Source organism: Odontesthes bonariensis, chromosome 3 (genome assembly GCF_027942865.1).
Source record: "Odontesthes bonariensis isolate fOdoBon6 chromosome 3, fOdoBon6.hap1, whole genome shotgun sequence".
In the NCBI taxonomy this organism is placed as follows: domain Eukaryota; kingdom Metazoa; phylum Chordata; class Actinopteri; order Atheriniformes; family Atherinopsidae; genus Odontesthes; species Odontesthes bonariensis.
This window is the reverse complement of record NC_134508.1, coordinates 34,245,888-34,390,066: the sequence shown is the minus strand read 5'-3', so window position 1 is coordinate 34,390,066 and position 144,179 is coordinate 34,245,888. Positions and strand designations below refer to the sequence as shown.

The 144,179-nt window shown below is 41.5% G+C and overlaps 2 pseudogenes; one reads left to right on the top strand and one right to left on the bottom strand.

Moving 5' to 3' along the window:
- LOC142376967 (dynein axonemal heavy chain 8-like) overlaps positions 1-40,954 on the bottom strand; it is a 56,623-nt pseudogene extending 15,669 nt beyond the window's left edge.
- A 22,578-nt stretch (positions 40,955-63,532) lies between these two features.
- LOC142376966 (dynein axonemal heavy chain 8-like) lies at positions 63,533-138,176 on the top strand (annotated as a pseudogene).
- The last annotated feature ends 6,003 nt before the right edge of the window (positions 138,177-144,179 follow it).

Here is a 144,179-nt window from a genome sequence, read left to right as displayed (position 1 = left end):
CTTAGATATCACAAAAGTACCTGGAGGATGGGTAGCCAGCTGAGAGCTGAGGAGCTTATAAAAACCATTCCCACACGGGACACAGTAGCAGGGGAGGCATTATCCATGTTGTGCACCTCAAACACCAACTTGCAGGATGGTGACATGACGATGCGGTCACCATTAGCCAGGGTCAGTGTTTTGTTATCATCCAGGACTGAGTTGAGGTTCTCGATCCATATTGCATCAACGGGACCATCCAGCACAATCCAGATGACTTCCCCTGAAGAGTAAACCCGTCGAAGCAATTAAATGTTTGAGTTCTCCGGCAGCCTCTGGCACTTTGTCAGTCACTAATGAGCCGCTGTCCCACTACTGGATCAAAAGTGGGCGAGCCAGTGTGTGCCAAGGACAACAGCATCTCCACTGTCATTCCCAGAACTTAAAAGGGGCCTGTTTTGGGGTCCCGTAGGAACAGGAGCCTGGGATTTGCCCCAGCTGCTACCCTCGGACCAGACAAGGCTAAGTGTAGTTCCGTATGCGGTGGTGTCAATCTGAAAGGTGGGTTTACATGTCAGGGACGAGGTGCTTACGACCAAGGCAGCTCGGCGGGTCACCATTTTGTTTTGTTGTGTTTTGGTTACAACGCACTGTGCAGTAAACCATACTGGCTGTCTCATGTGACGTCTCATATTTTAGCTCTAAATATGCATGAACTGGCATCTATAGCTTAAGAAAAGTGCTCAGCTTCTGAGCTGACATTTTCATTGTCTTGTTGAAGCCGGGCAGTAATATCGTGCAGATGCAGTATTTAGCATCACATTAAAATTGCAACAACCTTTATATTGTGTTATACTGAATGTAATATGATAAAAATGTCTAAAGTACAATACTATGTATTGCTTAGATATTATTTAATACAATACCGTTTTCATTTGGACAGTTTTATATTTTTTCTTAGGATCTCATCTGTGTTAATCACAAACACTTTCTTAGCTTAGATGTTGACAAAATGTTGGAATTACCCTTCTTAGCTTTGAGTGACCTCCGCCACAGTGTGGAAAAGATTCCATCAGTCCAATCATTAGTTGCTGCATCCAGACGACCAAACATCTGCGGAGCAGTGATTGCTTTGGGGTTCATGCGCATCTCTCTGTGTGGGGTTCCACATTCACTCAGTGATCTCATAAGAACGTTGATAACCGAGGTCTTCCCGGCCCCACTTGGGCCTAAAGTCATCAGCCCATGGCGCACTCGAGAAGACTCATAAAGCTGACCCAGACAGCAACAGTGATATACCAGTAAGAAAAGTACTTTCCAAAAGCTAACTTTATAATAATTATGCTAAACAACAATTTTAAGGCACCTGAACAAGCTTGAGGTTCCACGGTGGGTGGTTAACGAGACCGGCAAGCTCAACTTGATTAGCAACAGCAGCTTGAAGTTCAGTATATGTGCTGTTGTCCTGCTGGATACCAGGGAACAGGTCATTGATAAGACTAAGGAAGAGGGGCTCATCCTCATCCACCTGAAACACACAGATGGATTTTTTTATTCACAGCACTGTATCCAGTGTACAGAGTATACTTTCACACCCACAATTCAATACAATTCAATATATCACAGCTGTTGGTAAGAACTAAGTTTGTGTGATACCAGTTTGGACAGATTCATGTCACGAAGCACTCTCATGACAGTGCTGGACTCAGTGTCATCAGGTCGAGCTCTTTTACACGCCCCAAGTGTTCTCAACACAGACAGGATGTTCCTTAGTCCAAAGTCATAGTGGACCTGTCAAATAGCAGAGGTTATATGTCAGTAGTTCAATAACCAAACAAAATAGGAATTATGAAATGCTAACAAGATTCTCACCTGTTTTGTGAGTTGCTCCTCACAAAGTTTGTAAAGAACAAAGAATTTCTGTGCTAAGTTAACATTCTCATTGAATCCACAACTGGCTAGTTTGACTCTCATTATAATCTGTCGGAGACAAAAGTGTAGAGGGATGTGTTAGGACCACAGCAAAAAGAAAAACGTTTCTCTCCACAGAAAGAAGCCTTGACCCACCTGCCTGTCTGGCACCATCATGGACACTGTCCTGAACTGCACTTTTAGATTTTCAGGAAGTTCCTGACGGCCTGCATATCCTGGATTCTAGATACAGAGGCATGACATATCTTTGTATATACTGTATATCTAATGTTTTCCATCTAGTTTCAAGGAGTTTCTTTTAATAGGACTGTGTGTTTCCATGTCTTACCATGGTGATAAACAGGCCGAACTCTGGATTCAAGTTCACGCAGTCTCCGTCCGTAAAAATGAAAGTGCTTCTGTGTTTCTTTCGTGATGTCAGAACAATTGAGATCTGCTGAGCAGCAACGGAAAGCACTGGCAGGTCGATTCTGTTGAACTCATCGAAGCAGCCCCAGGACCCTGACTGTGCAAGGCCTGGAAAATAAAAACACAATAGGACATCACATAAATGAAACTGTACACCACTGCTCGATGACTTGTTTCATTGCCTAATGTACCTTTATATATCCTGCCGAGTCCTCTGAAGTCCATTTGGTCCGAGCAGTTGAAGACCACAACGTACTTGCCAAGGCAACGACCCATGTCTTTGGTGGTTTCAGTCTTACCGGTGCCGGCTGGCCCAGCAGGAGCTCCTCCCATACTCATGCCCAGAGCCTGGGCCAGTGTGATATAACACCTTTGTAGAAAAAAAAACTGTTCTTGAATGCAACATAGGAATTAAAACCTACAAGCAAAGTTGACTTATTACAGCAAGTTGCTTATAAAAATCAATTTTCTCTTTTCTTGCCTGTCAGTCAGAGGGGTGATGACCAGCCGATCAGTACAGCCTAAGAACTCGTTCTGATAGATGAAGTCGACATTAGTTATGGATACAATGACTTTGTCCAGATCCTCCTTGAAGTAAAATCTGCTCTGCTTCAGCCATTCAAAGTCGCTGATACATTTCACACGCTTCTTTACCTGCAAACAAAGCGGAGCTTAACTCAAGTGTTTTACAGAAAGAAAAGAACAGACATTTACTGAAGAAAAAAACCTTACCAGGTCATTAAAAATGTCACTCTGGTGCACATGAATTGTGACAAGTGTTTCATATTTGACTCTGTCAAATTTGCTCAGGTCATAGGTGGTTTGTTTAATGAGCATGCTGAGTAGGTTGTGAAACCTCTTTTTCGTAAGAGGCATGATCTCCTTCTTATCGGCAGCGATTCTTAGGGCCTCTTCAGAATCTCTTGTCCAAAGCATCTGGATTCCTAACAAGCCCACCTTAAAACACACAAGGCAGAATAAAATGAATCTTGGGAACTCTATGAATATAGAAATCAATTATGATACCATCGTATCTCTCAAAACTACGGAAGCCCAGAGCGGACGTGGTACGTATAAACTTTTTTTTTGATGGTTTTCTCCAGATAACGAGATAATTATCTCGTTATCTGGAGAAAACGATTATTGTTTTCTGGAAATGATCGAAAACCATCAAACAAAAGTTTATACGTACCACGTCCGCTCTGGGCTTCCGTACAAAACTCCAAAGATATTCACACTTGTTATTTAAAAAACTTTTTTCCACAAAGGAGGAAAGTTGTGTCATAGATTTAGTACAAGACTGAAGCTGTGGAGAAAATCTATAACAAAAGCAAATATCACACAGTACAACCTGCTGGAGGTGCAAGCCATGGCGACCTGATAGATACTGGCTTGCATTAGAAATCAACCTGCTAAATGTATTTCCAAGCGGCCACAATGTTGTCTACTCACCTGTGCTTGATATTTGTCAAGGAAAGTGAGAAGGTCAAAGTCTTCATCGTTTATCTCTAGATCTGAAGCTCTGATGATGGAGTGTAAGGAGGCTTGCTGTTGCAGCAACAGCTCTCCAAGCCAGAGCTCCACAGCTCCCTGCGCCATGACACATTTGTCCAGCTGAAAGCAGAAATACACGTTTATCAAACTGCAATTATCAAAGACTTCTAAAAACCGAAGAATTGATACACCCAAGCAATGTTACAGATTAAACTACCAAAGATTAGAAATCTTTTTTTTTTTTTTTTCCATTTACACAAACTGTAAAAGGGATTTACAGCCCCAATTTCAATATAGTCGGGACACTCTGTTGAAATTAGGTCAAAGAAAACATAAAATGTTGAAAGTGAGACATTTTACTGTTTAATGAAATATTTTGAACTTGATGGTAGCAAAATGTCTCAAATAAGTTGGGAAGGGATCTGCAATAGGCTGGAAAAGCAAGTGCTACTAAAAGGAAACAGCTGGAGGAACGTGTAGCAGCTGGATATGACTGGGTATTGGAAAAGCCCCTTAAAGTAGCAGGGAGCAGGGGGTCAGCAACCTGCAAAAAAACTATGTCAACAAATGTTGGAGCAATTTCAGAACACTGTTCCTCAAAGTAGCACAATATTTCATTGTCTACTGCAGTGTTTTTCAAACCTGGTCCTCGGGGACCACTGCCCCGCATGTTTTAGAGGTTTCCTGCTCCAACACACCTGATTGAAATGATCAGCTCGTTATCAGGCAACTGCAGAGCTTGTACTGGTCTACAGTACAAAATATCATTCAAAGATTGATAGAATCTATCTATGTAGAATCTCTGTCGTCGTTGGGCCCTCAGGCAGCTCTGTATTACAAACTTTTTACAATAATTTTGTCATGGAAATCACTACATGTGCTCAGGAACACTTCCAGAAACCACTGTCTGTGAGAACAGCTTGCCTTGCCATGCACAAATGCAAGTAAGAAGCTCTATCATGCAAAGAAGAAACCTATGTGAATGCCATCCAGAAACGCTGCCATCTTCTCTGGACCATGGTTCATTTAGAGTGAACTGAGGAAAAGTGTAGAATTGTTTTGTCATTAGACAAATCAAAATTTAAAATTCTTTTTAGAAATCACAGACGCTGCGTCCTCCGGACAAAGAAGGAGTGGGACCATCCATGAGATTTGTAAATCACTGCATTCCGTTTTTAATTATACATTAAACAGTGGTCAAACCTTTTAGGAATTGGGGCTGTACAATGGAATATTTTTACATGTTGAGAAAACCAAAATGAATCAGTTAAACTCTTTAAAAGCACACGACATACCGGTAATTTCTCCCCTTCCTGTGAGAGAACGGCCAAAATCTTGTTATATTCCGTTGGATGAAACTCTGCTTCGTTGACATTGTCAAACACTCCAAGGAGATGAGACTGAAACACAATTGTATCAAAATTGACTTTTGTCAAGTGATAAAATGTCAACTTGAAAGTTATCCAAGTAAAACTTAAAGAGGTCATAGTGATTATTTGAATTTTCATTTTAAGACATCATGCAAACATTCAGATGTATGGCTGTAATTTATATTAATTAAAACAATAACTGAATACATAAATAAATGAATTTAAAAATGATATATATCTATATATAGGTATATGTATATCCATATATTCATAGTGACAACAATGTTCAAACTCATTCTAACCTGAATTGTATGAGAGTCGCTGGCTTGTCCAAGGATTTCCAAAAGAGATGGATCGGATACAAAGAAGAATCTTGGAAAAAGGAGCCTCTTCTTCTCAAGGTAACTGTTAAATTAGAAATACGTAACATCAACACCCACTGCACTGGTATAACAACAATCTATTTAATTCTGCACATCTTATTTTTTGAGTCAATCTAAAGTATTTGGACTAATGTTGTTCGTAAAGAATTACCCTGCAAGAGATTTCTGACAGAGCTCTAGCTGTTTCTGAAGCTCGGGTAGGTGATGCCCTAACATTGGGTCACCCACACAGCAGTCCACCACTTTTGGCACCTTCTGAGCACGCTGCATGACCTTAATCCAGGACTTGTCGATATCTTGAAAGCGTTTTGCCTCCTGTAATAGAAAAAAAAAGGGCAGTTTGAATTTTACTTAAGGAAGCATTCTAAGGTGTAGTTTTCCCCAGGATAGAAAGCATGAACTGCACCTGTGGGAGGTCTTTGGCGATGTCACCCCCAACAAACACAGCTTCCAAGTAGATCCACAAGTTTTGCACAATAACCCACTGTTCAATGACTTCCGATGATGTTGAAAGATTGGAGAGCCAATCCTGGATCTCTGTTTTGTAGTATGCACTGTACCTGTACAAAGCAGATAAGGACACAAGCTACTTAAAACTTTAAAGGTGTTGTAAAATGCTGTTGGTAAATGTCAAATCTGTTAAGAACAAGATAAGTTTATTTCTACTTCTTCCTCTTTAACTAAGTGCGTACATTCACTTTAGTTTAACAGACTTTCATTATATTGTTCCGGAGTTCAAGGCTCCTTAGGAACTGATTTAATCAGTGGAATGTAAATCTGAAGCTGTTGTTAACTTGTATTACCTGTTGCTTAGCAGTGAGCCCAGTACCATCAAGCTATCCTCCAGGATGGTAAGAATCTCTGCTGTCTCTGCCCCCTTCAGCATTAGTTCTCCTCTATCCTTGAATGTCATCAAACTAAGGGTCTGACCAGACCACAAGTCTTTTACCTGTGACAATTTGGCCTCAATATCCTTCTCTTTTACAGCAGATATGGAGATGTCCTATGAATGAAGAAAGCCAGGCTAAGGAGGTTAGACACATACAAAAAGAAGAAATATTGTTGCTAGAACTGTGGAATTAAATGTATTCAAACTTCCAGCGAACCTCAATATCATCCTTGTACTTCAGCAAAGGGGCTTCCATGATGTTCTTCAGCATAAAGGTTTTGGACTCCACCTCAAATTGGTGTCCAGTTAAGTCTCCAATCCGGTCCCAGTGTCTCCGCATCATGGATTTGTTTGCCATCAATTCCAGCAGCGGGCACGACTCATTGAAATCATCAATGGTCCTCTTTAGGTCAAGGAAGGCTTGCCAGTCCTTTAGTGCTTTGGGCAGCTTCCGGCACCTACAAATAGAGATGATAAACAATATATCTATCACAGGAATACAAAAGAAATCAAAAATACAATGCTGGCACAAAGCAGGTTGTAATGGCTCAGAAATACTCCACCTATTCTGAAATTCCACAAGTTCTGCATTGATCTTTTCAATGTCCACGTCTGTCCACAGGATTTTATAGTACCCACTGATCTTACTCATCACTGTATCATACAGGCCGTAGAGTTTCCGAAGCAGCTCAAGCTCTTTTCTAAAAAAAAAAAAGGAAAAATCCTTAAAAGATATTACAATCTTTGTTAGTTAATATTAATGGAATTTTCATTGATGGCTCTGATAGAAAGCTTTGTCAGGATAGTAACAAACTTCTTCTGGTGTAGAAAGTTATTCTCCGTAACAGGTAAGCCGAGAAGTTGCTCCCCAGAAGTATATGTGGTGAAATTTCTCCACAGTTCATCAAATCTAGCCTGAGTAAAAAGAACATTTTTTGGCAATAAAATTAGATTCAGCAAACGAGAAGAAAACTGCCATGTTTATAAAACCAAAACCAAAATTCAAATTAAATGTAATTTCACATTTTTGTACTGCTGTTTCATGTAGTTTGTAGTCTTTTGATTTGAATTTCTTTTCAATTTGTCTTTATAAGTCTCTATCAAAATAGATTATCTTCCACTCAAAATAAAGCTAAAGGCTTTTCTTCTTCTTCCTCACATGTTTTAAGCGTAAAACATTAACTGGAATATAGAACGGTGAGAGTGAGCAGTAATGGTACCTGAAAGGCTTGCAGCTGCCTGCTGGCTACTTGTGGAGGAATTCCTTCAACCATTGGGCCTTCCTGAAATGCAGGATCATATGAGCTGATAAGAACGTCTACATTTTTCCAAACACCCATAGAAACAAGGTCATTCACAGATTACTTACAGAGTCGTATTCTTCCTTAAAAGAGTAAACATCCTTCTCGAAAACAGCAACACATTCCACAAGGTTTCGTTTGAACTTGGGCTGCATGCAAACCAGCTCATCTTGCACTGATCTCTGAGAAAATCCGAGTTCAAAATTCATTATCGAAGCTTTGTTACAGAGGAACACATCATGAAAAAAATCATTTAAAGAAAAAAGCCTGAATGTCTTGATAGTACTAACAGCTTTAGACTGAAGTTGTGTGAAGAGATGCCTCAGATTGTACACTCCTTCTGCTTCTCTTTTGGTCACTTCTGCTTCATTTTTGGTCAATATTTCAAAGGCTTCCTGTAAACAACATTATTTCATGTTTCTTATCAGTCTGCAATGTTTGCAACTGTAAAGGTCAAAGAGGGAGCTCTGCTTAAGGTACTGTATATGTCTAAAAAAACGAATGACCGTCCTAGTCATACCTCAATAGAAATTAATGTCATATCAGTCTGAATTTCAGCATCTCGAAGCTTTGACAGGGTGCCCATGGCATGACGCACATCTTCCAGATTAGAAACAGAATGCGATACTTGTACAAGGTATTTGTTGATGTGTAAACTGATGTTAATCATTTTCTTCTTGTAATCCTCCTTCAAGTATCTGCAGATCAGTTTCTTCCAGGCTTTGGTCTCAGCCATCAATGCCTTCTTTAATAAACCTAAAAAAAGGAAAGAGAAAGAATTTCCCATGTAAAGCTTGAATCACTCCTTTAAAAGACCAAATTAAAAAAAAAAACTAGCAAAGGCTAACATGTGACGGTACAACCAATATCATGGGTTTTCCAATCAGCATTTACCCTGAAAAAGATTGTACACCCTCCTTCAGTTTTAAGGTTTAACAGATCATAATGGATAAATCCTCTGATCCTTACCAGGCCGTAGATACAGTGCCTTGTGAAAGTATTCGGCCCCCTTGAACATTTCAACCTTTTGCCACATTTCAGGCTTCAAACATAAAGATATAACATTTTATTTTTTTGTGAAGAATCAACAACAAGTGGGACACAATCGTGAAGTGGAATGAAATTTATTGGATGTGTCAAACTTTTTTAACAAATAAATAACTGAAAAGTGGGGCGTGCAATATTATTCGGCCCCTTTACTTTCAGTGCAGCAAACTCAGGCCACAGTTACACATAGCCGGGTATTTAGAGAAACGAATATTTCCCCCCCTCCGTTTTCAATAATAACATCGTGCACACAACATCGTTTTCAAAAAACTTGTCATTTACATCAACCCGCATAAAAGCGCGAATAAAGCCATGCAAGCCAATCAAAATCCTCAGAATCGAGGACTTTCCTCATGTGAAGGAGGAGGTAACGCGAGCAAATATCACAACAAAACTGAAGGCAATAAGAGGGAAATATAGACAGTCAGTGGATACTGGACGCAGGAGAGCCACGGAAAAGTGATGCTCCTCTATTTTGAACTGTGCGAGCAGGTTTGGGGTGGCAAATGCAATAAGGCCAGAATCGTTTGCACAAACGTAAAAATTAGTAGAACTTTAACATCATCCATGATAATCCTGATCAGTAGCCAAACAAACTGTAAACATAAGGCGCTCGCATGACGTTAAGCATTTTCTGGCGCATAATGTGACGTTTAAGAACCTAGAACGCCGTTTCTCCCAGTTGACACGGCAACACATAACCGGCGTTATCAGACATCTCCACTTTGGCCGGAGGTTTTAGAAATAATCGTTTTCTGTGATAAAAACGGGGTTTTGGTGTAAATGAGAGGCCAAACTGCAGGAAAATATCTGCGTCTTCCTATTGTGTAAACGGGGCCTCTCTCCAGAAGTTCAGTGAGGATCTCTGAATGATCCAATGTTGTCCCAAATGACTGATGATGATAAACAGAATCCACCTGTGTGTAATCAAGTCTCCGTAGAAATGCAGCTGCTCTGTGATAGTCTCAGGGTTCTGTTCAAAGCGCAGAGAGCATCATGAACACCAAGGAACACACCAGGCAGGTCCGAGATACTGTTGTGGAGAAGTTTAAAGCCGGATTTGGATACAAAAAGTAGGGATGGCCGGTGAAGCCTCATGAAGCTTCCACAGAGTTCATCTGATTGTGCCAGGAAATGAACCAAAGTTTCGGGGCTTTGAAACCACACAGAACAGTGGAATCTGGTGGTGCACCGCAAGTATCATCTGCTTCAACCAGCCTCATTGTCCTTGTTATACTTTAATATGTACAAAATAAAAAGCGTAAAAGAAAGAAAATTGTGATTTTATATGACAAGTGCTTGTGTTACATTGAAAGTGGCTAGTAGTTCTACTAGAACTACTAGCCACCGTACCTTGAAACCTTTATCTTCCACAATAGAAAATGGTTGCACATCCATAACAATCATATCCACCCACACAGAATCAAGCTTTTGCTTCCTTGACACTACAAAAATAAAATTCTGCATATCAAGAAAATAAACGCAGGGCAAACTTGTAAAATGCTGGATTCAAACTCATAACCTTTGGATGCAAAAGCCACTAAGCTAATCACTGAGCTATCAGTTAAGTGACTGCGTCAACCCACCATCTACATGATGTCTAGTTAAAGACATCATCCATAGCTAAGAATAATAGTACACTTTAGTTGTTTTAAATAATTCAGAAACACTTTGCGTAATTAACACACCTTTCTGTCAGAACACAGACAGAGAGGCGTTTGGTACACGGGACACAGCTGTGTAATAATGGCCGCAAGCGCTTTGTTTGTGATATGTGCTAAATAAACAAGTCCAAAATGAATGTATTGTCCTACATAACTTAGATTCTTAAATGTGCTGCCCCCTTATTTTAAGAAGAGAACTATATTAGCATGCATACCCATAATAATAATAAAGCTTATATTTACACTTGAAAAACAAAAACTAGCAAACATCTTACATCACACAATAGTATATTGTACAATAGTAGGGGTGGGCGGTATGGCCTAAAATGTATACCCCGGTAAAATTTGAGCCACTGACGGTATACGGTATATATCGCGGTATGGTACTTTTGTATATAAATTACAACAGAACAGTTTCTCAGTGGTTACCATAGCACCAAATAAACACTTTCAATCAGGATGTTTGCAGCAATATTAAATTAAATGTATTGTGCAAAACAGAAAACACAGGAAATATAAAAAATATATACGTTATATTTATATTTAAAAAACAAGAAAAGGTACATTTCCTCGAATAAACTCTGTGAGAGAAAAGCCGCTGCCTCTTGGATAACGGAACTTTCATAGGCGCCTTCCACTTATTCAACATGCTCAAATATGCGTCATGTTTCAGACACCCCATTTGTGCATGTTAAACTGCTTGTTAATACGATGAGTGTTTTATTACTTTCCATGTCTTCCAAAAGAGAAAATAATCAGGATTTTGAGGATGTTACCGTTACACACCAGCTGAGACGCAGGGTAGCAAAACATTATGGGCGTGAAAACGAAACTTAGAAAATCGGCTCGGCGCATGCGCAAAACCACAAAGTAGCAAATCTCGACAAGTAGGAGAAATCGACAGAACACCGGCTTTGACTCGTTTCATATTCCGGAGCATGGTTACCCCGCAGGTGGTAAAACAAATTACTCGTGTTACCTTGTCTTGCGATTACTGTCGCACGGCATATCCAAGCGGATGTTCAAAACTTTGCATTACTGCCATCTACAGGACTCATGAGCTATTGCGGTATAAGGTATGGCAAAAAAATCTCTACCGTTGGTGAAAAATACCGCATAAGGTATGATACCGTGCATACCGCCTACCCCTATACAATAGTATCACCTTATTAGGAGAAACCAAGGTGAAGTGATCCCAAGCCACAAAACGTTTCTTGCCAGAAGCCATGGAAAAGAGCAATGAATTGAATTCAATTCTGACAGGGCAACAGAACTGGTTGGGAAACCAGTTTGGGATTCATTCTCCTTTTATAGAGAATAGCGCGCCCAAGTGTTCAAACGATGAGAGACCTCTGAACCGTGGTTCCACCAAACAATGCATTCGGCGCTTCGGACGTCATCAATCACGTGATTAGCGCCATTTCATACACGCCCCGGAACATTGTGCCGAACCACTTTGCTTCACGATGATGAAACAAGCGCCGAAGCGTCCGTGTCAAACGAGCCATCCCTAACAAAAAGATTTCCCAAGCTTCCCAAGGAGCACTGTGCAAGCAATCATACTGAAATGAAAGGAGTATCAGACCACTGCAAATCTACCAAGACCCGGCCGTCCCTCTAAACTTTCATCTGGAACAAGGAGAAGACTGATCAGAGATGCAGCCAAGAGGCCCATGATCACTCTGGATGAACTGCAGAGATCTACAGCTGAGGTGGGAGAGTCTGTCCATAGGACAACAATCACACGTACACTGCACAAATCTGGCCTTTATGGAAGAGTGGTAAGAAGAAAGCCATTTCACAAAGATATCCATAAAAAGTGTTGTTTAAAGTTTGCCACAAGCCACCTGGGAGACACACCAAACATGTGGAAGAAGGTGCTCTGGTCAGATGAAACCAAAATCCAACTGTTTGGCCACAATGCAAAACGATATGTTTGGCGTAAAAGCAACACAGCTCATCACCCTGAACACACCATCCCCACTGTCAAACATGGTGGTGGCAGCATCATGGTTTGGGCCGGCTTTTTGTCAGCAGGGACAGGGAGGATGGTCAAAATTGATGGGAAGATGGATGGGGCCAAATACAGGACCATTCTGGAAGAAAACCTGTTGGAGTTTGCAAGAGACCTGAGACTGGGACGGAGATTTATCTTCCAACAAGACAATGATCCAAAACATAAAGCCAAATCTACAATGGAATGGTTCACAAATAAACGTATCTAGGTGTTGGAATGGCCAAGTCAAAGTCCAGACCTGAATCCAATCGAGAATCTGTGGAAAGAGCTGAAGACTGCTGTTCACAAACGCTCTCCATCCAACCTCACTGAGTTCGAGCTGTTTTGCAAGGAAGAATGGGCAAGAATTTCAGTCTCTCAATGTGCAAAACTGATAGAGACATACCCCAAGCAACTTGCAGCTGTAATTGCAGCTAAAGGCGGTGCAGTTTTTTATTTGCTAAAAACGTTTGACACATTGAAATTAGTTTCATTCCACTTCACGATTGTGTCCCACTTGTTGTTTTCTTCACAAAAAAAATACATTTTCTATCTTTGTGTGAAGCCTGAAATGTGGCAAAAGGTTGAAAAGTTCAAGGGACCGAATACTTTCGCAAGGCAGCATAGAAGTAAAAAAGAAAAAAAAAAACAACAGCTTACCTGTTGAAAGTTCAGTAGACCCAAAAACAATCTCAGGCTTGATAGCATCAATGTCTTGCTCAACTGAGTCGTAGTACTGGATTTCAGATTTAATCTGAATCAGGGATGGATTGCTACCCATAAATTCCTGTAAAAAAAAAAAATGAAGACAATTAAACCGTTATCATTATAGGGGAAAAAACAGCCAACATGTCTTCTAGGGAAAACAAACCTGGACTTTGAGGTTCCTGTCCACATTCCAAATCACCCTGAAAGGATCGAAATGCTTCAAAACGTCACTTGCTTGTTCCTTCTGGGAGCTGATTGCAGTTTTCAGATCGACCACAACTTTTTTAATGTCCCTGTGTTCAAAAACACTCTGGAAGAAATTGTTGCCTTTTGTGATGAAAATAGGACAAAAAAAAAGGGAAAATAAATTAATTTAAACACAGTTTTAACCAAACGTTGATCTTAACAATTTCATGAATAAAACCAATCCTGTTCAAATGATTGTTTTACTTATCAGACACCTGATTGTCAGATGAAAACAGTAAGCTATTTTGACAATGTCTGTTGTGGGATTTCATTTTTAAAGCAGTATTTGTGCAGCCATTGTATTGTTAAAAGTTACATTTTACGCAGGATAACAGCTTTTTGGGGGATTTAGGTTGCTTGTTGACTGCTGATAAGCTGCATCTTTATACGGTCATTTTCTGGTGGAAACTATAGCAATTGACCTTGTTATCCCATGGAAAGTAGTTTTGTTATCCTCAGATAAAAGTAGAATAAACTCATGATCTCGTGATAATGTCGTCACAATAACTAATTGCAGCCAAGGCCCCTCGCTCCTGTTTACACACACAAGTCAGTGCACTTGAAACATCTTCACAGACTTCTGCATGCTCGTATCTAACAACTTAAAAAATGTATGATATTAAAACTAATATAATACATGAAAGTTTAAATGAAATAATCCTAATTATAACTGATCAAATGACAATTTATGGGAGATCCCCATTTGCGGACTTGTTTTATCAGGTGTCTGCTGTCATGTATGTGCATGCTGACAGTTAGTAACCTTTGTTCTGTGTGTCATCTTGACTGTACTCCTTCTGCCAAGCAACACCCTTGCTAACCTCCAACACACAGTCAATAAGTTGATTTATGGCCTGTTGGATCTCATCTACATTGGGAATCATTACCTGAGGACAAATATCAGACATAGTAGCAACATTGTAGTGCTTGACAAGACAGGCAAAGAATTAAAGATAATGTATTTCCCCTGACCATAAACCATTGTAGCGAATGAAAATCATCCAACCATGAGTAGAAAGAAAACAATAACTCACCATATTGGGTTTGTCCAGTTGGGCTTCAGACTGAATCAGTGGGACCACCTTCGGCTTAATCTTTGCCCTCTGGTAAGTGCTAAAATACACATTTATTGATTTTACTCTTTCAGAGGTTATTTCCTTTCTTTGTGATACTGTTCTTCTTATTTAAACCCAGAAATACTCACTTGGTGCCACAAATTCTCCTTTTAAGGATCTCCAGGGATAACTTGGTGCTTTTGACAAGTGCATCGAATACCTTTGTACTGAAGAGTTCATAAAGCTTCTTAAACTCCTGAAATGAGGATTTTTTATTTGAGGCATTAATGCCTGTGTTGGCACACAACAGTTTATAGAAAAGACATGTTTTGCAGTTGGTATCCAATCATACCTTTTCGAACTTGATCTGTTTATCTTTCAATGGACCCTCTAAAAGCCTCTTGCTCTCTCTTGAGAAGGTCACACTCCTCCCTGAAATTTATATATATATGTATAAAAAAAGCTGAGATGCTAATTATACGAAAAGAAAAGTCATTTACATTTGTGCTACACACCTTGAACAGGTTCCTCCACAATCTTGGTGCCTTTTGGTTCATAAATAGCACTTAACACATTACCCAACTCCATAACAGCTCCTTTAACATAACTGCATTTGTAATCCAGTGTCTTTGCCCACTCCTTACAACGGTTCTGAAAAACAAAAGAGGAATAGTTGCACTACGAGCGTTTCAATGAAACAGAATTCAGAGTTCATTGGAAAACTCAAAAGTTTACTCAAACCACGACATCGAGCCTTTGCTCTTTGACAAAGTAATGATTGTTTCAAACTCACGTAATGGATGAAAAACACTTTAACTTCCCTTAATGGATATGGAGAATAAAAATAAGATGGTCATGCCTTATTGTGGTCAACCAGCTGCTGCAGCAAAGATGCACGGCCTTCTGGGAGCTCTATCAGAACAGTCTCAGACATGTCTTTGAGGACATCATCAATTTGTATCTTACAAATATCCTGCACCTGAAAAAGAAAGTGGCATCTAGAAGCGTGGCTTTTGTCCAAGAGAGCTGTCACACCAACCCAAACATATCTGAACAATGTGACATTTAACCTGATGTTGATACTTTTCAGTATCAGTAGAATTTTTATTCATCAACAAACCTTTTTTACAAGATTTTGGAGCTCAGACAGAGCAGTTTCAACATTTTGAAAGAACTTGTCCAGGAGGAGGGAAGACCAGGTCAGCAGCACCGAACCGTGTCGAAGTGCAGATTCCACCTGGACATTTTAAGGATGTAGAATTACAATCAAAAGCTCTTCAGGACACGTCTGCTCGAGACATTTCTCAAATCGGCAAAACCCCTTCCCACTGCCTACAGCAGGGTTCACATTCATCAAGTAACAATTTCCCACTAAAGAAGACGGACCACCTGCCGTACACACGGTATGAAAAGCTTACGTTTTTTATTTTTGAAGCCATCAAACTGTTGAAGTCTGCGGGTATGCTCTCACAAGTGGATTCAAAATCTTCCAGAATGGTCTATAAAAAGGCATACAGGTCAAATTCTCTTAAGTTAAACAATCCCGTAAAAAAAATGTAAATCCCGGTTTACCTTTAGTCTGAGGTGATGGGCATTTATTTTGCTTTCCATCTTGATAAGAAGCGAAGCCTGCGTTGGAACCTTATGCCCCATTTTCAACAAACACTTAGCCTCCCGAATGACTTCGGTTATTTTAGGGTCAAAGTTGACGACTAATTTTCCAGTATTTGGGTGGCGAACCAGCAGGGTAATGTTCAAGACTGTTATACGGAACAGAGAAAGCTCGTTTTAACAGTGTGCAATAATGGAATCGACAGGGGCTGTTTTCTGCCATTAGTGTCAAATTATGACATCAGAACAAGAGAACCAACCGTGATCTAGTTTGGAAACTTTCTCCATCCACGTTTCGTGTTGAAGAAGCTCAAACTCGACCAACATAGCTGCAGTCCCATTGTACATTCTGACCACATCTTGTCCCACGGGACTACATAGGATGTCCGAGTTTTCCTGCAAAGGAAGGGAGATTTGATCGTCGTTAAAATGTCACTGTGAAGTATAACTGTAAAGTTGTTTTGCTGATAGAAACTGTGTCTCACTTTCATGTACAATATCGGCTCCTCTATCTTTTTATAGAGGTGTCTGACCCAACCAATCCTGCCAGCCACTGGTGGCATATTTCTGGATAATGGAATGTCATCCTTCTGATTGTCAAAGACCTGCAAATGAAGTTTACAAAACATACTAAAATCATTAACAGTTTTCTTCCATTTTCAATTCAAAATGTTTCACTCATCTGAAGATTTCTTTCAGCTTAATACGTTTAATAAGGTTTATTGTTTGGTATCTAAGCCCAAGCAAACTGAATACCTTTTTCACAAACTCCACCTCTGAAGCAAAGTGCTGAAGAATAACACCCAAAATGTTGGAAATGTGAGTTGCAAGACAGGGAAGGTTCAGCTTCTGAAAACTATCAAAACAAATTTCATAGATTGCTTATATTTTTTCCTTTTAATGCCACAGTTAGAATAGAGTCTTCATGTCATACTTCCAAATTCTGCAAATTGTACTGACCGCTGTAGCAGGCAAAGAGCTTGCTGAGATGAGATGATGTTTGAGAAGTACGAACACATAAATGCCTGGAGCTGACTCTGTGGAAAAGGACAAGATTGTGGGGATACTCTGAGAATACAACGTCAATATTATTTTCTTTTTTCAGCTTCAAGCTGTGTCGATACAAGCAGTAGATCCTCATTCCTCAGAGATTCTACAATCTTACTAGTCCTTCTTTCTGTTCCTAAACGTGTAATTCTTTTAAGTGTGGCCATGTGTGAATGCAACGGCTGTTTGGAGTAAATGAGTGTTGCTGTGATGTTGCACGTATGAACCTGTTCCCAACTTTCACTAAAGATCTTCATCTGGTTGAGGCTTCCTGAAAAAATGAGCTTGAACCAACATTTGGGTACAAGCTGTAGATTACACTTACCTCAATGTGGCTCATTTGAGCCATGAAGTTCACAAAATCAGTTTCAAATTCAGTCGTCCTCGGGGACAACATGTCATACTTCTTCCTTTTCAGATTCATGGACACAGTGTGGAATTGTCTGGCTGATTTCTCAATGCCTTCAATGTTTGACTTTTCAAGAGATTCAAATGTCTTGAACACTGTGATTATTTTCTTGATCTACAAAAGACAATATTCGTCGTCACATTGCAAGGCCTTATGATAGAAGTGGGATGGAGATTTAAGAGAATGAACAAAGACAACACCTTTTCAAGTTGCTTGCAGAAGCTCTCAAACTTGCAAAAAATCTGCATCTCTGAAACCTCAAGGAATGTTTTCCCAGTTTCTTCCATTACTTGTACCTTTTTTTTCTGGAAACAGGTCTGATACTCCTGATATAAGCATGTACAGACCTGCCAAAGATAAAAGAAACATGATGACAGCTACAGTCTACTGATGTCAAAATGTGTAATCTTAAGCCTTGGTAATAATAACCCAAATGTTTAGTAATATCAGCTTCAGTCACCTGCATTTTTCTGATGAGTTTTTCAGCATCTTGATCCCATATAAGACAACTGCCATCGTCAGTAATGTAGGATCTGCATGCTGTGACCATCTGATTTGTGATCTGGAAAAGTGGTCAGTTGTGTGGCTACAGTTTTACAAAGGGAGCTGGATCCTTGCACTGCGTCTTCTCATGAAAGTTACGTTTTCCGGTGACAACTTAAATATTTCAGAAACTGAACACACTTCACTTACTTTGACAAGCAGCGCAGACATCTTTTCGCTTGTATTGTAATATAGTGAAACACGGTAAATCATGTGAATGGCACTGATGACCTTCGGCACATTTTCTGTCATGGAAACCTGAAATCACATTTCATGATTTAGGAGGATCAATGAAGATGAATTATCATCTATTTCTACACTTAAGTTTGCCAAACTTGCAAACTTTTTACTAATTCTTTGTTAAAAAAAATGTATATAAGTTGTCTAAATAATGGCTGCCTGGATAGTACAAAACAATGTAATAAGGACATATTAATTCAGTGTTACCAAACACAAACTATTCATTAGAATCAAACTGTTAAATGTACATACGGGGTCACTGTTGTACAGAGGATGTAAGACTTTCTCAAGTGTTGACAAGAATTTGAAATTGTCTTTTGCCTCATTGACACGATATGTTATCCTCGTGTCGAGATCCCGCCACACCTGCACGGGTACAAGACTGCGTTAATAGGAATCCATTGATTGATTTAATAAATCTAGTCATTCACAAATGATCTTAGCATAGGATTTTATCAGAATACATGAAATAATTCAGGACTAGGCTCAGATGTGACACCAACACTTTCCAGTGAAATGAAACAGTGCCTACTCAGCATCATCTTAATGCAGAACGGCTACATACTGTACTGTGTTAACAAATAATCATTTCCAAAAACTATTTTTTTCATACATCTGTGAAGATCACCTACATGCAGTGAACACTGAATCCATGATCATTGCAAGCTATCCAACGTCGATATCTTCTACATTGCAATTTTCAGGCATTTGTCATGATTTATGTATCACAGACTGTTTTTAATTTCACTTTACATGCAGCAAACCTTAACTACATACACTAAAACTGATACAAAGTGAAAATGTTCAATAGCTTTGGTATTACTCTGTGTACATTGAACACTTGTGTCAGTACCTTCATTATTTTGGAATGGTTGAGATGGAGCACCATCACCACCGCCTTACACTCTGGGCTTTTGATGTGATCGATGATAGAGTTGTACTGTAAAGACATTCGTTTCCAGTGTTCTAACTCACTCAGTGGTCCGGCAGAATCATCCTCTTTCCTCAACAAATCACTCTCCATCAGGACCTGATGACAATGGATACATCACCAACATCACCATTAAGCTTTGCTGTCTGAGCAATCCTATCATATTTCCCAATCTTCCATAACTATCTGATCCATCTTGGCCTGATGTCACCATCTCTAACCAATGAGCTTTGTGCCCATCACAGTCATCGCAAATTCATTTTTAGCATTTAACAGCACAAATTAAGGTTGTTGGATCAAATATAATCTCTGAAATCTACCAACCTGCTCGATTTGTTTGCACCATTGCATCAGAATTTCTTCCAGCCGTTGCACCATGTCAAAGTTGGCAGCCGCAGCTTTCATATCACCCAGACAGGCCAGTTTAGACAAGTCAATATCTGTGACTGTTTTCAGATGAACGACGCTCTCATTGCTCCTCTGGATATCTGAAGTATAAATAAGACAAAGTACAAAATCATCAGTACTGGTTACAAACCATCTTTTGGTTACAGTATTGCTTGTTATTGTGTACTTCAACATAAGATGGTTTTAAATCAGTTGAGTAAGATTTGCCCGAGAGATGGAGCTTAAAGTTACAATCTTTCTAAAGAGCCACCCTCCAATAACTTATTCACATTCAGTTGGCAATAAATGTGAAACATTCTTACCATCTAAAGAGTTCAAAAAATGTTTAAAGGAATAGAAGAAGTTCTTTTTAAGTTTTGCTCCATGTCTAGACTTGTCTACAGCTCCCCAGTTCTGTCCTGTAGTAAGGGCTGGAAGCAGTGCATCGTAGGAATCCCTTATTCCTTTCAGGAGGCCATCCCTGGCATCAATCATTGAGAAAAAGATTTCCTGCAAGGCATCAAGAAAAGACAACCCATCACTTAATGAAATCCGAAGCAGAAAACATTTCAACTGTGAGGGAGAAACATGATTTGGTTTGAGATGTTAGGGTTCTCATGAAAATGTGCTCTTGCTTCGAACTACTGACTGACATTACATCAGCTGTGCCAAACTTTGGTACCTGATAATGCATCTGGTTGAGATAGCAGAGTATACAAATATAGAGAGCGTGATTTCTGTAAATCACGTAAAGAACATAAACCACTTCATTTGAAAAAGTAACAAGCAATCAGCTCTGTAAATTCATATGAATTGACCCCACAGAGGTTGAAAAAAGAAACGTTCAGATTATAAACCAACGGCCAAAACGCACAGCAGCTCACACCTCACATCTGGGCAACAGGAAAAACCAGAGCAGACTAAAAATGAATGTAAACGTGTCAGTCCAAGGGAATGAAATCAAACTTCTCAAAGCCAGACTAATATACGCAGATAATGCAGTTGGGAGTCGAATCCATCCTGCATGTATACACTCAACTAGACTTAATATATTCTCAGCGCTTCACAGATCTTATCCAGGAAAAAGGTAGAGAAGAGGAGGGCAACAAAAAAGAAGAATCACAAGGAGATGCATGCATTTGTAAAAACAAGTAGACCATCCACATCAAAGTCCGCCATCTTTTTACATAAGAAGCCCCCTCCCACGCTCAAGACGAGAAACAAGTTTGAAGCCAACACAGCACACCATGTCGGTGAGTCGTTACTCTGTAAACGGTGTTTCCGTAGATCAAAGGCTCCTCAGTAAACAGCCATTTTTTGTACGGTGGGGTGTTTGTCTGTGGAGGTTTTACTGCTCGCGTTAGTTTAACATAGTCATCAAATAACGTTGTGGAGCACATAACATTAGCTAACTGCTAATAATGCATTAAACTCCTAACATAACCTTAGTAAAGTAAAATATGTTTGGTTTTAATCCTTAGGTTAAAAAGACCAACAAATGAATAACTTTAAAGGGGAACTCCGGGGCATTTGAAGCGTGTTTCCATTGCTAGAGGTTGTCAAATAATGCTAGTATGACACAGAGAGGTGCGTATCTGCGCTCCCTGTGTGGAGATTGCTCTGTCCGCACAGCATGTCATGCGAGGCTAATACGTGGTGGCTAAGGGGCAAGCGCTAACCCTTCCACGTAAAACAACAACTTGCACACTGCAGAAACGTCACACCTCTTTATAACCCATCCGACACTGCGTTCAAGTATTTAAAACATTACAACAATATTACTGGGCATGTATTGTTGTAATGTTTTAAATACTTGAACGCAGTTTTTCTAGAGAATATAATTGTTTTGTATATGGGATTATCCTCCATCGACTCTTCTGGGCTTTCACATGCGCGAGCCTACAACCAGCCGGTGAGTTACATGCTGTTTATACAGTTGTTTTGTAACCTCCCCATGCCAGTAATGTGAGAACCATGCATATGGTTTTGATGGTAAGGCTTGTGACTTTATTGTCGGATGGGTTATAAAGTGGTGTGACGTTTCTGCAGTGTGCAAGTTGTTGTTTTACGTGGAAGGGTTAGCGCTTGCCCCTTAGCCACCACGTATTAGCCTCGCATGACATGCTGTGCGGACAGAGCAATCTCCACACAGGGAGCGCAGATACGCACCTCTCTGTGTCATACTATCATTATTTGACAACCTCTAGCAATGGAAACACGCTTCAAATGCCCCGGAGTTCCCCTTTAAGAACATTGTGCATTATCAAAGATCACTTCGCCATCCTAAATGGCTTGTGTATAAACAGTGTTTATTAGTGAATTAACTTTTTTATTAGAGATTCTCTTTGTATGACAATAACTGGACGTGACAGCTGTAACAATGTTATTATTGTGATGTAATACGTTGCTACACACACTGCCATGAGGTGAGCTGCTCAGGGAGGGAACCCGGAGGTTTAAGGAAGATGCTAAGCTAAGACGTAGCTGTGCCATTTTTATCTTTTGTCTTGTTCAATAAAGTTTCCAGAAGCAAGGGTAACACTTTAATCATCAAGTTTGTATAGAGTAGTGATAAAGAATAAGCTGAAACAAAAGCTTTTCTATAAAGTGATTACATCTTTTGATATGACACATAACACAAGAATAAATACTTAACAATTACTGAGACACGCCACCTTTGACCTTACCTCGTGTATGTTTTCTGGGTTCACAGGAATGTCCACTCTGGTCCGTGTGAAGGAGCAGCAGATCCCTGTGAGGCACGTTTTTGCTAAATTGGCTAAAAACAGCCTCATTGCTTTGCCCCCTTTGCTTGGTCCAGGATATACGCGCCCACATTCTGAAATCAAATCCAAATGGTTTTGTAAGAGATGAAAAAACATTCCAGTTCATAATGTTGTGTGGAATATCTGGGTCTTTATCATGCAAGATAATCAATCAAATTTGATTAGAAGACTTTCCCTAAAATTGTATCATCTATCGGTATTTCAGTTTTTCGAAAATAGGACGTTTTTCCTATTTTACTTCAAAAAAAATACTAGTATATAAAACCCGGCATAACAGCTGTCAAACGGAAAAAATTTCAATTAAAATAAGCATGGACAGTCTTTCCAATTGAAGACTTTCCAGATTTCTTCATACCTATTCCTGGGACTTCGGACTCCTGATACACAAACGAAATGGTTTTGCTGCCCCCCGAGGCGAAGAAATGATCAAAAGCGAGCAGCTAGTCAGCAAGAAAAAAGGAAGAACACAAAAACATTATTAATCATTGCATCATATTACGATGCAAGTATAAAACAACCAAAAACAAAACATAACCTTGGAACGAAACGTTTAGAAAGCATCACACCAAACTGAAGAAAAAGCCACAAAAATAACGCGTTATGAATCAATCCCACAAAACCTCAGCTGATCACCTGACTTCTGATTTGTGTTGGTGAGATATTTCTGCTTTTGATAGCATTAGTACCAGTTTGGAGTCACACTGAGGAGGAACTTACTGAAGGAGAATCCAAAACAAATTCCTCCACCTCTGTTGGTGCCAAAGACAGCCGGTCAGCCAGGATGTCAATCATGTACTTGTGTGCAGGGGTGAGCAGCTTTTTCCTCTCTTCTCTTGCCTGCTTATGTTTGGCCTGAAGGAAGACAAGAGTCGGAAATAGTGTAGAAGTGTATTTGCTCTACGTAACTAGAGCTGTATCTCAACGAATAAGCTGAATCAAATGGGCTGCTTTAATTCTAAAAAGAAACAACTGAAACTTACCTGAGACACACACTTGTTTGCTTTTGGATTGGGTGTGTCCATCATAACGATGTCTGGAAGGGAGAATCACCCCTTAAGCCGTAATACTCAACGGTTCCCTTTATTCCCTCTGAGAAAACACTATTAGCCACTAATGTTGTTGATTTATCAACTTTTTCCTGTAATTCAGTAAATAAAATGCATACAGTGACATCAACAGTCTCCTCAGTTCCTAAGCGCTGGATGTGCAACATCTGATCCATGTTTCAAACATTTTTAAAAGTAATTCCTTCAAATTCAAAGGAGCAGGTAATTACAAAAAAATGTTTTTATTGTGTTTCTATATTATTTAAACTTACTTTGGTGAGGTTCCTGATCAATTTGAGCATGAATAAACGCTAATTATTTTTCTTTCTAGCTGATAAGGTATGTTAGCTCAACCGTTACGTCTCAGTTTATGTTGTTTGTTCATTCACTTTTTCAAGTTTGATATTCTGCTCTTACCGAAACTTTATCATCCGACGTATTTGTAGCTTCCAATGTTCAGCTTTTCTTCTTGTGTCGTTTCTGAGTTTCTGAATTATTGGACCATGGAAATATTTTTCTCCAGCCGTTGAGAACTGCTACTGATTCCAAACGTTTATTTAACCGTTTTTTTGGTTTTGTTTTTTTTAACTTCCTTTTAAACGTTGAGATGTCACGACCGTTGGCGCGTGGATGACGTAGGACTGTTGGATGAGCTAACGTTTTAATAATTAGCTCTCACACTCTGTTTTTAATGGGTTGCTTAAGAATTACAAGTATATGTCCAAGATTTTTTTTTTTCCTGAGCCATTACCCAAATTTTGTTCACAGTAAAGTTTTGTTTTGATTGTCAAGAGCTACCACACGCAGTGTGGTGTACAGTAATGGGACAAAAACATTTATTTGAATGTCAGCTGATGAAATTTTTATTGTCACAGTCAAAACAATAAATAGATAAATGTGATGATAAAGAATGAATAAAGGGTTGTTTTAAGTTAAAGTTGTAGACAAGAATGACCTCTAGTATCTGTCATTATGGCTGTGAACCTGAAGAACCCTCTGGCTGAAGTCCTTCCATTGTCAGTGTAAAGCAGGGGTAGGCAATTAGTGGCCCGCCATCAATTATATCTGGCCCGCAAGATGGAATTTTTGAAATATGATTTTTGAAAGATATTTTTCAAACCTCATGTTTTATCGCCTGTTTCATGAGAGATGCCAGGAGATGCAACATTCAGCCTAATAACAGTGTATAGAAGAAAAAAATGTTTTAAATTAAAAAAAATGAAATGCATTTATGTAAATCCACAATAGAAAAACATGGCCATGGCCCGTAATACCATTGTCAGAAAAAAATTGGCCCAGGTCCAAACTTAATTGCCGACCCCTGGTGTAAAGTGTGTGTATTTATTGGACGGGGGGGGGGGGGCAACTAGTGCATAGCCTTTGAGGACAAAGAGATACATATTTCTAGGTACCAAACTCGGCAAAATGTCTTCCGTCACAATTTGACCTTCTCCTTACACAGGCCTGTGACAGGCCAAGTTTTAAGAGGTATTATCAAATCCCACATAGCCTGTCCCTTATTCTTGAATGGATAGACTCTATGGTTTAGCGCAACTGCTCTGCAGAAAAATCAACAACAACTTTGTAGTCTTGTTTCAAAATAGACATAAGAATCAGCACCCTCAAAGCAGCGTTCCCAGAGCCTTCATACTCTTAAGGCTGTTCAAGGGCACACAGCCTCGTGTCTTTTGGTCATATTCCCATCCACACAACCAGCAACCTCAAACTGAAAGTTATTTTGATGTGAAAAATAATTCTAAAATCAATCTTTAATGAGCTTTCGGTCTTGATAAAAATGATGGTGCACTTGCACTCAGTGTACATTGAAAGATAGCCCATATTAAAGCTTTGTGTGTTGTTTCATTCACTTGAGGATTTACTAAGTTGATTCAGTGTCACAAAAGGTTGTGTGTAACTGTTGTTGGAATCTATGGCCAGGAGGGGGGAGCAGAGAGCAGAAAAGCAAGACTGAGATATACAAGGAACTGACTCTGGAAGACAAGAAGAACATGAAAACAAAAACAAATAAGCATAAAACAAAGACAAACTTAACAAAACCTAACACAGAACTTGCTTGTTTGCTTGGGCACATCTATTCAAATAGTTGAGTCATTCTGCTGAGTGTATTTATACAGTGCAGTATACAAAAATGAATTTCTAATTTTCAGTGAGTATGACTCTCAGTGACTATTGTGTTGCCTGCAATATGAGGAGAGAGAGCCTACAAATACTGAATAATTCATCATTCTATTACTAACTCGGTCGGCCCCTGAGTTAATTATCTGCTGTTTGATAGCTCCCTCGATACTTTGCTCACAGCATTAGTAGGAACAAAGAATCGTTCCAGTAACACTGTTAATCCATGAAAGACATGTCACGGGCTGACAGCCAGTCACTCTGGTGACTGGCTGTCAGCTGGTGTAGCACAGGTGTGGTGGTTAGCACCGTTGCCTCACAGCAAGAAGGTTCCAGGTTCAACTCCCAGCTGGGGCCTTTCTGTGTGGAGTTTGCATGTTCTCCCCGTGTAAGCGTGGGTTCTCTCCGGGTACTCCGGCTTCCTCCCACTGTCCAAAAACATGCATGTTAGGTTAATTGGTGTCTCTAAAATTGTCCTTAGGAGTGAGTGTGAGCGTGTATGGTTGTTTGTCTCATTTGTCTCTGTGTGGCACTGTGATGGACTGGCGGCCTGTCCAGGGTGTACCCCGCCTCTCGCCCATTGACCGCTGGGATAGGCTCCAGCCCCCCCGCGACCCGACCGACGGATTCAGCGGTATAGAAAATGGATGGATGGATGTTTCACACTATATTGAATGTTATTAGTTTAATTTGTCTATATTCATGTCACTACTCGCAATTTGGTATCATGACAAGGTGTGAAATCTTCAAATAAATATAATCCATTTATTGTGTCAACAGACAAATTTTGCTGCTTTTTCTTTATGTGCTACAGCACATGAAAATAACTGTCAACGCATTGTCACAGCCTTGGTGTAATTGTGACATATGGACTGTTGCATCACATATGTAAGGACAATGTGCTCATTGAGAAATTGAGAAATTTCAGTCTTTCCTTGCATTTTCCCCCACTGTTTCATCTCCTTTTTACACATTACAAACTTCTTGGTACTGAAAATGATGTGATTAAGGTTGGGTGTTAAAAATGACTTGACCAAGCTGAGGTTATAAAAACAGGATGACAAGAGCCAAGAGCTCTCCTCACACCACTCCAGTTTTAGTCACTCCTAACATTTGTCATGTTTGTTGGCCTTACAAGGCGAGGAGGGGCCTTGTCTTAGGATTCCTACATTAAAAACATTGCGAGTAAAAGAAATAAAAGTTTGCTTGAACACATGCAGACCCTGTGTTACAAACTGAACTGCTATCTGGAGACAAAGACCAAAATGAACAGGCACCAACACAGGTTTGGGTGAAAATGAACAGAGAGAGTTAGAAAGTAAAGTCACATGACCTGGCCTCAATCAAGGTTGTCAATTGAGAGCACACTCAGATAGTTAAGGCCCTCAACAAGCATCAATCAACACCCCCACTTGTTCTCACATTTACAACAAGAAAAACAAAAACATTGCAAAGAGCAAAATCACATTTTGGTTCGGCAATCACCTAAATAGAAACCTAGAAAAGGCAAGAAGCTTCCCTTTTGTAGCTGGTTTTGTCATTTGGTCAGCAACCATTTGATCTGTTGGGCAATACTCCAAAAACACATCACCATTTTTTACAGTAGATCTTACAAAATGATATTTGATGTCAATGTGTTTGCATCTCTGTCGGCTAAAGGGATTCTTTGCCAATGCAATTGCCCCCGGTCATCTTCATAAATTACAGGTACATCATAATGAGAGTCAAGATGTTTAAGCATTTGAGACAGGTACAAACATTCTTGTGTAGTGACAGCTAACGCCATGTACTCAGCCTCACATGTTGACAGTGCTACAGTTGGCTGCTTTTTGGTCTTCCAAGAAATCAGAGGACCATTCTTACATAGGCTAACACAATAACCAGATGTACTACGTCGGTCAGTTGCATCTCCTGCCCAATCCGAGTTACCCAGGCTCCGCCCTCGCAGTGACGCAACACCTTCGGCTCTGCTACACTTACTCAGGCAAACTGCTCATTCAGGTGGATTCGAGTTCCCGAAAAAATGGGAACTCCACCCACTTTGTCGGGAAGCAATCGACTTTGAGCAGCGCCAACGGCCCAGGGTAGAGGCGTGTTCAAGGTAGTGACGTGATTGAACTGCCACTCAACCCATGGATTGTACACGGAAGCGCTTCATTCAATATCAACATGGAGCAGCGTCAAGCTTTTGACACTGCTGTAGATGCTGTAAGAAAAGTGTTCGACGGGAGATTCTCGTTAAAAATCGAGCAAAGAACAGCCCTTGAATCATTTCTTGACAGGAAAGACGTTTTCGCCTTGCTCCCTACTGGCTTTGGTAAGAGTTTAATCTACCAGTTAGCCCCGCTGGTAGTTAAATCATACGTCAGAGGAAAGAGTGGTGTAATTGACTTAAGCTTAGGCACAGCCTTTTCTGGCCACAACCAGTAGCAACCCGAGGGAGGCGGGTTGACCAGGCCATTTCGAATCGTATTCGTTATGGTCTTGGTCAGACCAGAATCTCGAAGAGATTTGAAAGTCTATGTTAATCAGGCTAAATCCGAGTCACTATAAGCCACCAACTGTAACCCATCATCACATTTCCTGTAACACAGCATCTTGTCAATTGTGCCTTTCAGATATTTCAGTACATGTTTTACAGTCGTCCACTGCTCTTCTGTTGGCGCACTGAAATATTGTGAAAGTTTACTTACGACACAACTCAAATCTGGTCTAGTGCATGAACTAAGATAGATTAGGCTACCCACTGCTTCTCTGTATTTCCTGAGGTCACTCATCTTTTCATCGTCATCAACTCATTAAGAATGATCTTAAATTCTAAATGACAAAACAGTAACATACAAACTATCAACACAAAATTAAATGAGCCTTGAAAATTCACTAAACATGAGCCCTTTTAAACAGCCAGTCATGTACTGCCCTAAGGGGTTAAACACATTAACTGGGTGGGTCAAACTATGAGTGCCCCCTATTATTTGGTGAAGAAGGCCTACATTCAATCCCACAGGGTGGATGAAGGATCTGCCAGCCAGACTCATTCATTTTTTTGGTCAGAGTTCAAACTGGTTAAAATGGGTTTTAACCAGTAAAACTTTAATCAAGTGACATACTTTAGTCAGCCTCCTTCAGATATGTTCTACAACAACTTTTGAAACATCGATACGCGTAACCTGCATGAAGATGTAATGTTGAGATAACCTGTTAAACCCTAAAGTGAGCATCATTTCCTTAGAGAACTCTTTAGTGCTGCTGGGATTATCCCCCCTGCAGATTGTCGATGGGCCTTGTCCGAACAGAGTAAGCAGGGCAGGGCCTTTGTTAGAGCCTTTCAGACAGAGATACCCCTCCCCGATTCCCCCTGATCCCGAGGCGAGATTGGTCGGGTATCCGTAATTGAGTCATCTGACTCGGTCGGACCTTGCCTTCCACAGCTGAGTAAACCAGCACAAAGAGACTCTGGCTACTTTCCAGGTTAAGTGTGCCGCGTGTGTGCACAATTCCAGCACATTAGCCCCATGCTGTTAAGATGCAAAACACTTTTACTTGACCTCTGAGATGCCCGTGGCTTCTTTCTGTTAGCCTCATTCAGACAGAGCTAAGCCCATAAGAGACAAAATGCTGCTAAAGATGAGTTGAACCAAAAAGCATGGAGATTGAGAGACTGGAGAGACTGCAGCACCAGCAGAGGAATGATAGATTCTTCTTCTGATCTATAAATACCACAGTTAAATAGTTCTGGAAAGCTTGCGGACTTCCACCATGTTTCAATCAAAGCAGTCTCTCCGGCATCAATCTCAGGTGTACTCACACAGAAAAAAATTGAATTGAATTGAATAACTTTACATTAAAGCTGCAGTCTGCAGGATTTGTTGTTGTCATACGTAAAGTCCTACTTTTTGGCATTTTAAGAGTTTACATGATCTATCAGAACGCTTGAAGTTGAAAACGGTGACCTCCGTAGTCGCAAAATGCAAGAAATGCTTATTTTTTAACCGAAAAATAAAAAGTTATTCAACTTTCTGTCCCGCCCCTTCAAAACACATGAGAACTCGTGCACGTAGACGTGCACGCCAGATGCGCCTACACGACTCCTCATTCATCAACTCACCTGTCATTTGCGATCATGGAAGACACAGTAAGTAGACTAGCCCGTAATGAAGTTCAATAGTCCAGATAAATAAGCGTGGGGACGAGCCTACCTTGTATCGCGCGTGCACAATCGGTGATTGACAGGCAGAAGAGCCCAGCTCGTAAACCTGATTGGTTACCTTTTACCGGTCCGGTCTGCAATTTTGTAAACAAACCTGCTGGCTTTGGAGGGACCTAGCGGGACATATAGGGGACCTAGAGAACTCATTTTTTTTTGTATTGGGGTATTTAATGTACTACTTTCAGAATCCCCGGACAGTTCCAGGCATTATGCTTGAAAAAGAGTTGCAGACTGCAGCTTTAATGCCAGCAGTGATCCCAGCAGTCTTCAGAAGTGCAACACGCTGAAAGAATAACAGGGGAGGCCTGTGGTTGCAAGAAAAGCTTCAAAGTTGCTTGATCTGTACGTTTCCATTTTTTACTAAGACTGAGGTGCCCAATATGATGGATTCTATAAGGGAAAAATTATTTTACGTGCACATCTCCTGCAAAACAACTTAGTAAAAGACATTAAAGCAGACATTGTTCCCCGTGATGCATACGAAAGCCATGGGGTTCAACTGGTCGTTCAACTGATTTTACACCTTCAGCGACGTGTTTTTTCACTTTTAATGCAATAAGCAGCATGACTCCACAGCCAAAGTCTTAATGACAATGATTTTGCTTTACTTTTACCTGTGCGGATGATACTCAAACAACAGCTTCCCATCCATCATATGGAAAATAATGTTAAACATCTGCTCTTACTTTTCCTCCAGCAGGTGGCTCTTTGATCAAATTCAGTATAAAAATGTGCCGTCAGTCCCTGACAAAAAGAGTCTGCTTATAAGTTCAGATGGATGTGGACTGACATGTTTATAATTTCTAATGAGATTAACACTCTAGACTAAAAGTTGGATCAATGATTCTGACACAACATATCAAACGGGATCTTTTTGCACACGTACCGACGTGATGCTTGTTAACAAAATGAAACACAAGTTGATGTTGCTCAGTGGTGGGGCTTCTCACAACAGCTTTAAACATACCGGGATCTTCAGACACTTTGATTGAATAAAAATGGACATAATATGCAAGTTTCAGCAACGGATCATAATTGAAGGCCTTAAAAAACAACCCATACATGCAGTTATTTTTCACTTTTATGACATAAAAATCCAAAAAACAGACACATGTCAAAGTTGTAACACAACAAAATAAAGATGCCAAAGGGGATGGGCAGCTTTACAAAGTAGTTTGTGTTCACATCTGGTGATCATTATGCCAACCAAAGCTTTCACTGCTTTGCTGCACACATAAGAAAATATATGAGAACAAACATTAAGGCTGAAGAAACACACGAGGCAGTTAAGCTGATCGTTATTGTATCCAGTGGATAGTAGGTCAAAAGGAAAGTGAGTATGAAGAGGGTACAGATGAGAGAGCACTGGAGCCACCTCGTATGTAAATGATCACTTCTCAACATAACATGTGGAAAGTGTGCGGCTCTCCTGCTCTTGTGAAATAAACAAATCAGCCTTTTCAGAATGCTGATAAATAGCGCAGAACAATTCATTTGAATAACAGCTTACCACCTGAGATCAGGTGTCAGCTATGAAAAGATGTGAACGTAATTAAAGGGTTTGAAAGGGCTGGCTATTCCATAAGAACAGCTTGTCATGCTTTCAAGTGGACAAGGGCCCCAGCATTTAACCCCAGCAGCTTTGAGGAAAGTCTAAGTGCATCTTCAGCCAGCCTGTTGTTGCTTTTTATTCTTGGAGAAATCACTTGGCCTGATCTGACTCTCCTGAGTGGATATAATGAGGAGGAGGTGTGCATCATCACCAGAAAACAATTACGTAGGTGCTTGGGAACCAAACAGACTGTACGGGCAGAATATTGCATTATCAGCAACAGTAGCTGTGAAGAATAAATGGCGTATAAATAAATTGATCAAATAAAATCACACAAATATGTGGCTTGTGTCTGCAATGGGAAATGGTACAACTGACATTCTGCCCCCGTCAAATGATTCTACATCAGTCCCCCAGCTCAGATGGGGGATGTAAACGTAAAACCCAATGGACATTGTTGCTGAATGTGTCGTGCTCGGGTCTGCTGGACAAACATTTACAAACCAAAACTTCTCAAAAGGAGGCCCTGAAGCTGACATGACCGATCCATTTCACCCGTCTGCACAGCAGCTGGAGGCTCAAAGTCCACCTATTTAGGACCAACTCCTGTGGTCCAGTCAAAAATAATAAACTATATTTTTCATGCTCAACAAAAACTGTGGTCCGTCACATCCTGTAGGATGGTCCAACGGCATTCCTTCCTGTTTCAGAAGTGATGGTGTTTGGTCCCAGTGGCTCTTGCAAATCCCCTCCTGTTGACTTGGGCCCCTTGGTGCAATACAGGAAGCCAACAGTCGCAAACTTGGGTTTTAAGATGGACAGTGATTTTAAATTGGACCGGCAAATTGGTGCAATAGTGAAGTCCAGCTTTTTTTGTATCTTAGTCTCAGTGTATCTGGTCTTAGGTGAAGCCCTTCTTTGCACATACGCACTTTGAAACAGTAATCAACGCCTTTATTACATCTCGGCTAGATTACTGCAATGCACTTTATTCAATTCAATTCAATTCAAAAATACTTTATTTATCCCAGAGGGAAATTAAATGTTGATGTAGCTCAATTAAATCAAAGAGTTATTATAGATGCTGATGGCTGTGGGCAGGAAAGATTTCCTGTAGCGGTCCGTTTTGCATCCAAACTGAAGAAGCCTTTGACTGAAGAGACTCTGTTTTCTGATAACAGTCTCATGGAGAGGATGTTCAGGGTTGTCCATAATTCTCTTGATTTTATGCAAAATCCTTCTTTGCATTATTGTCTCCAGAGGTTCCACAGTCGTCCCCAGAACAGAACCAGCCTTCCTTATCAGGTTGTTGAGTCTTTTTAGGTCCCTGGTTCTGATGCTGCTGCCCCAACAGATGATGCAAGAGGAAATGACGCTCTCAACAACAGACTTGTATTCTGAGTTGTACGTGGTACCGATAACAGATTAGATAAATTCACCCAGCAGGTTGACTGTTTTCGATTCCTTCTTTTACTAACTAATAGAACATACAATAGTGTGTGTGTGGTGCTGGTGCTCCTTTTCTATACAGTGTTGTGTGTGTTGGTGAAATATTGCTTTGCTTATCCCTGGCTTGGGTCTGTGGGACCCATTTTCAGGTTTTGCTGAAGGAAAATGGTATGAATACTTTTTTCACAATGAGATTCACTGGCCAGAGCTCAGTGCTACGCCGTGTGCTACCCCACCTCAGCATGCTGATAGCCCAGCTGCTGATACAACCTCCACACCAACAGGGCCTCCAGTCACCTCACGCTATGGTCGGATTACCAGGCCACCTAAAAGACTGGATCTCTGAAGGGAAAGAAAAATATGTATTCTGGTTGTTGCCAAATGTTTATGTTTGTTTATGAAGTTGCTGCTGCCAGTATAAAACCAGTTGTATTATGTTGCCAAATCTTTATGTTGTTGTCGCTGCCGGTATAATGTACAACAGTGATAGGTTTTGGCATGATAAAACAAGTAACTTTCTTGAGTACTCAGTAGGCCTTTGTTTCAGGTCTCAGTTCATATGCCATTGCTTTAATTAAGAAAAGGGAGATGTTGCAGGACATGTGCTGCCACCTAGCCTGGCGACGCCATCCTACGTACTTCCGCCCAAAGATTTTGGCTCCGCACATAGTCTGGCCAAATCCCCCTACCTCGGTTCGCTCAGTGTTTTGCCAATCAGCAAACAGTTGCGAGTGGTGACGCAGAACTCACGCGGGGAGTCCATTGTAGTCCATATAATTGTAGTTCAACCGCAGCGGAAATAAACATGGCGACGGAAGAACGCTAGAAGCTATCCATGAAGTTGTCTCAACTCTGGAGATCATTACACAATTAAAACGAGAGCAAGAGGAATGCCTCGTCAATTTTGTTAGTGGCAAGGATGTCGTAGCTCTCCTTCCAACTGGCTTTGGGAAAAGTTTGATTTATCAAATGGTACCGGTATAATGAAAGCGGATGTGGGAAGCGTGATTCGCGAGCTAGAGCCTCGCGAGAGTAAGCATGAACCTCGGCGCATAACCAACGTCATTTCTAAACATTATCATTGGTTAAGGGAACTCCGTTACTCCAATAAATTTAAGTTGCTGGGTAAGGTCCCGCCCTCCATGGAAACGGATTCCTCTTGGGTTTTCCCAGACTGTTTGACAGAGTCAACAGTCGGCTTTCGCCCAGGCTAGCTGCCACCTGCCTTTATAAATGTGTTGCTGCTGCCATCTGTCTTTGTTATGTGGTACTGCATCGGTGGTTCTCCTGGTGTATGTTTACCCACTGTAACTTGCGCTCTGCTGTTTTACAACATGAATAGTCAAGTATACCAACACCACTGTGTCCTCGTTCATGAAACAAAGTGTGTGTGTGTGTATATATATGTATATATTAGTGGTGGGCATAGATTATTTTTTTTAATCTAGATTAATCTCACTGAAATCTTGAAATTAATCTAGATTAATCTAGATTAAAATGGCTCATTCAGGGGGGACAATCCGCGGCGTTCACGGAAACAGACGTGTAAACTTTGGTTCCTATCCAAACAATAGTCGTTTAATCCTGAGACTGTTGCAATTGCCGTGTTGAGTGCTTCCATACAATAGTGTAGTAACCCCAAGCATACCTTTCTCACTGCAATTAAGTTTTATTTCGGATTTATTTCGGATTTAATTTCGAATTTAGTTTATTTTCACAGCTGCCTCTGCTATTCCTGCTCTTCTCAGGTGTACCTAATGTAGTTTTACATAATTTGTAAAAGTGATGTATATCTTGTATAACAAATTGTAAATAACAACATGTTTATTCGTGTTCCTGCCCTCTCTTTCCTCATGTTTTTTTCCGCGGGGGTGCTGCACAGCCGCGGGGCCTTTAAGAATTGAACATTCTAAATGTGACGTCACGAGCTACCAAAGCTACCAAAGCAAATTCTCAAGCGAAGCTTCTCCAGCGAGTCAGCAACATTAGGGCAGACCAGTTTATTCACATGCATGGCTCCAGCAGTTTCTCTAGCTACGCCAACTTCTCATATTCAGCACTTGTTGGGAGGGCCAGATGGTGCTGCTGTTGAGATAGCGTTGTGTGCAGTGCGTCTCTGTTGCGCCACACGCGCAGTATCCTCCCTGCGGCCACCATATTAGGAGCGCTGTCTGTTCCAACAGGGCAGATTTTGTCAACTATCCCCCACAGATAAGCGACCTCCATAAACTGCCTAGCACAGGCTTCTGAAAAGTAGCGTTCTTCTGTTTTAATCACACCTAACGGCAGACAAAGTACATCGGCCCACACCCGAGCTAAAATATCAAGGTAAAAGTCATCACAGTTTGCTTAGGCTACCTATTTTGACCCAGTTCCCAACCCAACTTTGAGAATAGATTAACGGCGATATTTTTTATATCGCCCGATAAGACTCTCAAATTATCGCAGCACGTTAACGCCGATAACGGCCCACCACTAGTGTGTGTGTGTGTATGTGTATATATATATTTACATACATATATATATATATATATATATATATATATATATATATATATATATATATGTATAGTGTGCGTACTGTAAAAAAGCATAAAATCTATCTCTCTTTGTTTCTACATTGTCCTGCTTTTTTGTCCTTCGCCAATCACATCGGTGGTTTTTGACTGCTGGGCGTATAAAAAGAAAAAACACATGAAAGATAATGTTGCTAATATTTTGCTAATGTCTCTTCAGGCTCCCACCAGCTGCAACATCCCACCTGGGCCAGCCACACCCACCACCTCCACTGGGACGTCATACCGCTCGGTATACTTTCATACTCATGTAACCTAGCTGGCTGTTTGTTTGTTTGTTTGTTTTCTGTGTGGTATACTGTTTCCGTTTTGTTTCCAATCATGGTGGCATATTTTACACTAACACGTGACAATATAATAACGTCTTTGGTATTTTGTTTATATTTTAAAACTCCTCAGGGTTCCTGCTCCAGCGCTACCATACCTTTACCAGCAACAGACCTTGCTCAGTAAGTACTCATTCATATTCATGTTCATATTTGTTTGATTTACTTCTCATTTACCTCTCAGTAACCTCTCATCTTTGATGGTCCATGTTATTTAGTTAAACATTCCTTAAATAAACAAACAGTACAATCTATAATTCTCTTCAGTCAGAAAGATGATGAGTGATGTGAATGCTCATCTGTTAGGTCTATAATTTCCTCTTGAATAACCCTTGTTTGTTATAGAAACATGCCAAATGTCATATTCTTTGCTGTGTTCTAGAATGACTAACAAGGAAGACATCAGATTTCCAAAGAGGAGCTTGAACATGTTCTTTCACTGAAAACCACCTTTACAGAAGCGGCATCTATTCTTTCAATCTCGAGGCCAAATTTCTACAAGTTACTGCAAGACTATAACATCCCAACGTCAAAATTTAAGAGCATCAGTGATCAACAATTGGATCTTGAAGTGTCACAAATAAAAACTGAACACCCAAATATTAGAGAAGTGATGCTTATGGGGCATGTCCGCTCCAAAAACATTGTGGTTCAAAGACAACGTGTAAGAGATTCACTGCTAAGGATGGACCCAGTTGGTGTCTTAGCCAGGAGAAGAACAGCAATAGTTCGGCGAGTGTACTCTGTCCCACATCCAAATTTTATATGGCATGTCGACGGAAATCACAAGTTGATTAGGTGGAAATTGGTTGTTCAAGGTGCCATAGACGGCTACAGTAGGATGTTGATGTGTCTTCACTGTTCCAACAATAATCGTGCTGAAACTGTGAGAGACCACTTCACTGCAGCTGTTGGACAGTTTGGCAGACCACTGCACATCAGGACTGATCACAGAGGAGAGAACGCTCAGATTTGGGAGGACATGCATGCAAGCAGGGCTGAAGGCTCTGTCTTAACAGGAAGTTCTGTACACAACCAGAGGATCGAGCGTTTTAACCGAGACTTGAACAAAAACTGCAGCCATATTTATGCACCCATTTTTTATGAACTGGAATCCCTGAGTATCCTAGACATAGATAATGCAACAGACCTATTTTGTCTCCATTAGCTCTTTCTACCCAGAATCAACCATACTTTGGAGGAATTCTAAGCTGGATTTAACAATCACTCTATCTCATCTGAAGGAGATAGAACAGCAGTTCAGCTTTTTAGTCTGGACAATGATTTGCCTAATCTTCACAACCCAGAACTCTCAACAGCAGGGATAGTTTTTTGTTCCTCACCAAACTCTAGAAGAGGATTTTCCCCATTGAATGGCAGGGATTTGCAAGAACTGAATGATGCCATTAACCCTCTTCTACATGACAACAACAATGGCAAAACATTGTTTCAGAGAACACAACAGTTTATTTTGGATAAACTTGTAAATGTGTGATCTCAGCATAACATGGACAACTGGGTAACATTAGCCTCATTGTACTTTCAAAAGTCCACTTTTGTAAAGAGCTTGAGGAGGAGTAGGATGAGGAGAAAGAACACATTCTTCAGTTTGTCACAACATATTCAACATCAGTGAATCTGAATAAACATGGCTTTCAATGGTGAGGAGGGGAATTAAAAAATGTAATCTGAAAAGTACTCCAAATTTCTACTTAAGTACCTTACTTGAGTAAATGTACATAGTTTCATTCCTTCACTACTGTTTGTTGAGTATAAAAAAACTAGTAACTCTAGTTGCTAATTTAACTCGAGTTAAATTCATAACAAGATGAAAAGAATGTGGAGCAAGATGGGAAAACACAAGCTATAGTCTTTATTTTTCAGCTTTCTTATGTAATGCAATTGAAACCACTGCTTTCTAATATGAACAAACTCTATATGCCTCAAATCTCCTCTATGGAATACATTTACACATGGACACCATCAGCCACTGGGCTGTAGTGGAAAGTTTTAGGGTTGTTACCATGCGAGGGGCAGAGGGTACACAGAACAACACAGCAGCCTGATGAACTGATTTCAGTGAATTATTAGTAGATTTACAGTAAAAATTAAAACTAGGACAGCACATTTATGCTAAAGTTGTGCTTGCAACAACAAAGCCTTTACTTGTACTTTAATGGTAGCTGTTAAACATCTCAAAACACAACAATACTTTAGTCCAGTTGTAGACAACATAAATACTAATAGCACCTCATATCCGAAACTAAAGAGTGGAATCCTGACATTTTTAAATGGTGCTGAATAAAAATCCATTCATTAATGCCACTAGGAAGCAGTAGTTGAATTCATCATCATCAGTCATTGTTGTTGCATTCACAAAAAGGTGAAGCTCGTTGGCACACGTATGTGCAGTGGGAAGATATCTGTCTTCATCATGAATAAATATTCATTTAGGAGTTGGATGAAAAACCAATGGCTGGGACTTTGCTGCTCCCTGTAGCAAACGCAAAGATGTGACCAGGGCTCAAAGTCTTCAGGAATGCCTCCTCCTCCTCGGTTAGAGTCCTGTCCCCATATGTGTCTCTCAGCTCTTTATCTAAAACAGAGGTCTTCAACAGGGGGTCCGCGGAGGTACTGCAGGGGGGTCGCGAAATCTTTGGTTGATTAGACAATTTTTAACATTTAAAAAAAAAAAATAAAATTTTTTTTTTTTTCAAACAATTTTTTCTCACAAATTTTGTGCACACGTGTGCCATTCACAGATGCTTTGAGGATTCATTGCCCCATCTACATGCATGTTTAAAGTTAAAATCTGTGGATTATTTGAATAGCTCAGTGTTGTATGCAAGATGTTTGTTTATAAATGGCAGTGGCACGGCAACCCTGTGCCTTGCACATGTTTAAAATAAAGACATGAATATATTAACCTGTGTATTATTTGAATAGCTTAGTATTGAATGTACAATAACAGAGTAGCTATATTTATAAACGGCACTAGGCCCCGTTAAATATAAAACACAATTGTATGCCATATTAATAGTAGGGGGGTCCCTGCTCCAACTCTCCATCAGTTTGGGGGTCCCTGGCCTGAAAAACGTTGAAGACCCCTGATCTGAAAGCAAAGGGAAACCAGTGTTGACTTGGAGACTCGGAAATACTCAGGTTTAAGAAAGACTGAATCAATGACTAATTGAATAACTAATGGTTTACTGTAGAGGTATTTTGGTGAAAAAGCAATGTTATTCTTACAAGCTATCATAACAACTGTATTCTTGTTACATGGTACATAAACATTAGATAGGCACAGCTTCATGAGTTGTAAAGAATAAAATAAATCTGTACGTTTCCTGGATTTCCTTATTGTATAATATACTGAATTAAAAATACAAACTTACTTTCAAGACATTGGAGAAACTCCCTAAATGTTCCCATCATCAACTCCTCCCTAACTCTTCCGTTGCTCCCCAGTACAGAGTAGCTTGGTTTGTGAATACCAGCTACAAAATCAGCTGCTCGACCTTTGACCTTTCCTGGTATGTCAAGCAGCACATGCAAGCTGGGGTTCTCTCTCAGGAGTGATAAAACCTAGAAGGAAATTCAACACCATAAATGAAAGGCCATAAAAATGAGTAGTTATGGTTAAAGGCGGGGTAGGGGATCTTTTTCTGGAACATTTTTTTACATATTGCTTGAAATACTCTTCACACCCCCATTGCAACCAATTAATTAAAAGTTTTGACACAAATATGAAAAGTTTTAGTGGCCTCTAGAACGTACAATCTAGGAAAAACAGTATCCAATCATTGTGAACGGACCGTTCCTTCTCCCTGTGCGCGTACCCTGCTCCGTGAACGTCCAGAAGCTTGGCAGGAAGCTAAACTAGAGCCAGCTTGGCTAGCACCTAGCATTATTAAACGTATAGTTAGCATAAACTAAGTACTAATACGGCAACGATCGATGCTTGCTGGCAGAACAGCGCTCGTGCACCTTCGTGCTCGTGCGCGTTCATGTACTCTAGAGGCGTGCCTTCGGGGGAAAAGTGAAGAAAAGGGTTGGGACTTTTTACCGGTGTATTTTCAAAATGCAGCTTCGCTGGACTCAAAATCCAGGATCTCCTACCCTACCTTTAAATGGGGATATGGCAATTCTTAGTAATTTTACCACAGCACGGAGCAAATATGATACAGAACTGTGAGGTGAATCTTACTCCATAGTGGGACAAGCCATCAATGAGTTGATCAAGACAGCTCTGCCGTTGCACAACAGTATGGTATAGAACTGCATTTTTCACAAACAAATCTCTGTTGGCCATGGTGACAACAAGTGGAAGACCCTCACCTTATATCGCCATTAGTCACAGCTGCTGACTGCTTTCTCCAAATCATCCTGCAAGGTTGCCTGTTGAACCTAAATATTACAGATCAGATCTTTAAAATCTTATTTTCTCAGGGTGGTCAGTGGTGTAGTGGGTTAAGCAGCCGCCCCATGTACAGAGGCTACAGTCCTTGCTGCAGTGGGCCCCGGTTCGAGTCCCGCACCGGACAGTCGTTTGCTGCATGTCTTCCCCCTCTCTCTGCTTCCTGTCTCTCTCCAACTGTCCTATCATTAAAGGCATAAAAAGCCCCCCCAAAAATCTTATTTTCTCAAATGACTGCATTTAATCAACATTTACAGAAGTACTATGTAGCATTTCACTTACACTTAGTTACCTACCAATGGCAAGAAAGTCATTTTTAGTTATTTATTGGGTAATATGAAACCAAAATTATTTTGATAATGCATTCTACCAAAATAAAAGTAACTGTACTGCTGTGGAATAGTCAAAAAAAGCAAAGGCTTGCTACAATAGTCTTCAGGTCAGAATATTGCCCATTACCTTTTTAGGTTGAAGGATGTCCCCAGACACAATGTAGTCCACGACACTCGGGGACAGGAATGCAGGTGCTTCAGCCCCTACAGTTATTATTACTGTAGACTTCATCCTGCCAATGGTTCCATACAGTCCATTTTGCAAGTGGAGAATGTTCAGTCTTGGTGTGCATCCATTTGGTGTGCCTGAAAGATTATATAAATTAACACCGCATTCTGTATCGTGTACTCTGGCATTTTCAAACCAATATATTTAGAAAAAAACCTTCAAAAGCTCCACTGTCTTGGAAGATAGGCTTCACCAGTAATCGGAAAAACTCTCGCCTGGGACCTCCAAGGTCGGCAGCATCTTCCTCAGCGTCATGTTCATGGCTTGCAAATGTGACATAAAGCATCATGTCACAGCTTTGTGCAAAACAGGTTCTCTTAAACACACGTTGGGCTGTTGGCCAAGCATTGGCTCGACTGATATAGATCTGTCTTGTTTCCGATGTTATAACTCTCTCACTGTGAGCTTGTAGAAGGCCTGCAACTTCTTCTTTGCTCGGCATTTCAGATGACCTATATTAAAAAAAAGACAATGACAAAGATAAACAGACCTTTGGCTACCTCTGCATTTACTCCACTATCACCTTCAGTGCATGAGGAATTGTTCCATGTTGTTTGCGATGTTTACGCTGGTGTAAACAAGAGTTTTACTGTAGTAAAAAAATACTTGTAACTCTTACTTTAGAATATTAACAGCACAGTCTTCTAGTAGACAACACTGAATTGCCTCTTCAAGATTCTCATCTTCCTCCAGATGAACAGGGCTGAGCAAACGAAGATAAACAGGGACAACAGAAAATTCAGCAGAAAGCCCAGAAAGAGAGAGAGAGAGACTTATATCAGAAGTTCATAATGTAAATAGACCAACATCTACACTGCTGTATTTCTATGAAGCCCAAACAATATCTTACACAACTTGTGCCACATTATAAGGAAACAATCGTCTCGGGTCCCCTGCCTGGCCCTGATTTTCTCTTGAGTGCTGCTCTCTGTCTCCTGACATCTGGCCTCACTGTCCCTTGGTGGTGAAGGCACTGGACTCCGCATTGCATAAAGAAAAGGAAGTCAAAGGGAAATATTTTTGTAATGATGTTAATCTAATCTTATCTAAGTGCAACTTAACCCTAATTCCATCTTTTAAGCGTGTTTCCTTTAAAAGGCAGCCTTTAAGGATTTAGGGTGAAGCAAAACTGAATGAGATGAGCAAGGTTTGAGAGTTGCCTCTCCCATTCGGTACAAATGACTGAATTGTGCTACTAAGCTCTGTCTACATCTCTTATAATGACTTGTAGGTAGATGAATGAAGACATCCAATCCAAATACAGTTTACAGGTCGCTTACAGTGATCCCACTGAGTCTGACAAAACAAAAACAAACTGCTGCTTAAATTCTGTCAGGTTGGCATTTAATGTTAAGCTTTGGTCACACTACATGACTTTCAAAGTCTTAAAGGGATAGTTCGCCTCTTTTGACATGAAGCTGTATGACATCCCATATTAGCAACATCATTTATGAACATTTTCTTACTCCCTGCTGCGTCCTGTGAGCCGAGTTCCAGCCTCGTTTTGGCGTTGACGAAGGTAGTCCGGATAGTTGGCTGGGGTCACAAAAATAAAGCGTCTTGCTTCTCAAAACAATATCTGTTCAAAAGAGTAATACATTTGCATCACAAAATCGGTAGCCATAAAAAAATCAGACCTCACAATCGCATGGCGCTATTTCTCTCTCCCTTCATATCACTACAGGCTGTGTAAACCGAAAAGCAGACCGAGCAGTCCCCTGCTTCCGAGCAGTAAACAGGTGCAGCTGTCGCTATGAAGGGAGGCAAAAATAGCGCCAAGCGATTGTGAGGTCTGACTTTTTCTGGATAACCATTTTGTGATGCAAATGTATTACTCTTTTGAACGCATATTGTTTTGAGAAACAAGACGCTTTATTTTTGTGACCCCAGCCAACTAGCCGGACTACCTTCGTCAACGCCAAAACGAGGCCGGAACTCGGCTCACAGGACGCAGCAGGTTTTTTTTTTTTTTAACCCTTCTGCTTGGGGTACCTAGCACACAGGTTCCAGGTAGCCAAGGTAACCAGTCAGGTTACGAGCGGGGCTCTGCTGCCTGTCAATCACCGATTGTGCACGCGCGATACAAGGTAGGCTCGTCCCCACGCTTATTTATCTAGACTATTGAACTTCATTACGGGCTAGTCTACTTACTGTGTCTTCCATGATCGCAAATGACAGGTGAGCTGATGAATGAGGAGTCGTGTACGCGCATCTGGCGTGCACTTAGGCCTGCACGAGTTCTCATGTGTTTTGATGGGGCGGGACAGGAAGTTGAATAACTTTTTATTTTTCGGTTAAAAAATAAGCATTTCTTGCATCTTGCGACCACGGAGGTCACTGTTTTCAACTTTAAGCGTTCTGATAGATCATGTAAACTCTTAAAATGCCAAAAAGTAGGACTTTACGTATGACAACAAGAAATCCTGCAGACTGCAGCTTTAAGCTGAAGAAGCTTGGAAGTGGTTCCAAATTATGGATGTTATGTGTTATTTGCTGTTATTTGCTATTTACGCTTCGGCACGCACTCCGCCCACCCCTGAGGGTCCCCTTTGTACGGTGGGAACGCAAGCTGACCCCAAAGCGAGCCGAACCGTAGCGTACTGCATAGTGGAAACGAGGCTTAAGATTTATATGCAAAGATAAATGATCTTTGTAAAAATTGACAACAATGTCAAGTTTTCAACTATTTACTTGGAATTGCGTTGTTTTTTCTGCATAACCAGAAAGAAGATAAACGAGCGACTTTATCATTTGACCACAGATGTCAAAAGAGGCAGACCCTGAGGAGGAGATGGGCAGAGTGGAGTGGAGTGGGTCCCTCCGCTTTCCTAAAGTGACCCACTTGAACAGAGGAGTGAACTAACAGGTCTCCTGTAGTGTATCCCAGATATTTCATGAGGACCTCAGGATGCTGAAGGATTGTTCCTTTGAATGTGGTACAGCCTTCTGCATTTTCAGTGGTCAGTCCTCAGAACATGGTGGAGTTTTTATTTTCCCAAAAGCCTCTGCACGCATTCTCCAAACATTCATTAGTGGTTCTTGTAAATCTTTGGAGAACCACAGACTAATGTTGACTGAATGTTCTGTGTCCACGTGGCGCCGACACGCTGCAGCACTCGCTGCTTCACCAAAAAGCCACCTGCCAACTTTCATTTGAACACCGTTTCAGCTTCATCGATGTGGCATTATTAGGAGGCCACTTTTACAATCAGCAGTTAGCGTCCGACCGGCTTGTGGTGGTTGTTTTCCACCTTGTGGGTAAACCATTCATGCTTTCATAAAGACTATAAAATGTGGCAATGCAACCTGGGAAGTTTCAGTAAGAAGTAGAGCAGAATCAGCAGTTTGCAGTGAATGAAAGCTTTATTTTGACTCTGGATGTATACAGCTGACTGAATTTGGTTCAGCAGTTGGCAGAGTCGGAGGGTCCTGCCTGCGGATCAGCACACTGCAGAGCCGGGTCAGTCAGTTGGAAGACGATGGGCATCCCTTCAGTCCTCCTTCTGAGTTTCCTAAGAGACGCCAAACAGCACCCGCAGAGTAAACATCACAGCATATCTGCCGGCTTATGGATTTTAAATTCTAAAAAACATTTCTATGATGAGGAAAACCAGTTGACTGTCAAAGGAACAGTAGTATTCCTATGTTTAGGCTAAGCTCATTGTTACAGGTTATGAGGTTATGACTCAATCATTTTTTGTTTCATTTATCTAGAGGATTCCCAAAGAGCTATGGATATCACAAGGACTCTTGCTGAAATGATTGTTAAGGATATACACCTGTGGTTGAAGATGAGGGTTTTAGGAATTTTGTAAAGACACTCGATCATCGCTACAAGATTCCAAGTAGGAAAAATTTAATGGGAGACAAATTGTAGCTATTGTAGCTTTCTTTCACCACAGCACAAGAGCAGCAGAGAGGCTCAAAGAAATTCAGAAACAACCAAAGTTACCAGAACACAAACTGATCCAGTCAGCTGAAACATGGTGGAACTCTGTCTTTTACATGTTTGAGAGACTACTTGAGCAAAAGGAAGCTGTTACTACAGCACTTTGTCTTTGTGGAAAACGCTCACTGTGCTCGAGTGAGGAAGATTGGTCCATGGCTAGTCTCTCCATTGATGCCCTGAGACCATTCGAAGAGGTCACAAAAGAGATATCGACAGAGAAACATGCCTCAGTTTCAAAAGGGATACCCCTGGTTCCATTACTTCGGAGGTCAACTGCAACTCATGAGAGCCAAGGTATCAAGCTAGCTGCTGAGCTCTGATCACGATGCCAGCACCGTCTCAGAGCCATTGAAACCTTTTATGGTCTTGCTGTCAGCACATTCCTGGACACAAGATTTAAAAACCTCGGGTTCCGTGACATGGCAAATGTTGAAGCTGTGAAAAAACGACTGATCACTGAAATGCAGTCAGTGAACCGGACCTCAGTGTCAGCTCCTGAACCAAGTACAAGCTCTGCCACCGGCTCTGTCTCAGTGGCTGCTCCTGCAACTACCTCAAGCTCACCTGCAGCAATAGGTGGGATATGGGCAGAATTTGACTCCCAAGTCCTTGCATTCCAGGAACATCGCACACCTGGAACTGATGCCTTTATTGAAATGCGCCGGTACTCAGAAGAGAAGCCAATACCACGGGATGGAGACCCCCTTCTTTGGTGGAAAACAAATGAGCAGCCTCACTTTGTGATGTAGCTTTTTCTTTTTAACATAATCTGTTGTGAAACCAAACTTCTTTTTATCTCCTCTACTTTCTGTCTCCTTTGAGTCATGTCAAGGTCCTTGTACTTATCACCGTGTTTCGTTTCATAGTGTCGTCTAATGTTGTACTCCTTAGTTATAGCCACGCTGACTCCACAAACAAGACAGACAGGTCTGTCTTTTATATATGTAAACAGATATTCTTCCTCCCACCGGTTTTCTGCCTTTCTTTTCGACATTTTTGGGAAGGGGTAGCACGGTGAAAGTTTCTGGGTCTTGTCCTGATTGACGCGCCAAAACAACAGCAGAGCATTATGGGATTTGTAGTATTAGCGGCTAATGCGCTGTATACAAAAATCCGACGAGAACTCTATGGGCCCGCCATCTTGCCTGCCGCCATTACTGCGTGCCAGCAGAGTGTGACAGTCTGACAGTTGCCGGTGCCCTCTAATGGTTTTTCAATGAAAGCATCCTGCAGGGCTGCCGCTAATGGGACCAACACGCAAGGCACGCAGTAATCGCGGTGGTGCTTTACTTTCGGGTTTTGTCTATAACACTGGGTGGTCAGCTCTAGTAGTCATTTGGGATTGCCTCGCGGGCCAAATATAATTACACTGCGGGCCAGAGTTTGACACCCATGGTATAACACAACTTTGTGTGTCATGTGACAGTTTTATATTCAACAGAAACAACTCATCAACATCTTTCAGCTCATTTGTACAATTTCAGCTTTAACAATTGCACAAAATGCCACTGCCTCTTTTTTCTGTCAACATGAAGGACACATCCATCAACACGAACCTGATATTTACTGTCAGTTATCTCCACATGCTAAACCTGAACAGGGAGCGTACACTTAATAACAACAATAATGCATAAAATGGTGAAAGTCATCCAGTTCATCTCCTTTAATGGTAATTGTGAAAATGAATAAATAAAAGTAACACTTTCACAGGACAGTGTCGGAGAAGTTAAAGCAATAAATAAAGCGTGAGTGGTTGAGGTGAACCTCTGTTTGATGGCACAAGCCTCCATCTTCTCTACAGGAGGAGCCTGAACATCACAGCATCTCCTCTGTCGTCTCCTCCTGTGTCTGGGTGCTACTCGCACATCTGGCCTCTCTCACAGTCACAGCTTTGGCCTGAAAACATTACATCACATTTATTTATGTGTGTACACGTGCAGCATAATGTTGGCAGACCACCAGCAGAACTGAACCCCCCCCCCCCCCCACAAAATGCTTTATTTTGTAATGCAAACCAAACCTTTAGCAAATATCGATGCAGTTTATTCAGGAAAAAGGTTTTCCACGAGGAGTAAAGGCCTGTTTTCTGCATCGCGCAGGCTTTTATTCACTCATTTCTCTTCTCTACATCCCCCTTCTTGATTTAACTCTCAGCCAACATCTTAAATATTTAGAGCTAATGGTGTCACATGCGCTCTGGGGCCGGACCGAGGTGCTTTCAACCTGTACCAGGCAGCTCTAAAATTATTTTTCACCTTTGTTTTTGGGTCCTAGATATCTAACACCTATTCCAGAACTGATCCAGTCCAGTCTAAAGAGTGTCGTTTTTCATCTGGACCCGGTTCAAGGTGGTCTAAATCCCCCCAAAAACAGTGAAATGGTTGCATGTCCAACTTAGTGATTGTGAGATCAGGACACACCAGAAACAGGAAATGATCCTGACTGAATGATCCAGTCAAAAGAAAGAAGTGAAACGTTCCATTTTCTCTGTCGTCTTTGTGTTTTGCTCTTCAGGACCAGAATCAGAGCAGAATCGGAGCAGAATTGGAGCACAATCTTGTAGTGTAAACATGTGTGTTACCTCTTGTATGTCCTTTTCGTGGGAGAAGATGTTGAGCTCTTCCAAAGCAGCCACAGTGAGTTCCTCAACACTCAGTGAGAAGCCCAAAAATCCCTCCAGGGTCTCCCAGTCTTCCAGATTCACACACAGGTAACACAGGTCTCTGATCACAGGCAGCTGAAGGATAAAACATCATTTAGTAGGGGTGGGGGAAAATATCGATACAGTGACATATCGCGACATTTGGCGTGGCGATATTGTATCGATTCAGAAACACCAAATATCGATATTTTGGTCACATACACCTAAAAAATAAACTTTGTATTATGCACCAAAATAAAATCAATTGCTTCTTTAGTCCACTAAATGGTGCTAACCGTTCACTGTCTGGTGCGCTCAACACAGCGAAGCGCGGCTCTCGTAAAATCTGGCTGGCACGTGAACTAGGTCATAGGTGATCACAGCACAGCAACATGTCGGGAGGAGAACTGATAAATGCGCCATCAAAATTTAAGTCAAATGTCTGGACTTATTTTGGACTTTTGAACAAAGAGGGAAAGAAAGACATTGACATGACACATGCAATCTGCAGGGACTCTAGTGCGAAAGTGAAATACTCCGGGAACACAACTAACATAAGAGTTCACCTCTCTGTTACCACCCAGCAGCACTGGCAGGTGAGGGGGGCCAAACGAAACCAGCGCTTGCAAAAACACAATAATTAAAAAAAAAAATAAATCAACCGACACTGGACACTGAGATTGGCAAAGCTACCTTCACATTGTGAGCGTGCAAGGAAGTTAACTCAGTCCATTGTTTACTTCATGGTGAAAGACATCCGTCCATTCAGCGTGGTGGAAAATGCCGGGTTTTGCAACATGTTAAAGACGCTTGAGCCCAGGTATGTGATTACGTCTCGCCATTTCTTTGCCGAGACGGCTGTGCCTAAACTCTACCGAGGAACTAAGCTTGAAGTCGAAGAATCCTTGAGAACAGCAGGAAGGGTTGCATTAACTAGTGACGCTTTGACGTCGAGGTCAGTGGACTCGTACATGACTGTAACATTGCACCACATCACAGAGGACTGGGAACTGCAGTCTTATGTAGCCTACTCCAAACGCGAGCGGTACATGAAAGCCACACCGGGGCCAACATCGCAGACCTCCTGCGAAATGCAGCAGAAGAACGGGGGATTGCAGACAAACACTTGGTTGTTGTAACAGACAGCGCTTCTAATATCTGTGTCGCTGTGTCGGGATACGTCCATGTCAACTTAATCTCGCATCACAGCAGGAATTAAAGCTGCCAACAGTAGCCAGGCTTATGGCGAGAGTGCTGCGCATCGCTGCCGCTTTGGAATGAAAGCAGAAAATGTTGCAGCTTCCGAGCCACAAACTCAAAACTGACGTAACCACGTGATGGAATAGTGCAGGGGTGGCCAACCCGCGGCTCCCGAGTGACTCATGAGCAGTCCATTTTATTGGAGTAAATATTTGAAGTAAGGTGAATTGACTGAAAACTTTTTTTTAACAGATAAGCATGTTGATCAAGATTAATTATGTTGGTATCCTTTGCAGCTGAAAATTTGTCTATATATCGTGATATTTGGTATCGTGGTGTCTCTGGCGATTCCCACCCCTACTGATTATATCGAATCGCAATACTTGTAGAATGGCAATTATCAAGAATCGTGATAAAATCGAATCGTGACCAAAGCATATTGTCCCACCCCTATCATTTAGGTCATATTTTTGCACAGCAGAACACAGAACTTTGTCCCGCTCACCTTCTGCTTCATGACTTCCACTTTGTCCTTCAGAGCTGGCACCAAACTGTTGGGCGGCAGGCCCGTCTCCAGCTGACAGATGCGGTCGCTGTATTTGCTGACCTGTGAGCTGAGCTGGTCTGGCTCCAGCTGTCTGAGTGTGGTCTGGAGGCGGGGGAACATTAAAGGACACCGTGGAGCTTAGAACCCACACTTCCTTGTATGAGTGATCAGTCTGACATCAGGTGTGCGCCTCACCTGCTGCCATCTGGCCCGTAAAGAGTCCCATTCCTCCAGGGAGTCCCACAGGAGCTGCGTCAACCTGAACTCTGCAGCCAAGTCCTTCAGTGAGCGAAACTCAGTGGCCTCCATCTTTATTCGCCAGAACAGAGGAAGAACAGAGCTGTGATGAACCAGGTTTAGACCATCACCCCACCTGCTCCTCCCTCCCAGCTGCCATCCTGACTGATTGGAGTTTGAATGTTTATCAGAGTAACTGCTCAGAAACTCTGATCCGGGGCGGCAGTGGTTCACCGTGTAAATGCCTTCATGGCCTCTGGTTTTAGAGTTTCCTGTTAGCAGTGGTTACTTTGGGCTCAGTACTCAGTTAGGCTTTGGTCCTTTGTGTTGCTCGTAACTGGAGGCAGTTAGTTTTAAAACTTGTCCTAAATGACACTGAAACACAATTACCTTTCACCCATGTTGGAGGCACAAGGTTTAGGGGTGTGAGTTAAGTGGAGAAAGAGAACTAATACTCTAACATCCCTCACCAATCTGGAGGATCCCGAGGTGTTCCCAGCCCAGATGGGATATATAATCCCTCCAGTGAGTTCTGGGTCTGCCCCGGGGCCTGAAAAAACCTCCAAAGGGAGGCGACTAGGAGGCATCTGAACCAGATGAACTCCGTTGAGCAGCTGAAATCTGGGATTCAGCAGGAATGGACCCAGATTCCTCTGAAAAACTGCAACAATCAGTATCCTCAGTTCCCAAAGCATTAAAAAGTGTCATTAAAGGAAGCTGATGGAGCAAGATAGGAAACATGACTCTGGAACAGCTTTAACTGAGTGTTGCTGCTTCAGATTCTACATTTGGTTCTGTTTCCTAAATACAAAGAAGCTGGTCAGTGAAGACTCTGAGAATCTTTTTTTTTTCTTGTTTCTGTTAAATAAACTTTTCTGGAAAAAGGGTTTGTGATTTCTGAGTTAGCAGCGACTCAGAAAGATGCTGGAGGTTGTAAAATGTGGGAGTGGCCAGGCTGAAGTTTGTGAACCCTAACTGCTGAATATCACTGCCGTTTCTGCTCTGCACCGGAAAACAACTGCGGCACCTTCAGTTTCTGCTGGAAGGAATTGTAGGAAGACGCCTGAGCCTGAAGATCTTCGATGGAAATCTGGACTTCCTGCAGTCGGAGACGCACTTGGGAGGAATCTGCGTTGATGTTGAGGATATCTGAAACCTACACGTAAAAAAAAATAAAGTAGAAGCAGCGTACATGCACACGAACACATCAGGAGCACGAAAAAAGAGGAGTATGTGGAGTATAAGGATAGCTTGTAAGATATCCATCACTGAAACAGAGATAATCTCCAGATACCTGTGACCGGACTCTGATTTCGTTGACCTTGTGCTGTAGTTCCTTCATGTCTGTGCTCAGGGATCTGCAGAACTTGCTCATGCTGGAGTTTCTCTCTACTGCTGCACAGGCGATGTTGCCAAGGAAGTCGTCCATGTAGGGCTCCACTGAGGCAAACTCCACGTGGTCGTCGAGGGGCATGGGAAGTGAGTACATTCTGATCAGATTGTACATTTTACAAACTGACTCCACCTCCTTTCCGATGTCCAAAGTCTGGGAGGGACAGAGGATGACATCAAATACAACATTTGCTGTCACCTTTGACTGTAATTGGTTATTTACTCCTGTTAACAATAAGCGCACGCCTCACCCTGTCTTCTATCTCATCCAGGTATATGAGAGAGCCGGCCATCTCAGCAGTGGTAGAGGGCCGTAACTCCAGCTTCGAATTGGCTTCTCGAATCTCGGCGAGAATGACATCTCGTTTCTTTCTGGCCTCCTCGTTGATGGCCTGAAGTGGAAGAGGATAACGCTGATTTCTGCACAGATTGGCCATTTGGTTTCATCGCAGGTTGTATTACCGAATCGTGAGGTCTGATAGGGAGCAGACTATTTCTATGATCTAAGAATTGAAAAGCTCGTCCTGACCTGCAGAGAACAGATGGAAGAAGTCACAATCTGGTCTTTGAGCTGTGTGTTGTTCAGCAGCAGCAAACCGAAATGTCTCTTCTCTTTGATGTCTAACGCCTGCTTGTGTTGACTGTTATAAGATTCCAGCATTTTCTCAAAGGAGACCAAACCTGTGAGGCCAAGTCAGAATAAACAGAATGATCCCCTTAAACATAACTCCTAATGTACAGCTTGCATACACTGATACGTAAACCGATCAAAAGGTAACTCTGCTTCTGTGAAGTCTTTCTGTAAACCTTCACTCAAGCTTTCTTTAAGCAGGTAGAGCTGCCTTTGACACACGCGCGAAACTACCAGGGTGGCACGGGGTGGCAGCTGCCACCACTGAAAAGGGGTCTGCCACCCCACCTGCCACCCCAGTCAAAAAATACCAACTGATGATTTATTGGATAATTATTATTAATATCGTTTTAAGATCAAATCAAATGCAAAACAATCCGAAATCGGTGTCAAACTGCAGAATGTTAAATTTGAAAAAGAAACACGTTGGTCCACCCCCCTCCCCCCCATCACGAATGGTTGCATCCATATCGCAGAATCTCTTTGCCTTGACGTGGAGTCAGGACTCAAGCTGTCAGATGGAGCCTGTTCACAGGTGGATAACATGCAACAAGTTTAATATGGTTTCCAAACGTTTATAATTCCTCATAGATGGAAGGCGCTGTACAAAATAAAAGTATTATTATTATTATTTTCAAGCCAGTTTGAGTCTCATTCATGAAACGTTCGTAAAGTTACGAACGGATTTGCACCAAAAAAAATCTCTGGATAACCGCTAGCTACGTTTTACCTCATGTCACGGTTAGCCACAAGATAGCTTTTCAAGCCAGTTCGGTAACTAGATAGCTGGCGCTACCTAACTGAAAAACGTTGATAACTAGCTAGCTGCTGGCTAGCCTTTGACATCTTGAACTTGAAGTTTGTTAAGAGATTTGCTGCACAGCACAGCAATCGTCGCATACAGCTTCTGTAAATTTGATACTGTATAGCAATCAGTTGATATACATGTTTTATTATTGTTATTGTTAATGGGGGAAAAATAAAGAAATTGTTCTCACAAACCTGTCTAACCTATTCTGTACACATACACTCACAAAATACTTTGGCAGGCAGGCCTTTGAGGGAGTGCTTTACTTCTAGGATAATGCTGGAATTTTGTAAAGTGCTGGGAAGTCCTCAAATTTCTAAATCATTCCTATGGCTTGATTTTGCTTTCAAAGTGCCTCAGATTGATTCGATTGAATTAACAACGTTCAACATTTTCCATCCATTATCTATACCGCTGAATCCATCGATCGGGTCGCGGGGGGGCTGGAGCCTATCCCAGCAGTCAATGGGCGAGAGGCGGGGTACACCCTGGACAGGCCGCCAGTCCATCGCAGGGCCACATAGAGACAAACGAGACAAACAACCATACACGCTCACACTCACTCCTAAGGACAATTTAGAGATGCCAATCAACCTAACATGCATGATTTTTTGGACAGTGGGAGGAAGCCGGAGTACCCGGAGAGAACCTCAACATTTTCCACCGGGGGGGGATATATCAAATATTGAATTTATCACACTTGGGTGTTGAAAAAACTGTTGTATATGGGTTCATATAAAGTACAAAGTAAGATGGGCTTCCTAAAAAATTTGACACCCTACAATATATGCCTGCCACCCCATGTATAAATCAGTAGAATTGCCACTGCTTTGACACAGTAGATCCTGCCACCTGTACTCTCTGAGATGGGGAAACCAGGCATGGCACCGGTCATACCTCAGGGACAAACACCTGGATCCACCCTCCTTCTTGCATCACTGCTCTGCAGATGATACCAAACTGTTCCTATCCCACTGTGATCCCACTGTTTCTGTGCTCATTTATCTGATTTACCCACATGGAGGAAGGAAATTCACCTTCAACTCAACCTCTCAAAGACTGAGCTGTTTGAGATCCAAGCCAATCGTTCAATCCAACAGAAAAACTGCCTCTTCAACTTCCTTCTAAGCGAAGGCCACAAGAAACCCAGGTGCCATGATGGATGAGCTCTTCTTTTCTCCTTCTCTACCTTTAAGAACATCTCTTCAGAGAACACCTCCTCTCCTCTCACCTCTAACAGCCGAACACGCCTGACCAACACTTCCTTATACTGAAGAATACACACTGAAGCTTGTTATTCCCCATTTGTACGTCACTTTGGATAAAAGCTAAGTGACTAAATGTAGATGTGGTGTCATTTAAACTGTATAAATTTAGTCAAACAAACTGAATTTTTGGTTTTCTTTCTGACTTATTTGTGTTGGTTTGAAACGCCCCAGATTCTTTGTGCTGTTAAATGTCATGTTTATGTGATAGAAAACAGAAGTGGTGCTTATGTGCTGCAGATTACCTCGATCCTGCTGCCCCATCACACCCACATTCAGACTCTTCTTCTCTTTGGAGGACATTAGAAAAGACTCAAACGTGTGACAGTACACCTTTGCCGCCTTAAAGGCCTGCTGGACTAAATCCTGAAGGGGAGGGAACAAAGGTCAGTCCAGACAGAGTACAAGCTAAACAAGTGAACAGGAAGTTAAAACCCACCCTGATGCTTTGCTTGACACTTTGAAAGTGAGTATCTGTCTGGAGGATCATCTGCAAACAGGGACCTTCTTCGTATTTGTTCTTCAGCCCCTATAATTCAACATAAAACTGCATTAAATGTAGGCATACTGTGATATTAATGACATATCAACATGAACATTTAGGACAGTTATCCTGACTACACCCATCAGGCTGTTGGGTTTTTACCTTACACTCGTCGGTCATGGTCAGCAGATCGAAATCAGGATCTGCTCCGAGCGGTTTAACTGACATCACCGTCTTCTCAAACTGCTCGATGACCTCTGCGACAGCCTCCTGCAGAAATCATTCAGGTGTAAGGTTCTGAAGAGGAAAAGGAAACTCCAAACTAACAACTGAAATCTAAACAAACCTGCCAGTCTTCCTCGGAGGGTTTGAAAGTCAGACCGTTTGAGTCCAGCATCGGCTCACACACCAACAGAGGACGGACGTTTGGGTCCTGCGACGCCGCACACTGAAGAGACACACCAGCAAAAACCAAAGTCAACGCGGCTCTGCTTCTGCTCCACAGGCTGATCTGCTGTGAGTGTCCTACCTTGGTGTCGGTTTGAGCTCCAGCAGCCTTAGCGTTGCGGCTCCAGCTCTGACTGACGGCATGGCCGGGCGTCCGAGCCACCTGCTCCTGGATTACAGTCAGAAGCTTTTCGGCTGCGTTCACCACCAGGTAATGCCAAGTGTAGACCAGCAAATAGTCGACCAAATGAATGAAGCTGGGCAGGTAAGAGACAAAGAGTGGGCGGAGTGATAACTGACCGGGGGGGTACAGTACCACACTGAGTAAAAGGTCAATTAAAAACAAGTTCAATCATTTGCAAATTATTTAGCCAGTTAAAAATAGTATAATATAACATTTCAGATGATAAAACTAGAGATTTATTTTCTTTGTATGATAGAATCTGAACTTAATTTATGGATGCAGGTTTAAACCATGTGCACCGAAATGTACACTGAAATGTTTTTAATGGACTTTTGCCACCGACAAGCATAAAACTGAAAATAACTTTGGAATAGTGGGGGGTGCTGCAGGGTACCGGAGTCCTTTCTGCGAGCTATTCGGTCCATTTATAACCAAAGTAAGATCTGTGTCCATGTTCTTGGTACAAAGCGGAGCTGGTTTTCTCCACCAGGCCTGCCCTTCGTCACCGATCCTGTTTGTGGGATCAGTGACATGGTCATGGCTTCTTCAAGCCATGACAATGTCGGGATGAAAGTCGGCTCCTCCAGATCTGAGCTCCTGGTTCTGGGTCGGGGATGAGTCTCTGCCACAGCTGGAGAAGTTTCAGAATCGCCCACCCTCCAGGGGGAGGAGCTCCACCATCCGGAGGGAGCTCGGAGTCGAGTCGCTGCTCCTCCACATAGAAAGGAGTCAGCTGAGGTGGTTCATCTGGTTAGGATGCCTCCTGGGAGGAGGCCCCGGGTCAGAACCAGAACTCACTGGAGGGATTATATATTCCATCGGACCTGGGAACACCTCGGGATCCAAAGGAGGAGCTGGAGAGGGTTGCTGGGGAGAGGGATTTCTGGGTTTCCCTGCTGGACCTGTTGGCTCTGTGACCTCTGATAAGCTTGAGGAAGACGATGGATGGATAATAGAAGACAAAGACTTGCTGGTCATTCTGTGGAGCCTTTGAGGCAGAACAACTTCAAATCCTGGTTCATTGAATTCTTCTATCCTGAAGGCAGATCACTTTGATTATTCTAAGTAATATTTTTAATCTGAATTAATCACATTTTTATTGCTTTTAAAAGCTGGAGAAGACCTGGAGCCACCGGACAGATAAGTTGGGAATGTTTCAGATATCACTTGCATCCCATTTTTTTTTTCAACTGTTTCTCACTTTTATATTTTGTCTTTGTACTGTTCTCCATACACAGGGTTTTAGAAAATGTGTAAATGACAGCATTCTTATTGACCTTTTCCACAGCTTGAGACAGAAAGCACATAAAATCAACAAGAAGTAAGAAATGTCCTCACTGGATGAACCGGCAGGAGAAGCAGTTTAGCCCCTGACGAGGTTCCTCGTCATCTTTTGGAGGTGAGTGAAACAGCAACACTTGGATCTCGCTGCTTCTGGACTGATACTCCAACATGTAGTCACGGCCGGCACCAAGTGTAATCTCCTTAACCTTCTCTTTAAACTTCTCAAGAACAAGCCAAACCTGAAAAAAAAAAAAGGCCCACAGAGATGTAAAAATCCATGGATATACTGCACAACGGAAATGTTTCTGCACAGATGGACGACTGCACCTCTTCCAGGTGTTTGATCTGGGTGTCCTGGAACTCCTGCAGAGTGTATGTGTGCTTTCTCTTAATGTGACAGAAGTCTGGGACACAGACTTGGCTGCACATTTTCCTGATTTCTCTCAGTGCGGGACCAAGAGACTGCGCGACATATTCAAATGTTGACAACAACACAAGATACAAATGGTTTCTTTCAGCATATTTACACTGCGTGGTGTTCAGTTTTGAACAAAATTAACATCTGAACAAACCTCACTGGCAGAAGGCAGAAGGTTATGGAGGAAACCTCTAACAGAACCAGACTTGAATCTTTTCAGCTCCAAAACGTTGGCCTGCCAGATGTAGAAGTACTTCCACTTTTTATAGAGAGCAAAGAAGGGGATCTGAAGTAGCCTGCGGAGGTCCACCTGCGGCTCTATGGCAGTGTACTTAGCCTTGTCCATACTCAGCGACATCTCACGAAAAAGGTTGTCGATGTTGGAATCACGGTACAGAGAGTCACGCTCCTGCTGGGTGCTGCGCCGAACCAAACGTGGCCTTTTCAGGAGACTCTGGGATAACAGAGCAGAGACAAAGTGGTGGAGAAACACAAGGAAGGATGAATTTCCTCCTGCAAACATGAAGCTGGAGCTAAAACAAAAGCTTTGGCTGACGTGGATGAACCTCTTAAGCACATAATGTGAACTCTGCCTAATCTTAATGTTGCCTTTATTCTACAATAAAGAAGTTACTTCCTCATAGAAAACACTTTGAGGAACTCGTCCACTCTGCTCTGTGAGCAGTGTTTAAGGTGCATGTTTGATTAAACTAGTACACCTGTGGAAATAAAAGCTCTTGGGTGTTTGACCTTGGGGTCACCTTGCTGGGACATCCACTCCTGGGAAGATTGACAGCTGTCCTGAATGTTTTCCACCTGTGAATAATCTTTCTCTCTGTAGAACGATGAACTCCAAATAGTTTGGAAATGGCCTTATAACACTTCCCAGATTGATGGGCAGCAACAATTGCTTCTGTAAGATCATTGCTGATGCCTTTCCTCCTTGGCATCGTGTTAACATACACCTGAATGCTCCAAAACTTCTGCTTTTATAGAGGTGCTCACACTGACTGATGATCAATTAATCAGTGCATTGATCAGCAGAACCTGGCTGCTAGTAAACAAAGACACAGTGTAATATGTCATGTGTTCATCTGAGTTTGTTTTTACTGAATTTTGCCACCTGCTGAGGAGCAGATTATCTTTCTTTTTTAATGTCCGAATTGGTTGAACCTTTGAATTCAAAAAGAGCAAACTTTCTGTTTTACCTGCCTGTAGACGGGTTGATTTATATGTGATCACAAAATAAATTCAGAGAAAGGAGCAAAGACCAAAACACAATTCATTCGTCATACAAGCCTGTCACTGACCTTTGTAGTGGACTGTGGCTCTTTCTCAGCTAAAGACAACTGAGCGTTCCTGTCTGGAAGCAACGTCAGCTGACGGGCTTTGATGCGAGGACTGTCTTGTTTTTGTGTTTCACGCCTCTTGAGCTCAACCTATTTTAACAAGAAGCAAATGACATCTGCAAAAGATCCATAACTATGATTTGATCACAGAGCACAATTTCAAATAATATCTTACAAATCATTCACATATTACATTCAATAGAAAATAGTACAAAGACAACATGTCGCAAGCAGAAACTGAGATATTATTAATATTTTGGCGGCATCCTCATTTTCATCCACTTTAGCTCGCCGTGCATGATTTCTAAACTGAATTTCAGATTTTATGAGGTTTGATATGAGGAGGGTGGATCACTCGTAATGGGAAGAAACAGCAGAATGGACTGAGAACCTTTTCCAGAACTCTGAAGTCACATTAAAAAACTGTTCAAAGAATGATGGTGTAGCCATTCCTGAGGCAGGCTCTCTGTTCCAACAGCCCTCCACAAGTCTTCAGTCTTATTTCATTTGTTGCAGATTGATTAATCGGGTCAATTTTTGCCATTAATTTAACTCATTGGCTGCCAGCCATTTTCAGTGAAGAGAGAGCCATACTGCCAAGTGTTTTACAGTATTTTGACTGATTTTCCAAGACCCACAGAAAACTGTGTCTTATGACTATGTACACACCGAAATTACCAAACGAAAGAGTAGACTCTCTTCTTTCATCAGGAAAAAAAAAGCTTGTTTCTACCATTTTCAGTCCTTTAGTAATAGACAGTACAACATAGGTTGGTTTCACCAAAAACAGCTGTTTGACCAAAAAAACGGAGAAAACAAGCTTCTTTTTTTTTGTGCAAAGTGGCACTGCTGCCACCTTGCGGGTAATGTTGCCAGTATATTCTCTGTTTAGTGTTTGCAAGCCTAAGATTTAGTGACAAACTCCGCTAGATTGTCCCCCAGCCCGCTCCGTTAAAAAACGCAATTGACGTCTATAGACGTCTTTGGCAGTCAACGTTTTTTTTTTAAATTGACGTCTATAGACGTCAATGGCACCGAAAGAGTTAATAATAAGGAGGAGATAAACCGCCTGTGACTGACCTTTGCAGTGGACTGTGGTTGTGGGAGGGCATACGGCTGTTCGCTGTGTTCATGTCGCTGAGCGTTCCAACCTAGAAAAATCATCTGGTCACGAGCATTCGTGTGTTGAAGGATGGGATGTTTCCATGTCACACGTCTCTTCAGCACAGCCTTCGTTAAGAAGCAAATGATCCACACTGTAACTATTTATTTCAACTTCAATCCTGTTCAAATATCATCCTGAAATAATAAAACCCCGAATCCTGAAAAAGGGCGGCGTGTTTAACGCGAACAAAAACAGAAAGCAATGATCTACAAACCTCATGAACCAAGGGAAAACATGTGAAAGTGGGATATTTTAGCCCCTCGTTAAAAATGTGAAGCTGATGGCAGCAGCACGTCTGAAAAAAGGTGGAACAGCAGCTACAAAAGGCTGGAAAAGGTCGATTGTAATGGCAATAAACATTCTGCAACTATTAGGTTCATTAGCAACAGGTCACCTGAGAAGAGCACCTTAGAGAGGGAGAGTCTCTCAGAGGTAAAGATGGCCTGAGGTTCAGTAGTATGCAGAAACTGTGGAGTAGTATCAGAAAAATATCTATTCTGTTCATACTGTGAATTAAATATTGATTCATGAGATTTGCAAATTGTTGCATTTTGTTTTTATTTATATTTTACACAGCATCCGAGGAGGTTTTAATATTTGCTTTCACTCTGCTTCTTTGGACTGGCGTTGCTTCACAAAGGCTGACATACCACTGGAAGGATTAACCTCAGTGAATAATTTACAATATTCCCAAATATCTCGGTTTATCTTTCTCACCTGTGGGTCTTTTACAGGTCCTGGAGGTCTTGACGGGACAGTTAAGGGCTGCAAGTCAGGGAGCTTGTGCTGCCACTCTGAAACAGTTTGTCAATGAGAGATAAACATTTTTCTGATTGATTTATTTATGAAGTATTTAAATGTGTGGTATAAGCTTTTCCTACCTCTGGAGTTGCTGTGTTTGCTTTGACCAGAAACACCAGGCAGAGAATCCCTCAGAGATCCAGAAGCCGTGTCACTTATCCTCCCAGACTTTGGAGGGCAGGACATCCTGTTCAAATCCTCTTCAAAAAAAGAATTTGTAGAAGTCCTTAAATCTACTCAGGTGAAAGATAAATATACTTTATTGTTCCTCAAATATATACACAAGTTTAGTAGTATTTTGCTCATGTACCAACAAAAAGGTGTGCTAACTAGAGCTATAAGAAAAGTATGCTAATGTCACACTTTGAACAATTTTTCATAACACAAATAATTGTACTCAATTGGAATATTTTAAAAGAAAACAGGCCTTAAATAAATTTTTTTTTTGTTAAATATATATTGAAGTGCACTTATTAGACTTGTTTTCAAAAGTACAAATACTTACACTTCAAATTCTGCTTTTCTACGATTTAATTTCCACTAAGATATGTTTTGCACAAATTCAGTTGTTTCAAAATATCAAACTTAAAGTTAACAAATCATTACCACACTTTACTAAAGATTAGTCTGACTGCAAGTACACATAAGTATGCTAAAATTATATCTTTTTGTTGACCAAACTTTGCCGGAAGCGAATTTTAGCTAGTTTTAGTTAGCTAGTTTTAGGTCAGAGGCAGTTTTCAACATTGAAATCCGATTAAATTCATATTATCCAACATGGTTCATTTCTGGGAAAAAAAAGGCTTTCTTGATAAAATATTATTTAAATGATATTCAAAAGCACATACCTTATCAAGGTATGTGTCTTTGTGATGCGAAGTTTTTCAATTAGCTTTCACGACCAACCGCAGTTATTTGTGCCGTTAATGACCGTTATGTAGCTGTAATGATCGGTTTCCCAACGACATGGATGCGAGCAGGGTTGCCCATAGATACGTAGACGCCTCATAGACTGACGCTGCCAATTGGAGCTGACGTATCAGCGCGGCCGCCATCTTGGATGACAGAGGACGGTTAATATCCCCAACTAAAATAATCATAACTCCCCAAATAGCAAATAGCCCACGCCCTTTAAGTTTTGAAAACGTTTCTCCATGAATCCCCCCCCCCCCCCCCCCCCCCCCCCCATGTCTTAAGAGTAACCTGGCCAAGTTTCAAGTCTGTAGCATTAAATCTGTAGGACAAGTTCGATCTTAAGCAAGGCGTGAAATCGGTCAAAAATGGCACGAAAACGCACTTTCCATCCAAAATGGCCGCCTTCCTGTGTACGTGGGACCATGGCGGCAGGAGACTTTTTTGTGCGTCTGGGCATGATGAATGAGTGTACCGAATTTCGTTGTCCCACGCGAAACTAATCCTATTAAGGGGACCATTTTTAAGCATTATAGGGGGGCGCTACAGAGTCAATGAGCGACTCCCAAAAATATAAAGTTTAGATTCTTTCATGTCGTCGACTGGCAGGTGGCGCTCGAAAAATTTCCTGAGGTTTCGAGTACCTTTTGCAAAGAATAAGAAAGAAAAACGGAGAAAAAAAAAATAATAATAAACCTTACAGATACAATAGGGTCCTTGCAGTTTCACTGTTCGGTCCCTAATAATAATAATAATAATAAACCTTACAGATACAATAGGGTCCTTGCAGTTTCACTGCTCGGTCCCTAATAAAAAATCCTTGAATCCTAAATGGGAGCTTGTATGTATGTGTCTTACAGAAGGGTCGTGTGTGTCCGTGTGTGTGTGAGAGACCGTGAAATAAATTCAAATGAACACTTAAACTTGTTTCTTTATTAAAATATGAAATTTATATTTAAATTCATTTATACATTTATCAATATGCCATAGCTTACCAATATATCTTTGTTAAAGAGCATAATACAAAGTCTTTCAGCATGAAAGCACGTATTTTTATTGTGTGACAGCGTCCTGTATCATAACTAAATCTTTGCCGTTGTAACAAACCAAAAAATCTGGTAAATATTTGGGGAGTTATGATTATTGTAGTTGGGGATATTAACCGTCCTCAAACAAGTCCTCCTCTGTTGGCTTTTGACCTACACACGCAACTTCTCACCTAACAAACAGATTATTTGGAACAATCATCTCATTACTTTTAAAAAGAAATTTATTTTTTTTTTAAATTAGATTAGTAATGACATCTTGTTTATTTCTCAGTTAATTAACTATCAAGGTTTGTTCCTTACATATTCAGAATTTTTAAATAAATTTGCTGTCCCAATTCAGCCTAGAAAGTACAGTATTGTATTTGATGCTATTCCTAATGGTTTTATGAGAATACTATCTCAAGCTCCCTGCGAGCAGTCTAATCCACACATTTATAGCAATATATTTCTTAATGGTGTAAACATTAGAGATAGAAAATGTAATAATAAATGGTTAAGACAGATGATACAAATACCTGTTACTCCAAGGTGTAAAAGTTATTGGAATGGCTTGTTTGCCTATGTTGATTGGGATAAAATTTGGCCTGGCCTTAATAAATATGTACTAAATAATAAAGTCAAGGAAGTTTCATTTAAAATATTACATTTAATTTACCCCACAAACACACTTTTACAAAGATTCAAAATTGATCTGCCAGATTTATGTGTTTTCTGTGGTATTACGTCTGAATCTATTTGTCATTTATTTTACAAATGTTTTTACTCAAGATTTTTTTGGATTGAGGTTGAGCGTCTGTGTTTTGAGGTATGGTCTTGTCATGTTTCTTTAAGTATGAAAGATATTTTACTTTTCTTTGAAAGAGATGATTTTTGTGTACCGTATATCTTTATTTTAAATCTTTTTATAATCTTGGGAAAATACCATATTCATAAATGTAAATGGGGAGGAAGGAAACCATCTTTTGTTGCTTTCAAAAACGAACTCAAATTTTATTTGAACTCTTTAGAAGGACTAAACAGCCGAAATGCCGAAAGGACTATTGATTTAATGGCAACTTATAATTTTTTTCCCCTCTTTTGATTAGTTATTGCACTGTACCCCGCCTTTACAATGTTTGTTTTTGATGTGTTGTTGCAATTAAAAAAAAAAAAAAAAAAAAAAAAAAAAAAAGATATTAACCGTCCTCAGTCATCCAAGATGGCGGCCGCGCTGATACGTCAGCTCCAATTGGCAGCGTCAGTCTACGAGGCGTCTACGTATCTATGGGCAACCCTGCTCGCATCCATGTCGTTGGGAAACCGATCATTACAGCTACATAACGGTCATTAACGGCACAAATAACTGCGGTTGGTCGTGAAAGCTAATTGAAAAACTTCGCATCACAAAGACACATACCTTGATAAGGTATGTGCTTTTGAATATCATTTAAATAATATTTTATCAAGAAAGCCTTTTTTTTTTCCCCAGAAATGAACCATGTTGGATAAAATGAATTTAATCGGATTTCAATGTTGAAAACTGCCTCTGACCTAAAACTAGCTAACTAAAACTAGCTAAAATTCGCTTCCGGCAAAGTTTGGTCAACAAAAAGATATAATTTTAGCATACTTATGTGTACTTGCAGTCAGACTAATCTTTAGTAAAGTGTGGTAATGATTTGTTAACTTTAAGTTTGATATTTTGAAACAACTGAATTTGTGCAAAACATATCTTAGTGGAAATTAAATCGTAGAAAAGCAGAATTTGAAGTGTAAGTATTTGTACTTTTGAAAACAAGTCTAATAAGTGCACTTCAATATATATTTAACAAAAAAAAAATTTATTTAAGGCCTGTTTTCTTTTAAAATATTCCAATTGAGTACAATTATTTGTGTTATGAAAAATTGTTCAAAGTGTGACATTAGCATACTTTTCTTATAGCTCTAGTTAGCACACCTTTTTGTTGGTACATGAGCAAAATACTACTAAACTTGTGTATATATTTGAGGAACAATAAAGTATATTTATCTTTCACCTGAGTAGATTTAAGGACTTCTACAAATTCTTTTTTTGAAGAGGATTTGAACAGGATGTCCTGCCCTCCAAAGTCTGGGAGGATAAGTGACACGGCTTCTGGATCTCTGAGGGATTCTCTGCCTGGTGTTTCTGGTCAAAGCAAACACAGCAACTCCAGAGGTAGGAAAAGCTTATACCACACATTTAAATACTTCATAAATAAATCAATCAGAAAAATGTTTATCTCTCATTGACAAACTGTTTCAGAATGGCAGCACAAGCTCCCTGACTTGCAGCCCTTAACTGTCCCGTCAAGACCTCCAGGACCTGTAAAAGACCCACAGGTGAGAAAGATAAACCGAGATATTTGGGAATATTGTAAATTATTCACTGAGGTTAATCCTTCCAGTGGTATGTCAGCCTTTGTGAAGCAACGCCAGTCCAAAGAAGCAGAGTGAAAGCAAATATTAAAACCTCCTCGGATGCTGTGTAAAATATAAATAAAAACAAAATGCAACAATTTGCAAATCTCATGAATCAATATTTAATTCACAGTATGAACAGAATAGATATTTTTCTGATACTACTCCACAGTTTCTGCATACTACTGAACCTCAGGCCATCTTTACCTCTGAGAGACTCTCCCTCTCTAAGGTGCTCTTCTCAGGTGACCTGTTGCTAATGAACCTAATAGTTGCAGAATGTTTATTGCCATTACAATTGACCTTTTCCAGCCTTTTGTAGCTGCTGTTCCACCTTTTTTCAGACGTGCTGCTACCATCAGGTTCACATTTTTAATGAGGGGCTAAAATATCCCACTTTCACATGTTTTCCCTTGGTTCATGAGGTTTGTAGATCATTGCTTTCTGTTTTTGTTCACGTTAAACACGCCGCCCTTTTTCAGGATTCGGGGTTTTATTATTTCAGGATGATATTTGAACAGGATTGAAGTTGAAATAAATAGTTACAGTGTGGATCATTTGCTTCTTAACGAAGGCTGTGCTGAAGAGACGTGTGACATGGAAACATCCCATCCTTCAACACACGAATGCTCGTGACCAGATGATTTTTCTAGGTTGGAACGCTCAGCGACATGAACACAGCGAACAGCCGTATGCCCTCCCACAACCACAGTCCACTGCAAAGGTCAGTCACAGGCGGTTTATCGCCTCCTTATTATTAACTCTTTCGGTGCCATTGACGTCTATAGACGTCAATTTAAAAAAAAAACGTTGACTGCCAAAGACGTCTATAGACGTCAATTGCGTTTTTTAACGGAGCGGGCTGGGGGACAATCTAGCGGAGTTTGTCACTAAATCTTAGGCTTGCAAACACTAAACAGAGAATATACTGGCAAAATTACCCGCAAGGTGGCAGCAGTGCCACTTTGCACAAAAAAAAAGAAGCTTGTTTTCTCCGTTTTTTTGGTCAAACAGCTGTTTTTGGTGAAACCAACCTATGTTGTACTGTCTATTACTAAAGGACTGAAAAAGAGAGTCTACTCTTTCGTTTGGTAATTTCGGTGTGTACATAGTCATAAGACACAGTTTTCTGTGGGTCTTGGAAAATCAGTCAAAATACTGTAAAACACTTGGCAGTATGGCTCTCTCTTCACTGAAAATGGCTGGCAGCCAATGAGTTAAATTAATGGCAAAAATTGACCCGATTAATCAATCTGCAACAAATGAAATAAGACTGAAGACTTGTGGAGGGCTGTTGGAACAGAGAGCCTGCCTCAGGAATGGCTACACCATCATTCTTTGAACAGTTTTTTAATGTGACTTCAGAGTTCTGGAAAAGGTTCTCAGTCCATTCTGCTGTTTCTTCCCATTACGAGTGATCCACCCTCCTCATATCAAACCTCATAAAATCTGAAATTCAGTTTAGAAATCATGCACGGCGAGCTAAAGTGGATGAAAATGAGGATGCCGCCAAAATATTAATAATATCTCAGTTTCTGCTTGCGACATGTTGTCTTTGTACTATTTTCTATTGAATGTAATATGTGAATGATTTGTAAGATATTATTTGAAATTGTGCTCTGTGATCAAATCATAGTTATGGATCTTTTGCAGATGTCATTTGCTTCTTGTTAAAATAGGTTGAGCTCAAGAGGCGTGAAACACAAAAACAAGACAGTCCTCGCATCAAAGCCCGTCAGCTGACGTTGCTTCCAGACAGGAACGCTCAGTTGTCTTTAGCTGAGAAAGAGCCACAGTCCACTACAAAGGTCAGTGACAGGCTTGTATGACGAATGAATTGTGTTTTGGTCTTTGCTCCTTTCTCTGAATTTATTTTGTGATCACATATAAATCAACCCGTCTACAGGCAGGTAAAATAGAAAGTTTGCTCTTTTTGAATTCAAAGGTTCAACCAATTCGGACATTAAAAAAGAAAGATAATCTGCTCCTCAGCAGGTGGCAAAATTCAGTAAAAACAAACTCAGATGAACACATGACATATTACACTGTGTCTTTGTTTACTAGCAGCCAGGTTCTGCTGATCAATGCACTGATTAATTGATCATCAGTCAGTGTGAGCACCTCTATAAAAGCAGAAGTTTTGGAGCATTCAGGTGTATGTTAACACGATGCCAAGGAGGAAAGGCATCAGCAATGATCTTACAGAAGCAATTGTTGCTGCCCATCAATCTGGGAAGTGTTATAAGGCCATTTCCAAACTATTTGGAGTTCATCGTTCTGCAGAGAGAAAGATTATTCACAGGTGGAAAACATTCAGGACAGCTGTCAATCTTCCCAGGAGTGGATGTCCCAGCAAGGTGACCCCAAGGTCAAACACCCAAGAGCTTTTATTTCCACAGGTGTACTAGTTTAATCAAACATGCACCTTAAACACTGCTCACAGAGCAGAGTGGACGAGTTCCTCAAAGTGTTTTCTATGAGGAAGTAACTTCTTTATTGTAGAATAAAGGCAACATTAAGATTAGGCAGAGTTCACATTATGTGCTTAAGAGGTTCATACACGTCAGCCAAAGCTTTTGTTTTAGCTCCAGCTTCATGTTTGCAGGAGGAAATTCATCCTTCCTTGTGTTTCTCCACCACTTTGTCTCTGCTCTGTTATCCCAGAGTCTCCTGAAAAGGCCACGTTTGGTTCGGCGCAGCACCCAGCAGGAGCGTGACTCTCTGTACCGTGATTCCAACATCGACAACCTTTTTCGTGAGATGTCGCTGAGTATGGACAAGGCTAAGTACACTGCCATAGAGCCGCAGGTGGACCTCCGCAGGCTACTTCAGATCCCCTTCTTTGCTCTCTATAAAAAGTGGAAGTACTTCTACATCTGGCAGGCCAACGTTTTGGAGCTGAAAAGATTCAAGTCTGGTTCTGTTAGAGGTTTCCTCCATAACCTTCTGCCTTCTGCCAGTGAGGTTTGTTCAGATGTTAATTTTGTTCAAAACTGAACACCACGCAGTGTAAATATGCTGAAAGAAACCATTTGTATCTTGTGTTGTTGTCAACATTTGAATATGTCGCGCAGTCTCTTGGTCCCGCACTGAGAGAAATCAGGAAAATGTGCAGCCAAGTCTGTGTCCCAGACTTCTGTCACATTAAGAGAAAGCACACATACACTCTGCAGGAGTTCCAGGACACCCAGATCAAACACCTGGAAGAGGTGCAGTCGTCCATCTGTGCAGAAACATTTCCGTTGTGCAGTATATCCATGGATTTTTACATCTCTGTGGGCCTTTTTTTTTTTTCAGGTTTGGCTTGTTCTTGAGAAGTTTAAAGAGAAGGTTAAGGAGATTACACTTGGTGCCGGCCGTGACTACATGTTGGAGTATCAGTCCAGAAGCAGCGAGATCCAAGTGTTGCTGTTTCACTCACCTCCAAAAGATGACGAGGAACCTCGTCAGGGGCTAAACTCCTTCTCCTGCCGGTTCATCCAGTGAGGACATTTCTTACTTCTTGTTGATTTTATGTGCTTTCTGTCTCAAGCTGTGGAAAAGGTCAATAAGAATGCTGTCATTTACACATTTTCTAAAACCCTGTGTATGGAGAACAGTACAAAGACAAAATATAAAAGTGAGAAACAGTTGAAAAAAAAAATGGGATGCAAGTGATATCTGAAACATTCCCAACTTATCTGTCCGGTGGCTCCAGGTCTTCTCCAGCTTTTAAAAGCAATAAAAATGTGATTAATTCAGATTAAAAATATTACTTAGAATAATCAAAGTGATCTGCCTTCAGGATAGAAGAATTCAATGAACCAGGATTTGAAGTTGTTCTGCCTCAAAGGCTCCACAGAATGACCAGCAAGTCTTTGTCTTCTATTATCCATCCATCGTCTTCCTCAACCTTATCAGAGGTCACAGAGCCAACAGGTCCAGCAGGGAAACCCAGAAATCCCTCTCCCCAGCAACCCTCTCCAGCTCCTCCTTTGGATCCCGAGGTGTTCCCAGGTCCGATGGAATATATAATCCCTCCAGTGAGTTCTGGTTCTGACCCGGGGCCTCCTCCCAGGAGGCATCCTAACCAGATGAACCACCTCAGCTGACTCCTTTCTATGTGGAGGAGCAGCGACTCGACTCCGAGCTCCCTCCGGATGGTGGAGCTCCTCCCCCTGGAGGGTGGGCGATTCTGAAACTTCTCCAGCTGTGGCAGAGACTCATCCCCGACCCAGAACCAGGAGCTCAGATCTGGAGGAGCCGACTTTCATCCCGACATTGTCATGGCTTGAAGAAGCCATGACCATGTCACTGATCCCACAAACAGGATCGGTGACGAAGGGCAGGCCTGGTGGAGAAAACCAGCTCCGCTTTGTACCAAGAACATGGACACAGATCTTACTTTGGTTATAAATGGACCGAATAGCTCGCAGAAAGGACTCCGGTACCCTGCAGCACCCCCCACTATTCCAAAGTTATTTTCAGTTTTATGCTTGTCGGTGGCAAAAGTCCATTAAAAACATTTCAGTGTACATTTCGGTGCACATGGTTTAAACCTGCATCCATAAATTAAGTTCAGATTCTATCATACAAAGAAAATAGATCTCTAGTTTTATCATCTGAAATGTTATATTATACTATTTTTAACTGGCTAAATAATTTGCAAATGATTGAACTTGTTTTTAATTGACCTTTTACTCAGTGTGGTACTGTACCCCCCCGGTCAGTTATCACTCCGCCCACTCTTTGTCTCTTACCTGCCCAGCTTCATTCATTTGGTCGACTATTTGCTGGTCTACACTTGGCATTACCTGGTGGTGAACGCAGCCGAAAAGCTTCTGACTGTAATCCAGGAGCAGGTGGCTCGGACGCCCGGCCATGCCATCAGTCAGAGCTGGAGCCGCAACGCTAAGGCTGCTGGAGCTCAAACCGACACCAAGGTAGGACACTCACAGCAGATCAGCCTGTGGAGCAGAAGCAGAGCCGCGTTGACTTTGGTTTTTGCTGGTGTGTCTCTTCAGTGTGCGGCGTCGCAGGACCCAAACGTCCGTCCTCTGTTGGTGTGTGAGCCGATGCTGGACTCAAACGGTCTGACTTTCAAACCCTCCGAGGAAGACTGGCAGGTTTGTTTAGATTTCAGTTGTTAGTTTGGAGTTTCCTTTTCCTCTTCAGAACTTTACACCAGAATGATTTCTGCAGGAGGCTGTCGCAGAGGTCATCGAGCAGTTTGAGAAGACGGTGATGTCAGTTAAACCGCTCGGAGCAGATCCTGATTTCGATCTGCTGACCATGACCGACGAGTGTAAGGTAAAAACCCAACAGCCTGATGGGTGTAGTCAGGATAACTGTCCTAAATGTTCATGTTGATATGTCATTAATATCACAGTATGCCTACATTTAATGCAGTTTTATGTTGAATTATAGGGGCTGAAGAACAAATACGAAGAAGGTCCCTGTTTGCAGATGATCCTCCAGACAGATACTCACTTTCAAAGTGTCAAGCAAAGCATCAGGGTGGGTTTTAACTTCCTGTTCACTTGTTTAGCTTGTACTCTGTCTGGACTGACCTTTGTTCCCTCCCCTTCAGGATTTAGTCCAGCAGGCCTTTAAGGCGGCAAAGGTGTACTGTCACACGTTTGAGTCTTTTCTAATGTCCTCCAAAGAGAAGAAGAGTCTGAATGTGGGTGTGATGGGGCAGCAGGATCGAGGTAATCTGCAGCACATAAGCACCACTTCTGTTTTCTATCACATAAACATGACATTTAACAGCACAAAGAATCTGGGGCGTTTCAAACCAACACAAATAAGTCAGAAAGAAAACCAAAAATTCAGTTTGTTTGACTAAATTTATACAGTTTAAATGACACCACATCTACATTTAGTCACTTAGCTTTTATCCAAAGTGACGTACAAATGGGGAATAACAAGCTTCAGTGTGTATTCTTCAGTATAAGGAAGTGTTGGTCAGGCGTGTTCGGCTGTTAGAGGTGAGAGGAGAGGAGGTGTTCTCTGAAGAGATGTTCTTAAAGGTAGAGAAGGAGAAAAGAAGAGCTCATCCATCATGGCACCTGGGTTTCTTGTGGCCTTCGCTTAGAAGGAAGTTGAAGAGGCAGTTTTTCTGTTGGATTGAACGATTGGCTTGGATCTCAAACAGCTCAGTCTTTGAGAGGTTGAGTTGAAGGTGAATTTCCTTCCTCCATGTGGGTAAATCAGATAAATGAGCACAGAAACAGTGGGATCACAGTGGGATAGGAACAGTTTGGTATCATCTGCAGAGCAGTGATGCAAGAAGGAGGGTGGATCCAGGTGTTTGTCCCTGAGGTATGACCGGTGCCATGCCTGGTTTCCCCATCTCAGAGAGTACAGGTGGCAGGATCTACTGTGTCAAAGCAGTGGCAATTCTACTGATTTATACATGGGGTGGCAGGCATATATTGTAGGGTGTCAAATTTTTTAGGAAGCCCATCTTACTTTGTACTTTATATGAACCCATATACAACAGTTTTTTCAACACCCAAGTGTGATAAATTCAATATTTGATATATCCCCCCCCGGTGGAAAATGTTGAGGTTCTCTCCGGGTACTCCGGCTTCCTCCCACTGTCCAAAAAATCATGCATGTTAGGTTGATTGGCATCTCTAAATTGTCCTTAGGAGTGAGTGTGAGCGTGTATGGTTGTTTGTCTCGTTTGTCTCTATGTGGCCCTGCGATGGACTGGCGGCCTGTCCAGGGTGTACCCCGCCTCTCGCCCATTGACTGCTGGGATAGGCTCCAGCCCCCCCGCGACCCGATCGATGGATTCAGCGGTATAGATAATGGATGGAAAATGTTGAACGTTGTTAATTCAATCGAATCAATCTGAGGCACTTTGAAAGCAAAATCAAGCCATAGGAATGATTTAGAAATTTGAGGACTTCCCAGCACTTTACAAAATTCCAGCATTATCCTAGAAGTAAAGCACTCCCTCAAAGGCCTGCCTGCCAAAGTATTTTGTGAGTGTATGTGTACAGAATAGGTTAGACAGGTTTGTGAGAACAATTTCTTTATTTTTCCCCCATTAACAATAACAATAATAAAACATGTATATCAACTGATTGCTATACAGTATCAAATTTACAGAAGCTGTATGCGACGATTGCTGTGCTGTGCAGCAAATCTCTTAACAAACTTCAAGTTCAAGATGTCAAAGGCTAGCCAGCAGCTAGCTAGTTATCAACGTTTTTCAGTTAGGTAGCGCCAGCTATCTAGTTACCGAACTGGCTTGAAAAGCTATCTTGTGGCTAACCGTGACATGAGGTAAAACGTAGCTAGCGGTTATCCAGAGATTTTTTTTGGTGCAAATCCGTTCGTAACTTTACGAACGTTTCATGAATGAGACTCAAACTGGCTTGAAAATAATAATAATAATACTTTTATTTTGTACAGCGCCTTCCATCTATGAGGAATTATAAACGTTTGGAAACCATATTAAACTTGTTGCATGTTATCCACCTGTGAACAGGCTCCATCTGACAGCTTGAGTCCTGACTCCACGTCAAGGCAAAGAGATTCTGCGATATGGATGCAACCATTCGTGATGGGGGGGAGGGGGGTGGACCAACGTGTTTCTTTTTCAAATTTAACATTCTGCAGTTTGACACCGATTTCGGATTGTTTTGCATTTGATTTGATCTTAAAACGATATTAATAATAATTATCCAATAAATCATCAGTTGGTATTTTTTGACTGGGGTGGCAGGTGGGGTGGCAGACCCCTTTTCAGTGGTGGCAGCTGCCACCCCGTGCCACCCTGGTAGTTTCGCGCGTGTGTCAAAGGCAGCTCTACCTGCTTAAAGAAAGCTTGAGTGAAGGTTTACAGAAAGACTTCACAGAAGCAGAGTTACCTTTTGATCGGTTTACGTATCAGTGTATGCAAGCTGTACATTAGGAGTTATGTTTAAGGGGATCATTCTGTTTATTCTGACTTGGCCTCACAGGTTTGGTCTCCTTTGAGAAAATGCTGGAATCTTATAACAGTCAACACAAGCAGGCGTTAGACATCAAAGAGAAGAGACATTTCGGTTTGCTGCTGCTGAACAACACACAGCTCAAAGACCAGATTGTGACTTCTTCCATCTGTTCTCTGCAGGTCAGGACGAGCTTTTCAATTCTTAGATCATAGAAATAGTCTGCTCCCTATCAGACCTCACGATTCGGTAATACAACCTGCGATGAAACCAAATGGCCAATCTGTGCAGAAATCAGCGTTATCCTCTTCCACTTCAGGCCATCAACGAGGAGGCCAGAAAGAAACGAGATGTCATTCTCGCCGAGATTCGAGAAGCCAATTCGAAGCTGGAGTTACGGCCCTCTACCACTGCTGAGATGGCCGGCTCTCTCATATACCTGGATGAGATAGAAGACAGGGTGAGGCGTGCGCTTATTGTTAACAGGAGTAAATAACCAATTACAGTCAAAGGTGACAGCAAATGTTGTATTTGATGTCATCCTCTGTCCCTCCCAGACTTTGGACATCGGAAAGGAGGTGGAGTCAGTTTGTAAAATGTACAATCTGATCAGAATGTACTCACTTCCCATGCCCCTCGACGACCACGTGGAGTTTGCCTCAGTGGAGCCCTACATGGACGACTTCCTTGGCAACATCGCCTGTGCAGCAGTAGAGAGAAACTCCAGCATGAGCAAGTTCTGCAGATCCCTGAGCACAGACATGAAGGAACTACAGCACAAGGTCAACGAAATCAGAGTCCGGTCACAGGTATCTGGAGATTATCTCTGTTTCAGTGATGGATATCTTACAAGCTATCCTTATACTCCACATACTCCTCTTTTTTCGTGCTCCTGATGTGTTCGTGTGCATGTACGCTGCTTCTACTTTATTTTTTTTTACGTGTAGGTTTCAGATATCCTCAACATCAACGCAGATTCCTCCCAAGTGCGTCTCCGACTGCAGGAAGTCCAGATTTCCATCGAAGATCTTCAGGCTCAGGCGTCTTCCTACAATTCCTTCCAGCAGAAACTGAAGGTGCCGCAGTTGTTTTCCGGTGCAGAGCAGAAACGGCAGTGATATTCAGCAGTTAGGGTTCACAAACTTCAGCCTGGCCACTCCCACATTTTACAACCTCCAGCATCTTTCTGAGTCGCTGCTAACTCAGAAATCACAAACCCTTTTTCCAGAAAAGTTTATTTAACAGAAACAAGAAAAAAAAAAGATTCTCAGAGTCTTCACTGACCAGCTTCTTTGTATTTAGGAAACAGAACCAAATGTAGAATCTGAAGCAGCAACACTCAGTTAAAGCTGTTCCAGAGTCATGTTTCCTATCTTGCTCCATCAGCTTCCTTTAATGACACTTTTTAATGCTTTGGGAACTGAGGATACTGATTGTTGCAGTTTTTCAGAGGAATCTGGGTCCATTCCTGCTGAATCCCAGATTTCAGCTGCTCAACGGAGTTCATCTGGTTCAGATGCCTCCTAGTCGCCTCCCTTTGGAGGTTTTTTCAGGCCCCGGGGCAGACCCAGAACTCACTGGAGGGATTATATATCCCATCTGGGCTGGGAACACCTCGGGATCCTCCAGATTGGTGAGGGATGTTAGAGTATTAGTTCTCTTTCTCCACTTAACTCACACCCCTAAACCTTGTGCCTCCAACATGGGTGAAAGGTAATTGTGTTTCAGTGTCATTTAGGACAAGTTTTAAAACTAACTGCCTCCAGTTACGAGCAACACAAAGGACCAAAGCCTAACTGAGTACTGAGCCCAAAGTAACCACTGCTAACAGGAAACTCTAAAACCAGAGGCCATGAAGGCATTTACACGGTGAACCACTGCCGCCCCGGATCAGAGTTTCTGAGCAGTTACTCTGATAAACATTCAAACTCCAATCAGTCAGGATGGCAGCTGGGAGGGAGGAGCAGGTGGGGTGATGGTCTAAACCTGGTTCATCACAGCTCTGTTCTTCCTCTGTTCTGGCGAATAAAGATGGAGGCCACTGAGTTTCGCTCACTGAAGGACTTGGCTGCAGAGTTCAGGTTGACGCAGCTCCTGTGGGACTCCCTGGAGGAATGGGACTCTTTACGGGCCAGATGGCAGCAGGTGAGGCGCACACCTGATGTCAGACTGATCACTCATACAAGGAAGTGTGGGTTCTAAGCTCCACGGTGTCCTTTAATGTTCCCCCGCCTCCAGACCACACTCAGACAGCTGGAGCCAGACCAGCTCAGCTCACAGGTCAGCAAATACAGCGACCGCATCTGTCAGCTGGAGACGGGCCTGCCGCCCAACAGTTTGGTGCCAGCTCTGAAGGACAAAGTGGAAGTCATGAAGCAGAAGGTGAGCGGGACAAAGTTCTGTGTTCTGCTGTGCAAAAATATGACCTAAATGATAGGGGTGGGACAATATGCTTTGGTCACGATTCGATTTTATCACGATTCTTGATAATTGCCATTCTACAAGTATTGCGATTCGATATAATCAGTAGGGGTGGGAATCGCCAGAGACACCACGATACCAAATATCACGATATATAGACAAATTTTCAGCTGCAAAGGATACCAACATAATTAATCTTGATCAACATGCTTATCTGTTAAAAAAAAGTTTTCAGTCAATTCACCTTACTTCAAATATTTACTCCAATAAAATGGACTGCTCATGAGTCACTCGGGAGCCGCGGGTTGGCCACCCCTGCACTATTCCATCACGTGGTTACGTCAGTTTTGAGTTTGTGGCTCGGAAGCTGCAACATTTTCTGCTTTCATTCCAAAGCGGCAGCGATGCGCAGCACTCTCGCCATAAGCCTGGCTACTGTTGGCAGCTTTAATTCCTGCTGTGATGCGAGATTAAGTTGACATGGACGTATCCCGACACAGCGACACAGATATTAGAAGCGCTGTCTGTTACAACAACCAAGTGTTTGTCTGCAATCCCCCGTTCTTCTGCTGCATTTCGCAGGAGGTCTGCGATGTTGGCCCCGGTGTGGCTTTCATGTACCGCTCGCGTTTGGAGTAGGCTACATAAGACTGCAGTTCCCAGTCCTCTGTGATGTGGTGCAATGTTACAGTCATGTACGAGTCCACTGACCTCGACGTCAAAGCGTCACTAGTTAATGCAACCCTTCCTGCTGTTCTCAAGGATTCTTCGACTTCAAGCTTAGTTCCTCGGTAGAGTTTAGGCACAGCCGTCTCGGCAAAGAAATGGCGAGACGTAATCACATACCTGGGCTCAAGCGTCTTTAACATGTTGCAAAACCCGGCATTTTCCACCACGCTGAATGGACGGATGTCTTTCAGCATGAAGTAAACAATGGACTGAGTTAACTTCCTTGCACGCTCACAATGTGAAGGTAGCTTTGCCAATCTCAGTGTCCAGTGTCGGTTGATTTATTTTTTTTTTTAATTATTGTGTTTTTGCAAGCGCTGGTTTCGTTTGGCCCCCCTCACCTGCCAGTGCTGCTGGGTGGTAACAGAGAGGTGAACTCTTATGTTAGTTGTGTTCCCGGAGTATTTCACTTTCGCACTAGAGTCCCTGCAGATTGCATGTGTCATGTCAATGTCTTTCTTTCCCTCTTTGTTCAAAAGTCCAAAATAAGTCCAGACATTTGACTTAAATTTTGATGGCGCATTTATCAGTTCTCCTCCCGACATGTTGCTGTGCTGTGATCACCTATGACCTAGTTCACGTGCCAGCCAGATTTTACGAGAGCCGCGCTTCGCTGTGTTGAGCGCACCAGACAGTGAACGGTTAGCACCATTTAGTGGACTAAAGAAGCAATTGATTTTATTTTGGTGCATAATACAAAGTTTATTTTTTAGGTGTATGTGACCAAAATATCGATATTTGGTGTTTCTGAATCGATACAATATCGCCACGCCAAATGTCGCGATATGTCACTGTATCGATATTTTCCCCCACCCCTACTAAATGATGTTTTATCCTTCAGCTGCCTGTGATCAGAGACCTGTGTTACCTGTGTGTGAATCTGGAAGACTGGGAGACCCTGGAGGGATTTTTGGGCTTCTCACTGAGTGTTGAGGAACTCACTGTGGCTGCTTTGGAAGAGCTCAACATCTTCTCCCACGAAAAGGACATACAAGAGGTAACACACATGTTTACACTACAAGATTGTGCTCCAATTCTGCTCCGATTCTGCTCTGATTCTGGTCCTGAAGAGCAAAACACAAAGACGACAGAGAAAATGGAACGTTTCACTTCTTTCTTTTGACTGGATCATTCAGTCAGGATCATTTCCTGTTTCTGGTGTGTCCTGATCTCACAATCACTAAGTTGGACATGCAACCATTTCACTGTTTTTGGGGGGATTTAGACCACCTTGAACCGGGTCCAGATGAAAAACGACACTCTTTAGACTGGACTGGATCAGTTCTGGAATAGGTGTTAGATATCTAGGACCCAAAAACAAAGGTGAAAAATAATTTTAGAGCTGCCTGGTACAGGTTGAAAGCACCTCGGTCCGGCCCCAGAGCGCATGTGACACCATTAGCTCTAAATATTTAAGATGTTGGCTGAGAGTTAAATCAAGAAGGGGGATGTAGAGAAGAGAAATGAGTGAATAAAAGCCTGCGCGATGCAGAAAACAGGCCTTTACTCCTCGTGGAAAACCTTTTTCCTGAATAAACTGCATCGATATTTGCTAAAGGTTTGGTTTGCATTACAAAATAAAGCATTTTGTGGGGGGGGGGGGGTTCAGTTCTGCTGGTGGTCTGCCAACATTATGCTGCACGTGTACACACATAAATAAATGTGATGTAATGTTTTCAGGCCAAAGCTGTGACTGTGAGAGAGGCCAGATGTGCGAGTAGCACCCAGACACAGGAGGAGACGGCAGAGGAGATGCTGTGATGTTCAGGCTCCTCCTGTAGAGAAGATGGAGGCTTGTGCCATCAAACAGAGGTTCACCTCAACCACTCACGCTTTATTTATTGCTTTAACTTCTCCGACATTGTCCTGTGAAAGTGTTACTTTTATTTATTCATTTTCACAATTACCCTTAAAGGAGATGAACTGGATGACTTTCACCATTTTATGCATTATTGTTGTTATTAAGTGTACGCTCCCTGTTCAGGTTTAGCATGTGGAGATAACTGACAGTAAATATCAGGTTCGTGTTGATGGATGTGTCCTTCATGTTGACAGAAAAAAGAGGCAGTGGCATTTTGTGCAATTGTTAAAGCTGAAATTGTACAAATGAGCTGAAAGATGTTGATGAGTTGTTTCTGTTGAATATAAAACTGTCACATGAGACACAAAGTTGTGTTATACCATGGGTGTCAAACTCTGGCCCGCAGTGTAATTATATTTGGCCCGCGAGGCAATCCCAAATGACTACTAGAGCTGACCACCCAGTGTTATAGACAAAACCCGAAAGTAAAGCAGCACCGCGATTACTGCGTGCCTTGCGTGTTGGTCCCATTAGCGGCAGCCCTGCAGGATGCTTTCATTGAAAAACCATTAGAGGGCACCGGCAACTGTCAGACTGTCACACTCTGCTGGCACGCAGTAATGGCGGCAGGCAAGATGGCGGGCCCATAGAGTTCTCGTCGGATTTTTGTATACAGCGCATTAGCCGCTAATACTACAAATCCCATAATGCTCTGCTGTTGTTTTGGCACGTCAATCAGGACAAGACCCAGAAACTTTCACCGTGCTACCCCTTCCCAAAAATGTCGAAAAGAAAGGCAGAAAACCGGTGGGAGGAAGAATATCTGTTTACATATATAAAAGACAGACCTGTCTGTCTTGTTTGTGGAGTCAGCGTGGCTATAACTAAGGAGTACAACATTAGACGACACTATGAAACGAAACACGGTGATAAGTACAAGGACCTTGACATGACTCAAAGGAGACAGAAAGTAGAGGAGATAAAAAGAAGTTTGGTTTCACAACAGATTATGTTAAAAAGAAAAAGCTACATCACAAAGTGAGGCTGCTCATTTGTTTTCCACCAAAGAAGGGGGTCTCCATCCCGTGGTATTGGCTTCTCTTCTGAGTACCGGCGCATTTCAATAAAGGCATCAGTTCCAGGTGTGCGATGTTCCTGGAATGCAAGGACTTGGGAGTCAAATTCTGCCCATATCCCACCTATTGCTGCAGGTGAGCTTGAGGTAGTTGCAGGAGCAGCCACTGAGACAGAGCCGGTGGCAGAGCTTGTACTTGGTTCAGGAGCTGACACTGAGGTCCGGTTCACTGACTGCATTTCAGTGATCAGTCGTTTTTTCACAGCTTCAACATTTGCCATGTCACGGAACCCGAGGTTTTTAAATCTTGTGTCCAGGAATGTGCTGACAGCAAGACCATAAAAGGTTTCAATGGCTCTGAGACGGTGCTGGCATCGTGATCAGAGCTCAGCAGCTAGCTTGATACCTTGGCTCTCATGAGTTGCAGTTGATCTCCGAAGTAATGGAACCAGGGGTATCACTTTTGAAACTGAGGCATGTTTCTCTGTCGATATCTCTTTTGTGACCTCTTCGAATGGTCTCAGGGCATCAATGGAGAGACTACCCATGGAACAATCTTCCTCACTCGAGCACAGTGAGCGTTTTCCACAAAGACAAAGTGCTGTAGTAACAGCTTCCTTTTGCTCAAGTAGTCTCTCAAACATGTAAAAGACAGAGTTCCACCATGTTTCAGCTGACTGGATCAGTTTGTGTTCTGGTAACTTTGGTTGTTTCTGAATTTCTTTGAGCCTCTCTGCTGCTCTTGTGCTGTGGTGAAAGAAAGCTACAATAGCTACAATTTGTCTCCCATTAAATTTTTCCTACTTGGAATCTTGTAGCGATGATCGAGTGTCTTTACAAAATTCCTAAAACCCTCATCTTCAACCACAGGTGTATATCCTTAACAATCATTTCAGCAAGAGTCCTTGTGATATCCATAGCTCTTTGGGAATCCTCTAGATAAATGAAACAAAAAATGATTGAGTCATAACCTCATAACCTGTAACAATGAGCTTAGCCTAAACATAGGAATACTACTGTTCCTTTGACAGTCAACTGGTTTTCCTCATCATAGAAATGTTTTTTAGAATTTAAAATCCATAAGCCGGCAGATATGCTGTGATGTTTACTCTGCGGGTGCTGTTTGGCGTCTCTTAGGAAACTCAGAAGGAGGACTGAAGGGATGCCCATCGTCTTCCAACTGACTGACCCGGCTCTGCAGTGTGCTGATCCGCAGGCAGGACCCTCCGACTCTGCCAACTGCTGAACCAAATTCAGTCAGCTGTATACATCCAGAGTCAAAATAAAGCTTTCATTCACTGCAAACTGCTGATTCTGCTCTACTTCTTACTGAAACTTCCCAGGTTGCATTGCCACATTTTATAGTCTTTATGAAAGCATGAATGGTTTACCCACAAGGTGGAAAACAACCACCACAAGCCGGTCGGACGCTAACTGCTGATTGTAAAAGTGGCCTCCTAATAATGCCACATCGATGAAGCTGAAACGGTGTTCAAATGAAAGTTGGCAGGTGGCTTTTTGGTGAAGCAGCGAGTGCTGCAGCGTGTCGGCGCCACGTGGACACAGAACATTCAGTCAACATTAGTCTGTGGTTCTCCAAAGATTTACAAGAACCACTAATGAATGTTTGGAGAATGCGTGCAGAGGCTTTTGGGAAAATAAAAACTCCACCATGTTCTGAGGACTGACCACTGAAAATGCAGAAGGCTGTACCACATTCAAAGGAACAATCCTTCAGCATCCTGAGGTCCTCATGAAATATCTGGGATACACTACAGGAGACCTGTTAGTTCACTCCTCTGTTCAAGTGGGTCACTTTAGGAAAGCGGAGGGACCCACTCCACTCCACTCTGCCCATCTCCTCCTCAGGGTCTGCCTCTTTTGACATCTGTGGTCAAATGATAAAGTCGCTCGTTTATCTTCTTTCTGGTTATGCAGAAAAAACAACGCAATTCCAAGTAAATAGTTGAAAACTTGACATTGTTGTCAATTTTTACAAAGATCATTTATCTTTGCATATAAATCTTAAGCCTCGTTTCCACTATGCAGTACGCTACGGTTCGGCTCGCTTTGGGGTCAGCTTGCGTTCCCACCGTACAAAGGGGACCCTCAGGGGTGGGCGGAGTGCGTGCCGAAGCGTAAATAGCAAATAACAGCAAATAACAAATAACATCCATAATTTGGAACCACCTCCAAGCTTCTTCAGCTTAAAGCTGCAGTCTGCAGGATTTCTTGTTGTCATACGTAAAGTCCTACTTTTTGGCATTTTAAGAGTTTACATGATCTATCAGAACGCTTAAAGTTGAAAACAGTGACCTCCGTGGTCGCAAGATGCAAGAAATGCTTATTTTTTAACCGAAAAATAAAAAGTTATTCAACTTCCTGTCCCGCCCCATCAAAACACATGAGAACTCGTGCAGGCCTAAGTGCACGCCAGATGCGCGTACACGACTCCTCATTCATCAGCTCACCTGTCATTTGCGATCATGGAAGACACAGTAAGTAGACTAGCCCGTAATGAAGTTCAATAGTCTAGATAAATAAGCGTGGGGACGAGCCTACCTTGTATCGCGCGTGCACAATCGGTGATTGACAGGCAGCAGAGCCCAGCTCGTAACCTGACTGGTTACCTTGGCTACCTGGAACCTGTGTGCTAGGTACCCCAAGCAGAATGGTTAAAAAAAAAAAAAAACCTGCTGCGTCCTGTGAGCCGAGTTCCGGCCTCGTTTTGGCGTTGACGAAGGTAGTCCGGCTAGTTGGCTGGGGTCACAAAAATAAAGCGTCTTGCTTCTCAAAACAATATGCGTTCAAAAGAGTAATACATTTGCATCACAAAATGGTTATCCAGAAAAAGTCAGACCTCACAATCGCTTGGCACTATTTTTGCCTCCCTTCATAGCGACAGCTGCACCTGTTACGGTGTTTACTGCTCGGAAGCAGGGGACTGCTCGGTCTGCTTTTCGGTTTACACAGCCTGTAGTGATATGAAGGGAGAGAGAAATAGCGCCATGCGATTGTGAGGTCTGATTTTTTTATGGCTACCGATTTTGTGATGCAAATGTATTACTCTTTTGAACAGATATTGTTTTGAGAAGCAAGACGCTTTATTTTTGTGACCCCAGCCAACTATCCGGACTACCTTCGTCAACGCCAAAACGAGGCTGGAACTCGGCTCACAGGACGCAGCAGGGAGTAAGAAAATGTTCATAAATGATGTTGCTAATATGGGATGTCATACAGCTTCATGTCAAAAGAGGCGAACTATCCCTTTAAGACTTTGAAAGTCATGTAGTGTGACCAAAGCTTAACATTAAATGCCAACCTGACAGAATTTAAGCAGCAGTTTGTTTTTGTTTTGTCAGACTCAGTTGGATCACTGTAAGCGACCTGTAAACTGTATTTGGATTGGATGTCTTCATTCATCTACCTACAAGTCATTATAAGAGATGTAGACTGAGCTTAGTAGCACAATTCAGTCATTTGTACCGAATGGGAGAGGCAACTCTCAAACCTTGCTCATCTCATTCAGTTTTGCTTCACCCTAAATCCTTAAAGGCTGCCTTTTAAAGGAAACACGCTTAAAAGATGGAATTAGGGTTAAGTTGCACTTAGATAAGATTAGATTAACATCATTACAAAAATATTTCCCTTTGACTTCCTTTTCTTTATGCAATGCGGAGTCCAGTGCCTTCACCACCAAGGGACAGTGAGGCCAGATGTCAGGAGACAGAGAGCTAGCCTGATAAACCAGCCTAAATGGATTGGATGTCTAATTTAGTCTGGCACCGATCAATGGATACAACGGAACATTGTTGATGAGCACAACCCGTTGTCTTTCAAACCGCGTCTGTGCCTATAGGCCAACGCTCTGACCAATCAGCGCAACTGACTGTGACGTAGTAAGCGCGACAGAAAGCTTTGGTGGGAGGGGACTCTTCCAAAACTGATGCCAAGCACAGATTCTATAATAGGACAGATACGCCACTCACGGTGCATTTCCGGTTTCCAACGAGGCGATTTTGGTTGCAGTTCCACCCTCTTTCCACGTGGGGCGCCCAATTTTGGAGACCAGAATGAATGGAGTCCTATGGAGCTATACGCCCTTTCGTGCCCTTATCTCAAGATATAATTTTTTCTCTAGTAATTCGAATGTTGTTTTCGAAAGAGGGTGTTTAGAAAATACCCATGGCTGAGTTTTAGATTTTTAGAGCCACTCATTTGCTTAAAAAAAGGATTTGAAGTGTATATGACGTCATACATAGCTGGTCGACCAGCTGTCATTAGCACAATGCTAGCGCGTTGTGGACAACAAGAAGCCAACCAGTAAGAAATCAAAGGGATATATGTACTCGTTCAGTTGATTTTTTACTTGAAACCCATGTTGAGCTCTCAGAAACTACATTCAAATCTGAGCGCTCTTGAGGAGACTTAGGTGAAACTGACCATTTGTAGCATCTAGCTCCATTGGGCCCCATTCATTCTGGTCTCCACCGACGCTCCCAGTGGAATTCTGGTGGAACTGCAGCCAAAAAGCCGGTACAATGGGGCTTAATAGAGAGTGGCAAGGCTGTTCGTTATAATGGCTGTGTGCCAAGGCTGAATCAAACGAGCACTGTTCCATTGCCGCCGCCATCTTTCTTGTTGTGCTTTCGCTTGTCTATGTTCGCTTCCACTGCCCAACGTCGCACTGCTCTGTCGTCACTCCCTCAGAACCCTCTGGCCCGCCCGCGTTGATTCAAAACACATCTCTGCGTTGTGATTGGTTTAGTTGCCATCTGCCAGATTCAGGGCAGTATTTTCAAAATGACAAGTGGATCGAGGCCAGACCCAACCGCAGGCAAAACATTTTGCCGTCCAGCAGTTGGCGCTGGTTTTCCAGGCTAACAGAGAGCAGCACTCAAGAGAAAATCAGGGCCAGGCAGGGGACCCGAGACGATTGTTTCCTTATAATGTGGCACAAGTTGTGTAAGATATTGTTTGGGCTTCATAGAAATACAGCAGTGTAGATGTTGGTCTATTTACATTATGAACTTCTGATATAAGTCTCTCTCTCTCTCTTTCTGGGCTTTCTGCTGAATTTTCTGTTGTCCCTGTTTATCTTCGTTTGCTCAGCCCTGTTCATCTGGAGGAAGATGAGAATCTTGAAGAGGCAATTCAGTGTTGTCTACTAGAAGACTGTGCTGTTAATATTCTAAAGTAAGAGTTACAAGTATTTTTTTACTACAGTAAAACTCTTGTTTACACCAGCGTAAACATCGCAAACAACATGGAACAATTCCTCATGCACTGAAGGTGATAGTGGAGTAAATGCAGAGGTAGCCAAAGGTCTGTTTATCTTTGTCATTGTCTTTTTTTTAATATAGGTCATCTGAAATGCCGAGCAAAGAAGAAGTTGCAGGCCTTCTACAAGCTCACAGTGAGAGAGTTATAACATCGGAAACAAGACAGATCTATATCAGTCGAGCCAATGCTTGGCCAACAGCCCAACGTGTGTTTAAGAGAACCTGTTTTGCACAAAGCTGTGACATGCTTTATGTCACATTTGCAAGCCATGAACATGACGCTGAGGAAGATGCTGCCGACCTTGGAGGTCCCAGGCGAGAGTTTTTCCGATTACTGGTGAAGCCTATCTTCCAAGACAGTGGAGCTTTTGAAGGTTTTTTCTAAATATATTGGTTTGAAAATGCCAGAGTACACGATACAGAATGCGGTGTTAATTTATTTAATCTTTCAGGCACACCAAATGGATGCACACCAAGACTGAACATTCTCCACTTGCAAAATGGACTGTATGGAACCATTGGCAGGATGAAGTCTACAGTAATAATAACTGTAGGGGCTGAAGCACCTGCATTCCTGTCCCCGAGTGTCGTGGACTACATTGTGTCTGGGGACATCCTTCAACCTAAAAAGGTAATGGGCAATATTCTGACCTGAAGACTATTGTAGCAAGCCTTTGCTTTTTTTGACTATTCCACAGCAGTACAGTTACTTTTATTTTGGTAGAATGCATTATCAAAATAATTTTGGTTTCATATTACCCAATAAATAACTAAAAATGACTTTCTTGCCATTGGTAGGTAACTAAGTGTAAGTGAAATGCTACGTAGTACTTCTGTAAATGTTGATTAAATGCAGTCATTTGAGAAAATAAGATTTTTGGGGGGGCTTTTTATGCCTTTAATGATAGGACAGTTGGAGAGAGACAGGAAGCAGAGAGAGGGGGAAGACATGCAGCAAACGACTGTCCGGTGCGGGACTCGAACCGGGGCCCACTGCAGCAAGGACTGTAGCCTCTGTACATGGGGCGGCTGCTTAACCCACTACACCACTGACCACCCTGAGAAAATAAGATTTTAAAGATCTGATCTGTAATATTTAGGTTCAACAGGCAACCTTGCAGGATGATTTGGAGAAAGCAGTCAGCAGCTGTGACTAATGGCGATATAAGGTGAGGGTCTTCCACTTGTTGTCACCATGGCCAACAGAGATTTGTTTGTGAAAAATGCAGTTCTATACCATACTGTTGTGCAACGGCAGAGCTGTCTTGATCAACTCATTGATGGCTTGTCCCACTATGGAGTAAGATTCACCTCACAGTTCTGTATCATATTTGCTCCGTGCTGTGGTAAAATTACTAAGAATTGCCATATCCCCATTTAAAGGTAGGGTAGGAGATCCTGGATTTTGAGTCCAGCGAAGCTGCATTTTGAAAATACACCGGTAAAAAGTCCCAACCCTTTTCTTCACTTTTCCCCCGAAGGCACGCCTCTAGAGTACATGAACGCGCACGAGCACGAAGGTGCACGAGCGCTGTTCTGCCAGCAAGCATTGATCGTTGCCGTATTTAGTACTTAGTTTATGCTAACTATACGTTTAATAATGCTAGGTGCTAGCCAAGCTGGCTCTAGTTTAGCTTCCTGCCAAGCTTCTGGACGTTCACGGAGCAGGGTACGCGCACAGGGAGAAGGAACGGTCCGTTCACAATGATTGGATACTGTTTTTCCTAGATTGTACGTTCTAGAGGCCACTAAAACTTTTCATATTTGTGTCAAAACTTTTAATTAATTGGTTGCAATAGGGGTGTGAAGAGTATTTCAAGCAATATGTAAAAAAATGTTCCAGTAAAAGATCCCCTACCCCGCCTTTAAAGCTATGGTAGGTAATCCTAGAGAGCTAGCAAGAGAGCTAGCAAGATTCGAAAGTGTCCCCTCCTCTAAGCTCCACCCCCCCCTCCCCATTCCGTCAGTGCTTCATCCAAAGCCGGTAGAACCGCATGCGCACACGGAGCAGGGAGCCGACAGAGGGGGGCGTAGGCAGAAAGTAGAGGCATCTGATTGGTTTTTGTAGGCGCTCCAATCCGAGATCAGCGTCCCGCTGATCTCGGATTGGTCAGCTTTTTCTCAGTCCTGCAGCTGCCACAGAGGTCTGATTATTTTCGTCCCTTTTTCTAAATACATCTTGTATAGATTTCTCTCAGGACAGACGGACCATTTCACCCAGTATTACAAAATGTGTTTCTGAACAGGATTACCAACCATGCCTTTAACCATAACTACTCATTTTTATGGCCTTTCATTTATGGTGTTGAATTTCCTTCAAGGTTTTATCACTCCTGAGAGAGAACCCCAGCTTGCATGTGCTGCTTGACATACCAGGAAAGGTCAAAGGTCGAGCAGCTGATTTTGTAGCTGGTATTCTCAAACCAAGCTACTCTGTACTGGGGAGCAACGGAAGAGTTAGGGAGGAGTTGATGATGGGAACATTTAGGGAGTTTCTCCAATGTCTTGAAAGTAAGTTTGTATTTTTAATTCAGTATATTATACAATAAGGAAATCCAGGAAACGTACAGATTTATTTTATTCTTTACAACTCATGAAGCTGTGCCTATCTAATGTTTATGTACCATGTAACAAGAATACAGTTGTTATGATAGCTTGTAAGAATAACATTGCTTTTTCACCAAAATACCTCTACAGTAAACCATTAGTTATTCAATTAGTCATTGATTCAGTCTTTCTTAAACCTGAGTATTTCCGAGTCTCCAAGTCAACACTGGTTTCCCTTTGCTTTCAGATCAGGGGTCTTCAACGTTTTTCAGGCCAGGGACCCCCAAACTGATGGAGAGTTGGAGCAGGGACCCCCCTACTATTAATATGGCATACAATTGTGTTTTATATTTAACGGGGCCTAGTGCCGTTTATAAATATAGCTACTCTGTTATTGTACATTCAATACTAAGCTATTCAAATAATACACAGGTTAATATATTCATGTCTTTATTTTAAACATGTGCAAGGCACAGGGTTGCCGTGCCACTGCCATTTATAAACAAACATCTTGCATACAACACTGAGCTATTCAAATAATCCACAGATTTTAACTTTAAACATGCATGTAGATGGGGCAATGAATCCTCAAAGCATCTGTGAATGGCACACGTGTGCACAAAATTTGTGAGAAAAAATTGTTTGAAAAAAAAAAAAATTTTTTTTTTTTTTTTTAAAATGTTAAAAATTGTCTAATCAACCAAAGATTTCGCGACCCCCCTGCAGTACCTCCGCGGACCCCCTGTTGAAGACCTCTGTTTTAGATAAAGAGCTGAGAGACACATATGGGGACAGGACTCTAACCGAGGAGGAGGAGGCATTCCTGAAGACTTTGAGCCCTGGTCACATCTTTGCGTTTGCTACAGGGAGCAGCAAAGTCCCAGCCATTGGTTTTTCATCCAACTCCTAAATGAATATTTATTCATGATGAAGACAGATATCTTCCCACTGCACATACGTGTGCCAACGAGCTTCACCTTTTTGTGAATGCAACAACAATGACTGATGATGATGAATTCAACTACTGCTTCCTAGTGGCATTAATGAATGGATTTTTATTCAGCACCATTTAAACAAATGTCAGGATTCCACTCTTTAGTTTCGGATATGAGGTGCTATTAGTATTTATGTTGTCTACAACTGGACTAAAGTATTGTTGTGTTTTGAGATGTTTAACAGCTACCATTAAAGTACAAGTAAAGGCTTTGTTGTTGCAAGCACAACTTTAGCATAAATGTGCTGTCCTAGTTTTAATTTTTACTGTAAATCTACTAATAATTCACTGAAATCAGTTCATCAGGCTGCTGTGTTGTTCTGTGTACCCTCTGCCCCTCGCATGGTAACAACCCTAAAACTTTCCACTACAGCCCAGTGGCTGATGGTGTCCATGTGTAAATGTATTCCATAGAGGAGATTTGAGGCATATAGAGTTTGTTCATATTAGAAAGCAGTGGTTTCAATTGCATTACATAAGAAAGCTGAAAAATAAAGACTATAGCTTGTGTTTTCCCATCTTGCTCCACATTCTTTTCATCTTGTTATGAATTTAACTCGAGTTAAATTAGCAACTAGAGTTACTAGTTTTTTTATACTCAACAAACAGTAGTGAAGGAATGAAACTATGTACATTTACTCAAGTAAGGTACTTAAGTAGAAATTTGGAGTACTTTTCAGATTACATTTTTTAATTCCCCTCCTCACCATTGAAAGCCATGTTTATTCAGATTCACTGATGTTGAATATGTTGTGACAAACTGAAGAATGTGTTCTTTCTCCTCATCCTACTCCTCCTCAAGCTCTTTACAAAAGTGGACTTTTGAAAGTACAATGGGGCTAATGTTACCCAGTTGTCCATGTTATGCTGAGATCACACATTTACAAGTTTATCCAAAATAAACTGTTGTGTTCTCTGAAACAATGTTTTGCCATTGTTGTTGTCATGTAGAAGAGGGTTAATGGCATCATTCAGTTCTTGCAAATCCCTGCCATTCAATGGGGAAAATCCTCTTCTAGAGTTTGGTGAGGAACAAAAAACTATCCCTGCTGTTGAGAGTTCTGGGTTGTGAAGATGAGGCAAATCATTGTCCAGACTAAAAAGCTGAACTGGTGTTCTATCTCCTTCAGATGAGATAGAGTGATTGTTAAATCCAGCTTAGAATTCCTCCAAAGTACGGTTGATTCTGGGTAGAAAGAGCTAATGGAGACAAAATAGGTCTGTTGCATTATCTATGTCTAGGATACTCAGGGATTCCAGTTCATAAAAAATGGGTGCATAAATATGGCTGCAGTTTTTGTTCAAGTCTCGGTTAAAACGCTCGATCCTCTGGTTGTGTACAGAACTTCCTGTTAAGACAGAGCCTTCAGCCCTGCTTGCATGCATGTCCTCCCAAATCTGAGCGTTCTCTCCTCTGTGATCAGTCCTGATGTGCAGTGGTCTGCCAAACTGTCCAACAGCTGCAGTGAAGTGGTCTCTCACAGTTTCAGCACGATTATTGTTGGAACAGTGAAGACACATCAACATCCTACTGTAGCCGTCTATGGCACCTTGAACAACCAATTTCCACCTAATCAACTTGTGATTTCCGTCGACATGCCATATAAAATTTGGATGTGGGACAGAGTACACTCGCCGAACTATTGCTGTTCTTCTCCTGGCTAAGACACCAACTGGGTCCATCCTTAGCAGTGAATCTCTTACACGTTGTCTTTGAACCACAATGTTTTTGGAGCGGACATGCCCCATAAGCATCACTTCTCTAATATTTGGGTGTTCAGTTTTTATTTGTGACACTTCAAGATCCAATTGTTGATCACTGATGCTCTTAAATTTTGACGTTGGGATGTTATAGTCTTGCAGTAACTTGTAGAAATTTGGCCTCGAGATTGAAAGAATAGATGCCGCTTCTGTAAAGGTGGTTTTCAGTGAAAGAACATGTTCAAGCTCCTCTTTGGAAATCTGATGTCTTCCTTGTTAGTCATTCTAGAACACAGCAAAGAATATGACATTTGGCATGTTTCTATAACAAACAAGGGTTATTCAAGAGGAAATTATAGACCTAACAGATGAGCATTCACATCACTCATCATCTTTCTGACTGAAGAGAATTATAGATTGTACTGTTTGTTTATTTAAGGAATGTTTAACTAAATAACATGGACCATCAAAGATGAGAGGTTACTGAGAGGTAAATGAGAAGTAAATCAAACAAATATGAACATGAATATGAATGAGTACTTACTGAGCAAGGTCTGTTGCTGGTAAAGGTATGGTAGCGCTGGAGCAGGAACCCTGAGGAGTTTTAAAATATAAACAAAATACCAAAGACGTTATTATATTGTCACGTGTTAGTGTAAAATATGCCACCATGATTGGAAACAAAACGGAAACAGTATACCACACAGAAAACAAACAAACAAACAAACAGCCAGCTAGGTTACATGAGTATGAAAGTATACCGAGCGGTATGACGTCCCAGTGGAGGTGGTGGGTGTGGCTGGCCCAGGTGGGATGTTGCAGCTGGTGGGAGCCTGAAGAGACATTAGCAAAATATTAGCAACATTATCTTTCATGTGTTTTTTCTTTTTATACGCCCAGCAGTCAAAAACCACCGATGTGATTGGCGAAGGACAAAAAAACAGGACAATGTAGAAACAAAGAGAGATAGATTTTATGCTTTTTTACAGTACGCACACTATACATATATATATATATATATATATATATATGTATATATATATATATACACATACACACACACACACTAGTGGTGGGCCGTTATCGGCGTTAACGTGCTGCGATAATTTGAGAGTCTTATCGGGCGATATAAAAAATATCGCCGTTAATCTATTCTCAAAGTTGGGTTGGGAACTGGGTCAAAATAGGTAGCCTAAGCAAACTGTGATGACTTTTACCTTGATATTTTAGCTCGGGTGTGGGCCGATGTACTTTGTCTGCCGTTAGGTGTGATTAAAACAGAAGAACGCTACTTTTCAGAAGCCTGTGCTAGGCAGTTTATGGAGGTCGCTTATCTGTGGGGGATAGTTGACAAAATCTGCCCTGTTGGAACAGACAGCGCTCCTAATATGGTGGCCGCAGGGAGGATACTGCGCGTGTGGCGCAACAGAGACGCACTGCACACAACGCTATCTCAACAGCAGCACCATCTGGCCCTCCCAACAAGTGCTGAATATGAGAAGTTGGCGAAGCTAGAGAAACTGCTGGAGCCATGCATGTGAATAAACTGGTCTGCCCTAATGTTGCTGACTCGCTGGAGAAGCTTCGCTTGAGAATTTGCTTTGGTAGCTTTGGTAGCTCGTGACGTCACATTTAGAATGTTCAATTCTTAAAGGCCCCGCGGCTGTGCAGCACCCCCGCGGAAAAAAACATGAGGAAAGAGAGGGCAGGAACACGAATAAACATGTTGTTATACATCACTTTTACAAATTATGTAAAACTACATTAGGTACACCTGAGAAGAGCAGGAATAGCAGAGGCAGCTGTGAAAATAAACTAAATTCGAAATAAAATCCGAAATAAATCCGAAATAAAACTTAATTGCAGTGAGAAAGGTATGCTTGGGGTTACTACACTATTGTATGGAAGCACTCGACACGGCAATTGCAACAGTCTCAGGATTAAACGACTATTGTTTGGATAGGAACCAAAGTTTACACGTCTGTTTCCGTGAACGCCGCGGATTGTCCCCCCTGAATGAGCCATTTTAATCTAGATTAATCTAGATTAATTTCAAGATTTCAGTGAGATTAATCTAGATTAAAAAAAATAATCTATGCCCACCACTAATATATACATATATATACACACACACACACTTTGTTTCATGAACGAGGACACAGTGGTGTTGGTATACTTGACTATTCATGTTGTAAAACAGCAGAGCGCAAGTTACAGTGGGTAAACATACACCAGGAGAACCACAGATGCAGTACCACATAACAAAGACAGATGGCAGCAGCAACACATTTATAAAGGCAGGTGGCAGCTAGCCTGGGCGAAAGCCGACTGTTGACTCTGTCAAACAGTCTGGGAAAACCCAAGAGGAATCCGTTTCCATGGAGGGCGGGACCTTACCCAGCAACTTAAATTTATTGGAGTAACGGAGTTCCCTTAACCAATGATAATGTTTAGAAATGACGTTGGTTATGCGCCGAGATTCATGCTTACTCTCGCGAGGCTCTAGCTCGCGAATCACGCTTCCCACATCCGCTTTCATTATACCGGTACCATTTGATAAATCAAACTTTTCCCAAAGCCAGTTGGAAGGAGAGCTACGACATCCTTGCCACTAACAAAATTGACGAGGCATTCCTCTTGCTCTCGTTTTAATTGTGTAATGATCTCCAGAGTTGAGACAACTTCATGGATAGCTTCTAGCGTTCTTCCGTCGCCATGTTTATTTCCGCTGCGGTTGAACTACAATTATATGGACTACAATGGACTCCGCGCGTGAGTTCTGCGTCACCACTCGCAACTGTTTGCTGATTGGCAAAACACTGAGCGAACCGAGGTAGGGGGATTTGGCCAGACTATGTGCGGAGCCAAAATCTTTGGGCGGAAGTACGTAGGATGGCGTCGCCAGGCTAGGTGGCAGCACATGTCCTGCAACATCTCCCTTTTCTTAATTAAAGCAATGGCATATGAACTGAGACCTGAAACAAAGGCCTACTGAGTACTCAAGAAAGTTACTTGTTTTATCATGCCAAAACCTATCACTGTTGTACATTATACCGGCAGCGACAACAACATAAACATTTGGCAACATAATACAACTGGTTTTATACTGGCAGCAGCAACTTCATAAACAAACATAAACATTTGGCAACAACCAGAATACATATTTTTCTTTCCCTTCAGAGATCCAGTCTTTTAGGTGGCCTGGTAATCCGACCATAGCGTGAGGTGACTGGAGGCCCTGTTGGTGTGGAGGTTGTATCAGCAGCTGGGCTATCAGCATGCTGAGGTGGGGTAGCACACGGCGTAGCACTGAGCTCTGGCCAGTGAATCTCATTGTGAAAAAAGTATTCATACCATTTTCCTTCAGCAAAACCTGAAAATGGGTCCCACAGACCCAAGCCAGGGATAAGCAAAGCAATATTTCACCAACACACACAACACTGTATAGAAAAGGAGCACCAGCACCACACACACACTATTGTATGTTCTATTAGTTAGTAAAAGAAGGAATCGAAAACAGTCAACCTGCTGGGTGAATTTATCTAATCTGTTATCGGTACCACGTACAACTCAGAATACAAGTCTGTTGTTGAGAGCGTCATTTCCTCTTGCATCATCTGTTGGGGCAGCAGCATCAGAACCAGGGACCTAAAAAGACTCAACAACCTGATAAGGAAGGCTGGTTCTGTTCTGGGGACGACTGTGGAACCTCTGGAGACAATAATGCAAAGAAGGATTTTGCATAAAATCAAGAGAATTATGGACAACCCTGAACATCCTCTCCATGAGACTGTTATCAGAAAACAGAGTCTCTTCAGTCAAAGGCTTCTTCAGTTTGGATGCAAAACGGACCGCTACAGGAAATCTTTCCTGCCCACAGCCATCAGCATCTATAATAACTCTTTGATTTAATTGAGCTACATCAACATTTAATTTCCCTCTGGGATAAATAAAGTATTTTTGAATTGAATTGAATTGAATAAAGTGCATTGCAGTAATCTAGCCGAGATGTAATAAAGGCGTTGATTACTGTTTCAAAGTGCGTATGTGCAAAGAAGGGCTTCACCTAAGACCAGATACACTGAGACTAAGATACAAAAAAAGCTGGACTTCACTATTGCACCAATTTGCCGGTCCAATTTAAAATCACTGTCCATCTTAAAACCCAAGTTTGTGACTGTTGGCTTCCTGTATTGCACCAAGGGGCCCAAGTCAACAGGAGGGGATTTGCAAGAGCCACTGGGACCAAACACCATCACTTCTGAAACAGGAAGGAATGCCGTTGGACCATCCTACAGGATGTGACGGACCACAGTTTCTGTTGAGCATGAAAAATATAGTTTATTATTTTTGACTGGACCACAGGAGTTGGTCCTAAATAGGTGGACTTTGAGCCTCCAGCTGCTGTGCAGACGGGTGAAATGGATCGGTCATGTCAGCTTCAGGGCCTCCTTTTGAGAAGTTTTGGTTTGTAAATGTTTGTCCAGCAGACCCGAGCACGACACATTCAGCAACAATGTCCATTGGGTTTTACGTTTACATCCCCCATCTGAGCTGGGGGACTGATGTAGAATCATTTGACGGGGGCAGAATGTCAGTTGTACCATTTCCCATTGCAGACACAAGCCACATATTTGTGTGATTTTATTTGATCAATTTATTTATACGCCATTTATTCTTCACAGCTACTGTTGCTGATAATGCAATATTCTGCCCGTACAGTCTGTTTGGTTCCCAAGCACCTACGTAATTGTTTTCTGGTGATGATGCACGCCTCCTCCTCATTATATCCACTCAGGAGAGTCAGATCAGGCCAAGTGATTTCTCCAAGAATAAAAAGCAACAACAGGCTGGCTGAAGATGCACTTAGACTTTCCTCAAAGCTGCTGGGGTTAAATGCTGGGGCCCTTGTCCACTTGAAAGCATGACAAGCTGTTCTTATGGAATAGCCAGCCCTTTCAAACCCTTTAATTACGTTCACATCTTTTCATAGCTGACACCTGATCTCAGGTGGTAAGCTGTTATTCAAATGAATTGTTCTGCGCTATTTATCAGCATTCTGAAAAGGCTGATTTGTTTATTTCACAAGAGCAGGAGAGCCGCACACTTTCCACATGTTATGTTGAGAAGTGATCATTTACATACGAGGTGGCTCCAGTGCTCTCTCATCTGTACCCTCTTCATACTCACTTTCCTTTTGACCTACTATCCACTGGATACAATAACGATCAGCTTAACTGCCTCGTGTGTTTCTTCAGCCTTAATGTTTGTTCTCATATATTTTCTTATGTGTGCAGCAAAGCAGTGAAAGCTTTGGTTGGCATAATGATCACCAGATGTGAACACAAACTACTTTGTAAAGCTGCCCATCCCCTTTGGCATCTTTATTTTGTTGTGTTACAACTTTGACATGTGTCTGTTTTTTGGATTTTTATGTCATAAAAGTGAAAAATAACTGCATGTATGGGTTGTTTTTTAAGGCCTTCAATTATGATCCGTTGCTGAAACTTGCATATTATGTCCATTATTATTCAATCAAAGTGTCTGAAGATCCCGGTATGTTTAAAGCTGTTGTGAGAAGCCCCACCACTGAGCAACATCAACTTGTGTTTCATTTTGTTAACAAGCATCACGTCGGTACGTGTGCAAAAAGATCCCGTTTGATATGTTGTGTCAGAATCATTGATCCAACTTTTAGTCTAGAGTGTTAATCTCATTAGAAATTATAAACATGTCAGTCCACATCCATCTGAACTTATAAGCAGACTCTTTTTGTCAGGGACTGACGGCACATTTTTATACTGAATTTGATCAAAGAGCCACCTGCTGGAGGAAAAGTAAGAGCAGATGTTTAACATTATTTTCCATATGATGGATGGGAAGCTGTTGTTTGAGTATCATCCGCACAGGTAAAAGTAAAGCAAAATCATTGTCATTAAGACTTTGGCTGTGGAGTCATGCTGCTTATTGCATTAAAAGTGAAAAAACACGTCGCTGAAGGTGTAAAATCAGTTGAACGACCAGTTGAACCCCATGGCTTTCGTATGCATCACGGGGAACAATGTCTGCTTTAATGTCTTTTACTAAGTTGTTTTGCAGGAGATGTGCACGTAAAATAATTTTTCCCTTATAGAATCCATCATATTGGGCACCTCAGTCTTAGTAAAAAATGGAAACGTACAGATCAAGCAACTTTGAAGCTTTTCTTGCAACCACAGGCCTCCCCTGTTATTCTTTCAGCGTGTTGCACTTCTGAAGACTGCTGGGATCACTGCTGGCATTAAAGCTGCAGTCTGCAACTCTTTTTCAAGCATAATGCCTGGAACTGTCCGGGGATTCTGAAAGTAGTACATTAAATACCCCAATACAAAAAAAAATGAGTTCTCTAGGTCCCCTATATGTCCCGCTAGGTCCCTCCAAAGCCAGCAGGTTTGTTTACAAAATTGCAGACCGGACCGGTAAAAGGTAACCAATCAGGTTTACGAGCTGGGCTCTGCTGCCTGTCAATCACCGATTGTGCACGCGCGATACAAGGTAGGCTCGTCCCCACGCTTATTTATCTGGACTATTGAACTTCATTACGGGCTAGTCTACTTACTGTGTCTTCCATGATCGCAAATGACAGGTGAGTTGATGAATGAGGAGTCGTGTAGGCGCATCTGGCGTGCACGTCTACGTGCACGAGTTCTCATGTGTTTTGAAGGGGCGGGACAGAAAGTTGAATAACTTTTTATTTTTCGGTTAAAAAATAAGCATTTCTTGCATTTTGCGACTACGGAGGTCACCGTTTTCAACTTCAAGCGTTCTGATAGATCATGTAAACTCTTAAAATGCCAAAAAGTAGGACTTTACGTATGACAACAACAAATCCTGCAGACTGCAGCTTTAATGTAAAGTTATTCAATTCAATTCAATTTTTTTCTGTGTGAGTACACCTGAGATTGATGCCGGAGAGACTGCTTTGATTGAAACATGGTGGAAGTCCGCAAGCTTTCCAGAACTATTTAACTGTGGTATTTATAGATCAGAAGAAGAATCTATCATTCCTCTGCTGGTGCTGCAGTCTCTCCAGTCTCTCAATCTCCATGCTTTTTGGTTCAACTCATCTTTAGCAGCATTTTGTCTCTTATGGGCTTAGCTCTGTCTGAATGAGGCTAACAGAAAGAAGCCACGGGCATCTCAGAGGTCAAGTAAAAGTGTTTTGCATCTTAACAGCATGGGGCTAATGTGCTGGAATTGTGCACACACGCGGCACACTTAACCTGGAAAGTAGCCAGAGTCTCTTTGTGCTGGTTTACTCAGCTGTGGAAGGCAAGGTCCGACCGAGTCAGATGACTCAATTACGGATACCCGACCAATCTCGCCTCGGGATCAGGGGGAATCGGGGAGGGGTATCTCTGTCTGAAAGGCTCTAACAAAGGCCCTGCCCTGCTTACTCTGTTCGGACAAGGCCCATCGACAATCTGCAGGGGGGATAATCCCAGCAGCACTAAAGAGTTCTCTAAGGAAATGATGCTCACTTTAGGGTTTAACAGGTTATCTCAACATTACATCTTCATGCAGGTTACGCGTATCGATGTTTCAAAAGTTGTTGTAGAACATATCTGAAGGAGGCTGACTAAAGTATGTCACTTGATTAAAGTTTTACTGGTTAAAACCCATTTTAACCAGTTTGAACTCTGACCAAAAAAATGAATGAGTCTGGCTGGCAGATCCTTCATCCACCCTGTGGGATTGAATGTAGGCCTTCTTCACCAAATAATAGGGGGCACTCATAGTTTGACCCACCCAGTTAATGTGTTTAACCCCTTAGGGCAGTACATGACTGGCTGTTTAAAAGGGCTCATGTTTAGTGAATTTTCAAGGCTCATTTAATTTTGTGTTGATAGTTTGTATGTTACTGTTTTGTCATTTAGAATTTAAGATCATTCTTAATGAGTTGATGACGATGAAAAGATGAGTGACCTCAGGAAATACAGAGAAGCAGTGGGTAGCCTAATCTATCTTAGTTCATGCACTAGACCAGATTTGAGTTGTGTCGTAAGTAAACTTTCACAATATTTCAGTGCGCCAACAGAAGAGCAGTGGACGACTGTAAAACATGTACTGAAATATCTGAAAGGCACAATTGACAAGATGCTGTGTTACAGGAAATGTGATGATGGGTTACAGTTGGTGGCTTATAGTGACTCGGATTTAGCCTGATTAACATAGACTTTCAAATCTCTTCGAGATTCTGGTCTGACCAAGACCATAACGAATACGATTCGAAATGGCCTGGTCAACCCGCCTCCCTCGGGTTGCTACTGGTTGTGGCCAGAAAAGGCTGTGCCTAAGCTTAAGTCAATTACACCACTCTTTCCTCTGACGTATGATTTAACTACCAGCGGGGCTAACTGGTAGATTAAACTCTTACCAAAGCCAGTAGGGAGCAAGGCGAAAACGTCTTTCCTGTCAAGAAATGATTCAAGGGCTGTTCTTTGCTCGATTTTTAACGAGAATCTCCCGTCGAACACTTTTCTTACAGCATCTACAGCAGTGTCAAAAGCTTGACGCTGCTCCATGTTGATATTGAATGAAGCGCTTCCGTGTACAATCCATGGGTTGAGTGGCAGTTCAATCACGTCACTACCTTGAACACGCCTCTACCCTGGGCCGTTGGCGCTGCTCAAAGTCGATTGCTTCCCGACAAAGTGGGTGGAGTTCCCATTTTTTCGGGAACTCGAATCCACCTGAATGAGCAGTTTGCCTGAGTAAGTGTAGCAGAGCCGAAGGTGTTGCGTCACTGCGAGGGCGGAGCCTGGGTAACTCGGATTGGGCAGGAGATGCAACTGACCGACGTAGTACATCTGGTTATTGTGTTAGCCTATGTAAGAATGGTCCTCTGATTTCTTGGAAGACCAAAAAGCAGCCAACTGTAGCACTGTCAACATGTGAGGCTGAGTACATGGCGTTAGCTGTCACTACACAAGAATGTTTGTACCTGTCTCAAATGCTTAAACATCTTGACTCTCATTATGATGTACCTGTAATTTATGAAGATGACCAGGGGGCAATTGCATTGGCAAAGAATCCCTTTAGCCGACAGAGATGCAAACACATTGACATCAAATATCATTTTGTAAGATCTACTGTAAAAAATGGTGATGTGTTTTTGGAGTATTGCCCAACAGATCAAATGGTTGCTGACCAAATGACAAAACCAGCTACAAAAGGGAAGCTTCTTGCCTTTTCTAGGTTTCTATTTAGGTGATTGCCGAACCAAAATGTGATTTTGCTCTTTGCAATGTTTTTGTTTTTCTTGTTGTAAATGTGAGAACAAGTGGGGGTGTTGATTGATGCTTGTTGAGGGCCTTAACTATCTGAGTGTGCTCTCAATTGACAACCTTGATTGAGGCCAGGTCATGTGACTTTACTTTCTAACTCTCTCTGTTCATTTTCACCCAAACCTGAGTTGGTGCCTGTTCATTTTGGTCTTTGTCTCCAGGTAGCAGTTCAGTTTGTAACACAGGGTCTGCATGTGTTCAAGCAAACTTTTATTTCTTTTACTCGCAATGTTTTTAATGTAGGAATCCTAAGACAAGGCCCCTCCTCGCCTTGTAAGGCCAACAAACATGACAAATGTTAGGAGTGACTAAAACTGGAGTGGTGTGAGGAGAGCTCTTGGCTCTTGTCATCCTGTTTTTATAACCTCAGCTTGGTCAAGTCATTTTTAACACCCAACCTTAATCACATCATTTTCAGTACCAAGAAGTTTGTAATGTGTAAAAAGGAGATGAAACAGTGGGGGAAAATGCAAGGAAAGACTGAAATTTCTCAATTTCTCAATGAGCACATTGTCCTTACATATGTGATGCAACAGTCCATATGTCACAATTACACCAAGGCTGTGACAATGCGTTGACAGTTATTTTCATGTGCTGTAGCACATAAAGAAAAAGCAGCAAAATTTGTCTGTTGACACAATAAATGGATTATATTTATTTGAAGATTTCACACCTTGTCATGATACCAAATTGCGAGTAGTGACATGAATATAGACAAATTAAACTAATAACATTCAATATAGTGTGAAACATCCATCCATCCATTTTCTATACCGCTGAATCCGTCGGTCGGGTCGCGGGGGGGCTGGAGCCTATCCCAGCGGTCAATGGGCGAGAGGCGGGGTACACCCTGGACAGGCCGCCAGTCCATCACAGTGCCACACAGAGACAAATGAGACAAACAACCATACACGCTCACACTCACTCCTAAGGACAATTTTAGAGACACCAATTAACCTAACATGCATGTTTTTGGACAGTGGGAGGAAGCCGGAGTACCCGGAGAGAACCCACGCTTACACGGGGAGAACATGCAAACTCCACACAGAAAGGCCCCAGCTGGGAGTTGAACCTGGAACCTTCTTGCTGTGAGGCAACGGTGCTAACCACCACACCTGTGAAACATCCTTTATGGCTAAATGAAAACAGCCCCCACCCTTTAGTAACGTTTGCTTTGACGTGGGACTTCCTAAAATGTCCCTTTGTTACTGATCTAATCCACGGTTCAACAGTAAACATAGAACTTCAGCAAAGAGTTTTTCACAAGGGCCCTTCATGCCTGCGCGTTTTTCAGATATTTTAATTCCCAAACAATTCTGAGCACACATGCAGTGCACGCAAGCAATTGATTATTGAATAACCAGAGTAATAAAAAGACAACTAAACTGTTATGGGAAGCTGTGTCTTTCATCACTTTATGACAGCTCTGTTTAAACATTTGCGCAAAGTTAGAAGAGCCATTTTAGACAATGTTGATTACCTGTTAACTCAACCTCTGTAACCTATTGTCTGTTTGCTTCCTCAGACACTGAAATTTCTATAAACTGCATGTCAGGCTTTCTAAGCTATTCATATCTGAGCAATTTAAAACCTGAGGGGTTTTCTGGAAAATATAAACATATCAACAAGAGTATTTTATTCCAAATCATCTCAAGAAATGAGAAAAGCCTAAATTAAGAAAGAGAAAATTACATTTAGGAGGTAATATCTTAAGCTTTCATTGTAAATGGATAAGAACTCATATTTATCAGAGGCAAAAGCATGCATGTAGTATACTGCATCATGTCCGAATGGTTTTTGATGTACTTCTAAACTCTGAAGACAATAATGACAAATTATGGACACCAAACTAATCTCAATGGACTACCCAAACAAAGTTAAACATTTCAGATATAAACTTGAACATCAGTGTTGGCACAGATCTTTTACAACAAAATGTTGTATTTGGTGGCAGGAGTCTCAATGTTTGTCACAGTATGCTTGTGTTCTTGTGTTTTTATTCTATAAAATGATATACATAATGTGTTCTATTTACAACCAGGATCTACATAAGACATGAAAAAAGTGTTAAACATAGTGCTCAACATTTACTAAAGTGAGAAAAAGCAAGTTTTTGATATGATTTCAAACAGTTTTAGACATGAAAAGGTTCTGCATTCTCTGTGTTAGTTAAAGCTACATAGAATTTTTTTGTTTAGTCTGATCTGGTAAAAGACATTCAAAATGTACTTGTCTGTTGTTTTTGTTTAAGATATTTCTCTCCGTAAAATATCTGGTCAAAAGAAAGAAAGAAAGTCATGCAGGAGTGTGAATAGCTTGGTTTGAATTGATTTGTGATAGTGAATCACCTTTAAAGCTTCCACTGATCTGCACACTGTGCATCTTTAGTGAAGAAAAATGATACTTTATGGAAAAGAAAAGCATATTATCACATCTGGCCCATGATTCTGTGCAAGCATCGCTTGGAGGCTGTGTTCCAGATCAGCAGGGCAGTGTTTGAGTTCAATGTTACCTTTGCTTCAACATTAATCTCACACATTAGAGTGACTGGCTGTCAGCCCGTGACATGTCTTTCATGGATTAACAGTGTTACTGGAACGATTCTTTGTTCCTACTAATGCTGGGAGCAAGGTATCGAGGGAGCTATCAAACAGCAGATAATTAACTCAGGGGCCGACCGAGTTAGTAATAGAATGATGAATTATTCAGTATTTGTAGGCTCTCTCTCCTCATATTGCAGGCAACACAATAGTCACTGAGAGTCATACTCACTGAAAATTAGAAATTCATTTTTGTATACTGCACTGTATAAATACACTCAGCAGAATGACTCAACTATTTGAATAGATGTGCCCAAGCAAACAAGCAAGTTCTGTGTTAGGTTTTGTTAAGTTTGTCTTTGTTTTATGCTTATTTGTTTTTGTTTTCATGTTCTTCTTGTCTTCCAGAGTCAGTTCCTTGTATATCTCAGTCTTGCTTTTCTGCTCTCTGCTCCCCCCTCCTGGCCATAGATTCCAACAACAGTTACACACAACCTTTTGTGACACTGAATCAACTTAGTAAATCCTCAAGTGAATGAAACAACACACAAAGCTTTAATATGGGCTATCTTTCAATGTACACTGAGTGCAAGTGCACCATCATTTTTATCAAGACCGAAAGCTCATTAAAGATTGATTTTAGAATTATTTTTCACATCAAAATAACTTTCAGTTTGAGGTTGCTGGTTGTGTGGATGGGAATATGACCAAAAGACACGAGGCTGTGTGCCCTTGAACAGCCTTAAGAGTATGAAGGCTCTGGGAACGCTGCTTTGAGGGTGCTGATTCTTATGTCTATTTTGAAACAAGACTACAAAGTTGTTGTTGATTTTTCTGCAGAGCAGTTGCGCTAAACCATAGAGTCTATCCATTCAAGAATAAGGGACAGGCTATGTGGGATTTGATAATACCTCTTAAAACTTGGCCTGTCACAGGCCTGTGTAAGGAGAAGGTCAAATTGTGACGGAAGACATTTTGCCGAGTTTGGTACCTAGAAATATGTATCTCTTTGTCCTCAAAGGCTATGCACTAGTTGCCGCCCCCCCAATACAACAATACATGCCCAGTAATATTGTTGTAATGTTTTAAATACTTGAACGCAGTTTTTCTAGAGAATATAATTGTTTTGTATATGGGATTATTCTCCATCGACTCTTTTGGGCTTTCACATGCGCGAGCCTACAACCAGCCGGTGAGTTACATGCTGTTTATAAAGTTGTTTTGTAACGTCCCCATGCCAGTAATGTGAGAACCATGCATATGGTTTTGATGGTAAGGCTTGTGACTTTATTGTCGGATGGGTTATAAAGAGGTGTGACGTTTCTGCAGTGTGCAAGTTGTTGTTTTACGTGGAAGGGTTAGCGCTTGCCCCTTAGCCACCACGTATTAGCCTCGCATGACATGCTGTGCGGACAGAGCAATCTCCACACAGGGAGCGCAGATACGCACCTCTCTGTGTCATACTATCATTATTTGACAACCTCTAGCAATGGAAACACGCTTCAAATGCCCCGGAGTTCCCCTTTAAAGTTATTCATTTGTTGGTCTTTTTAACCTAAGGATTAAAACCAAACATATTTTACTTTACTAAGGTTATGTTAGGAGTTTAATGCATTATTAGCAGTTAGCTAATGTTATGTGCTCCACAACGTTATTTGATGACTATGTTAAACTAACGCGAGCAGTAAAACCTCCACAGACAAACACCCCACCGTACAAAAAATGGCTGTTTACTGAGGAGCCTTTGATCTACGGAAACACCGTTTACAGAGTAACGACTCACCGACATGGTGTGCTGTGTTGGCTTCAAACTTGTTTCTCGTCTTGAGCGTGGGAGGGGGCTTCTTATGTAAAAAGATGGCGGACTTTGATGTGGACGGTCTACTTGTTTTTACAAATGCATGCATCTCCTTGTGATTCTTCTTTTTTGTTGCCCTCCTCTTCTCTACCTTTTTCCTGGATAAGATCTGTGAAGCGCTGAGAATATATTAAGTCTAGTTGAGTGTATACATGCAGGATGGATTCGACTCCCAACTGCATTATCTGCGTATATTAGTCTGGCTTTGAGAAGTTTGATTTCATTCCCTTGGACTGACACGTTTACATTCATTTTTAGTCTGCTCTGGTTTTTCCTGTTGCCCAGATGTGAGGTGTGAGCTGCTGTGCGTTTTGGCCGCTGGTTTATAATCTGAACGTTTCTTTTTTCAACCTCTGTGGGGTCAATTCATATGAATTTACAGAGCTGATTGCTTGTTACTTTTTCAAATGAAGTGGTTTATGTTCTTTACGTGATTTACAGAAATCACGCTCTCTATATTTGTGTACTCTGCTATCTCAACCAGATGCATTATCAGGTACCAAAGTTTGGCACAGCTGATGTAATGTCAGTCAGTAGTTCGAAGCAAGAGCACATTTTCATGAGAACCCTAACATCTCAAACCAAATCATGTTTCTCCCTCACAGTTGAAATGTTTTCTGCTTCGGATTTCATTAAGTGATGGGTTGTCTTTTCTTGATGCCTTGCAGGAAATCTTTTTCTCAATGATTGATGCCAGGGATGGCCTCCTGAAAGGAATAAGGGATTCCTACGATGCACTGCTTCCAGCCCTTACTACAGGACAGAACTGGGGAGCTGTAGACAAGTCTAGACATGGAGCAAAACTTAAAAAGAACTTCTTCTATTCCTTTAAACATTTTTTGAACTCTTTAGATGGTAAGAATGTTTCACATTTATTGCCAACTGAATGTGAATAAGTTATTGGAGGGTGGCTCTTTAGAAAGATTGTAACTTTAAGCTCCATCTCTCGGGCAAATCTTACTCAACTGATTTAAAACCATCTTATGTTGAAGTACACAATAACAAGCAATACTGTAACCAAAAGATGGTTTGTAACCAGTACTGATGATTTTGTACTTTGTCTTATTTATACTTCAGATATCCAGAGGAGCAATGAGAGCGTCGTTCATCTGAAAACAGTCACAGATATTGACTTGTCTAAACTGGCCTGTCTGGATGATATGAAAGCTGCGGCTGCCAACTTTGACATGGTGCAACGGCTGGAAGAAATTCTGATGCAATGGTGCAAACAAATCGAGCAGGTTGGTAGATTTCAGAGATTATATTTGATCCAACAACCTTAATTTGTGCTGTTAAATGCTAAAAATGAATTTGCGATGACTGTGATGGGCACAAAGCTCATTGGTTAGAGATGGTGACATCAGGCCAAGATGGATCAGATAGTTATGGAAGATTGGGAATATGATAGGATTGCTCAGACAGCAAAGCTTAATGGTGATGTTGGTGATGTATCCATTGTCATCAGGTCCTGATGGAGAGTGATTTGTTGAGGAAAGAGGATGATTCTGCCGGACCACTGAGTGAGTTAGAACACTGGAAACGAATGTCTTTACAGTACAACTCTATCATCGATCACATCAAAAGCCCAGAGTGTAAGGCGGTGGTGATGGTGCTCCATCTCAACCATTCCAAAATAATGAAGGTACTGACACAAGTGTTCAATGTACACAGAGTAATACCAAAGCTATTGAACATTTTCACTTTGTATCAGTTTTAGTGTATGTAGTTAAGGTTTGCTGCATGTAAAGAGAAATTAAAAACAGTCTGTGATACATAAATCATGACAAATGCCTGAAAATTGCAATGTAGAAGATATCGACGTTGGATAGCTTGCAATGATCATGGATTCAGTGTTCACTGCATGTAGGTGATCTTCACAGATGTATGAAAAAAATAGTTTTTGGAAATGATTATTTGTTAACACAGTACAGTATGTAGCCGTTCTGCATTAAGATGATGCTGAGTAGGCACTGTTTCATTTCACTGGAAAGTGTTGGTGTCACATCTGAGCCTAGTCCTGAATTATTTCATGTATTCTGATAAAATCCTATGCTAAGATCATTTGTGAATGACTAGATTTATTAAATCAATCAATGGATTCCTATTAACGCAGTCTTGTACCCGTGCAGGTGTGGCGGGATCTCGACACGAGGATAACATATCGTGTCAATGAGGCAAAAGACAATTTCAAATTCTTGTCAACACTTGAGAAAGTCTTACATCCTCTGTACAACAGTGACCCCGTATGTACATTTAACAGTTTGATTCTAATGAATAGTTTGTGTTTGGTAACACTGAATTAATATGTCCTTATTACATTGTTTTGTACTATCCAGGCAGCCATTATTTAGACAACTTATATACATTTTTTTTAACAAAGAATTAGTAAAAAGTTTGCAAGTTTGGCAAACTTAAGTGTAGAAATAGATGATAATTCATCTTCATTGACCCTCCTAAATCATGAAATGTGATTTCAGGTTTCCATGACAGAAAATGTGCCGAAGGTCATCAGTGCCATTCACATGATTTACCGTGTTTCACTATATTACAATACAAGCGAAAAGATGTCTGCGCTGCTTGTCAAAGTAAGTGAAGTGTGTTCAGTTTCTGAAATATTTAAGTTGTCACCGGAAAACGTAACTTTCATGAGAAGACGCAGTGCAAGGATCCAGCTCCCTTTGTAAAACTGTAGCCACACAACTGACCACTTTTCCAGATCACAAATCAGATGGTCACAGCATGCAGATCCTACATTACTGACGATGGCAGTTGTCTTATATGGGATCAAGATGCTGAAAAACTCATCAGAAAAATGCAGGTGACTGAAGCTGATATTACTAAACATTTGGGTTATTATTACCAAGGCTTAAGATTACACATTTTGACATCAGTAGACTGTAGCTGTCATCATGTTTCTTTTATCTTTGGCAGGTCTGTACATGCTTATATCAGGAGTATCAGACCTGTTTCCAGAAAAAAAAGGTACAAGTAATGGAAGAAACTGGGAAAACATTCCTTGAGGTTTCAGAGATGCAGATTTTTTGCAAGTTTGAGAGCTTCTGCAAGCAACTTGAAAAGGTGTTGTCTTTGTTCATTCTCTTAAATCTCCATCCCACTTCTATCATAAGGCCTTGCAATGTGACGACGAATATTGTCTTTTGTAGATCAAGAAAATAATCACAGTGTTCAAGACATTTGAATCTCTTGAAAAGTCAAACATTGAAGGCATTGAGAAATCAGCCAGACAATTCCACACTGTGTCCATGAATCTGAAAAGGAAGAAGTATGACATGTTGTCCCCGAGGACGACTGAATTTGAAACTGATTTTGTGAAGTTCATGGCTCAAATGAGCCACATTGAGGTAAGTGTAATCTACAGCTTGTACCCAAATGTTGGTTCAAGCTCATTTTTTCAGGAAGCCTCAACCAGATGAAGATCTTTAGTGAAAGTTGGGAACAGGTTCATACGTGCAACATCACAGCAACACTCATTTACTCCAAACAGCCGTTGCATTCACACATGGCCACACTTAAAAGAATTACACGTTTAGGAACAGAAAGAAGGACTAGTAAGATTGTAGAATCTCTGAGGAATGAGGATCTACTGCTTGTATCGACACAGCTTGAAGCTGAAAAAAGAAAATAATATTGACGTTGTATTCTCAGAGTATCCCCACAATCTTGTCCTTTTCCACAGAGTCAGCTCCAGGCATTTATGTGTTCGTACTTCTCAAACATCATCTCATCTCAGCAAGCTCTTTGCCTGCTACAGCGGTCAGTACAATTTGCAGAATTTGGAAGTATGACATGAAGACTCTATTCTAACTGTGGCATTAAAAGGAAAAAATATAAGCAATCTATGAAATTTGTTTTGATAGTTTTCAGAAGCTGAACCTTCCCTGTCTTGCAACTCACATTTCCAACATTTTGGGTGTTATTCTTCAGCACTTTGCTTCAGAGGTGGAGTTTGTGAAAAAGGTATTCAGTTTGCTTGGGCTTAGATACCAAACAATAAACCTTATTAAACGTATTAAGCTGAAAGAAATCTTCAGATGAGTGAAACATTTTGAATTGAAAATGGAAGAAAACTGTTAATGATTTTAGTATGTTTTGTAAACTTCATTTGCAGGTCTTTGACAATCAGAAGGATGACATTCCATTATCCAGAAATATGCCACCAGTGGCTGGCAGGATTGGTTGGGTCAGACACCTCTATAAAAAGATAGAGGAGCCGATATTGTACATGAAAGTGAGACACAGTTTCTATCAGCAAAACAACTTTACAGTTATACTTCACAGTGACATTTTAACGACGATCAAATCTCCCTTCCTTTGCAGGAAAACTCGGACATCCTATGTAGTCCCGTGGGACAAGATGTGGTCAGAATGTACAATGGGACTGCAGCTATGTTGGTCGAGTTTGAGCTTCTTCAACACGAAACGTGGATGGAGAAAGTTTCCAAACTAGATCACGGTTGGTTCTCTTGTTCTGATGTCATAATTTGACACTAATGGCAGAAAACAGCCCCTGTCGATTCCATTATTGCACACTGTTAAAACGAGCTTTCTCTGTTCCGTATAACAGTCTTGAACATTACCCTGCTGGTTCGCCACCCAAATACTGGAAAATTAGTCGTCAACTTTGACCCTAAAATAACCGAAGTCATTCGGGAGGCTAAGTGTTTGTTGAAAATGGGGCATAAGGTTCCAACGCAGGCTTCGCTTCTTATCAAGATGGAAAGCAAAATAAATGCCCATCACCTCAGACTAAAGGTAAACCGGGATTTACATTTTTTTTACGGGATTGTTTAACTTAAGAGAATTTGACCTGTATGCCTTTTTATAGACCATTCTGGAAGATTTTGAATCCACTTGTGAGAGCATACCCGCAGACTTCAACAGTTTGATGGCTTCAAAAATAAAAAACGTAAGCTTTTCATACCGTGTGTACGGCAGGTGGTCCGTCTTCTTTAGTGGGAAATTGTTACTTGATGAATGTGAACCCTGCTGTAGGCAGTGGGAAGGGGTTTTGCCGATTTGAGAAATGTCTCGAGCAGACGTGTCCTGAAGAGCTTTTGATTGTAATTCTACATCCTTAAAATGTCCAGGTGGAATCTGCACTTCGACACGGTTCGGTGCTGCTGACCTGGTCTTCCCTCCTCCTGGACAAGTTCTTTCAAAATGTTGAAACTGCTCTGTCTGAGCTCCAAAATCTTGTAAAAAAGGTTTGTTGATGAATAAAAATTCTACTGATACTGAAAAGTATCAACATCAGGTTAAATGTCACATTGTTCAGATATGTTTGGGTTGGTGTGACAGCTCTATTGGACAAAAGCCACGCTTCTAGATGCCACTTTCTTTTTCAGGTGCAGGATATTTGTAAGATACAAATTGATGATGTCCTCAAAGACATGTCTGAGACTGTTCTGATAGAGCTCCCAGAAGGCCGTGCATCTTTGCTGCAGCAGCTGGTTGACCACAATAAGGCATGACCATCTTATTTTTATTCTCCATATCCATTAAGGGAAGTTAAAGTGTTTTTCATCCATTACGTGAGTTTGAAACAATCATTACTTTGCCAAAGAGCAAAGGCTCGATGTCGTGGTTTGAGTAAACTTTTGAGTTTTCCAATGAACTCTGAATTCTGTTTCATTGAAACGCTCGTAGTGCAACTATTCCTCTTTTGTTTTTCAGAACCGTTGTAAGGAGTGGGCAAAGACACTGGATTACAAATGCAGTTATGTTAAAGGAGCTGTTATGGAGTTGGGTAATGTGTTAAGTGCTATTTATGAACCAAAAGGCACCAAGATTGTGGAGGAACCTGTTCAAGGTGTGTAGCACAAATGTAAATGACTTTTCTTTTCGTATAATTAGCATCTCAGCTTTTTTTATACATATATATATATATTTCAGGGAGGAGTGTGACCTTCTCAAGAGAGAGCAAGAGGCTTTTAGAGGGTCCATTGAAAGATAAACAGATCAAGTTCGAAAAGGTATGATTGGATACCAACTGCAAAACATGTCTTTTCTATAAACTGTTGTGTGCCAACACAGGCATTAATGCCTCAAATAAAAAATCCTCATTTCAGGAGTTTAAGAAGCTTTATGAACTCTTCAGTACAAAGGTATTCGATGCACTTGTCAAAAGCACCAAGTTATCCCTGGAGATCCTTAAAAGGAGAATTTGTGGCACCAAGTGAGTATTTCTGGGTTTAAATAAGAAGAACAGTATCACAAAGAAAGGAAATAACCTCTGAAAGAGTAAAATCAATAAATGTGTATTTTAGCACTTACCAGAGGGCAAAGATTAAGCCGAAGGTGGTCCCACTGATTCAGTCTGAAGCCCAACTGGACAAACCCAATATGGTGAGTTATTTTTTTCTTTCTACTCATGGTTGGATGATTTTCATTCGCTACAATGGTTTATGGTCAGGGGAAATACATTATCTTTAATTCTTTGCCTGTCTTGTCAAGCACTACAATGTTGCTACTATGTCTGATATTTGTCCTCAGGTAATGATTCCCAATGTAGATGAGATCCAACAGGCCATAAATCAACTTATTGACTGTGTGTTGGAGGTTAGCAAGGGTGTTGCTTGGCAGAAGGAGTACAGTCAAGATGACACACAGAACAAAGGTTACTAACTGTCAGCATGCACATACATGACAGCAGACACCTGATAAAACAAGTCCGCAAATGGGGATCTCCCATAAATTGTCATTTGATCAGTTATAATTAGGATTATTTCATTTAAACTTTCATGTATTATATTAGTTTTAATATCATACATTTTTTAAGTTGTTAGATACGAGCATGCAGAAGTCTGTGAAGATGTTTCAAGTGCACTGACTTGTGTGTGTAAACAGGAGCGAGGGGCCTTGGCTGCAATTAGTTATTGTGACGACATTATCACGAGATCATGAGTTTATTCTACTTTTATCTGAGGATAACAAAACTACTTTCCATGGGATAACAAGGTCAATTGCTATAGTTTCCACCAGAAAATGACCGTATAAAGATGCAGCTTATCAGCAGTCAACAAGCAACCTAAATCCCCCAAAAAGCTGTTATCCTGCGTAAAATGTAACTTTTAACAATACAATGGCTGCACAAATACTGCTTTAAAAATGAAATCCCACAACAGACATTGTCAAAATAGCTTACTGTTTTCATCTGACAATCAGGTGTCTGATAAGTAAAACAATCATTTGAACAGGATTGGTTTTATTCATGAAATTGTCAAGATCAACGTTTGGTTAAAACTGTGTTTAAATTAATTTATTTTCCCTTTTTTTTTGTCCTATTTTCATCACAAAAGGCAACAATTTCTTCCAGAGTGTTTTTGAACACAGGGACATTAAAAAAGTTGTGGTCGATCTGAAAACTGCAATCAGCTCCCAGAAGGAACAAGCAAGTGACGTTTTGAAGCATTTCGATCCTTTCAGGGTGATTTGGAATGTGGACAGGAACCTCAAAGTCCAGGTTTGTTTTCCCTAGAAGACATGTTGGCTGTTTTTTCCCCTATAATGATAACGGTTTAATTGTCTTCATTTTTTTTTTTTACAGGAATTTATGGGTAGCAATCCATCCCTGATTCAGATTAAATCTGAAATCCAGTACTACGACTCAGTTGAGCAAGACATTGATGCTATCAAGCCTGAGATTGTTTTTGGGTCTACTGAACTTTCAACAGGTAAGCTGTTGTTTTTTTTTTTCTTTTTTACTTCTATGCTGCCTTGAACTTTTCAACCTTTTGCCACATTTCAGGCTTCACACAAAGATTGAAAATTTATTTTTTTTGTGAAGAAAACAACAAGTGGGACACAATCGTGAAGTGGAATGAAACTAATTTCAATGTGTCAAACGTTTTTAACAAATAAAAAACTGCACCGCCTTTAGCTGCAATTACAGCTGCAAGTTGCTTGGGGTATGTCTCTATCAGTTTTGCACATTGAGAGACTGAAATTCTTGCCCATTCTTCCTTGCAAAACAGCTCGAGCTCAGTGAGGTTGGATGGAGAGCGTTTGTGAACAGCAGTCTTCAGCTCTTTCCACAGATTCTCGATTGGATTCAGGTCTGGACTTTGACTTGGCCATTCCAACACCTAGATACGTTTATTTGTGAACCATTCCATTGTAGATTTGGCTTTATGTTTTGGATCATTGTCTTGTTGGAAGATAAATCTCCGTCCCAGTCTCAGGTCTCTTGCAAACTCCAACAGGTTTTCTTCCAGAATGGTCCTGTATTTGGCCCCATCCATCTTCCCATCAATTTTGACCATCCTCCCTGTCCCTGCTGACAAAAAGCCGGCCCAAACCATGATGCTGCCACCACCATGTTTGACAGTGGGGATGGTGTGTTCAGGGTGATGAGCTGTGTTGCTTTTACGCCAAACATATCGTTTTGCATTGTGGCCAAACAGTTGGATTTTAGTTTCATCTGACCAGAGCACCTTCTTCCACATGTTTGGTGTGTCTCCCAGGTGGCTTGAGGCAAACTTTAAACAACACTTTTTATGGATATCTTTGAGAAATGGCTTTCTTCTTACCACTCTTCCATAAAGGCCAGATTTGTGCAGTGTACGTGTGATTGTTGTCCTATGGACAGACTCTCCCACCTCAGCTGTAGATCTCTGCAGTTCATCCAGAGTGATCATGGGCCTCTTGGCTGCATCTCTGATCAGTCTTCTCCTTGTTCCAGATGAAAGTTTAGAGGGACGGCCGGGTCTTGGTAGATTTGCAGTGGTCTGATACTCCTTTCATTTCAGTATGATTGCTTGCACAGTGCTCCTTGGGAAGCTTGGGAAATCTTTTTGTTAGGGATGGCTCGTTTGACACGGACGCTTCGGCGCTCGTTTCATCTTCGTGAAGCAAAGTGGTTCGGCACAATGTTCCGGGGCGTGTATGAAATGGCGCTAATCACGTGATTGATGACGTCCGAAGCGCCGAATGCATTGTTTGGTGGAACCACGGTTCAGAGGTCTCTCATCGTTTGAACACTTGGGCGCGCTATTCTCTATAAAAGGAGAATGAATCCCAAACTGGTTTCCCAACCAGTTCTGTTGCCCTGTCAGAATTGAATTCAATTCATTGCTCTTTTCCATGGCTTCTGGCAAGAAACGTTTTGTGGCTTGGGATCACTTCACCTTGGTTTCTCCTAATAAGGTGATACTATTGTATAGGGGTAGGCGGTATGCACGGTATCATACCTTATGCGGTATTTTTCACCAACGGTAGAGATTTTTTTGCCATACCTTATACCGCAATAGCTCATGAGTCCTGTAGATGGCAGTAATGCAAAGTTTTGAACATCCGCTTGGATATGCCGTGCGACAGTAATCGCAAGACAAGGTAACACGAGTAATTTGTTTTACCACCTGCGGGCTAACCATGCTCCGGAATATGAAACGAGTCAAAGCCGGTGTTCTGTCGATTTCTCCTACTTGTCGAGATTTGCTACTTTGTGGTTTTGCGCATGCGCCGAGCCGATTTTCTAAGTTTTGTTTTCACGCCCATAATGTTTTGCTACCCTGCGTCTCAGCTGGTGTGTAACGGTAACATCCTCAAAATCCTGATTATTTTCTCTTTTGGAAGACATGGAAAGTAATAAAACACTCATCGTATTAACAAGCAGTTTAACATGCACAAATGGGGTGTCTGAAACATGACGCATATTTGAGCATGTTGAATAAGTGGAAGGCGCCTATGAAAGTTCCGTTATCCAAGAGGCAGCGGCTTTTCTCTCACAGAGTTTATTCGAGGAAATGTACCTTTTCTTGTTTTTTAAATATAAATATAACGTATAAATTTTTTTATATTTCCTGTGTTTTCTGTTTTGCACAATAAATTTAATTTAATATTGCTGCAAACATCCTGATTGAAAGTGTTTATTTGGTGCTATGGTAACCACTGAGAAACTGTTCTGTTGTAATTTATATACAAAAGTACCATACCGCGGTATATACCGTATACCGTCAGTGGCTCAAATTTTACCGGGGTATACATTTTAGGCCATACCGCCCACCCCTACTATTGTACAATATACTATTGTGTGATGTAAGATGTTTGCTAGTTTTTGTTTTTCAAGTGTAAATATAAGCTTTATTATTATTATGGGTATGCATGCTAATATAGTTCTCTTCTTAAAATAAGGGGGCAGGACATTTAAGAATCTAAGTTATGTAGGACAATACATTCATTTTGGACTTGTTTATTTAGCACATATCACAAACAAAGCGCTTGCGGCCATTATTACACAGCTGTGTCCCGTGTACCAAACGCCTCTCTGTCTGTGTTCTGACAGAAAGGTGTGTTAATTACGCAAAGTGTTTCTGAATTATTTAAAACAACTAAAGTGTACTATTATTCTTAGCTATGGATGATGTCTTTAACTAGACATCATGTAGATGGTGGGTTGACGCAGTCACTTAACTGATAGCTCAGTGATTAGCTTAGTGGCTTTTGCATCCAAAGGTTATGAGTTTGAATCCAGCATTTTACAAGTTTGCCCTGCGTTTATTTTCTTGATATGCAGAATTTTATTTTTGTAGTGTCAAGGAAGCAAAAGCTTGATTCTGTGTGGGTGGATATGATTGTAATGGATATGCAACCATTTTCCATTGTGGAAGATAAAGGTTTCAAGGTACGTTAGCCACTTTCAATGTAACACAAGCACTTGTCATATAAAATCACAATTTTCTTTCTTTTACGCTTTTTATTTTGTACATATTAAAGTATAACAAGGACAACGAGGCTGGTTGAAGCAGATGATACTTGCGGTGCACCACCAGATGCCACTGTTCTGTGTGGTTTCAAAGCCCCGAAACTTTGGTTCATTTCCTGGCACAATCAGATGAACTCTGTGGAAGCTTCATGAGGCTTCACCGGCCATCCCTACTTTTTGTATCCAAATCCGGCTTTAAACTTCTCCACAACAGTATCTCGGACCTGCCTGGTGTGTTCCTTGGTGTTCATGATGCTCTCTGCGCTTTGAACAGAACCCTGAGACTATCACAGAGCAGCTGCATTTCTACGGAGACTTGATTATACACAGGTGGATTCTGTTTATCATCATCAGTCATTTGGGACAACATTGGATCATTCAGAGATCCTCACTGAACTTCTGGAGAGAGGCCCCGTTTACACAATAGGAAGACGCAGATATTTTCCTGCAGTTTGGCCTCTCATTTACACCAAAACCCCGTTTTTATCACAGAAAACGATTATTTCTAAAACCTCCGGCCAAAGTGGAGATGTCTGATAACGCCGGTTATGTGTTGCCGTGTCAACTGGGAGAAACGGCGTTCTAGGTTCTTAAACGTCACATTATGCGCCAGAAAATGCTTAACGTCATGCGAGCGCCTTATGTTTACAGTTTGTTTGGCTACTGATCAGGATTATCATGGATGATGTTAAAGTTCTACTAATTTTTACGTTTGTGCAAACGATTCTGGCCTTATTGCATTTGCCACCCCAAACCTGCTCGCACAGTTCAAAATAGAGTAGCATCACTTTTCCGTGGCTCTCCTGCGTCCAGTATCCACTGACTGTCTATATTTCCCTCTTATTGCCTTCAGTTTTGTTGTGATATTTGCTCGCGTTACCTCCTCCTTCACATGAGGAAAGTCCTCGATTCTGAGGATTTTGATTGGCTTGCATGGCTTTATTCGCGCTTTTATGCGGGTTGATGTAAATGACAAGTTTTTTGAAAACGATGTTGTGTGCACGATGTTATTATTGAAAACGGAGGGGGGGAAATATTCGTTTCTCTAAATACCCGGCTATGTGTAACTGTGGCCTGAGTTTGCTGCACTGAAAGTAAAGGGGCCGAATAATATTGCACGCCCCACTTTTCAGTTATTTATTTGTTAAAAAAGTTTGACACATCCAATAAATTTCATTCCACTTCATGATTGTGTCCCACTTGTTGTTGATTCTTCACAAAAAAATAAAATGTTATATCTTTATGTTTGAAGCCTGAAATGTGGCAAAAGGTTGAAATGTTCAAGGGGGCCGAATACTTTCACAAGGCACTGTATCTACGGCCTGGTAAGGATCAGAGGATTTATCCATTATGATCTGTTAAACCTTAAAACTGAAGGAGGGTGTACAATCTTTTTCAGGGTAAATGCTGATTGGAAAACCCATGATATTGGTTGTACCGTCACATGTTAGCCTTTGCTAGTTTTTTTTTTTAATTTGGTGTTTTAAAGGAGTGATTCAAGCTTTACATGGGAAATTCTTTCTCTTTCCTTTTTTTAGGTTTATTAAAGAAGGCATTGATGGCTGAGACCAAAGCCTGGAAGAAACTGATCTGCAGATACTTGAAGGAGGATTACAAGAAGAAAATGATTAACATCAGTTTACACATCAACAAATACCTTGTACAAGTATCGCATTCTGTTTCTAATCTGGAAGATGTGCGTCATGCCATGGGCACCCTGTCAAAGCTTCGAGATGCTGAAATTCAGACTGATATGACATTAATTTCTATTGAGGTATGACTAGGACGGTCATTCGTTTTTTAGACATATACAGTACCTTAAGCAGAGCTCCCTCTTTGACCTTTACAGTTGCAAACATTGCAGACTGATAAGAAACATGAAATAATGTTGTTTACAGGAAGCCTTTGAAATATTGACCAAAAATGAAGCAGAAGTGACCAAAAGAGAAGCAGAAGGAGTGTACAATCTGAGGCATCTCTTCACACAACTTCAGTCTAAAGCTGTTAGTACTATCAAGACATTCAGGCTTTTTTCTTTAAATGATTTTTTTCATGATGTGTTCCTCTGTAACAAAGCTTCGATGATGAATTTTGAACTCGGATTTTCTCAGAGATCAGTGCAAGATGAGCTGGTTTGCATGCAGCCCAAGTTCAAACGAAACCTTGTGGAATGTGTTGCTGTTTTCGAGAAGGATGTTTAATCTTTTAAGGAAGAATACGACTCTGTAAGTAATCTGTGAATGACCTTGTTTCTATGGGTGTTTGGAAAAATGTAGACGTTCTTATCAGCTCATATGATCCTGCATTTCAGGAAGGCCCAATGGTTGAAGGAATTCCTCCACAAGTAGCCAGCAGGCAGCTGCAAGCCTTTCAGGTACCATTACTGCTCACTCTCACCGTTCTATATTCCAGTTAATGTTTTACGCTTAAAACATGTGAGGAAGAAGAAGAAAAGCTTTCAGCTTTATTTTGAGTGGAAGATTATCTATTTTGATAGAGACTTATAAAGACAAATTGAAAAGAAATTCAAATCAAAAGACTACAAACTACAAGAAACAGCAGTACAAAAATGTGAAATTACATTTAATTTGAATTTTGGTTTTGGTTTTATAAACATGGCAGTTTTCTTCTCGTTTGCTGAATCTAATTTTATTGCCAAATAAGTTCTTTTTACTCAGGCTAGATTTGATGAACTGTGGAGAAATTTCACCACATATACTTCTGGGGAGCAACTTCTCGGCTTACCTGTTACGGAGAATAACTTTCTACACCAGAAGAAGTTTGTTACTATCCTGACAAAGCTTTCAATCAGAGCCATCAATGAAAATTCCATTAATATTAACTAACAAAGATTGTAATATCTTTTAAGGATTTTTCCTTTTTTTTTTTTAGAAAAGAGCTTGAGCTGCTTCGGAAACTCTACGGCCTGTATGATACAGTGATGAGTAAGATCAGTGGGTACTATAAAATCCTGTGGACAGACGTGGACATTGAAAAGATCAATGCAGAACTTCTGGAATTTCAGAATAGGTGGAGTATTTCTGAGCCATTACAACCTGCTTTGTGCCAGCATTGTATTTTTGATTTCTTTTGTATTCCTGTGATAGATATATTGTTTATCATCTCTATTTGTAGGTGCCGGAAGCTGCCCAAAGCTCTAAAGGACTGGCAAGCCTTCCTTGACCTAAAGAGGACCATTGATGATTTCAATGAGTCGTGCCCGCTGCTGGAATTGATGGCAAACAAATCCATGATGCGGAGACACTGGGACCGGATTGGAGACTTAACTGGACACCAATTTGAGGTGGAGTCCAAAACCTTTATGCTGAAGAACATCATGGAAGCCCCTTTGCTGAAGTACAAGGATGATATTGAGGTTCGCTGGAAGTTTGAATACATTTAATTCCACAGTTCTAGCAACAATATTTCTTCTTTTTGTATGTGTCTAACCTCCTTAGCCTGGCTTTCTTCATTCATAGGACATCTCCATATCTGCTGTAAAAGAGAAGGATATTGAGGCCAAATTGTCACAGGTAAAAGACTTGTGGTCTGGTCAGACCCTTAGTTTGATGACATTCAAGGATAGAGGAGAACTAATGCTGAAGGGGGCAGAGACAGCAGAGATTCTTACCATCCTGGAGGATAGCTTGATGGTACTGGGCTCACTGCTAAGCAACAGGTAATACAAGTTAACAACAGCTTCAGATTTACATTCCACTGATTAAATCAGTTCCTAAGGAGCCTTGAACTCCGGAACAATATAATGAAAGTCTGTTAAACTAAAGTGAATGTACGCACTTAGTTAAAGAGGAAGAAGTAGAAATAAACTTATCTTGTTCTTAACAGATTTGACATTTACCAACAGCATTTTACAACACCTTTAAAGTTTTAAGTAGCTTGTGTCCTTATCTGCTTTGTACAGGTACAGTGCATACTACAAAACAGAGATCCAGGATTGGCTCTCCAATCTTTCAACATCATCGGAAGTCATTGAACAGTGGGTTATTGTGCAAAACTTGTGGATCTACTTGGAAGCTGTGTTTGTTGGGGGTGACATCGCCAAAGACCTCCCACAGGTGCAGTTCATGCTTTCTATCCTGAGGAAAACTACACCTTAGAATGCTTCCTTAAGTAAAATTCAAACCGCCCTTTTTTTTTTCTATTACAGGAGGCAAAACGCTTTCAAGATATCGACAAGTCCTGGATTAAGGTCATGCAGCGTGCTCAGAAGGTGCCAAAAGTGGTGGACTGCTGTGTGGGTGACCCAATGTTAGGGCATCACCTACCCGAGCTTCAGAAACAGCTAGAGCTCTGTCAGAAATCTCTTGCAGGGTAATTCTTTACGAACAACATTAGTCCAAATACTTTAGATTGACTCAAAAAATAAGATGTGCAGAATTAAATAGATTGTTGTTATACCAGTGCAGTGGGTGTTGATGTTACGTATTTCTAATTTAACAGTTACCTTGAGAAGAAGAGGCTCCTTTTTCCAAGATTCTTCTTTGTATCCGATCCATCTCTTTTGGAAATCCTTGGACAAGCCAGCGACTCTCATACAATTCAGGTTAGAATGAGTTTGAACATTGTTGTCACTATGAATATATGGATATACATATACCTATATATAGATATATATCATTTTTTAAATTCATTTATTTATGTATTCAGTTATTGTTTTAATTAATATAAATTACAGCCATACATCTGAATGTTTGCATGATGTCTTAAAATGAAAATTCAAATAATCACTATGACCTCTTTAAGTTTTACTTGGATAACTTTCAAGTTGACATTTTATCACTTGACAAAAGTCAATTTTGATACAATTGTGTTTCAGTCTCATCTCCTTGGAGTGTTTGACAATGTCAACGAAGCAGAGTTTCATCCAACGGAATATAACAAGATTTTGGCCGTTCTCTCACAGGAAGGGGAGAAATTACCGGTATGTCGTGTGCTTTTAAAGAGTTTAACTGATTCATTTTGGTTTTCTCAACATGTAAAAATATTCCATTGTACAGCCCCAATTCCTAAAAGGTTTGACCACTGTTTAATGTATAATTAAAAACGGAATGCAGTGATTTACAAATCTCATGGATGGTCCCACTCCTTCTTTGTCCGGAGGACGCAGCGTCTGTGATTTCTAAAAAGAATTTTAAATTTTGATTTGTCTAATGACAAAACAATTCTACACTTTTCCTCAGTTCACTCTAAATGAACCATGGTCCAGAGAAGATGGCAGCGTTTCTGGATGGCATTCACATAGGTTTCTTCTTTGCATGATAGAGCTTCTTACTTGCATTTGTGCATGGCAAGGCAAGCTGTTCTCACAGACAGTGGTTTCTGGAAGTGTTCCTGAGCACATGTAGTGATTTCCATGACAAAATTATTGTAAAAAGTTTGTAATACAGAGCTGCCTGAGGGCCCAACGACGACAGAGATTCTACATAGATAGATTCTATCAATCTTTGAATGATATTTTGTACTGTAGACCAGTACAAGCTCTGCAGTTGCCTGATAACGAGCTGATCATTTCAATCAGGTGTGTTGGAGCAGGAAACCTCTAAAACATGCGGGGCAGTGGTCCCCGAGGACCAGGTTTGAAAAACACTGCAGTAGACAATGAAATATTGTGCTACTTTGAGGAACAGTGTTCTGAAATTGCTCCAACATTTGTTGACATAGTTTTTTTGCAGGTTGCTGACCCCCTGCTCCCTGCTACTTTAAGGGGCTTTTCCAATACCCAGTCATATCCAGCTGCTACACGTTCCTCCAGCTGTTTCCTTTTAGTAGCACTTGCTTTTCCAGCCTATTGCAGATCCCTTCCCAACTTATTTGAGACATTTTGCTACCATCAAGTTCAAAATATTTCATTAAACAGTAAAATGTCTCACTTTCAACATTTTATGTTTTCTTTGACCTAATTTCAACAGAGTGTCCCGACTATATTGAAATTGGGGCTATAAATCCCTTTTACAGTTTGTGTAAATGGAAAAAAAAAAAAAAAGATTTCTAATCTTTGGTAGTTTAATCTGTAACATTGCTTGGGTGTATCAATTCTTCGGTTTTTAGAAATCTTTGATAATTGCAGTTTGATAAACGTGTATTTCTGCTTTCAGCTGGACAAATGTGTCATGGCGCAGGGAGCTGTGGAGCTCTGGCTTGGAGAGCTGTTGCTGCAACAGCAAGCCTCCTTACACTCCATCATCAGAGCTTCAGATCTAGAGATAAACGATGAAGACTTTGACCTTCTCACTTTCCTTGACAAATATCAAGCACAGGTGAGTAGACAACATTGTGGCCGCTTGGAAATACATTTAGCAGGTTGATTTCTAATGCAAGCCAGTATCTATCAGGTCGCCATGGCTTGCACCTCCAGCAGGTTGTACTGTGTGATATTTGCTTTTGTTATAGATTTTCTCCACAGCTTCAGTCTTGTACTAAATCTATGACACGACTTTCCTCCTTTGTGGAAAAAAGTTTTTTAAATAACAAGTGTGAATATCTTTGGAGTTTTGTACGGAAGCCCAGAGCGGACGTGGTACGTATAAACTTTTGTTTGATGGTTTTCGATCATTTCCAGAAAACAATAATCGTTTTCTCCAGATAACGAGATAATTATCTCGTTATCTGGAGAAAACCATCAAAAAAAAAGTTTATACGTACCACGTCCGCTCTGGGCTTCCGTAGTTTTGAGAGATACGATGGTATCATAATTGATTTCTATATTCATAGAGTTCCCAAGATTCATTTTATTCTGCCTTGTCTGTTTTAAGGTGGGCTTGTTAGGAATCCAGATGCTTTGGACAAGAGATTCTGAAGAGGCCCTAAGAATCGCTGCCGATAAGAAGGAGATCATGCCTCTTACGAAAAAGAGGTTTCACAACCTACTCAGCATGCTCATTAAACAAACCACCTATGACCTGAGCAAATTTGACAGAGTCAAATATGAAACACTTGTCACAATTCATGTGCACCAGAGTGACATTTTTAATGACCTGGTAAGGTTTTTTTCTTCAGTAAATGTCTGTTCTTTTCTTTCTGTAAAACACTTGAGTTAAGCTCCGCTTTGTTTGTAGGTAAAGAAGCGTGTGAAATGTATCAGCGACTTTGAATGGCTGAAGCAGAGCAGATTTTACTTCAAGGAGGATCTGGACAAAGTCATTGTATCGATAACTAATGTCGACTTCATCTATCAGAACGAGTTCTTAGGCTGTACTGATCGGCTGGTCATCACCCCTCTGACTGACAGGCAAGAAAAGAGAAAATTGATTTTTATAAGCAACTTGCTGTAATAAGTCAACTTTGCTTGTAGGTTTTAATTCCTATGTTGCATTCAAGAACAGTTTTTTTTTTCTACAAAGGTGTTATATCACACTGGCCCAGGCTCTGGGCATGAGTATGGGAGGAGCTCCTGCTGGGCCAGCCGGCACCGGTAAGACTGAAACCACCAAAGACATGGGTCGTTGCCTTGGCAAGTACGTTGTGGTCTTCAACTGCTCGGACCAAATGGACTTCAGAGGACTCGGCAGGATATATAAAGGTACATTAGGCAATGAAACAAGTCATCGAGCAGTGGTGTACAGTTTCATTTATGTGATGTCCTATTGTGTTTTTATTTTCCAGGCCTTGCACAGTCAGGGTCCTGGGGCTGCTTCGATGAGTTCAACAGAATCGACCTGCCAGTGCTTTCCGTTGCTGCTCAGCAGATCTCAATTGTTCTGACATCACGAAAGAAACACAGAAGCACTTTCATTTTTACGGACGGAGACTGCGTGAACTTGAATCCAGAGTTCGGCCTGTTTATCACCATGGTAAGACATGGAAACACACAGTCCTATTAAAAGAAACTCCTTGAAACTAGATGGAAAACATTAGATATACAGTATATACAAAGATATGTCATGCCTCTGTATCTAGAATCCAGGATATGCAGGCCGTCAGGAACTTCCTGAAAATCTAAAAGTGCAGTTCAGGACAGTGTCCATGATGGTGCCAGACAGGCAGGTGGGTCAAGGCTTCTTTCTGTGGAGAGAAACGTTTTTCTTTTTGCTGTGGTCCTAACACATCCCTCTACACTTTTGTCTCCGACAGATTATAATGAGAGTCAAACTAGCCAGTTGTGGATTCAATGAGAATGTTAACTTAGCACAGAAATTCTTTGTTCTTTACAAACTTTGTGAGGAGCAACTCACAAAACAGGTGAGAATCTTGTAAGCATTTCATAATTCCTATTTTGTTTGGTTATTGAACTACTGACATATAACCTCTGCTATTTGACAGGTCCACTATGACTTTGGACTAAGGAACATCCTGTCTGTGTTGAGAACACTTGGGGCGTGTAAAAGAGCTCGACCTGATGACACTGAGTCCAGCACTGTCATGAGAGTGCTTCGTGACATGAATCTGTCCAAACTGGTATCACACAAACTTAGTTCTTACCAACAGCTGTGATATATTGAATTGTATTGAATTTTGGGTGTGAAAGTATACTCTGTACACTGGATACAGTGCTGTGAATAAAAAAATCCATCTGTGTGTTTCAGGTGGATGAGGATGAGCCCCTCTTCCTTAGTCTTATCAATGACCTGTTCCCTGGTATCCAGCAGGACAACAGCACATATACTGAACTTCAAGCTGCTGTTGCTAATCAAGTTGAGCTTGCCGGTCTCGTTAACCACCCACCGTGGAACCTCAAGCTTGTTCAGGTGCCTTAAAATTGTTGTTTAGCATAATTATTATAAAGTTAGCTTTTGGAAAGTACTTTTCTTACTGGTATATCACTGTTGCTGTCTGGGTCAGCTTTATGAGTCTTCTCGAGTGCGCCATGGGCTGATGACTTTAGGCCCAAGTGGGGCCGGGAAGACCTCGGTTATCAACGTTCTTATGAGATCACTGAGTGAATGTGGAACCCCACACAGAGAGATGCGCATGAACCCCAAAGCAATCACTGCTCCGCAGATGTTTGGTCGTCTGGATGCAGCAACTAATGATTGGACTGATGGAATCTTTTCCACACTGTGGCGGAGGTCACTCAAAGCTAAGAAGGGTAATTCCAACATTTTGTCAACATCTAAGCTAAGAAAGTGTTTGTGATTAATACAGATGAGATCCTAAGAAAAAATATAAAACTGTACAAATGAAAACGGTATTGTATTAAATGATATCTAAGCAATACATAGTATTGTACTTTAGACATTTTTATCATATTACATTCAGTATAACACAATATAAAGGTTGTTGCAATTTTAATGTGATGCTAAATACTGCATCTGCACGATATTACTGCCCAGCTTCAACAAGACAATGAAAATGTCAGCTCAGAAGCTGAGCACTTTTCTTAAGCTATAGATGCCAGTTCATGCATATTTAGAGCTAAAATATGAGACGTCACATGAGACAGCCAGTATGGTTTACTGCACAGTGCGTTGTAACCAAAACACAACAAAACAAAATGGTGACCCGCTGAGCTGCCTTGGTCGTAAGCACCTCGTCCCTGACATGTAAACCCACCTTTCAGATTGACACCACCGCATACGGAACTACACTTAGCCTTGTCTGGTCCGAGGGTAGCAGCTGGGGCAAATCCCAGGCTCCTGTTCCTACGGGACCCCAAAACAGGCCCCTTTTAAGTTCTGGGAATGACAGTGGAGATGCTGTTGTCCTTGGCACACACTGGCTCGCCCACTTTTGATCCAGTAGTGGGACAGCGGCTCATTAGTGACTGACAAAGTGCCAGAGGCTGCCGGAGAACTCAAACATTTAATTGCTTCGACGGGTTTTCTCTTCAGGGGAAGTCGTCTGGATTGTGCTGGATGGTCCCGTTGATGCAATATGGATCGAGAACCTCAACTCAGTCCTGGATGATAACAAAACACTGACCCTGGCTAATGGTGACCGCATCGTCATGTCACCATCCTGCAAGTTGGTGTTTGAGGTGCACAACATGGATAATGCCTCCCCTGCTACTGTGTCCCGTGTGGGAATGGTTTTTATAAGCTCCTCAGCTCTCAGCTGGCTACCCATCCTCCAGGTACTTTTGTGATATCTAAGTGTTGAAGACTTTTTTTTTCCTGAAAAAGAACAATGCTTTGTAAGCAGTGCTTAGATAGAACTTGGCTTTTGTATTGCAGGGATGGGCCAAGAAGCGCCCTGCTAGAGAGGCAGAGAGCATCATCGGTTTATATGAAAAGACATTTGAGGATGTTTACATGTATATGAGGCAAAACCTTAAACCCAAAATGGAGCTTTTGGAGTGTAACTACATAATACAGGTGTGTATTTAAAAAAAAAAAAAGACTGAGAATAAAAACAGAATCAGATGATGCCTCGAAGCCTGAATTGTTTGACTATGTTCCTTCTTCAGTCCGTCAATCTGCTGGAGGGCCTCCTCCCAACCAAGGAGACAGAGGGCTTTGCTGGAAGCAAGCACCTTGAGCGCCTCTTTGTCTTTTGCCTGATGTGGAGTCTGGGAGCTCTTTTAGAATTAGAGGACAGAGACAAGCTGGAGGTCTTCATGAGAGGTCATGAAAGCGAAATTGATGTGCCTCAAACCAAGCCGGGAGAGACTATATTTGAGTACATGGTCAACACAAACGGTACAGTTATTTGACACGTAAAAGAGCATCAATTTGATGTTTTTTTTGTATAGTTTAAAGTGAACAAGCATTTGAATGTGGTGGCATGGTGGTTAAGTTAGCACTTCACAGCAAAAAGGGTATTATTGCGGGGTTTGTGTGCCCTCCCTGTATCTGCATGGCTTACACTGTAGTTGCGAGTGTCTGATTGTCCGTCTCTGTATTAGTCTTGTGTTGGACGCTCTAGCGTCCCTGCCTTCTTAACCAATAGCAGCTGTTAAAGGCTTCAGCCTCCTGCTACCCTCAACAGGGTTTACAGAATCTGGTCTCATTTCAGAGGCATCAGATTCGGAGATTTTGTTAAGACCCCTTCGCACTGCATATACCCACCTGAGAGTAATCTTTAGTATCAGTTATACGTCGTTAATTGTTGTGAAATAAGATGTATTAGAAATATTTGCTTTAGATGTCTGATACTGCCTCGAGTGGTGCGCCACAGCACAGACATGAAAGGACCCATTGTGCATACGTTCAGCACATCGCCAGCTTTGACAACGATGGGATGAGAATGGGTTTATATGTGACTAAAAAGAATGGCGACTTTTGTTTTAGGTGAATGGTGTCACTGGAACAATCTTGTGGAGGAATATGTCTATCCAACTGACCATGTGCCTGACTACACCTCCATTCTTGTTCCAAATGTGGATAACACAAGAACCTCTTTCTTGCTGGAGACTATTGCCAAACAACACAAGGTGATCTTGTGGTTTTTAAAAGAATATTTAGATAATGTTTATACTTAAAAATATGTTACTTTCTGTCTAAACTCTAAATGTTTTATATGTACAGGCCGTACTGCTTATTGGTGAACAAGGGACAGCGAAGACAGTGATGATCAAAGGCTATGCAAAGAAATACGATCCTGAGACGGATCTGTTCAAATCACTGAACTTCTCATCTGCCACAGAGCCCTTGATGTATCAGGTAAAAGATATTTTAAAATGCTTTTTGTGCTTGAATTTTTACAGTCCTACATTGGTTCATGTTTGCAAAAACTTTCTTCGTACACAGCGATCAGTGGAAAGTTACATTGAGAAAAGGATTGGCAGCACCTATGGACCCCCAGGAGGACACAGGATGACCATCTTCATCGATGACATAAATATGCCTATTGTCAACGAATGGGGAGATCAGGTGTTGCTTTCTTTTTTTTTTTTAATGAACATCTGTCTGTCTATCTGTCGCTTTAATCTGATGAGTTACTTTATGTGGCTATCCAACCAGATCACAAATGAGATAGTCCGCCAGATGATGGAAATGACTGGCATGTACAATCTGGATAAACCAGGAGATTTCACCACGATTGAGGATGCACAGATTCTGGCTGCCATGATCCACCCTGGTGGGGGTAGAAATGACATCCCACAAAGACTGAAGAGACAGTTTACAGTCTTCAACTGCACTCTGCCAGCCAACACCTCCATTGATAAGATCTTTGGTAGGTTGGTCTAAAATAATCACATTTGTTCTGCTTCCATTACTGTAGTTTTCATTTTACAGTTAACGGTTTCTTCATGTTCTTTTTGTGCAGGTGTGATTGGCTCTGGATATTTCCATGAATGCAGGGCATTCCAGCCAAGCATATCATCAATGGTTAAATGTCTAGTGTCTGCTGGGAGGATCGTTTGGCAGTGGACAAAGGTACTTACCTGGAATATGATGAGAAGTTTATAATAGGAATTGATTATAGGTATATGGTATTGATAAGTTTGTTAACTTGTTTTATGACACCACATTGAAGGTCAAAATGCTTCCAACACCATCAAAGTTCCACTACATTTTCAATTTGAGGGACTTGTCCAGGATCTGGCAGGGAATGTTAAACGTTAAGGCAGAGGAGTGTGGTGACATCTCCACCCTATTGGCTCTTTTCAAGTGTGAATGTACAAGGGTGATAGCAGACAGGTAAAATCCTTTTTTAAGTTAAAAAACAAAAAGTTGGAAGAAAGCATTACTCTAAGACTTTGCTTTGTTGCAGGTTTATTTGCTCTGAGGACAGAGATTGGTTTGAGAAGGCTGTATGTCGTGTCATCCAAGAGCACGTTGACCCAAACCTCGTTCAAGAGCTTCATTCTGAGCCGTATTTTGTGGACTTCCTCCGAGATGCACCTGAGCCAACTGGAGAGGAAGACGATGATGCCTGTTTTGATGCCCCTAAGATCTATGAACTGGTGTGAAATCTGAATTCGTACATCAGCGCTTGATAGTTTCATGGTAGTAAGTTGATGGAGGAAACTGTCACCATAATCTGTATGAACAACTTGTTTCAGGTGCCAGATTTTCAGTTCTTATCAGATAAGCTTGTGATGTATCAAGCTCAGCACAATGAGGTAGTAAGGGGCTCCACCCTGGATCTGGTTTTCTTCAAAGACGCAATGACTCATCTTGTCAAGGTGACACCTGAAGCGAGTATATCTGATGCATTTCTTGTAGACTAGGCTAGATATAATACTGATTCTTTTTAGATTTGCTCCTCTTTAGGTCTCACGAATCATTCGCACTGACAATGGAAATGCCCTGCTTGTGGGAGTGGGAGGATCAGGAAAACAGAGTCTGACGCGCCTGGCCTCATACATAGCTGGATACAGCATCTTCCAGATCACATTAACCAAGTGAGATGATTCATAGTTGTGAGAGCTCTGTTTGTAGGGACTTTAATCACACTGATCAAACTGTTCTTGGGGCTCTCTGAGGGTTAGAGGCGCTCTCCAAAGGACAATGAACCATCAGGGGCTTTTTTTCTGCTTGCATTCAAGTGATATAACCTGCAAACCTGTCTCAGTCGGCCTTAGGTGTCACTTTAAGTCCATTCCTCTGTTTTAAAAAAAATAATAATAATACAATAATTTCTTATTATATATTGCTTATAGGCAATGTTTTAAATAGGTTTGTTTGTTTTAGTTTTTTTACTTCTCTTTGATAGTAGTGGTTCCAGTGGTGTGTTCATACCTTCAACCAGTCACTGTACACTTACCTCATCTGGACCTATCACGTCACCTTCATGTCTCCGTTATGCTGGGAAAGCTCCCGCTCCAAAGTAGAAATTAAAGACGCCACAGAAGGAGTTCTATAAACTCTGAGCTCCTACTATAGACGTTCTTCCAGGGTCTCGGGTGATTGGTCAAGCACATGAATACAGTACTAAGATCAGCTCTAATTAACTGCTATTAATTTTATCCTTAAAAGTAGGAAACAAATAAAAAGTTCAATTCGATAAACGTACCTATTAAAGGCGGGGTAGGGGATCTTTTTCTGGAACATTTTTTTACATATTGCTTGAAATACTCTTCACACCCCCATTGCAACCAATTAATTAAAAGTTTTGACACAAATATGAAAATTTTTAGTGGCCTCTAGAACGTACAATCTAGGAAAAACAGTATGCAATCATTGTGAACGGACCGTTCACAATGATTGGATTCTGATGCCGTCTATCAAACTGCAATCTGCTTCTCCACCCCCCCCCGACCGTTCCTTCTCCCTGTGCGCGTACCCTACTCCGTGAACGAATTACACGTCCAGAAGCTTGGCAGGAAGCTAAACTAGAGCCAGCTTGGCTAGCACCTAGCATTATTAAACGTATAGTTAGCATAAACTAAATACTAAATACGGCAACAATCGATGCTTGCTGTCAGAACAGCGCTCGTGCACCTTCTTGCTCGTGCGCGTTCATGTACTCTAGAGGCGTGCCTTCGGGGGGAAAGTGAAGAAAAGGGTTGGGACTTTTTACCAGTGTATTTTCAAAATGCAGCTTCGCTGGACTCAAAATCCAGGATCTCCTACCCTACCTTTAAAATACAAGAATGAGTGTCCTTTGAAGCCATGAGCTGTTTGTAGTTGCATTTGCACTGAAAGTGAAATGCTGGGCCTTCTTTCCAATTATGTGGTGTTTATTTTTCCTTACTTAGAACATACAACATGAGTAATTTCATGGATGACCTGAAACTGTTGTATAACACAGCGGGGGCTGAGGGCAAAGGCATCACCTTCGTCTTTACAGACAACGAAATCAAGGATGAGGCTTTCCTCGAGTACCTCAACAATATTCTCTCTTCTGGAGAGGTGAGATCTCATAAAGGTATAAAGGCGTATCTGAATATCTGCTGATTGTGTAACTGAACACTGGAATCTTCAGTCTAATTGAAACGGACTGGAATTGGTCCTGTATGACTGAAACAAAGAGGTCGGGCAGAATGTAACGTCTCAAAGGAAAAGCTTCGCTGGTCCTGACCATGTTGTAATCGTTTCAGGTCTCCAATCTTTTTGCAAAAGATGAGATGCAAGAGATCACCCAGAACCTGATCCCAGTTATGAAAAAGGAGTTTCCTCGAATTCCACCAACTTTTGACAATCTTTATGACTACTTTATATATCGGTTTAGGAAGAATTTACACGTTGTTCTGTGCTTCTCACCGGTAAGTTGAAACTTTGTATATTTTCTGTTTATACCCAAAAGCAACCGCCCAAACTTTTGCTACTTTTATTCCAAATCTCTTTTTATTCACAGCATGTTTAGATGCTCAACAGTGACATTATATATACACTTACACCCATAACTACCTCCATAAATGAACCTTTTCATTGGAGTTTTATTCTACTTTTGTTTAAAGGTGGGGCAGAAGTTTTGCTCCAGATGTCTGAAGTTTCCGGGCTTGATTTCCGGCTGCACAATGGACTGGTTCACCCCTTGGCCCAATGAGGCTCTGGTTGCTGTGTCCACCTATTTCTTATCTAAGTTTCACATGGTTTGTCCAGCTGATGTGAAGACTTCAGTGATGACCACCATGGGAACTTATCATCACAAAGTATCTGAAACATGTGAAAGTTACTTTGAAAGGTATCACATTTACACAAATCCAATTTGTTCAGAAACATACGCTATCAAACACAGTCCTAACGCTGTATGTTGTTCATCTCTCAGGTTTCGAAGACGAGCTCACGTCACCCCTAAATCTTACCTTTCTTTTATAAATGGTTACAAAACATTATATGCCGAAAAGCACAACTATATCAACACTTTGGCAGAGCGCATGAATGTTGGTAAGGAATTTGAACAGGAAGGCAGTTGTGTCTTTATAAAGATTGTGTACTTTATGGATGATTTTGTATGGTCTACTCCTGTAAAAGATTACACCAGATGTTACTGATTTCCAGGGTTGGACAAACTGATGGAGGCCAGTAAGTCGGTGGCTCAATTATCAAAAGATCTTGAAGTAAAGGAAAAAGAGCTCGCTATTGCATCTGCCAAAGCTGACGAGGTAAATCAGATACGTCCAAGCTCCTGTGACCTGCAGATAAGATTGATGATGGATGGATGTTTATGAGCAACTTTCCTCCAATCAGTACTTCCACAGTAATGTAAAACCATAAAATTAAGAACAATTTGAGTTCTGTACATAGTGAGGTAGCAGAATCAGTTTATTCATAGGTTCATTGTGGAAATTAGCTTCTGGTTTGATGTGAATAGCTGACAGAGGTTTTGTCATTTCTGAAAAGCTGTTTGAAAGCTCAACACCATGGACGCACGCGTATGATGCATTTGAAGGCATGAGATGTTTATTTTTGCATTCACCAAGGTGCTGGCAGAGGTGACAGTCAGTGCTAAAGCTGCAACCATTGTGAAGAATGAGGTCCAAGTTGTGAAGGACAGAGCCCAGAAAATTGTGGATGGAATAGAGTATGAGAAAGCTATAGCTGAGGAAAAGCTGGAGGCTGCCAGGCCAGCTTTAGAAGAAGCTACAGCTGCACTGAATGTGAGATATCTCTGACTTATTTGAAGATATTTACACCATGCATTCTACGATATGTTACATGATATACTTAAAAACTCCACAGACCATCAAGCCAGCTGACATTGCCACAGTGAGAAAATTGGCCAAGCCTCCACACCTGGTCATGAGGATCATGGACTGCTGTCTGATTTTATTTAACAAAAAGTTAGACCCTGTTACATGTGATCCAGAACGAAGCTGTCTTCAACCATCATGGTCAGAAGCACTGAAGGTAACAAATTTCCTTTTTCTAAAAATTCAGTTGTTGCAAATGATAAATATATGAATTCCACTCATATATTAAAGGAGACACATTGTGCCCTGAGGTCTTAAATGTGTCATGTTTGGTTGAAATACTACAGAGATATAACACAGCAGCTCTTTTCAAGCCCAAATTTGCAGGCCTTTTTTTCAGTATTAGTTTTAGGAGGTGGAGTGAGCCAGCGGACTCAACTCTGCTCCTCTCTTCTGCAGGGTGTGCCTTTTTTGAGATTTGTTCTACAGCTTTGATGCTTCCATGCAAATGTAAATTTGGACACAATTCACACCTAAAAACCCTTAAAGTGCATTAATATGTGAGAAGGTACAGTAGATAGCCTGAAAGCTCATGAAATGAAAGAAGGCCTGTAAGAAGTTGGATTATTATCAAATTGATTTCTAAGTAAACTTAACTAAACAAAAAGCAAGAACAAATTAGTCTTGACATCTGGCTTTTGGGTTAAAGCGAATGCAGCACGATTTAAAGTTGAAGATGGATGGGGATGAAAAGATGGCAGCTGGATAATTCTGCTCTGAGTGCAAAACTGAGCGGCGTGTTCTTCCTCACAAATGGCATTTGCATGAATTCATTTGTTTTGTCCTTTTCAGCTTATGAGTGGCTCTGGTTTCTTGACAAGCCTCCAGCAGTTCCCAAAGGACAGCATTAACGAGGAAACTGTGGAACTACTGCAGCCTTACTTTGACATGGAGGATTACACCATGGAAAATGCCAAGAAAGTGTGTGGTAGTGTAGCTGGTCTGCTCGCATGGACTCGTGCTATGGCCTCATTCTTTGCCATCAACAAAGAAGTGTTGCCACTCAAGGTAAAGTTAAAGTTCATCATGTTGGCGACTGTTTTTTTTTTTTTTCTTTTTCATTTTAGATTTGTCGTAGGCGGCTATTCTTCTCCAATAATGCCATTTAAAACTCTCTATTCTCAGCCTGTTTGAATCTATTTTAGGTAAATAGGTGATTAAACCTCATTTTTAGCTCAAAGCCTTTTTATGCTACAGTATAACTGCATTGTTTGTTTCCAGGCCAACCTTGCCATTCAAGAGAACCGTCTAACAGTGGCTAATAACGAGCTGTGCGCGGCAGAGACTCAGCTGGCTGAAAAGCAAGCAGAGTTTGACAAAGTCAAGGCCAAATGCGACGCTGCAATGAAAGAGAAACAGGTGTGACGCACCCTTTTGAAAAATGTCACGACTGCGTTGACTTAAATCTAGAGATTGTAGCTGACACAGGCGTCTTGTCTTTCAGGAATTGGTGGATGATGCTGAGATGTGTAGGAATAAAATGCAGGCTGCATCTGCACTTATTGACGGACTTAGTGGAGAGAAAGCTCGCTGGATCGAGCAACGCAAAGAATTTAAGTCACAAATAAACAGGCAGGTTACAAAGGAAATGCAATTGAATATCAAAATGTTATATTCCAAGGGGGGTTAGTCTTTAAAGAGGTTCATTACTAGAATTCAGGATTGGTTCTTCAAGGACAGATTTAAAAGGTTTTGATAATGGCTTTTATATGAGTCCAGCTGCTTCTGCCTTTGTTTTCAGACTTGTGGGTGACGTACTCCAGCTCACCGGCTTCTTGTCGTACTGCGGTCCATTCAACCAGAGTTTCCGTGATATGTTGTTGAAGGACATCTGGGAGGCGGAGCTCCGGAAGCACAAAATCCCTTTTACAGAAAATCTCAACATCATTTCTGCCCTGGTGGATGCTCCCAATGTGAGAACAATGCCAGCCTATTTTTATTTGATACTAGTCCTGTGAAAAGTAAAACAAAATTCATTTGAACCATTGACTATCATTTTTAATATTTAAGATAAGTGAGTGGAACCTTCAGGGACTCCCGGGAGATGACTTGTCAGTTCAGAATGGCATCATCGTCACAAAAGCAACAAGATATCCCCTCCTCATCGATCCACAGACTCAGGGAAAAGCTTGGATTAAGAAAAAGGAAGAGGCCAACGAACTTCAAGTATATAGCCAAATGATTTTCACTTGTGTCATTTTTACCCTAATTACACGCTTAAGTAAAGCATGTCGTAGAAGTAAACTGATTTCATGTTCAGGTCACGTCCCTCAACCACAAATTCTTTCGCACACATTTGGAAGATTGTATTTCCATGGGACGCCCAATGCTCATTGAGGATATATTTGAGGAGCTCGACCCTGCCCTGGACAACGTGCTCGAGAAAAACTTTATCAAATCTGGGACCAGTTTCAAGGTATTTTTAACCTTCATGTCCATTCAAATTTACCAATACAACTTTAAAATGTGTACACTCTTAAAATTGTCTTCAATGTTTTTTTATAGGTCAAAGTAGGAGACAAAGAGGTAAACGTAATGGATGGGTTCCAGCTCTATATAACTACCAAACTGCCTAATCCAGCATACACTCCAGAGGTCAGCGCAAAAACATCCATTATTGATTTCACTGTAAACATGAAGGGCCTGGAGAACCAGCTGCTCGGCCGAGTCATCCTCAAAGAAAAATACGTGAGTGTGCCATTTGTTCCAGAAACGCAGCTTGCTTTCCCCATTTGGTTTAAAAATATAACTTTATCTGTGATTGTTTTAGATAACTGTTTTTCCAGTGTAAGAATATGATATTGACTGGCTCTTGGTTTTTTTTCACTCATCTCAACAGGAGCTAGAAGCAGAAAGATTGAAACTAATTGAGGATGTAACTGCTAATAAAAGAAAGATGCAGGAGTTGGAAGACAATTTGCTGTACAAACTCAGCAGCACTAAAGGTCCTATAGTTACTGTTGTAGACTAATGCCAGTTTCTCCAGTCATACCTGTTCTTTTTCCTAAAGTGAAAGTGTGTCTGTTTGTCTGGTTAAAGGTTCTTTGGTTGATGATGACTCCATGATTGGCATTCTGACCACGACTAAGCAAACTGCTGCGGAAGTTAGTGCAAAGCTCAGTGTTGCAGCTGAAGCAGAAGTAAAGATCAATGTCGCTCAAGAAGAATACCATCCAGTTGCCTCTCGAGGAAGCACATTGTACTTCCTCATCACGGAGATGAGCATGGTCAATATCATGTACCAGACCTCCTTGGGTCAGTTCCTCAAAATCTTTGATCTGTCACTCGCAAGGTATGGCTTTATCGTGATTTAAGAAGTATGTCTGCACAGTCTTATCATAAGATGTTTGAGATTAAAGCTCGGAAACTATTCCAACCATTACTTCCTCTAATGACCAACAAATTTGTCTGGAAAGAACAATAGGTTGACAAAGATGTTTCTTTAACCACGCTGTGGTGTGGTCGTATTCTTCAAATATGCTTTGTTCTCTGTGTCTTTGCCTCCCTCGTTTTTTTATGCTGATTTTTTGTTTTTAATTAATGCGCTTTTGCAGGTCTGAGAAGGCCTCCAAAACTCAGAAGCGGATTGCAAATATTATTGAATATCTGACGTTTGAGGTTTTCCGATACACAGTCAGAAGCCTTTATGAAAACCACAAGTTCATCTTCACACTCCTGCTGGCCCTCAAGATTGACTTACAGAATAACAGAATACAACACAACAAATTTCAGATTCTTATTAAAGGTAAGGTGTGCATCATTCCCAGGAAAAGTTGAATTGCCTTTTGGACTTGACATCTCTGAACATAATTGATGAAACAATAGGTGGCGCAGCTCTTGACCTGAAGACCTGTCCATCAAAGCCATTCAGCTGGATCCTGGATATGGTGTGGCTGAACTTGGTAGAACTCAGCAAGCTGCCACAGTTCACTAACATTATAAACCAGGTAAGCCATAGATCCACGAATGATCTGGACATCTGAATTCTTCATCTGCTTGTAGTGTCATCAGTTTTGGTATTGACATGGTTTGTAGGTGTCCCAAAATGGGAAAAACTGGAAAGCATGGCTCAATCTTGATGCCCCAGAGGAAGGCGTCACTCCAGATGGATACAACTCTCTTGATGTTTTCCATAAGCTTTTGCTGATAAGGTTGGGTCCTCCTACTTGAATGTTGATTACATGTTTGAATACACCATATTATAAAATGCAATCACCTCACAAGCATTTTTTCTCACAGGTCTTGGTGCCCTGATCGCACCTTGTCTCAGGCCAGAAAGTATGTGGGAGACTCTTTGGGCATGAGATTCGTTGAGCCTGTCCTCTTGAACCTTCACAGCACCTGGCAGGAAAGTGATCCTCGCACCCCCCTCATTTGCTTCCTTTCTATGGGCTCAGATCCCACCGAACAAATCGAAGCACTTGCCAAGAAACTTAATCTCGGTGAGTTTGCCCTGTCCTGCCCCATTTTTTATTTTATTTTACTGAACTTTTTTATTTTCTGCTGAAGATGTAATGCCAAAATCTCCTGACGTCTGATTGTGTTTACATTCAGACCAGTTCCCAACTTGCGACGCTATCTACTTTTGATTCAGTTAGAACGGTATGAAACCCAAATTTTGTGATTGATGTCCCTGTGACCGTGGTAACCAACAGGATCCTGGATGTTGGTTGCTGTGTGCTCTTTGCAGTGGCACCTTGGGTGTTCACTGGGCAATCCAGCTCATGTATTTGTTTTCCTGAGCATAAATTCATTTGATTGTGGCTGTTAAAATTCCACTAATTGAAAGGTCTGTGGTTTGATCCGTGGCTCTTAATTCCCCGTAATGTTTCATCCTTGTGTAAGTGTGTGTGTTATGTTGTGTTAGAAAGATAATTATGTTTTGTATGTACAGTATAGTTAAAGGCCTGTGGCTTGTACTGCAAAGTCCTGAGTGGTGGATTAGACCAGGGGGGAAAGCACTATTTAAATGCACTCTATATGTTCATGTCTATGTAAATACTCCCACTGTTTCGGTTTACAGAATGCAGAGCAATATCTATGGGACAAGGACAAGAGGTGCATGCAAGGAAGCTGGTCAAGACATCAATGACAGAGGTGCTTTTAGAAGTTACTGAAGAAGTATAATGCATGAGTTAAGCCTTTCCAACTGAGGCAGTTCCAGGATTGGTACCAGTTCTTTGACCAAGAACCCCTCAATTCAGGGTCTGGAGGGAACCTGTGAACTCTGAGACCAGCTAACAGTTTGACCGCCATTAAAAAGATAAATAAATGAATACTGAGCAAGGGGAACATTTAGACGTAAAATCGATATAGCATCGAAAAGCTAATGATGTCATCTTTCATCTGATATTTTAGATAGTGTTAATATTGCCAGTTGTGGTTTGCAAATGGCCATACACACAGAATTGACCATGTCTGAGTGGGATTTGTAATGGAAATCAGAGTTTATAAATAGCATTGCAGCCAGGGCTTAGAAATGCCAGCTGGCAGTATTAAAACATTACATACCATTTATAAGCCTAGATGCAAACTGCATTTGTGAAAGCACCCCTCATAGGGCGGTAATCATAAATGCTGACTGTGTTGTTGGAACGAACGTATATGACCACAAGGCTCAGGAGTGGCTCTCGTGCATGTGGACGAGCAAATGGTTTCATAGAAAGTTCACAAAGTAAAGCAGCTTCCAGCAGGTGACGGCATCTGGTGAATGCTTTCATGTGGGAGTGTATTGGATTGTCCTGATGTGCAAGCTAGAGTGTTGCTTCTTGCTTTCAACAGCAATGGCTGACTGTTTGACCTGATCCGTGGCTTTTGTGTCTGGATGTGTACAGGGAGGTTGGGTCCTTCTGCAGAACTGTCACCTGGGGTTGCAGTTTATGGATGAGCTGCTAGAAACTATCACAGTTACAGAGAGCATGCATGACACGTTCAGGGTGTGGATCACCACAGAGCCACACGATCTGTTCTCCATCACACTCCTACAGGTGAGACTTGACAACATCGTCATAAAAAGGAAGGTGTTAAAAGTTTTTGTACACGCACAGACTGTCTCTCACTCTTTACCTTTTAAGTCTTCCATCAAGTTCACCAACGACCCCCCCCAGGGAATACGTGCTGGTTTGAAACGAACATTTGCAGGAATTTCACAGAACCAGTTGGAAGTCAGCAACCTGCCCATGTGGAAGCCTTTGCTGTACGGTGTGGCCTTTTTACACACTGCTGTGCAGGTACTGCGCATTCTAAGTTCACGCGTGTCATAGTGGAACTTTATTTAAAGGAAATATTAAAAAAGAATACATGCTTTGCTCCTGGCACAGTTTACATGAGAAACAGAGTGAACTAACCATATTTAGAAGTACCGTAACCTTGACAATGGCACTACTTAATTTGGTAGCCTTTTTTTTCTTATTAATTTCATAATTGATAATGAAATCATTTGTGCCATTTTAATAATGCATTAGGCAAATTTTCCACCTCATTACCATATTGAGAATGTGTTGGCTTTAGTTTATTTTATAGCCTTTTGAAGTTTGAGTGGTTTGTATTTTCCAGTGTAGCACAAATCAACTCGTGTCTGTGACTTTTTTCCTCCAGTAGAAGGAAGGCTGTTCGTCATAATAACACAGGGATTTTCTGATTTTACATGGTAACCTTTTCTTTTTTTTTGCTTTGTAAGGAACGACGTAAATTTGGACCCTTAGGTTGGAACATACCTTACGAGTTCAATTCGGCTGATTTCTCTGCAAGTGTTGAATTTGTTGAAAGACACTTGGATGATTGCGGCCCCAAGAAGGTGAGCGTTTTGCAGCCCTGGTTTAATATTTGTATGTCATCCTCCCTCCCTCACTCACTACTTTGTGTCCCCCCCCACAGGATGTGTCATGGATAACCTTGCGATACATGCTCGCTGAGGTGCAATATGGAGGAAGGGTCACAGATGACTATGACAAACGCCTGTTGAAGTGTTTTGCTCGTGTAATAATCCCAGTTTTTTTGTTGATTCGTGTGTTACAACTCCCGGTGTTTTATGTTGCATTGTATTACATTTGATACGACACGTGAAGCTCAATGTTCTTAATTACAGGTGTGGTTCAGTAAGAAGATGTTTGACCCAACATTTTGCTTTTACACGGGCTACAAAATTGCGGTGTGTAAGACAATAGAAGAGTACATGGATAACATTCAGAGTTTACCCACTGAGGATTCACCCCAAGCACTGGGGCTGCACGCTAATGCTGATATCACGTAAGGAGAGTGTCGTCATGATGAAGCATTAAAGCTGCGGCCGGCAACTTTTTTTTAGTCATATTAGCTTGAACTGTCATGGGATTCTGGAAGGAGAATATTAAATAGGCTGTTTAGGAAAAATAACGAAATCTGTAGCTCCCTCTGAAGCCTGTAATCATGCTTACAAAAACCGAGCGCTCCCGGCTGTTTTTAACCAATCACGTTAGGGTGGAGGAATCCTACCTGTCAATCACAGCTTGTGCACACGCTGCTGAGCGTGAGTCTGCCCCAGCTTGTGTGCGCTCACACTGGTGTGAACTCACGTGCACAACCTCGTCCACAGAGGGGGAGGGGTTTGGGGGGCGATTCGGAGCTTGTTAGAGGTTGGGGGAGGGACCTGAGAGTGTATCAGTTTGAATTTTCCGACTTTAGACTCGCAATTTTGAAAACCTGCCGACTGCAGCTTTAAAAGCGGTCTTGTTGTATTTACTGTACTTAGAGTCTCTGAGGTTATTGCATTTCTCTTCTATAATGAATGTTGACCAGATACCAGACAAACACATCTGCTGAGGTGTTAGACACAATCACAAATATTCAGCCCAAGGAAAGTGGAGGGGGATCTGGAGAGACTCGGGAGTCCATCGTCCACAAAATGGCAGAGGACATGTTGGACAAACTGCCCGCTAATTACATTCCACATGAGGTCAGTTGGTAGGATCATTAGGCTTTTTACAGGCCAATGTACATGTTCTCTTAATCTAAACTCTGTAACTTTGATGGGTTCAGGTCAGAGCCAGACTGTTGACAATGGGAGCTCTTAACCCAATGAACATCTTCCTACGTCAGGAAGTGGATCGAATGCAAAGGATCATCTCTGTGGTGCGCTCGAGTCTGACTGACCTGAAGCTGGCCATTGATGGCACAATAATAATGAGTGATGTAAGATTTCTGATTCCTCAGCACATCGCTTCATATTTGCTTCTTAAGATACGCACTTCTCTGTATGTTTGTTACTCAGTTTTTTCATCAACGATTGTCTGTTAGAGTTAGATGAGATTTTCAGGAGGCTTTAAAATGCTTTCAAACTCCTGGTATGTACTTTGTTCCTAGAACCTTCGTGATGCTCTGGACAATATTTTTGACGCTCGTGTGCCCAGCCTGTGGAGGAAGATCTCCTGGGAGTCTTCCACTCTGGGCTTTTGGTACACTGAGCTTATCCAGAGAAACAAACAGTTCTACAGTTGGGTGTTTCAAGGAAGGCCCAAAGCGTTTTGGATGACGGGTTTCTTTAACCCTCAGGGTGAGTTTGTGGTTTAAGGGGTTTATGTCTATGGTTTGTTCCTGGAAGGGGCTGGTTGGAACAGAAAGAACATCACTCTCATCGAGTCCTCACCCAAAGTACTCTTCACACCCATGCCTGTCATCCACATGTTTGCCATCAAATCCAATGCTCCTGTGGATCAGAAGCTGTACGCCTGCCCCATCTACAAGAAACCAAGGCGCACAGACCTCAATTACATCACAGCAGTGGTGCTACCTACTGTCCAGTCACCAGACCACTGGATCTTACGTGGGGTTGCTCTGCTCTGTGACATCAAATAATAAACAACTGTATTACTTTTTAATGTTGTCCAAAAAACAAATAAACGTTTTTTCTGCAGATTAGGTGAATTACTTGTTGACTATGTATGTGAGACTCATCTATGGAGCCATTGATCAACTACTTAAGTGATAAAAATATTACATTAGTTTGCTTTGAGGGCTTACCACTTATCACAAGGACGTTAATGAGCCAGTGAGTAAGTAAAAGCTCCAGTGGCTCCAGCAGCTCTTTTGTTACCATGGAGATCATATATGATGTCTATGGTCTCACCTCGCCCTTCTTCTTCTTCTTCTATTTTGTTGGCAGTTGGCAAACAACTTTTGGAAGCATTACCGCCACCTATTGAAATGGAGTGTGAGTCTGGGCGAAAACTATCTCAGCTAAATATAAAAAAATAAGAATAAATAAATAATTAAAAAAAGGTATTATATCCTTCTAATCAGTCATGTGGCTTCTAGATAGTGAAAAAGGTACTTAAAGCACATCTCACTTGAGTTCTTCTGTAGTATTGTTTTAATGTTTAATTGCACACTTTCTGACTCTAGTCCTAGGATGAGGTGCTGCCTCTCCTGGTCAAACCTGACACGTTGCTCTATTACATGCTCCACGGTCTCAGTAGCACCACATACACTACACTTTCCATCAGCATGCTTTTTAAAAACAAATAGCGTACTGTTCAGACCAGAACGCCCAAACCTCATCCTAGATATGATGTCCTCCTCTTTGGTGGGTCTTGCTGTTGGTCTAGCATGACCAACCACCCCTTGGATGGTAAAGTACTTTCTCCCAGTAGCTGCACCACTCCACTCACTCTGCCAGATCTCCCTGGACTTTGTCTTGACAAGTGACTTTATCTCTGACTTGCTATAAGCTACTTCTAAGGTAACCTCAGGGGTCACACATGCTTTCTTTGCGTACTTATCCGCCAACTCGTTCCCTCGTAACCCAACGTGTGCTGGTACCCATAGGAAGCTGATATCGGTGCCTGAGTTTATGAGTCCATTTACCATCTGTGCAATTTCTAAAACAATATCCTGTCTGGACTCCGACATGGTACTCTGAATACTCATCAGGGCAGAAGCAGAATCTGAGGCAATTAGCACTCATACTCACACATTCCTTGGTCTATTCCCCTCTATCCAGGTCAAAGCAGCGAGGATGGCTACTAGTTCTGCGGTGTATACAGCAAGATCATTGTTTAGCCTTTCTTTTTTGCACATCTTAAGCTCTGGTACTACAAATGCCACACCCACTTTCCTGTCAGGTGACTTTGAAGCATCTGTAAAACACACAAGTTTATCCTTGTACTGAGCTCTGATATGGCACTCAACCATTTCTTTGCTGAACTCCTCTTGCTTCTTCAACTCTAGAAGTGCTAAATCTATTACAGGTTCCTTTAACAGCCATGGTGGTACAACTGAATATGTGACAGCTGCACACAGAGTAAGTGCCTGCAGGCCTCTGCCTTTTGAGGAACCACCCACCCAAAGCTTCTACCTGGTTTATCTTTCTCCTGGCAGTGAGTTCACACAGATAGACTGATGTGGCCTTCCCTTTGCCCTCTGAGGTTAGCCCAATAGACTAAGGCCAGCTGATCTCTCCTTATATGCAGTGGCATTTCCCCCACCTCTACCTGTATAGCATTAACAGGAGTCGACTTCATTGCTCCACAACGCGTTCTTACGGCTTTATGCTGAATAACATCCAGTTTTGCCAGGAGCGTCTTAGATGCAGATCTGTAAGCCACACGACACATCCATAGTCAAATACAGACCTAATAAGGCTGATGTATATCGTTCTCAAGGCGGACCTGTTGGCTCCCCAGTCCACCCCTTTCAGACAGCGCATGGCATTCAGTACCTTTTTACATTTCTCAATCATTTTTTGCATGCGAACAGACCAAGTTAATCTCTTATCTAACCACAGGCCTAGATATTTAAAACAGTTTACTCTCTCTAGTTCTGCGCCTGATAACTTCAGCTTCAAACCCATGGGAATGTTCTTTCTAGTAAAAAACAAGGTTTTAGTTTTGTCAATAGACATTCTAAATCCCCATTCAAGGGCCCACGCTTGGACATGGTCTACTGCCTGCTGCATTTTACGCACAATGAAATCAACATTTCTGCCCCTTATCCACATTGCACCATCATCTGCAAACAAAGCAACATGGACAGATTCCTGCACCTCTTTAAAGACATCATTAATCATGATCAGGAACAATATCGGGCTGATAATGCTTCCTTGCGGAGTGCCGTTTTCCACTGTATATTCACTGCTGAACTCTTCATTAATTTTGACCGTGATACTCCTGCCTGATAGGAAATCCTTGACCCACTGAAACATTCTACCCTTGATACCCATTTGCCTGAGTTTAATTAGGAGTCCCTCTCTCCAGACCATACCATAGGCCTTCTCTATATCAAAGAATACTGTCAGTACTGTCTCCTTATCAACTTGGGCTTTCCTTATTGAGTCTTCTAAGGCCACTACTGGGTCCATGGTGCCCCTTCTCTGCCTAAATTCACTCTGGTAGCTGTACAAAATATTTCTCGTTTCTAACCAGTAAACCAACCTATCATTCACCATTCTTGCCATTATTTTACCCAGCTGTGAGGTCAGCGCTATAGGTCTATAGTTTGATGGCATCTTTACATCTTTCCCAGGCTTCCTAATAGGGATTATTACAGGGATTATTATTAGTCAATTTCTCCAACATAATGTAGCATATCTCATCCCTTCCTGGGGTGGACCTACCCACTTTCTTTAACGCCCTATTCAATTCACTCAGGTTAAAGGGCGTATTTAGAGCATTCTGCTCCCCCATCTCCTCCTCTAACATATGCCTGTAGCTATCTATTGTGATTTCTCTTCCTCTTGCCTCACTGGGAGTAAGATTCCCTGAGCTGTGTACCTGTACAAGTGTTTTAGCAATGGCCTCTTCCACTTATTCAACATGCTCAAATATGCGTCATGTTTCAGACACCCCATTTGTGCATGTTAAACTGCTTGTTAATACGATGAGTGTTTTATTACTTTCCATGTCTTCCAAAAGAGAAAATAATCAGGATTTTGAGGATGTTACCGTTACACACCAGCTGAGACGCAGGGTAGCAAAACATTATGGGCGTGAAAACGAAACTTAGAAAATCGGCTCGGCGCATGCGCAAAACTAGCCTGGCGACGCCATCCTACGTACTTCCGCCCAAAGATTTTGGCTCCGCACATAGTCTGGCCAAATCCCCCTACCTCGGTTCGCTCAGTGTTTTGCCAATCAGCAAACAGTTGCGAGTGGTGACGCAGAACTCACGCGCGGAGTCCATTGTAGTCCATATAATTGTAGTTCAACCGCAGCGGAAATAAACATGGTGACGGAAGAACGCTAGAAGCTATCCATGAAGTTGTCTCAACTCTGGAGATCATTACACAATTAAAACAAGAGCAAGAGGAATGCCTCGTCAATATTGTTAGTGGCAAGGATGTCGTAGCTCTCCTTCCAACTGGCTTTGGGAAAAGTTTGATTTATCAAATGGTACCGGTATAATGAAAGCGGATGTGGGAAGCGTGATTCGCGAGCAAGCATGAACCTCGGCGCATAACCAACGTCATTTCTAAACATTATCATTGGTTAAGGGAACTCCGTTACTCCAATGAATTTAAGTTGCTGGGTAAGGTCCCGCCCTCCATGGAAACGGATTCCTCTTGGGTTTTCCCAGACTGTTTGACAGAGTCAACAGTCGGCTTTCGCCCAGGCTAGCGCAAAACCACAAAGTAGCAAATCTCGACAAGTAGGAGAAATCGACAGAACACCGGCTTTGACTCGTTTCATATTCCGGAGCATGGTTAGCCCGCAGGTGGTAAAACAAATTACTCGTGTTACCTTGTCTTGCGATTACTGTCGCACGGCATATCCAAGCAGATGTTCAAAACTTTGCATTACTGCCATCTACAGGACTCATGAGCTATTGCGGTATAAGGTATGGCAAAAAAATCTCTACCATTGGTGAAAAATACCGCATAAGGTATGATACCGTGCATCCCGCCCACCCCTACAGGTAGGGCAAGAAAGATAGTGCCATGGTGGTCCAAAGAGTGCAGGAAGGCTATCAAAGAGCGCAACAAAGCGTTTAGAATTTTAAAGAAAACATTGAACTTTGAGAATTTGATAAATTACAAGCAGTGTCAAGTGGTAGTGAGGTCTAAAGTTAAAAAAATCTAAGAGGGAGTACTGGAAAGCATTTTGTGAAACTTTAGACAGAACTACCCCAATAGGGGATGTATGGGGAATGATTAAAAAAATGAGAGGCATTAGGAGAGAGCTGGAATATCCAATAATGATGGTAGAGGACAGAGTTATTATAGGCAGTAAGGATAAGGCAGAAGCCATTGCTAAAACACTTGTACAGGTACACAGCTCAGGGAATCTTACTCCCAGTGAGGCAAGAAGAAGAGAAATCACAATAGATAGCTACAGGCATATGTTAGAGGAGGAGATGGGGCAGCAGAATGCTCTAAATACGCCCTTTAACCTGAGTGAATTGAATAGGGCGTTAAAGAAAGTGGGTAGGTCCACCCCAGGAAGGGATGAGATATGCTACATTATGTTGGAGAAATTGACTGTAATAATAATCCCTGTAATAATCCCTATTAGGAAGCCTGGGAAAGATGTAAAGATGCCATCAAACTATAGACCTATAGCGCTGACCTCACAGCTGGGTAAAATAATGGCAAGAATGGTGAATGATAGGTTGGTTTACTGGTTAGAAACGAGAAATATTTTGTACAGCTACCAGAGTGGATTTAGGCAGAGAAGGGGCACCATGGACCCAGTAGTGGCCTTAGAAGACTCAATAAGGAAAGCCCAAGTTGATAAGGAGACAGTACTGACAGTATTCTTTGATATAGAGAAGGCCTATGATATGGTCTGGAGAGAGGGACTCCTAATTAAACTCAGGCAAATGGGTATCAAGGGTAGAATGTTTCAGTGGGTCAAGGATTTCCTATCAGGCAGGAGAATCACGGTCAAAATTAATGAAGAGTTCAGCAGTGAATATACAGTGGAAAACGGCACTCCGCAAGGAAGCATTATCAGCCCGATATTGTTCCTGATCATGATTAATGATGTCTTTAAAGAGGTGCAGGAATCTGTCCATGTTGCTTTGTTTGCAGATGATGGTGCAATGTGGATAAGGGGCAGAAATGTTGATTTCATTGTGCGTAAAATGCAGCAGGCAGTAGACCATGTCCAAGCGTGGGCCCTTGAATGGGGATTTAGAATATCTATTGACAAAACTAAAACCTTGTTTTTTACTAGAAAGAACATTCCCATGGGTTTGAAGCTGAAGTTATCAGGCGCAGAACTAGAGAGAGTAAACTGTTTTAAATATCTAGGCCTGTGGTTAGATAAGAGATTAACTTGGTCTGTTCGCATGCAAAAAATGATTGAGAAATGTAAAAAGGTACTGAATGCCATGTGCTGTCTGAAAGGGGTGGACTGGGGAGCCAACAGGTCAGCCTTGAGAACGATATACATCAGCCTTATTAGGTCTGTATTTGACTATGGATGTGTCGTGTGGCTTACAGATCTGCATCTAAGACGCTCCTGGCAAAACTGGATGTTATTCAGCATAAAGCCGTAAGAACGCGTTGTGGAGCAATGAAGTCGACTCCTGTTAATGCTATACAGGTAGAGGTGGGGGAAATGCCACTGCATATAAGGAGAGATCAGCTGGCCTTAGTCTATTGGGCTAACCTCAGAGGGCAAAGGGAAGGCCACAGCAGTCTATCTGTGTGAACTCACTGCCAGGAGAAAGATAAACCAGGTAGAAGCTTTGGGTGGGTGGTTCCTCAAAAGGCAGAGGCCTGCAGGCACTTACTCTGTGTGCAGCTGTCACATATTCAGTTGTACCACCATGGCTGTTAAAGGAACCTGTAATAGATTTAGCACTTCTAGAGTTGAAGAAGCAAGAGGAGTTCAGCAAAGAAATGGTTGAGTGCCATATCAGAGCTCAGTACAAGGATAAACTTGTGTGTTTTACAGACGCTTCAAAGTCACCTGACGGGA